General features: G+C 44.4%; 2 protein-coding genes across 4 annotated transcripts; both read left to right on the forward strand.

Moving 5' to 3' along the window:
- The first annotated feature begins 9,757 nt into the window (after positions 1-9,757).
- Positions 9,758-73,166, forward strand: LOC141117547 (cholesterol 24-hydroxylase-like). Of its 3 annotated transcripts, none has more exons than XM_073610446.1 (15): positions 9,758-9,846; positions 45,563-45,640; positions 47,994-48,075; positions 48,317-48,387; positions 50,473-50,559; positions 55,296-55,434; positions 55,576-55,686; positions 57,335-57,491; positions 58,772-58,834; positions 60,572-60,644; positions 62,371-62,455; positions 68,531-68,641; positions 70,165-70,253; positions 71,322-71,388; positions 72,692-73,166. In XM_073610446.1, exons 1-15 carry the CDS (start codon positions 9,767-9,769, stop codon positions 72,836-72,838), a joined length of 1,440 nt encoding a protein of 479 aa, XP_073466547.1. In that variant the 5' UTR covers positions 9,758-9,766; the 3' UTR covers positions 72,839-73,166. The 3 variants fall into 3 exon arrangements, with proteins under 3 accessions (XP_073466547.1, XP_073466548.1, XP_073466546.1); XM_073610447.1 differs by lacking the exon at positions 9,758-9,846 and adding an exon at positions 9,976-9,999 and having other exon boundaries at positions 72,692-73,165; XM_073610445.1 differs by lacking the exon at positions 9,758-9,846 and adding an exon at positions 41,009-41,234.
- Positions 73,167-86,392: 13,226 nt separating this feature from the next.
- LOC141117745 (extracellular tyrosine-protein kinase PKDCC-like) lies at positions 86,393-115,433 on the forward strand. The gene is made up of 7 exons (XM_073610759.1): positions 86,393-86,946; positions 93,284-93,406; positions 100,589-100,860; positions 106,680-106,759; positions 106,855-106,956; positions 109,538-109,717; positions 112,426-115,433. Exons 1-7 carry the CDS (start codon positions 86,431-86,433, stop codon positions 112,548-112,550), a joined length of 1,398 nt encoding a protein of 465 aa, XP_073466860.1. The 5' UTR covers positions 86,393-86,430; the 3' UTR covers positions 112,551-115,433.
- The last annotated feature ends 21,009 nt before the right edge of the window (positions 115,434-136,442 follow it).

Consider the following 136,442-nt stretch of genomic DNA (forward strand, 5'->3'; position numbering starts at 1 on the left):
TCACACCGAGACATCCGGGGGATGGATAGTGGTTACGGAGGGAGAGAGGGAAGTTTGCTGGGGGATGGAATGGCTTTTGGTGGGGATAAGGCTGGAGAAAATAGTGGGACTACAACACCCAGCAGCGACCGACATTTGGAAAAGGATGGACAATTGACATCTAAGCCTGGCCCTTCAGGATCAATATCCACAATGCAGGTGCAGTATGATAATCCTCTACCTTATACATGTATTAATGGACAAAGCTAAAGCCAGAGCTAAAGGCGATGGACCAGGACTGGGACCTTATGCCGCGTACACACGAGCGAACTTTTCGCCCGGGCTGGTCTGACGGTCTATCCGACGGACTTTCGGCGGACTTTCAACGGACTTTCCGAACAAACGGACTTGCCTACACACGATCACACCAAAGTCCGATGGATTCGTACGTGATGACGTATGACCGGACTAAAATAAGGAAGTTGATAGCCAGTAGCCAATAGCTGCCCTAGCGTCGGTTTTCATCCGTCGGACTAGCATACAGACGAGCGGACTTTTCGATAGGAACTGGGTCCGGCGGAGTTCCGCCGTAAAGATTTGAATCATGTTCCAAATCTAAAGTCGTCATATTTTCGACCGAAAAAGTCAGCTGCAGGTCCGATGAAGCCCACACATGGTCGAATTGTCTGCCGGACTCGGTCCGTCGGACCAGTCCGGTCCAAAAGTCTGCTTGTGTGTACGCGGCATAAGAAAGCATTTAAGAGCTTTTCCCACTAATGCAGATATTCAATTACTTATTTCTGCTGTTGAAGCATCCTGTAAACAAGCTGTTGAAGGGCTTAGAGAGGACATAGCAGCACTAGGACATAGAGTGGAAGAAGTGGAGACGGTTCAAGATGATATTAAACAAGCAGTGGCAGATACCCAGCAAATGACAAAATATGAAAAAGTATTGAACTCTCTTATAGATCAAATTATTGATCAAGAAAATAGGGTCCGTCGGCAGAATATACGTATAAGGGGTATGCGGGAGGCAAATCAGAACGCCCGACTTGCTTTTAAGCGTGACCGTTTTTTTTTTTGTCAAATTTTGGTGGAATCTACACCTGATAAGATTGAAATAGATAGAGTACACCTAGTATTATCCTCTGCCCCACAAAATGCTTGTAAACCAAGAGATGTTATATGCAAACTGCATAATTATGCATGACTATGGAAAGACAGATGCAAACTGCCTATTACTTATACGCCTATCCACTCTTATATACCATATTAAATAACCAGACAACACCTTTTTTTGGATTAAAATTGTCCATACCAGCCATTTTATTAACAATTAACCATAAACATTTATTTACAAACAATACTCCCAGATTAATCGTAACCATGTTGTGGATCATTGAAGGCACTGCCCAAATTTTACTTCGTATCAGCCACACAAGGTTCCCAGTCGCAGCACGCCGACTTGAGGACAATACCACTCTGCACCTTCCATAGCTGATACCCATCTCCAAATGCCAGTTAAACCTAGGTTAACTGGCATCTAACCAAGAATCCCATACCATTATGTTTCCCCACTATGCCATATTGGTCTTAATTTCGAATGCCTCCAAAGATCCCAATCACCACACACCTTACTCAATAACCGACAGATACACATTCCTAAACAAAATTAGGGCGGGAGGGTGGGAGCTGGTTCTTCGTCTGGTGACCTCCGACTGACCACCGGACACTGGCCCCTCCTACCTACCCTGCAGAAACTTTCTTTAGCCACCCCCACTACATTGACCAACTACACCCCACATTAACCCTTATGGCTCATGTTTGCCCTGCTACCCTGTCATGCCAACCCTGCATCTAATACTGCGTCTTTGCTGCAGGCTTCTCTTGACTATGGTAAGACAGATGCAAACTGCCTATATCTTATACGCCTATCCACTCTTGTATGCCATATTAAATAACCAGACAACACCCTTTTTGGATTAAAATTAGCCGTACCAGCCATTTTATTAACAATTAACCATAAACATTTATTTACAAACAATACTCCCAGATAAATCGTAACCATGTTGTGGATCATTGAAGACACTGCCCAAATTTTACTTTGTATCAGCGTGGCCACACATGGTCCCCAGTAGCAACACGCCGACTTGAGGTCAATACCACTCTGCACCTTCCAACACCGATACCCATCTGTCAGAAAGTTCCCTTGGGCAGATGCGCTGTTGGTGGGCATCGCGGTGCGTTGGTGCGCGTCGGCGCGCGCGCGTTCCCGTGCGCGCCACCGCGGGTGCCGGTGTGCGGGCGCGTGCGTGTGTGCGGGGGCGCACGTCGGCGGGCGCGCGCGCCCGGTGTTTGGCGCCAACCTGCCTATTTAGGCCATCTGCACAGGGGGCTCGGTGCTGTCCGATCTTCAGCTCCCTGTATCCCTGCACCTGCTTCCTGCTTCCTGTTTCCTGTTGTTCCCGATCTCCTGACCACCGGCCTGTCTCTGATCCTCCTTGTTTGCTGCCTGCCACTGATCCCGGACCGTCCTGACTACGAACCTGCCTGCTCCTCTGTACTGCGTTGCCCGCCTGCTGCCGACCTCTGCCTGTGACCCGACCAACCCGCTCCACTCCTGCTCTGCATCCACTGCCTGTGCTTCAGTTGACTGGTGATCTCCATAACCATCTTTACCGGGATCTTCCTGCAGGTACCCGCCAGGCTCTCATACCACTCTGTGCTCCCGTGCCTCCTGTCCATACTACCAGGGGCCGGTAACCAGATACGTAAGAGGGGCCTCCCCCTGCTACATAAGGCTCACCTGTCTGCTACGTACAAGTTTGACACCATCTCCAAATGCCAATTAAACCTTGGTTAATTGCCATCTAACCGAGAATCCCATATTATGATGGTTCCCCACTATTCCATATTGGTCTTAATTTCGAATGCCTCCAAAGATCCCAACTGCCACCCCCACAGGTGTGAAACCTTACACCTGTGAACGCCTCCAGAAATGCAGGGCTCTTTGGATGCTGTCTTGCAGGCCCAAGCGCCAAGAATCGATACCTACAGCGTTCAGGTGATACCAAGATACTGGCTAGTATCCACCTCCAAGTCCCGGTGCCTGACCACAAAACCACCATTGCGAATAATGAATCTACCGACCTCCTTGTTAACTTTAATGCGGGCCTTGTTGACCTTGTCCACCGATCTGGCCCGACACCAAGACATGCCCCCGACCATGTTAGACCACACGACAAGAGTATGGGGAAAATCCATGCGGATGTGAAAGATATCAAATTTAATATCCCTAATCAAATGCCACATGGACCAAACCCCCAAGTCATTGCCCCGATGTGCAAAACCAAGACGTCCGGGGCGTGATCAAAGGGGGCATATTAATGTAATGTACCTCAGGCAACACCCTTCTCCACAGCATACCCAGGACCCCAATCCAACGGACCATGGCCACTGCCCTAGGGACTCCTAACTGGACATCTGCCCGTTTTGCCCCCCAAAAGACATAAGAATGTCCCATGATCCACACGAGACCAGCTGTCGCATCTGAAAAGAAAAATGCGGCACATAGAAACAACATAAACCAACATCGAGAATAAGCCTGTAACACATTAAATGACCAACCCGAATAACCTAAACCAAATGGGGGTGTACGTATAGCTTGAATTGGTCAGATTCCTATCGCTCTATGCGCTTTATGACTGAAGTGTCCAAACCCCATCGGGCGGCCTCGGTGGCAGCCCCGATGTGGAAGGAATGAGATGAATAGGCCAGGGGTCATAACCCACTGCCCCCAAGCATCGGCGAAACACTGAGCCAAACTGGAACACAGATAAGGACAAACAATTCTGGTGCACTAAAAATGATCCCCCGATTGTTGCCCAAAAACTCCTGAACCGCAACCACTGGACAAACGGAAGCCCCAGGGACCTTACATACATGTACATACTTATTCTTCCCCAAGCGGTCTGTTTTCGACCGGTGAAGAAAGAGAGCCACCGAAGCACTCCTGCAGCGTATGTCACTTACCTGGATTCCCCCTTGAGCTGTTCTAGAAGGGCTGACCAATTCGTCCACCCTAAAAGCCCCATAGAAACCCAGTGTGAACGCTGCCCTAAACAAACAAGCCTCATAACTAGAGATACACACCAAACTCACCTGTAAAAGCAACTGCTGCAAAATGGAGAAAGTGACCAGGCGCCGGCTGTCCTTTTTCTTATTACCTCTTCTATACCCATTCAAAGCCTGCCTAACCATAAAGGCTTTAGTAAAATCACAACCCCCTCAGTTTAAACCAAAAGGCTGAACTTGCTATCTTACAGTCCATTGCTGAAACGTACAACCCCTTCTTGTAATTCAAGCAAATAAAATACAGCAACACCGTGACCACCCCTCACCCGTAACTTGACCTACCCGTTCCAGCAGCCCAAACCACTCCTGCCAAACCTTTGCATAAGCAGACCATGTACCACCGCTCATGGAATTCCGGATCAATCCTGCGACAACTCCAATGCAATTTGCCACAGCTGTTGGGGACATGGAAACCTGTGCTGCTCCGCTCCTGGTGCCAACTCCCGGAATCTGCTCCACTGAAACCGAGACAAAGCATTAGCCACTGAGTTAGTCGTTCCTGGAATATGCACTGCATACATTAAAATATTTATTTGAAGACAACGCAACACCAGGTGCCGCAACAGGCATACCACTGGCGCTGACGAAGCCGCCACTTGATTGATGACCTGAACCACCCCCAAATTGTCGCAATGGAGACGGATCTTCCTATCATGAAAGAACTCCTCTCAAATCTCCACCGCAACAATAACTGGAAACATTTCCAGCAGAACTAGATTTTTGAAAAACCTCGCCCTACGCCAGTCCTCCGACCAGAGTTCCGCACTCCATCGTCCCCCAAAATAGGCCCCATAACCTGATGACCCGGCCGCATCAGTATAAAATTACAAATCAAAATTGCTCACTGACCCTTCCATCCATAATGACCGCCCATTATAAGAGTCCAGGAAAACATGCCAAAAGCGCAGGTCCTCTCTGTGATCCTGCGTCAGTGTAAGTGCTTAGGAGAAGATACGCTCGCTGTCACAGTCGACAAATAGCGACAAAACACTCTCCCCATGGGCATGATCCTACACGCAAAATTTTACTTCCCAAAAAGGGACTGAACCTGCCGCAGTTGAATTTTGCGTTTACCTACCACCAAGCTGATCTCTGCCTGCAGCGCCTGCAACTTATCCTCCAGCAACCGCCATTCCATTGCCCGTGAATCTATGACTATACCCAGAAAGCTAAGCTCCACCACTGGGCCGACAGTCTTGTCAGGCACCAGCGGTATTCCAAAGCGTTACGAGATATGCTGTAGAGAAGCCAGCAAAATCTCACACAACCTGGATGAAGGGGGGTCCACGCATAAAAAATCGTCAAGGTAATGAATGATGGAATTGATGCCCGACACGTCCCGCACCACCCACTCCACAAATGAACTGAAGGTCTCAAACAGGGAGCATGAGATCGAATAGCCCATGGACAGACAGTGATCCACATAAAAGGCATTCTGCCACTGCCCCCCCCATGAGATAAAAACCTTGCGGATGGACCGGCAGTAGCTGAAAGGCTGCCTCCACATCGGTTTTTGCCATCAGCGCACCCTGTCCGTAATGTTGGACCCAACAAACCGCAGCATCAAAGGAGGTATATGATACTGAGCATGCATCCGGGTCGATCGAGTCATTAACCGAGCCCCCTTTAGGGAAGGACAGGTGATGAATTAAATGAAATTTTTAGGGCTCCTTCTTGGCCACCACCCCAATGGTGAAACCACCAAGTCTGCCAACAGGGCAAATAGGAAGGGGCCACACATGAGCCCTAACACCATCTCCTTGGATAGTTTTTTTAGAAGCCACCAAAGGATGCTGCAGAGCCGAACGCAAATTTTTTGACACGGGGGGGTGCACTTTAGTGAACATGAAATCCGAAACCCCTCCGTAAAACCCAATTCCAAGAGTCGGGCAGTCGCCCGGTCCCGATACCTATATAGGAAAAGAAGCATCCTTTCCACTCTTACTGAAGTCATCCCTTTTTCCTGAAGAATCTCCAGGACGGCCTTTTCCCTGTTTAAAACACAGAGACAGCGTGTGACCCCCATCCGGAGCACTCGTGTTTGAAACGGCAACCGTTTCCAAACCTGCACACCCCTTCGTTATACTGCCAACACACCCCCTTTCATTTCAGGGCCCGGCTGGGAAAGAACGCTGTAGAGGCCCACGCCAAAGACATAAGCTTCATCCACAGGCTGATGTCCTTGTGGTCCCAGTGCAGGGATGGGCAAATGGCTTTACGCTGACTAAATTGTTTGTCGTACCAGCCACGCCTGCCCCCTGTACACCCGCTGCGCCTCCCCGATGGCATCCAGGTAGCACAAGAGTGCCGAACAGCTTTTGGGCTGTTTCTCACCAATCACGCTTGATAAAAGAGCGAACGCCTGTAGCCAGTTAACAAAGGTGCTGGGTTTTCTATCTCCTCCTTTTTTGACTCGTCTGGTTGAACCTGGTCCAAGTTGAATTTCTCAAGAGGCAGCAAGGAAAAAACCTCCACATACTCACCCTTCCATATTTTCTCCTGCACCTCCGGCTTGAGGTGCGCACCCAAAGGGCCCTCAAAACATACATACACCTCAAACTTGGCAGCATCAGCCAAGCGCACAGTGTCGGCCACCTTACTCGCATCCCTGGCAGTGTCGGCCTTTTCTGGAACTGAAGCCCCTGCCTGTACACCCGTCACCGCACCCCCACCAGCAACTAAGCTCCCGTCCGCTACAGACCCCGGTACCGCTGCGGACAAGGCACCCTCCCCCGACTGGTCTGGGACCCACCCGGACACTGGGGAAGCATTACGTGCACTCACCTCAAACCGTGGGACTAATGTGCGCAATCTCGTCAAGAGGTGCTGTAAATCTCACCCAGAGCCTGATGCAGCAGACCCATGGGCTGCTAAGTGGGGTGAGGAGAGGGGGGAATACACCCTGACCCCCCTTGCCCCCCACCCCTATGCCTAAAAGACTAACCAACACAGCCTGCAAAGAAGAGAGAGGGTTAGTACTGGACTCACCAGGCTGACCAGGAGAAGATCCCACAGCCACACGTCCCGCTTCCACCGCTGCCGATCGATTGGCCACTTCTTCGTCTGAGCTGGACAGCTCACCCTCGAACCTGTGGAATGCCACATCCAGCTGACCCCTCACCCAGGCCGTACCTCGCTTCCACAGCGACATCTGGTCTCCTGGCCTTCTTCTCTGTAGAGCTCGCGGCTGCCCGGGAGGGGGGGGGTCGCGCATGGCCCTGCCCCCCAATCGAAGGCCTCCTCCATCTTGAGGAAGGGGGAGGCCGCTGGCCGTTCTGAACGACCTCTCCCATGACAGGGAAAAGGATTATAGTTATTATTCTAAAATCCATGATTCATATTTACGGATTGAACTACTAATGGTGGATCAGTTCTATTTGAATCATGTGAGTTCCTCTAATATTGAATCAATTACAATATCTGACTATGCTCCTATAACCCTGACTTTCTGTTTGGTTCCAGCTGGTAGGGGGGAGCGGACATGGAGACTGAATGAGTCCATTTTGGATGATAGGCTGGCTGTGGATTCCCTATCCCATATATTGGCATTATATTTTGAGATTAATAAGCCCGGTGAGGTGTGGGATCTAGCAGTGTGTGAGGTCCATAAGGCAGTTATAAGAGGGGAATTGATTTCACAGGGATCTCGTATTAGAAAGGAAAGACAGAAGGAGATCGTGGATCTTTTAGAAGAAACACACCAGCTTGAAGTCAAACATAAAGCTCACCTAGGCCCTGTAGATGCCCGGAAATTGGAGACACTAAGGAGTGATCTTTCTCAGTGTCTGGACCGGAAAGTCAGAAATAATATTATTATAATTATATTTTTCCCATCGTTTTTATGAACAAGAAAATAAGGGGGGTAGGTTGATGGCAAGACAGTTAAAAAAAGCAAGAAGATTCATGCCATGTCCATACGTTAAGGGGTCATAATAAACAGATAGTGGATACTGAATCACTAGCCGCTGAATTTCATCGCTTTTATAGAGCATTGTACAATATAGACCTGATGCCTGTGGGGAGTGCTGGGGAAGGGAAGGAGGGCAGGATTAGGGAATATTTAAAGGCCTCTGGTCTTCCTGGTCTTCCTCCAGAGGCCCTGGAAGAAATGGAGTGGCCAATTACCATTGAGGAGTTGAATGCTGTGGTGGCAACACTGCAAAAGGACAAAAGTCCAGGGCCTGATGGCTTCACCAACACCTACTATAAAAAATTCTGGCCAATGTTGTCGCCCCCCCTTTGTAAGTACTTTAATTCAAGCCTGTAACCCTTTGCCCCCAGAAGCATTATTGGCATATGTGACAGTCCTCACGAAAGCCAGGAAGGATCCTCAACATTCCATTGTGCTAATTATAGACCCATTTCCCTCCTTAACTCAGACACTAAAATGTTGGCAAAGATCCTATCCCTTCGATTGCAAGATCATATAGTAAGGCTGGTTAATCCGGACCAGACAGGTTTCATGAAAGGCCGAGAGGCCAGAGACAATACTATCCGAGCCCTGCATGTATTACACTGGGTACAAAAGGGACCGGATCAGACCCCAAGTGTGATATTATCAATGGACGCAGAAAAAGCATTCAATAGGGTGAATTGGATCTTCATGACTGAAGTTTTGAGGGAAATGGGTCTAGGAGAAAAGATGATGGGATGGATATTGGCGTTGTATGCAGACCCTAGGGCAAGGGTCAAGGTAAATGGTAGACTATCAGATTACTTTAATGTACAGAATGGGAGGAGGCAGGGGTGTCCTTTGTCTCCATTACTGTTCGCAATGGTGCTGGAACCATTTCTGTGTATGGTCAGGAAAAACAGGAAGATAGTAGGGATCCAGGTTGGAGCAATGGAACACAAGATTTCAGCATATGCGGATGATCTGTTGCTCTACCTGTCTAACCGACAAAAATATCTAACTGAATTGATGAGTGAAGTACGCAGAATTGGTCTTCTATCCAATTTTAAAATAAACTATGAGAAATTTGTATTGATGCCAAACCATGTCCCATTGAGGATGGCGACCTTTCTGCAACAGTCTTTTCTATATGGTGTTGTGATTGTATACCTTACTTGGGGACATACATCACCCCCAACTTGAGACGTTTATAGGATCCTAATTATGGCTCCTTGTTGAGGGAGATATTGAAATATTTGCAGAGATTTAGACGTGGTTTGGCAGAGCGAATGCCCTTAAAATTAGTATATTGCCTAAAATCAGGAATATCCTATATACGGTGCCAGTGGTAAGGAGGCCAGGGTCACAGGTTGCTGCTGTCAAGTCTGGCATGGAGGGGTGGAGTAAGCAGCGAACAATGTTAGGAACGTTGCAGGGATGGCGAGGGGGGGGCGACACCCCAGGCAAACGCCTTGTTTGTTTGCCTCATGGTAGATACGCCCCTGCACCTACCCGCTCTTGGGGTTGTACGTATAAGGTACACGCAAGGAGCCTTTAGTTAGTTGATGCAAATCCAGAGACTCCAGTTGCACCATAATTCAGTTTAGCCTCGCCATCACCTTTTGAAAACCAGTTAGTGAGTCATTGATTGTATTATGTAGTGCTTTTAAGTCTGTATAATTATCTTGTCACGTACCTTTAACCAAGGCCAAGATGCTGAGAGAGGCTCCCCTTGCGGCTAAACGCAGTATACCCCTGAAGATGATACAGAAGCACGGTTGCCAGCAGGGTGTGAAGGGCTGGAGCAGACGATCACTTGGAGACAGCTTGAGGTTGCAAAGGTATCAGAGCAAGTCCTTTGTAGGCTGTAACGGAGTACAGATGACTGTGTATATAGGATACTTCAGTAAAGGCCCGGCCGAGTGTCAAACATGGGTGATCAAGCTGGTAGCTGCTGCAAGAGGGTAGTGAGGCAACTTGGGGGTCATGCACAGGTAATCAAGCACATAAGTAATAGCAAAGTTTAATTCAATTATTATTTTTCTGCTAAATCCTGATCTTTATTCTAAGGTAAAAAATTGTGATTCTAATTTTATCCAGAATCGTGCAGCTCTGCTCTTTACTGTTTTTTGCCTTGTTTGATTGCATTTGCCATAACATACTTCATTTACCACAAAAAGTTTTATGTGGCCTAGTTCCTGTGCATTCTTAAAGAGGGGTTAGTAGCCTACTAACTCTTAAAGCGGAGCACCACCCAAAAGGGGAAGCTCAGCTTCTTTGCTTTCTCCAAAAAGAGGTACCCATCCCCCCCCCCAAAAGGTGCCAAATGTGGCAGCGAGGGGGGGGGGGGGTAGTGGGTAACTCTTTTTGACAGGTATCCTGTCCACACTTCAAGGTGGCCTCGCTGCGGTGATGTCCCCCGGATGTTTGGGCCCCCCTGAATGAATGAATGACTTGTATAGCGCTGCAAATGTGAACTGAATCGCCTCAAGGCACTTGGTCCGTCCTGTGTAGTCCAGCTTGTTAGAAGAGTTAGGTGTTCTGTCTCTGGGACAGCTAGCTAAACCTCCTTATCCCAATAACTGTAGATACCATATTTCTTTGATCTCAGTTTTATTAGAACAAGCCAGGTGAAACTACAAAATAACAGAAATAGACCTCAATAAGTATAATATTGCATACAATACAGCACACATTGCATAAACAATGATATACAGTACAAGATGAGATAATAAAAACTTACTTTTTAAGTTCTCTAAGGGGTGATGATGATAGATTGAGAAAGACATGACTTGCTTCCTGCAATGTGTTGAAAAGAATGGTGGATGGTTCACTTCCTGCCAAGATTCTACCCAGAATTCCCTGCTTGCTGACAACTTCCTCAATTACACATACAAATAAACAGATAAACAGAACTGCAGCAATACCAAAAAGGAACTCTAGATGGAGCCTGCACACCACATATGATTGTCTTAAGTAAATTACACATTTTGCATGTAAATTTAATAACACAAGTACAAATAGCCAGTATAAAACATCTGGTGGACAGAACAGTAGGTCTTGAGTTTTTTCCTGAAGGCCTGATGGTTTTCTTCCATACGGATGTTGGTCAGTAGAGTATTCCATAGCCGTGGTCCTTGGACTGCAAATCTTCGTTCTCCCTTTGATTTGCAGCGGGATTTGGGAATGTGGAGGAGGTTTTGGTTGGTTGATCGAAGACTGCGATTAGGTAAGTAGCGTTTTATGTTCTCTCATAGGTATTGAGGAGCGTTTCCTTGTAGGCATTTGTGGATAAGGCAGAGGGTCTTGAATGTGATCCGATCCTTTACGGTTAGCCAATGTAGGCTCCTCAGGGAGGGGGAAATGGATTCCCAGGGTTTTTTTCCTGTTATCAGTCTTGCTGCTGTGTTTTGGATGAGTTGTAGGCTCCTCCTTCCTCCATTGGCCAGTTAGAAAGCGCAGCGCTCTTCGCCCATGCGCATTAGAGAACTGGCTGTGAAGCCGCAAGGCTTCACTGCTGGTTTCCCTTACGAAGAATGGCGGCGGCAGCACCCGAGAGCCGACACAAGAAATCGGCTGGGGTGCCGACATCGCAGGATCCCTGGACAGGTAAGTGTCCCAATACTAAAAGTCAGTAGCTACAGTATTTGTAGCTGCTTACTTTAAATTTTTTGGTGGGGGCTGGAGCGCCGCTTTAAGTCCACAGGTATATATGGCTTTTAGTATACAACTGAGTGTTTCAGTGGGGATCGAGCAGTTAAGATAGCTTTTGCAGAACAGAGAACACGTCATCACCGGCGGTTCCTGTGGGGGTCAGCACTACATTTGTTTAAGAATATCATAACCCTTCAGGCTCAAAAAAAAACAAAACATGGCTGTCATATCTTTAAAACAGGAAACTTCTTGTGTGGCTGGGGCTATGTATGACTTCTATATAATGAACCCGGACTTCCCTGTATTATGTCACACTGGAATACATACCATATACAAGTCAGGCTTTGCCATTTATGGTGACAAAGGAAACATACGCTATTTTGTCAATATTTTATTAAACTGTCAGCTCTTTGGACTTTGATCTCATGCGAAGAACAATTGGAATTCAAGCTGTGTTCTTATCATGCTACCAAAACATTAATCACAGCGCTTCCGGGCTAAGGGTATGTATTTACTATAAAATGCAGAATTTTGAAAAAAAAGCAATATTTTTTACTTTTTGCTATAATAAATATCCCCAAAAAATATATATAAAAATTTTTTTTTCCTCAGTTTAGGCCGATACGTATTCTTCTACATATTTTTGGTAAAAAAAAAAATCGCAACAAGCGTTTATTGATTGGTTTGCACAAAAGTTATAGAGTCTACAAAATAGGGGATAGTTTTATGGCATTTTTATTAATAATTTTTTTTTTTACCAGTAATGGCGGCGATCAGCGATTTTTATCATGACTGCGACATTATGGCGGACAGACCGGACACTTTTGGTGCTATTTTTGGACCATTCACATTTATACAGCGATCAGTGCGATTTAAAAATGCATTGATTACTGTGTAAATGTGACTGGCAGTGAAGGGGTTAACCAGGGCGGAGGTGCTGCAGGGGTTAAGTGTGTCCTAGGGATGTGTTCTAACTGCAGGGGGGAGGGGCTACGTCTGACACGACACTGATCACCGCTCCCGATTAAAGGGAGCGGTGATCAGTGTCAGTAGGCAGAACGGGGAAATGCTTGTTTACATCAGCATTTCCCCGTTCTTCCTCTCCGTGAGACGATCGTGGGTATCCCCGCGGACATCGAGTCCATGGGACCCGCGATCACACTCGCGGAGCTCGCGACCACACGGCAGCAAATTTAAAGGGACGTACCTGTACGCCCATTTGCCTGTCCGTGCTATTCTGCCGACGTATATGTACATGCGGCGGTCGGCAAGTGGTTAAAATAGGAAACGTCTTGTGTGGCTGGGGTTATGTATGACTTCTATATAATGAACCCGGACTTCCCTGTATTATGTCACACTGGAATACATACCATATGCAGGTCAGGCTTTGCCATTTAAGGTGACAAAGGAAACATACGCTATTTTGTCAATATTTTATTGAACTGTCAGCTCTTTGGACTTTGATCTCACGCAAAGAACAATTGGAATTCAAGGTGTGTTCTTATCATGCTACCAAAACATTAATCACAGCGCTTCTGGGCTAAGGGTATGTATTTACTATAAAATGCAGAATTTATCAGAGCATGTGTATTTATGAAAAAAAAATACTAAATGATTGAGGCATTCACACAGCCGCCACAAAAAATCATTTGTAATGTGTCTGATATGTCTATTCCCTATGATCGTCAGCTCTAGGGATGGGCCGAACACCCCCCTGTTCGGTTCGCACCAGAACATGCGAACAGGCAAAAAATTTGTTCGAACACCGTTAAAGTCTATGGGACTCGAACATGAATAATCAAAAGTGCTAATTTTAAAGGCTAATATGCAAGTTATTGGACATGGATCAATGCAAAAAAAAGTTTTAAAAACTGCGTTTTTTTCAGGAGCAGCGATTTTAATAATGCTTAATGTGAAACAATAAAAGTGTAATATTCCTTTAAATTTCGTACCTGGGGGGTGTCTATAGTATACACCTGTAACGCGCATGTTTCCTGTGTTTAGAACAGTCTGACAGCAAAATGACACAGGGGGACCCCCAGATCCCGGCCCCCCTGTGTGAAATGGTAAGGGGGTACCCCTACCATTTCACAAAAAAAGTGTCAAAAATGTTAAAAATTACAAGAGACAGTTTTTGACAATTCCTTTATTTAAAGTCGTCTTCTTTCCATCTTCTTTCTTCTATCTTCCTTCGGTTTCTTCCTCCATCTTCTTCTTCCTCTGGTTCTTCCTCCGATCCTCTGCTTCTTGCTCCGGTGTTCTCGTCTGGCATCTTCCTCCGCGGCGTCTTCTTCCCTTCTTTGTTCTCGGGCCGCTCCGCATCCATGATGGGAGGCTGTGTGACGCTTCTCGTCTTCTGACACTTCTTAAATAACGGAGGGCGGGGCCACCCGGTGACCCCGCCCCTCTCTGACGCATGGGGACTTGACGGGGACTTCCCTATGGGTTTCCCCGTGATGTCAGATGGGGCGGGGTCAAATAATATGAGGTCAAACCTTGCACTACATGGTTTTGGTAAATCTGAAGACAAAAATCTGCAGGAAAAAAAAGAAAAAAATCTGCAGAAAATCTAATAGTGTGTATGGGGTCTTAGGTAGGTGCTAGAGGTGAGATTTTTCGTGAGTGCAGGTAAATTTAAGCAGGCCTAGCTGGAAGCTAGGTCTGTTTGTTTCGATCTGTGTGGGCTGGGAGTGGCTCAGAGTAGGCTGGTGACTCACAGACAGCATCACTTCTCGGTTACCTCCTTCTGGCTTCTAGAGGATTCAACTTGGATTGGCAGGGGGCAGGCCTCCTTAAATGCCTAGCGTCAGCTAGGGTTGCCACCTTTTCTTCAAGTCAAACCCTAACACTTTAGCAGCGCATGCCAATTTTTTTTTTATAGTATAAACTATACATATATTTTGCTAAAAAATAACATTTCTAATCATATGAAGTTAATAACAAGAGTCCCCCTTTACATCAGAGTCAACAGAGGTCCCCTTTTACATCTGAACTCGCAGAGTTCCCTTTTACTGTAAGGGGGGACTCTGCAGACTCTGACGTAAGGGAGAACTCTGGGGCCTCTAACATAAGGGATGCTCTGGGAACCCTGATTTAAGGGGGAACACTGTGAACTCTGATGTACGGAGAGGACTCTGATGTAAGGGGAAACACTGTGGCCTCTGATGTAAAGGGGAAATCTGATGTAAGGGGTGCTCTGAGAACCCTGATTTGCCTTAGTGTACTTAGAGGCATAAGAGAGAAGGGGGAGACTTCAGTCACAGACAGGGATGGATGGTGAGCTCACTCACCCCTTGGCAGTCAGCACCTCTCATCCAGATGTATCTGAGGCTGCTCAAATCTCCGGCCCCAACTTTCCTTTTTCCGAGGCACAGCGCTGGGGATTGGGGTGTGGGCAGACACAGAGTGGTAGGGGTAGGGGGCAAGAGGTGCAGATCAAGCCCTCTCTCCTCTCCCGTCTGTGTGTTTGGGGGGGTTGTTAGTGCTGGCTTTGGGCAGTGTGAAAGAGTGTAACAGACACTCTCAGCTTAGACAACTGCAGCCAGCAACCCTGCCGGGAAGCCATAGTCCAGTCTAAATAATGTATTTGGGTTTCAGGCAGTCTGAAACCCGGACACATGATTCCAAACCCGAATTGTCCGGGTGAATCCTGGACAGGTGGCAACCCTAGAGTCAGCTCAGCTGGGTTGTTGTTGTCAGGTGGAAGATATGAGGATGGAGTACTAGGCTGTAGGGGCTTTTGAGGGCGCTCCCTATTCTGGGGAGGGGGGTGACCTTGGGCCTGGGGACTCGGGTGCAGAACAGATCCTTTCAAAGAACCCATGAAGGATCTGAACATGAGGCACGTCAGAGAGGAGTCAGAGAGAACAGCAGGTGCTAGTACTGCCAGGCAAGTCTTCTGTAGAGGCCGATATTCACACACGTTACCCGGTAACAGTGGTATTCCTTCAGCAGATGGATATAGGCATCTGATACACTTGCCCCGCCCTCACAGCGAGGTCACCGGTTTTATTATCCGCAATGGGGAGTCCTTCATCCAACCAGGATTGCTGATACAGGACTCCGTAGGAACCCTGAGCTATCCCTCACAGGCCGGAATACTCTCTCTACCTTCTCCTAACTCTCCCTCACAAGCGGGGGTCTCTGTCCCTGTCTATACACTAGGGGTGCAATGGATTGTCACCGATCCGTGATCCGAACATTTCAACCTGTTCGGATCGGCGCACACTTAGGAAAGGCCGTGGCTTTGGCCTAGCTCCGGAGCGGCGGCCATCTTGGTACACCCAGCGGCCGTTTATAACGTGATCGCTCTGTCATTTGTAAACAACCCGGCGTCATATCATGACGCCGGTTCCTCTCTCCCCTCTGTGTACTGATCTGTACAGTGGAGGGGAGAGATCGAATGGCAGCAGTGCCAATACTCTGCAATTATTATTATTATTATTATTCAGGATTTATATAGCGCCAACAGTTTACGCAGCGCTTTACAATATAAAAGGGAGACAATACAGTTATAATATAATACAATCCAATACAATAGGATTAAGAGGGCCCTGCTCAGAAGAGCTTACAATGCAATACCCTGCCATACCCTGCCAATACTCTGCCATACCCTGCCAATACTCTGCAATACCCTGCCAATACTCTGCAATACCCTGCCAATACTCTGCCATACCCTGCCAATACTCTGCCACACCCTGCCAATACTCTGCCATACTCTGCTAATACTCTGCAATACCCTGCCAATACTCTGCCATACTCTGCAATACTCTGCAATATTCTGCAATACCCTGCCAATACTCTGCAATACCCTGCCAATACTCTGCTAATACTCTGCAATACCCTGCCAATACTCTGCTAATACTCTGCAATACCCTGCCAATACTCTGCTAATACTCTGCAATACTCTGCCAATACTCTGCCAATACCCTGCAATACTCTGCCAATACTCTGCAATACCCGCCAATACCCTGCCAATACTCTGCCATACCCTGCCATACTCTGCAATACCCTGCCAATACTCTGCAATACTCTGCAATACCCTGCCAATACTCTGCTAATACTCTGCAATACCCTGCTAATACTCTGCCAATATCCTGCAATATCCTGCAATACTCTGCCAATACTCTGCAATACCCTGCCATACTCTGCAATACTCTGCCAATACTCTGCCAATACCCTGCCATACTCTGCCAATACTCTGCCAATACTCTGCCATACCCTGCTAATACTCTGCCATACCCTGCCAATACTCTGCAATACCCTGCCAATACTCTGCAATACCCTGCCAATACTCTGCCATACCCTGTCAATACTCTGCCATACCCTGTCAATACTCTGCCACACCCTGCCAATACTCTGCCATACTCTGCTAATACTCTGCAATACCCTGCCAATACTCTGCCATACTCTGCAATACTCTGCAATATTCTGCAATACCCTGCCAATACTCTGCAATACCCTGCCAATACTCTGCAATACTCTGCAATACTCTGCTAATACTCTGCAATACTCTGCCAATACTCTGCAATACCCGCCAATACCCTGCCAATACTCTGCCATACCCTGCCATACTCTGCAATACCCTGCCAATACTCTGCAATACCCTGCCAATACTCTGCAATACTCTGCAATACCCTGCCAATACTCTGCTAATACTCTGCAATACCCTGCAATACTCTGCTAATACTCTGCTAATACTCTGCCAATACCCTGCAATATCCTGCAATACTCTGCCAATACTCTGCCATACCCTGCCATACTCTGCAATACTTTGCAGTACTCTGCCAATACTCTGCCAATACTCTGCCATACCCTGCCATACTCTGCCATACTCTGCCAATACTCTGCCAATACTCTGCCATACCCTGCTAATACTCTGCCATACCCTGCCAATACTCTGCAATACCCTGCCAATACTCTGCCATACGCTGCTCATATATTATTACAGTGGGGGAGATTGTGGATATTACAGTGGGGGAGATTGTGGATATTACAGTGGGGGAGATGACGTGGATATTACAGTGGGGGAGATGACGTGGATATTACAGTGGGGGAGATGACGTGGATATTACAGTGGGGGAGATGACATGGATATTACAGTGGGGGAGATTTTTTTATGTTGATCCGAAAATGATCCGAACCGTGACTCCTGATCCGAGGAACGTTTCGAACCATGAGTTTTTTGATCTGTTGCACCCCTACTATACACACACACGTGTTCTGTTCTCCACGTGGCAGGGCTTTCCAATATGAGATATCCACCCAAAACAGGCTGACCAAATCTCCCGAGATTTGCTTGTCCTATCAGAACACCAGGCTTCTCCAAAATGGTGTGGTGCTGGAGACAATTGTAGAGGCCAAACAGCTCTGAACATATGTACACAAACATATCAAATCAGCTAAAAAGTGAGTATATACACTTGCTAACCCACTTCCTCTTGCAGCCAGCTAGGCTGCCCTGCACTACAGCTGCCTACACCCCCCCCCCCCCTTTTAAGAATTGCAATCCCTTGCATGCACCTAGGGAGACGTAATTAACACAGTGCAATAATATAGCAAGCAAGAAAACAAGCAATACATAACAGTTCAAGTCACATAGTCAGAATACTTGACAGGTTTCAGTCCCCTGGTAATACGCTTTGGTAAGCGAGGCTCCGGGACTTCCAAATGTCTATCTCCTTCCCAGGTAGCAGGGCGCTGTCCCTCCTCCACAACAGGATCGGTAGGCGCTATTTCATCCATAACAGGCTTATCCTCCTCAGGAGTGGGGGCACCGTGCACATCTGGCTCCCTCACAGATAAGTCCCATTCATTAGCAGCAGCCTGGTTCTCTGTATCTCCCCCAGCTAGGGATAAGGTCTCTACCGTCGGCATAGGGGGCAGGTACCAGGTTGCAAAGTCACTGTTGAGGACATTCTGGCTGTTGTCCCATCTAGCAGATGGGGAAAGACAGGAATAGGATTATCCATTTGTGAATCAGCACTGAACACACAGGGATGAAGGAGATTACGATGCAGTCTCTTGTGAGGTCTATCTGGCTTCTCTGAAACCAGATCATGCACAGACCACCCAGGGAAAGGTTGTTGCTTGACTTGATATGGACAGGGCTCCCACTTGGGCTCCAGCTTGCTGCCCCTCAGGTGTTTAGGATTTATCACCAAGCAGTGGCGTCGCTAGGGTGTGGCTTCTGGGGCTATAGCCCCGAGTCTGGGGCCCATAGCCCCGAGTCTCTTACCGGGTGGGCATCGGTAGCGCTGGCTCCAGCTCCGCTCCGCCTCCACCTGACTCTAGGGTCTAGCAACCAGTGATTTCACGGCCACGACTCCCTCCCTGCCCAGCGTTTAAAGCGGAGGAGGATTCCACTTCTTCCTCCTCTGTGCTAGTACTCGTGGGGCCTAAAGAGTTGAGCCCAGCCCCCTTATCATGATCCTGGACTGAAACGTCCCACTGCTGGTCCAGTGGCATACAGGGCTGTGGCATCTTCAAACAGGAAGGGGGAGGCCTGGGCAGCCAGGAAGAGCCCAGGAGGGAGTGAGAGAGAGAAGACGAGACCTCACCGCCACCCTGAGCACCCAAACAGACAGGGTCTGGGACAGTAGGGACTTCAGGCAGGGCTAGGGGGTCTCTTTCCCACCCCCCCTCTCTCACCCACCCCCACCCCCTCTTTCACCCCCTCTCATCCACTCCCCCCTCTCTCCCACTCGCCCTCACCCCCCCTATCTCTCTCCCTCTCTCCTACCCCCCCTCTCTCTCCTTCACCCCCTCTCTCACCCACCCCCTCTCTCTTCCACCCTCACTCCCTCTCCCTCTCCCACCCTCTCTGGGGACCCTGATGTAAGAGGGGCTCTCTGGGAACCCTGATGTAAGAGGGGCTCTCTGAGAACCCTGATGTAAGGGGGAGGCTCTCTGGGGACCCTGATATAAGGGGGAGGCTCTCTGGGGACCCTGATGTAAGGAAGGGCTCTCTGGGGATCCTGGTGTAAGGGGGAGGCTCCCTGGGGACTCTGATGTAAGGGGAGGCTCTCCGGGGACCTTTATGTAAGGGGGGGCTCTCTGGGGACCCTGATGTAAAGAAGAGGCTCTCTGGGGACACTGATGTATGGGGAGGCTCTCTGTGGACCCTGATGTAAGGGGAGGCTCTCTGGGGACCTTGATGTAAGGGGAGGCTCTCTGGGGACCCCGATGTAAGGGGAGGCTCTCTGGGGACCCCGATGTAAGGGGAGGCTCTCTGGGGGCCCTGATATAAGGGGGGCTCTCTGGGGACCCTGATGTAATGAGGGGGCTCTGGGGACTCTGATGACTTTCTTTACTTCGCTGCTATGGGCTCTAGCCCCAGATCTTTTGTAGACCTAGCAACGCCCCTGTCACCAAGACTCTGTCTCCCAGTGTAAGTGGCAACAATTGAACAGTACTTTCCTCGGCTAAATCCTAGTGCTTTCCGAGTACTATCTCTTTGGCTTGATCCAGGTGGTGCCAGCGATCTTGGACCCATTTCTCTGGGGTCCTTGACGTAATAGGCCCTGGAGTTTCCAAGAGTAAATTCACCGGTAAATCGTGCAGCTCTGCTCTTTACTGTTTTATGCCTTGTTTGATTGCATTTGCCATAACATACTTCATTTACCACAAAAAGTTGTATGTGGCCTAGTTCCTGTGCATACTTAAAGAGTGGTTGGTAGTCTACTAACTCTTAAAGCAGAGCGCCACCCAAAAGGGAAAGCTCAGCTTCTTTGCTTCCTCCAAAAAGAGGTACCCACTCCCCCCCCCCCCTCAGAAAGGCGCCAAATGTGGCAGCGAAGGGGGGGGAGTGGGTACCTCTTTTTGACAGGTACCCTGTCCCCACTTCAAGGTGGCCTCGCTGCGGTGAGGTCCCCCGGATGTTTGGGCCCCCCTCCTCCTTCCTCCACTGCCGGGCCAGTTAGAAAGCGCAGCGCTCTTCGCCCATGCGCATTAGGGAACTGGCTGTGAAGCCACAAGGCTTCACTGCTGGTTTCCCTTACGAGGAATGGCGGCGGCAGCACCCGAGAGCCGACACAAGAAATCGGCTGGGGTGCCGACATCGCAGGATCTCCCTGGACAGGTAAGTGTCCTAATACTAAAAGTCAGTAGCTACAGTATTTGTAGCTGCTTACTTTAAATTTTTTGGTGGGGGGGCTGGAGCGCCGCTTTAAGTCTACAGGTATATATGACTTTTAGTATACAACTGAGTGTGTCAGTGGGGATCGAGCAGTTAAGATACCTGTGGCAGAACAGAGAACCCGTCATCACCGGCGGCTCCTATGGGGGTCAGCAATACATTTGTTTAAGACTATCATAACCCTTCAGGCTCAAAAAAAAAAAACATGGCTGTCATATCTTTAAAATAGGAAACGTCTTGTGTGGCTGGGGTTATGTATGACTTCTATATAATGAACCCGGACTTCCCTGTATTATGTCACACTGGCATACATACCATATACAAGTCAGGCTTTGCCATTTATGGTGACAAAGGAAACATACACTATTTTTGTCAATATTTTATTGAACTGTCAGCTCTTTGGACTTTGATCTCATGCGAAGAACACTTGGAATTCAACCTGTGTTCTTATCATGCTACCAAAACATTAATCACAGCGCTTCTGGGCTAAGGGTATGTATTTACTATAAAATGCTGAATTTATCAGAGCATGTGTATTTATGAAAAAACATTACTAAATGATTGAAGCATTCGCACAGCCGCCACAAATAATCCTTTGTAATGTGTCTGATATGTCTATTCCCTATGATCGTCAGCTCCATCTAGTGTCCATAATGCCGCGTACACACAAGCAGACTTTTCAACCGGACTGGTCCGACGGACCCGAGACCGGCGGACTATTCGACCGTGTGTGGGCTTCATCGGACCTGCAGCTGACTTTTTCGGTCGAAAATATGACGGACTTTAGATTTGGAACATTTTTCAAATCTTTACGTCGGAACTCCGCCGGACCCAGTTCCTATCGAAAAGTCCGCTCCTCTGTATGCTAGTCCAATGGATGAAAACCGACGCTAGGGCAGCTATTGGCTACTGGCTATCAACTTCCTTATTTTAGTCCGGTCGTACGTCATCACGTACGAATCCATCGGACTTGGTGTGATCGTGTGTAGGCAAGTCCGTTTGTTCGGAAAGTCTGTCGGAAGTCCGCCGAAAGTCCGTCGGATAGACCGTCGGACCAGTCCGGTCGAAAAGTCTGCCCGTGTGTACGCTAGAAGCAAGAAAATCCCGGAACTGCTGCACTCTGGAAACGGACATCTTTATTTCATGAATTAAAATCCAACAATAGCCATCAAAAACATGATCGGAGAATAGCAATAGCTAACGAGTTTCACATGCAAAGATGCTTACTCATAGCTGAGTGGAAGCAACTCTGACAGGAAAGAAGAGGACTGTTGAGTCTACCTGTGTTATCAAAGGAACTCATAGGTAGAACCAGGTGGCCCAGAAAGAACCAAAAGGTTTTTCACTGAACCAAAGCATACTAGAGGACCATTTTGGTTTTTATTGGTCCACCTCATAATAACCTGCCGGGTTATACCTTCTTGTTCGTCCTTAAGCCCTACTCCATGGGGGCCATGGTTTCCATGCACAGCTCTGATGATGACCAACAAGCCTAAAATAGCTTGGTAGAAGTGGCTCTAAAATATTAATCTGTACCTGTGTTGTCCTGGATGTACAGTTGGCCAAAGGGCATAAGCGAATGATTTGCATGGCTCCAACAACTGTACTAGAGCAGGGGTCTCCAGACTTTCCAAACAAAGGGCCAGCTTACTGTCCCCCAGACTTCTGGGGGGGCTGAATTGTGACCAGTGGGGGTAGAAAATGGGCCAGAATCAGTGAGAATAAACATGGCCTCGGGGTGGTGGTCAGTAGTAGGAGTAGTGCCCCATCTTTGGTATACGTGGGAGGAATAGTGCTCCATTGTTGGTGTCAGTGGGAGAAATAGCACTTCATATAATTGAGATGAATAGTGCCCCAAGGGCCAGATAAAGGCAAGCAAAGGGCCGCAGTTTGGAGGTCCCTGTCCTAGAGTAGGGAATTACCTCATATTTTTGGGATTTGTAATGGCAGTTAGACCTATAAACACCTTCAGTTTTAAGAAGGCTCTATTTTGCTTTGCATATGAAACTAGTGACCTTTATAAAGGCATGTAACACAATCGCCTCAGACACCGCAGTGATTCCTTGCGCGCTGATTCAAAATGATTGGGTGAGCAAACAGAGGTGATGCCTGCTCAGAGGTGAAAGGAGAACTAAAGTCACATTATTTACATTAGATAATAATAAAGAAAGAGCATTATTCACTGACAAAACATTAATATTGATGACATTTCTTTTTTTTACTTTGAAATGTGCGTATATCCCTGGTGCTTAGCCTGTGGCCCTCAGGGTCCCTGCTGACACTAATCTGTGACTGTATCCCCCCACTCTCCAACAACTCCTATAGTATGTTCACAGTCCAACAATCTCTGTTATGTCTGTAATCTCTGACCATCTCTTGTATTATAGCCACAGCCTCTGACTATCATACTTGCAGTCTCTGACCATCTCCTGTATGGGGTTGCCACCTCATCCCTTTAAAACCGAACACATATTAATTACACAGGTTCTCTGGCTGATTAAGGTGGTAATTAAACTCACTTGGTGCCTTATCTGCATTCAATTAGCCTCAGAACCTGTGTAATTCATATGTGTTCGGGTTTAAAGGGATGAGGTGGCAACCCTACTCCTGAATCATGTCTTTAGTCTCTGACTATCTCTTGTATCATGTCTGCAGTCTCTGACTACCTCTTTTATGACACTCACTGGCCATTTTATTATTAGGTACACCTGTTTAATTGCTTGGTAAAGCAAATTGCTAATCAGCCGAGCACATGGCAGCGACTCAATGCATTTAGGCATCTAGACGTGGTAAAGATGACTTCCTGAAGTTCAAACTGAGCTTCAAAATGGGGAAGAAAAAGGATTTAAGTGGCTTTGAACGTGGCATGGTTGTTGGTGCCAGACGGGCTGATCTAAGTATTTCAAAAACTGCTGATCTACTGGGATTTTCATGCACAACCATCTCTCGGGTTTACAGAGAATGGTGGGAAAAAGAGATGTTAGAGGTCAGAGGAGAATGGGCAGACTGGTTCCAGATGATAGAAGATTGGAAAAGCGTTGCCTGGTCTGATGAGTCTGGATTTCAGCTGTGACATTCAGATGGTAGGGTCAGAATTTGGTGTAAACAACATGAAAGCATGGATCCATCCTGCCTTGTATCAACAATTCAGGCGGTGGTGGTGTAAAGGTGGGGGGATATTTTCTTTGCACACTTTGGGCCCCTTAGTACCAATTGAGAATCGTTTAACCGCCACAGCCTTCCTGAGTATTGTTGCTGACCATGTCCATCCCTTTATGACTTCAGTGTCCCCATCTTCTGATGGTTCCTTCCAGCAGGATAATGCACCATGTCACAAAGCTCCAATCATCTCACCACTGGACAATGAGGTCCCTGTACTCCAATGGCCACCACACTCACCACATCTCATCCAATATAGCACCTTTGGGATGTGGTGGAACGGAAGATTAGCTTAATGGATCTGTAGCCGACAAATCTGCAGCAATCATGTCACTATGGACCAAAATCTCTGAGGAATGTTTCCAACAACTTGTTGAATCTATGCCATGAAGAATTAAGGCAGTTCCGAAGGCAAAGGGGGGACCAAACTCGGTACTAGCAAGGTGTGCCTAAAAAATTGGCCAGTAAGTGTATATCCACAGCCTCTGACCATCTCTTGTATCATGTCTGCAGTCTCCGACCATCTCATATTCCATTTCTGCAGTCTCTGATCACCTCTTGTATTATATCCATGGCCTCTGGCCATCTCTTCTATCATGTCTGCAGTCTCTGACCATCTCTTGTATCCTGTCTGCAGTCTCTGACCATCTCTTGTATCATATCAATAGTCTATATCCTGTTGTGTGGCTGCTGCCTCTGAAACTAAATATTCACTGAATTTTATGTGCAGCCCTTTGGTGATGTTGGGGGCCGCACTTGAGGTCCCCCATATCGAGAAAGTTGACTACCACTGGTGTATATCCTTTTTCTATTTTGGCAGCTGCTATTTTTTGGTTTTGCGGTCAGCAGAGGAAGTGGTACGTCAACGTCCTGAAGATTGCAAAAATGAAAGAACACATGCCCGGGTATCTTTTAGATATGTATATTCCAGGGAGAGAGCTGGTGTAGATCAGAGGTGTCCAACCTTTTGACTTTCCTGGACCACATTGGAAGGAGAGGAAAAATACTCTAATGCCCCGTACACACGATAGGATTTTCTGATGGAAAATGTGTGATAGGACCTTGTTGTCGGAAATTCCGACCGTGTGTAGGCTCCATCACACATTTTCCATAGGAATTTCCGACACACAAAGTTTGAGAGCTTGCTATAAAATTTTCCGACAACAAAATCCGTTGTTGGAAATTCTGATCGTGTGTACACAAATCCGACGCACAAAGTGCCACGCATGCTCAGAATAAATTAACAAAAAAAACGAAAGCTATTGGCTACTGCCCCGTTTATAGTCCCGACGTACGTGTTTTACGTCACCGCGTTCAGAACGATCGGATTTTCCGACAACTTTGTGCGACCGTGTGTATGCAAGACAAGTTTCAGCCAACATCCGTCGGAAAAAATCCATGGATTTTGTTGTCGGAATGTCCGATCAATGTCCGTCCGTGTGTACAGAGCATAACAAGGATAAGCAGAAAAAGTTGGACAGATCACATTATAGATAATGTACCTATTTCAATAATAAAACTTCATATCTTTGTCATTTTTTATTATAAAAGTAAAAGAAGGCAACATACAGTAAAACTAGTGTGATATTTGACACTGTTTTTGATAAACTAACGCATCAATATCTGGTTGGATGGAGTAGCAATTCTCAATGAATCCTCTAGATTATTATTATTATTATTATTATACAGGATTTATATAGCGCCAACAGTTTACGCAGCGCTTTACAATATAAAAGGCAGACAATACAGTTATAATACAATAAAATACAAGAGGATTAAGAGGGCCCTGCTCAGAAGAGCTTACAATTTAATAGGGTGGGGCAGGTGGTACAGAAGGTTGTAACTGTGGGGAATGAGCTGATAGAAGTGGTAGAAGATTAGCTGAAGACGTGATAAGCTTTCCTGAAGAGATGAGTTTTCAGGAATCGCCTGAAGGTAGCAAGAGTAGGGGATATAGATGGTAGTAATCCCAAATCTCTCATATATTTCTCAAACTGCCCAAAGTGGTAAGATGGTAATCAAATGGTATTCTTCCCAATGGTGATCTCAAACAATAAAGAAGATGGGGTACTCTTACCAGCAATGGTGGACTCACAAGCCATGAGCGGTGAGTCAAAAACGCTTAGACTGCCATATAATGGGTGACAGTGTGGATATGGTCTGCAGAGATGAGATGTTCCTGCTGGGATGGGGACCTAGGCATCCATCCGGATCTTTGGTTTTATCGTGGTTCATGGATGGGTCTTTAACCCAAGGTTTAGAATGGTCCCCGTTGGGCTATTTGGCAGCTTCCAGAAAAGTTGCAGCTCTCCAAACAGGTGTCTCACCACAACTCCTGCTCACACCGTTGTGGTGAGATGCCTAGGTCCCCATCCCAGCAGGAACATCTCATCTCTGCAGACCATATCCACACTGTCACCCATTATATGGCAGTCTAAGCGTTTTTGCCTCGCTGAGCTTGGTTACCATTCCATGTTGCCAGCACACTGTGAAGGTACCACTGCTGTGAGCCCACAGGTGAGCAGGTGACACAGGATCCCCCAGGGTGTGGAATCTAAGGGCCAGCCGGTATTCTGCCAGGGACCCCCTCACGAGGGTTTGGGCTTAGCTGCATGCTGACCCCAGGTCATGACCCCCGGGTTCACCCTGCTCGCTAGGGGAGTACCAGAAGACACTGCCAGACACAGATGGATGAAGAAAAGGAGAGCCGAATAGAGAACCAAGGTCAGGGCGGGCAGCAGACAACATAATCAGGAGAACTAGCCAAGTGGGTACACAAGAGATCGGTTCACGAGAGGCTAGGTTTAAGCAGGTTACACGAAGGGAGCTCAGAAACAAGTGTTGCTCAAGCAACCAGAAACTGGCCTGAGTGGAATTTAAATAGAGAAGCACATGGGAGGCTGGACAGGAAGTAGCAGGAAGGAAGTATATAAAAGGCAACAGGTGAGGCCGGCAACACCCATAACTGCTGAGTGCAGCTAGAGCTGATCACAAGCTTGTGGAACAGGAACCAGCAGACCTACAGCAGTAACAGGTAAGACACAGATCAGCACCGCAGCCGATCTGTGACACACACAGCACAGACACTTCCCCATCCTGGGCTGTTCTTACCTCGTGCTCCTCTCCATTCAGGAAATGGCTCACATCTTCTCCCCAGCCAATGGGAACAGAGGGGTGTGGACTGTGGAAGGCAAAGTAGAAGCCTAGTACTGGAGCGTGGCTGTGGGACTCTAGGGCAGATCGGAACTGGATTTTGTGAAGGATATGATAATATGACAGGGAGGTTGCAGGGGCCCCCTGGAGCTAGGGGCAGGGTTGCGATTGTGACCCCTGCAACTCCTTATGCTACGCCTATGCTCTTGGACGTACGTCTTAGCGAAAACGATATTACGGGGATATGGAAAATTATTATTTTTTCTACACACACACCTACACAGGTTGAACTGGATGGACTGTTGTTTTTATTCAACCTTACCAACTATGTAACTACTGTAACTACTCGTGCACATGCTCCGATACCTGAAACCGATACCTTTGCAATTTGAGCCGGTACAAAATGCAATCGCACTGCAAAGCCTCACATGCGGTTTCCCCACCGGTCCTGTGTGAACCCAAGCTTTTCATAGTGACTTCAGCCTGGGTTTACCTAGGAGAGGTGCAGGTGCATTTTGGTATGTAATCGCACTGCAAAGGTATCAGTACTCGGTATCAGTGAAAGTATCGGTACTCGTACTTGCTGGTATAAAAAACTCTTTCGGTGCAACTGTAGTTATTTTGATTTTAATTTTGCCCTTTGCGTGCTCCATCCATGAAAATAGTTGCTCAAAAATATGAAAAGAAAAAAAAAGGAGGGGAAGCGGTTCAACAAGGAACCCCTAAACGGACTTTAGAGGCACAACAAACCTAAGAGAGCATAGTCAAAATAACAATATAATAAATTTTATTAAATATAAATGCATACAATACAAAGACATTGACAAAAGGTAATAAAAAATCATCTATATGAAAATATACATGACATAAGCCCCGATGCGTCTACACTTTTCGTAGAAAACTTCTTCAGGACACATTCAGGTTTCAGTTAATACACAAGAGGGTCTCACTAAAATGAGAATTTTTTTAGAAAAATAGACACATAAACATATAATACCGTATAACAATGGATGAAATTCAGTAGCCTGTGCCCAGAAATCAGATACTGTATTAATCCACTATATTACCTTGTAAGGAGGCTTTCACAAGTTCAAACCAATGGTGATTCAAATTTATTAGAGTATAGACGTCAAGGTCTTGTCAATAGAGGTAGATAACCGTCCACTAGAAAAAAAAAAAAAAAGGGAGGAACCATAACAAACACAGAAGGAAATATGCAAGATAATAGTATAGGTAAACAAGATAATGTGTACTTGTCTCCATCAACAACCAATCTCGGGGTTCATTTCCAGCAAAGAAAGAGCCAAAAAGTAGCCGTTTAATAGGTAGTGGCATTCCATCAGCCATAGAAGGGCACCAAACAGCCCATAACCCGTGTCTGCTCAATGGTCCATATGGAACCGTGCAAACGCACTGAAAGAGCCTACAGAAGAACATAAAAAGGAAGGAGAGAGGGGGAGAGAAAGAACCCACAATAAGTATCAGGGTCCATTAATGTTACAACAAAAACAAATATGACAAAATCGCAGCAAAGGATAAAGTACTATTGGGTAGATTGGATGTCAATCCCCAGGAGGATACAGAGATGTTCCTGGGTTGAAAGTGAATGAGCAGCTGTTATATAGTGTGTTTTGGCGCCAAATGAGGGGGTGGGTGTGGCCGGCATATTGGCGCCAAACAATAGACCAATAAGACACAGGGGGAGCATCCTAAGGTGTCACAGACCAAAGGGGCGGAGAAAGCCGCGTCATATGGCTTGAACATACAATAACAAAGAAAATTAAGTCTCTGCACCAAACTGGCACCGAAATAAACCCGATGCACCACACTAACCATCCTCAACCATACATAAGAGAGGAGGGGCGGGGCATAAGGGCAACGGGGTGACGAATGGAAAAAGGCTGGAAGCTCGGCACAAACTGGCAGGCACGAGTTCCGGTGCCTGGGATGGGTGTTATTCATACCATCGTGCCTGGCAGTTTGTGCTGAGCTTCCGGCCTTTTTCCATTCGTCACCCCGTTGCCCTTATGCCCCTATGCCCCGCCCCCTCCTCTCTTATGTATTATTGAGGACGGTTAGTGTGGCTGCATCGGGTTTATTTCGGTGCCGGTTTGGTGCAGAGACTTCATTTCCTTTGTTATTGTATGTTCAAGTCATATGACGCAGCTTTCTCCACCCCTTTGGTCTGTGACACCTTAGGACGCTCCCCCTGTGTCTTATTGGTCTATTGTTTGGCGCCAATATGGCCGGCCACACCCACCCCCTCATTTGGCACCAAAACACACTATATAACAGCTGCTCATTCACTTTCAACCCAGGAACATCTCTGTATCCTCCTGGGGATTTACATCCAATCTAACCAGAAGTACTTTATCCCTTGCTGCAATTTTGTCATATTTGTTTTTGTTGTAACATTAATGGACCCTGATACTTATTGTGGGTTCTTTCTCTCCCCCTCTCTCCTTCCTTTTTATGTTCTTCTGTAGGCTCTTTCAGGGCATTTGCACGGTTCCATATGGACCATTGAGCAGACACGGGTTATGGGCTGTTTGGTGCCCTTCTATGGCTGATGGAATGCCACTACCTATTAAATGGCTACTTTTTGGCTCTTTCTTTGCTGGAAATGAACCCCGAGATTGGTTGTAGATGGAGACAAGTACACATTATCTTGTTTACCTATACTATTATCTTGCATATTTCCTTCTGTGTTTCTTATGGTTCCTCCCTTTTTTTTTTTTTCTAGTGGACTTTATCTCCCTCTATTGACAAGACCTTGACGTCTATACTCTAATAAATTTGAATCACCATTGGTTTGAACTTGTGAAAGCCTCCTTACAAGGTAATATAGTGGATTAATACAGTATCTGATTTCTGGGCACAGGCTACTGAATTTCATCCATTGTTATATGGTATTATATGTTTATGTGTCTATTTTTCTAAAAAAATTTTCTCATTTTAGTGAGACCCTCTTGTGTATTAACTGAAACCTGAATGTGTCCTGAAGAAGTTATCTACGAAAGTCCGTTTAGGGGTCCCTTGTTGAACCCCTTCCCCTCCTTTTTTTTTTTTTTTTTTCTTATGACATACAAAATTTATACGTATGTGGCCATAGGAGTATCCTTCTTTTTTATATTTTGTCCTGCTCAAAAATATAGTTGCTGCCGAAAACTGATGAAATTATTGATTGTGAAGAGCGGGAGATTTTTCTTTGGGAAGATATAACTTACAAAAGTCCAGTAAAGAGATACTGCCAAAATTTTCTTCGGCCTCGTGTGTTCGTTAGGTGTAAACACATTTTTACGGAAGATTAAAAAAAAATAAAATAAACATTTTTAACCACTTGACTACCAGACACTTTTACCCTCTTCCTGCCCAGGCCAATTTTCAGCGCTGTCAAACTTTGAATGACAATTGCGCGGTCATGAAACACTGTACCCAAACTACATTTTTATCATTTTTTTCACACAAACAGAGCTTTTTTTTTTGGTGTTTTTTTATTTTTTGCTAACTAAATGAAAAAATATCAACAATTTTGAAAAAAAAAAGAGGGGGAAGAAGAAGGCCGGAGGAAGAAGCTGGGAAAAAAAGAAGACATTTTTAATAAATAACTTGTCAAAAACTGTCTCTGGTCTTTTGTCACACTACACTACTTTTTTTGGTGAATGTAGGGGTACAATGTCCATAGACGTTTTCCCCTCAAGCCTGGTGATTCTCCGAGGGGGAGGGGTCGTTGAGGAGGGGCTACTGTCAGGGCTGGGCTCAGCCCTTCCTTGCTCTGAGCTGGCCACTCAGCTGTCGGCTAATTGCCAGCTCCTATCTCTCCACAGTGACTCATCTGTTGATATCCTGCTCATCAGTCCTGCCCAGATGATCTCTGCCTTCACCTTGGTCAACATCACAGAGACTATCTCCTGCATTCCTGTTAAAGACTTGCTTGGCTGACATTCCTTCTGGCTCCAGATCCTGCTTGCTGTTCCACTACGCTGATCTCTGGTTTCCTGACTTTCTGGCTTGTCTGACTATCCATTCCAGGTTACCGAACTTTGGCTATGTTTTGACTACATTTATTATTAAACAAGTGTGATTTAACTGTACTTCTGTCTCGGTCTGATTCATGGTTTCTGACAGTCTTCCCCAGCCCCTCCCAGTAATCTGTCCACCAGATTTGGCGCTTCAGGTCTTTGTCACAGATTGCCCTCTCTGTCCTTCTAAGAATTTAGTCCCCTACCACCAGAATATGTCTATTGGGATTTCATTTACCAAAAATATGTAGCAGAATACATATTGGCCTAAATTTATAAAGAAATAAATTTTTTCTATTTTTTATTGCTTTATAGCATGAAAGTAAAAAATATTGTTTTTTCTTTTTCAAAATTGTCTGTCTTTTTTTTGTTTATAATGCAAAAAATAAAAACCGCAGAGCTGATCAAATACCACCAAAAGAAAGCTCTATTTGTGGGAAAAAAAGAACATAACTTATTTGGGTACAGCGTTGCTTGACCGCACAATTGTCAGTTACAGTAGCGCAGTGCTGTATCGCAAAAAATGGTCTCGTCATGAAGGGGGGTAAATCTTCTGGATTTCAAGTAGTTAATAGTGTCAGCTGTAGACTTGTCCTCTGAGACCTGTCGGGGTAATGACATCACTTACCTGAATAATATTTTGCAATGTGAATGAACTGATTAACAGCTTCCACCTTCCACAGCCTGTAATATTGACATAATGACCATATGCTCCTGATTTCCAGGGCAGGTACCTGGATTGGAAGATTAGCCTTTTGTACATAATACTGTTTCTAGCTGTCAGAGCTGACAGCACCTTTGTATCTTTATATTCCATTACAGAGGATTTACATGGTAGTGTTTTAAAATTATTTATTTTAGCCACTTCCATACCGGGCCAATTCTGGTATTCCTCCTCTACATGTAAAAATCATAATTTTGTTTCTAGAAAATTACTCAGAACCCCCAAACATATATATATATATATATATATATATATATATATATATATATATATATATATATATATACACATACACACACACACACACACATACAAATACACAAAAAACATTTTATTCCTTTTTTTTTTTCTAGCAGAGACCCTAGGGATTTACATTCAGGTCCATAAATATTGGGACGTCGACACAATTCAAATTTTTTTGGCTCTATACACCACAATGGATTTGAAATTAAACGAACGCAATGAAGGGGCAGAGGTTTCTCCCACTGCAATATAATTGTTTTACGGGCATAATCGAGCAAGATACTTAGAAGGGTCTTATAAGTGCTGGTTCACTGCAGTGCAAATCACATGTGATGTCCATTCGATGCGATTTCAGCCATACAGATAGTATGGCTGAATTTGCATCGCATTTGGACCAAACTCGCACCATTTTTTTTGTCCGCACTGGAGTCAGATCGCATGGATGTTCACATCTCCAAACTGTTAGTACGCAGTGCTATTTGCAAGCTGTAATGGGGGTGTCATTAACCACTTGCCGCCCGCCATATAGCATAATGACGGCGGCAAAGTGGTTTCAATATCCTGACCGGACGTCATATGACATGATCAGGATATTAAGCCGCTGCGCGCCCCCGGTGGCGCGCATTGCGGCGATCGTTGTTGCGGTGTGTCAGTCTGACACACCGCAACTCCGATCTAGGTAAAGAGTCTAGGTAAAGAGTCTCTGACGGAGACTCTTTACCACGTGATCAGCCGTGTCCAATCACGGCTGATCATGATGCTGATCATGATGTAAAGCCGGTGATCGGCTTTCCTCACTCGCATCTGACAGACTCGAGAAGAGGAGAGCCAATCGGCTGCTCTCCTGACAGGAGGGGTCTGTGCTAATTGTTTATCAGCACAGCCCTGCCTCGGATTGCACCCAGGACCACCAGGGAAGCCGCCCAGGACCAACAGGATGTCCATCCACATTGGACCACCAGGTATGCCCCCTAGACCCCCAGGGAAATACTAATCTGTGCCCAGGCAGCTGCCAATCAGTGCCCACTCACAATGCCTACCACTGCCAGTGCCACCAGGGATGCCTATCAGTGCCGCGTATCAGTGCCCATCAGTGCTATGTATCAGTGCCCAGCAGTGCCGCCTATCAGTGCCCAGCAGTGCCGCCTATCAGTGCCACCCATAAGAACCCATCTTTGCAGCCTTTCAGTGCCCATCAGTATCGCCTATCAGTGCCCACCAGTGCCACCCAGTGCCACCCATGAGTGCCCATCAGTGCCTCCTATCAATGCCCATCAGTGCTGCATATCAATGCCACCCATCAGTGCCGCCTACCAGTGCTCATCAGTGCCACATATCAGTGCCCATCGTCAGTGCCCGCTCATTGGTGCCACCTCATCGGTGCCACCTTATCAGTGCCCATCAGTAAAAAAGAAAACTTATTTACAAACATTTTTAACAGAAACAAAAGCAAAACTTTTATTTTTTTCAAAAGTTTTGTTTATTTTTTTATTTGTTTAGCAAAAAATAAAAACCGCAGAGGTGATCAAATACCACCAAAAGAAAGCTCTATTTTTGGGAACAAAATGATAAAAATTTTGTTTGGATACAGTGTAGCATGACCGCGCAATTGTCATTCAAAGTGCGACAGCGCTGAAAGCTGAAAATTGGTCTGGGCAGGAAGGTGTATAAGTGCCATGTATTGAAGTGGTTAACATTGTATTGACACTCCCAGCAGTTCGCATATGGCAGTGTGAACTGCCGTGTGAGTCGGGTGTGATACAGGAACCTGCGGTGGATTCGCAGTGTTCCTGCATCGCACCTTTGTGAACAGGGACTAAGCCACCGTGGCCGCAAGTCCCTCTATCATTCCCAGCAAACAAAGTGGAGTAGGAAGAGATGTATCTTCTTGTGATAAATTGGGTAACATTCTTCCAGTACTGTTGAAATAAAGGGCAATGCCAGAAAATGTGGAAACAATCAGCTAGGGAAAAGGAACACCTCCAGCATTCAGCCATGTTGGACCGGTAAATATTTGCTAACCTAGCAGGTGTATAGTAAATACGATGTAGGAACTCATATTGTATTAAATGGTTTCTCGCTGAGACTAGGTGCTGGAAGAGGAAATCCCATACGTTATCCCAACCATCCCCCTGTAAGTCAGGGATATCTACCTCCCATTTCCCTCTTCATTGTACAATTTGGGAAGGAGGGGGACTGGCTGGGAAACAACTCATACATTTCAGAAAGCGGTTTAACCAGAAGAAAAGAAGAGGGCAATGAGTCACCAAGGCACAAAAGCCTAATTGTGAAACAAATGCATGCCTCAACTGATGATACCTAAAAAAAAATTCCAGTTTGGGAGAGTAAATGTCACGTACCTGGTAGGAGACTGACATGATGAGGTCGGCCTCTCTTGTATCTCCAGCCCAGGCTCCACTGAGAGTGGAATAGATGGTACCAAGGTACAGGGGGAACATGAGTGCCTGTAAGTGTAGATTGCAGAGCTTGTGGCAGGAGTTGTAGACTCTGTGGTTCAGACAGAACATCATGTCAGGAACTGGGATGATGCTGGGTAGATCAGCCGAGGGTAAAGGGGAACTCCACCAGGCTTGCAGATTTAGGATACGTGGCTTTCCTGGACTTCCCCTAGTCTGGAGACAGAAGCACACTGGGTCCAATGGAGCTGGGATAAGGGGCAGCCAGCACAGGCACTCAGAAGTAGCGTGGAGCCAGGCAGGAAACAGAAGCGAGGTCAATAGGATAGCCGGAGTCAGCAGCGAGCGGGCAGCAAGGTACCAGGGCATCAGACAGCAGCAAGGTCAGGACTAAGCAGGGATCAGGAATCAATAATCAATAGTATAAACAGAGTCCAAAGCCAGGTCAGTGGAAAGCCAGGTCAGCAACAGATTTCAAGCAGGGCATCAGGAAACGGCTGAAGACCAGTCAGCATTGAGCAGGAGTCAGGGTACCCTTTAAATAGGCTGTCTGGGGCCAATTGGGACTCTGGACGTGCTCCCGCGTGTGTGCGCATTCTTTCGCGCATGCGCATTGGCGCATATGGGAATCTGCGGTCGCCTGTGCACATGCGCACGTGTGGGCGCCCAACGTGTCACAGCAGTTCTCTTACAGTAAATGTGTCCATGAGCTGATCAAATGTGACCAGTTTGCCTTGATATACAATATCACCTATCGTCTTGGTCCCCTTCCTTGCCCACAGTGATGGATCAGGGACAGAAATGAGGTGGGGATAACTGTGATTTAGCCACAGTGGAGAAAATGGGAAAATCTTATGGTCCACTCTTGGGAACATCTTATGGGAAAGGTCCTAGGCGTTGTTGCCCCCAGTAGAGAAGACATTTTAAACCCTCATCGGACCCCATCAGTGCAGCCTCTAGTATTGTAGCAGTATCACAGTTGTCCTCGATCAACCACATATGGGCAAAGACCAGTTGGGCAGCTATATAATACTTACATAAAATCAGGAAGGGCCAGGCTCCCTTGGCATACAGGGTCCTGCAGTGGCCTGATCCCTATGTAAGGGTGAGAGGACGGCCAAAGGAATTAACTAAATAGGCTATTGATCTTATTAAAGTAAGAGCGAGGACCAAGATGGGTGCTTTTCGAAAAAAGTATAAGAAGGCTGGTAGGATCTTTATTCTAGGAAGGTTTATTTTACCCAGTTAAGTAAAAGGCAAGATTTTTTTATTTTTATAATTGACAATTTTTATTACATATTCTTTTATAAAAAAAGAAAAAGAATATAGGCATAATAAACAAAGGACATCGTATAGTGTCAACTGCTGACCAAATAAAGCACATTTTTTAAAGTCTCAATTTTCTGCCGGGACATAAGATTTAAAGCTATAGAATCCAAGACCGTGGCCGAGATCTGCACCAGCAGGTAGGTCAGCCTGGAAACCCATTCCAGATATTTCAGATCTGCCCCCCCAAGAAGCGCTTGTGTCTAGTGGTAATATAGTAGTAAATCAAAAGATAATATATGAACAGCTTATAGTGGTAAATCAGTCCAGTTGACCTATAGACCAGAGTATTGGGCAAAATTATCCATGATCCAGAGCACAGCCCTTAGGGAAGGGCCCAAATCATTCAGAAAGAGAAGTAAGTAATCCGCATACAGGGCCAAACACAGCCTTATACCCCCTACCCCTGCCTTATACTCCCTACCTCTAGGCTGGGCTCCATCATCAAAGTGAATAGACAAGGTCTGTTCAAGACAACAGGGGAAACCCTGTCTAGTACTCCTGTAGATACGGAAATATGGGGAAAAAGTATGGCCAATTTTAATGGCTGCTCTAGGTTGAAAATAAAAGTATAGTAATCCAGCTTAGAAAATTTCAGCTCAAAGTCCATATAAGAGTACCCTCTCCATATACTTCCATTCCACAGAATCAAAGGCTTTTTCTATGTCTAAAGAGACTACAACCCTAGCCCCCTTTGTTTTGCATGATTTATCGGGAGATGGGAAAAAAGCCTTCATGTCTGTGGACCTATGTGGCATAAACCCGGTTTGGTCTACATTTACTAGCAAGGCTGTGATGTGGGATAAACGATTGGCCAGTACTTTGGTTAAAAATGTTAAGTCCATGTTTAACAGCACAATTGGGCTTTATGAGGAGCATTCTGTGGGGTTCTTCACTAGTTTTGGAATTAACACCACATATGCGTCTAACATGGAAGCTGGTAGAGTAGAGCAATCTAGACAATGTTTATATAAAGAATGCAACCTCTGGGTCAAGAGTTCTGTATTGCTCCTTTACCACTCAGCTGGGGCAAAAAAAAATGGAGCACCAGGTGGGAGTACAAATTACTCTTGAGGCAATGGAGTAATATACACTAACACCAAAGGTATACCATGTAAGTCGGCCAGTAGGGACCATGAACCACACAGAGAGAGGCCCCAAAAAGAAAAAAAAATGCAAACATGACCCATTGCTAACTCCCTGCTAACTAAGAATAGTCCTAGTGCACAGCCTGATCCCAAAATGGTCCCTCCCAGGAAACACTAGGAGAAACGAAAAAAAAGACTATGGAGCGCAACCGCCCCAGCCAAAACAACGTGCACTGTAGTTCAGCTTTTTAAACAGTAACCTCCATGGGGGAGTGCCAAACAGGAAGTCTATGAAGGTAAGTACATGCCAGTCATCCAGTCTTATTGCATGCAGGCCAAGAGTCCAGGGTGCAAGCTGTATGATAGCATATCCTGGTTACAGTGTCCAGACAAGGATAAGCAACACGGGTGTCCAACCAGGTGAGCACAGCCCACAATGCCAGGGAGGGAACTAAGGAGAACAAATGAGTTTCTAATAGCGAACGGGATTTTTTTTGGGGGAAAATCCATTTATTCCAAAATCAAATTTAATTTAGTGTAGCTAAATTTAAAAAACCCCTGAAAAATCAGCATAAAGGATATAACCTACAGTCAGTAGGGTGTGTCTCTTGTGCCAAACCAATAAAATGGTTTACTGGTGGGAGCCTCCTCAGATCCTGCTTAGAAGACACACTGCTGACGCCACAATGTGAATGTCATGCCACTGAGTTCTTTATGGACTTTTTTCAAGGACTAAAAAGATTTGTTTTTCATTCCTTGCCTATTGTTTTTTTTTTTTTTTTTTTGGCAGTTGCACCAGTGCCCCCCTTTTGTTCATCTGGGTATGTTTAGGGCGCTAATGCCCTTTAAAAATCTCTTTTTAATTACTGTGTCTCTTGTGGTGATTTCTCTTCTCTTAGTAGGAATCCTCCCCCATCCATGCCCCAACCTCCACAACCTCTGCTGTAATTATCCGGTGCGGTGGGGGTTAATAGAACTAAGGTCTGTCACCAGCTCTCATCAAGAGAACCCAACTATGCCCACCCTTTTGCCAAGCTCTGCCATTCATAGTGGTGTACTTAGTACAGTTTGCACCCAGGGCCAGCCATTTTTCTTCCACCCCCCCTCCCCCCTCAAAATAGAAAGGTAGGAAAAAGTGTATCGGCAGTGGGTGTGGCCAATTTGCGGCAACAGTGGGGGGGGCTTCAAAAAACATTGTTAAATAAAACCTGAATCTTCTCCTCCTTTACTCACCACATGCATTTCTCAGTCCTTTTAGTGCCCATTCACACCACAAAACCTCTTACAGATCCGTTCCGGATTCATTTCTGCATGTGTGCTTTTAACGCTTTTTTTGTTGCAGTCCAGTGTGTTTTTGATATTTGATTTTTTTTTTATAAACCATTTTATTAGTCTCCAGCATTAGTTAAAGACAAAAAACACACTAGCCATGTAGTCCAGCACACGCAGGGGCAGACTATCTGGAGCCAATGCCCAGAACACGGCACTGACATAGCAACAAAAGATACAAAAAAAAGGAAACATGCGTCAGTTGCGTGTGTGGGTCACGCAGAAGTATGTAAATATTCAAGGATGTTTACCTGACAAAAGTCCCTCCCTTTAAGTTTTTGATGGTTTTTTTTAATGCGTTTCCGAATGCATTCCAGATACTCTTTTTTTCTTCTTTTTTCCTGTTTTTTTTTATTTCACCGTACTGGGGTCCAGTACTTTTTTGATGCACTTTTGATGCTTTTTACCATGTTCCAGTACAGTTCTGTGCAGGAAAAAGCAGCATGTTGTACTTCCCATGTCTTTTTGATGCAGAAAAAAAAGCACTGCTCTGCATGTGGTGTGAACGGGCTCTTACCCAAAAAATATGCTTAAACCACTTGCCGTCCAAGGTACGTACCTGGACGTCCTTGGATTTCAGTGGCTATATCGGGATGATGCCTGTAGGTATCATTCTTTTCAGCTGGCGATTCCGTTTCATGCAGAAGTGATCTGAGTGGCTAATTAGCCACTCGATTACTTCTGCAGGTGGTGGAAGGGGGTTACACCCCCTCCCACCGCCGCCTCTCCCGGGCCCTGCAGTCCTATTGCGGAGGCTGGGAGCTATGCGACCAGCAGCGATGGCTGCCCTGTACACAGAGAGAGGAACTGACATCATTCCCCTCTCTCTGTAACCCCGGAAACCCGGAGCAACGACCTTTCCCCCCCAGCACAGACCCCTTAGCAAAGACTGACCTCCCCACTAGGCTCCTCAGTACAGACTGATCCCCCACCCAATAGACCCCTCAGCACAGATTTGCGCCCCAGGAAACCCTTCAGTAAAGATTTGACCCCCATTCCACTACAGAACCCTAAGAATAGACTGACCCCCCTAAGCATAGACTGACTTTCCTAGCACTCACTGAATTTCCCAGCACGGACTGACCCCCCAGTACAGCCCTCCACCCAGCACAGACCCCTTAGCACAGACTGCACCCCCCCCCCCCCCTTCCAGTACAAAAACCTAAGAATAGACTGACCCCCCTCAGCACAGACTGACTTCCCTAGCCCTCACTGATTTTCCCAGCACAGATTGACCCCCCAGTACAGCCCTCCGACCTCCTCCCAGCATAGACCCCTTAGCACAGACTGACCTCCACAATAGACACCCAGCACAGACTGACCCTCCCCCTAATAGACCCCTCAGCACAGACTGCCCCCGTCCAGTAGACCCTTCCGTACAGACTGTCCCCCCCTTCCAGTACAAAACTCTAAGAATAGACTGCCCCCCCCCCCCCCCCCAGCACAAACTGACTTCCCTAGCACTCACTGAATTTCCCAGCACAGACTGACCCCCCAGCACAGCCCTCCCCCACCACTCAGCATAGACTGACCTTCCCAATAGACCTCTCAACACAGACTGACCCCCCCCCCCCCCAATAGACCCCTCAGCACAGACTGACCTCCCCAATAGACACCCAGCACAGACTGACCTCCCCAATAGATATCCAGCACAGACTGAGCCCCCCCCCCCCAATAGACCCCTCAGCACAGACTGACCTCCCCAATAGACACCCAGCACAGACTGACCTCCCCAATAGATATCCAGCACAGACTGAGCCCCCCCCCCCCAATAGACCCCTCAGCACAGACACTCCCCCAGTAAACCCTTCAGTACAGACTGCCCCCCCCCCCTTCTAGTACCCCCTACAGACTGACTTCCCTAGCACTCACTGAATTTCCCAGCACAGACTGCCCCCCCCCCAGTACAACCCTCCCCCCTTCCCCCAGCATAGACCCCTTAGCACAGACTGGCCTCCCCAATAGACCCCCAGCACAGACTGACCCACACATAGACCCCACAGCATAGACTGACCCCTCCAATAGACCCCTCAGCACAGACTGACCTCCCCCCCAATAGACCCCTCAGCACAGACTGCCCCCCCCCAGTAGACCCTTCAGTACAGACTGCCCCCCCCTACAAAACCCTAAGAAAAGACTGACCCCCCTCAGCACAGACTGACCTACCCCCTCAGTACAGACCCCCGCAACACAAACCCCTCAGTACAGACTCTCCATCCAGCACAGAATGACTCCCCCCCCCCCCAATACAGCCCTCCCCTCCAGCACAAACCCCTCAGTATAAATTGACCCCCCCAGTACAGACCGCTTACTACAGATCCCCCAGAACAGATCAACCCCCCTACAGAGACCGGTGACATCCCCCATTTGTCTATATGGCGGGTGGGAGGTGGTTAAAAAAATTTTTTAATTACTTTTGAATGACATTCGTCGTGACAATAAAGGTAATGATAATGATGATTTTCATACACGTTTGTAAAAACGGTCATTAAAAAATTGCCCAGTGTATGGCCAGCTTCGCCCAATAGTAATATGCATATCTCATACCTAAGACACTGCTGGGCAAGCTGACAATCCCTATAGCAGTCTGCACTGCCCTAGATGGAGTTGCTTTTAGTATTGGAGTATCATGAGATTAGGAATAAGGAGTTCCGTGCGGTGTAATGATAAATCAACCATCATGCCCTCTGGATACATACATGACACTTCATAGTGATAGGAAAGGCTCCACCCCCTATCCCCACACCCACTGCTTTACACACCTTGCACCTGCAGCACCAAGCACACCTATGTATAGGCTGACAAGCAGGTGAGAACATTGTAGAGTCTACTGCAAACAACATGGAACTGTGGGCTCCCTTCTCCTGGGCTTGCCTGGTTCTGCTGGGCTTGGCTGTCTTCTGCTTCCTCCTCTACTGTGCCTACATCCACTACATCCACCTGAAGTATGACCACATCCCGGGACCCCCCAGGGACAGGTGAGCACTCAGTACTTTGCATTGCTGCAGATATAAGGACCATAAATCCATCAAACATGGAACTTTGTATCAGGCTGGGTTCAAACTATTGCGAATTGGATGTGGTTTTCCCCGTCAGGAGATTGCGGCCGGCTCTTTATGGAACCAGTTCACACATCTCTGGGGCGGAATATGTCTTCTGGTCCGAAGACGGAGTCCTGTGCGTCTTCTGGTCCGTTTCAGGTCCAAATTCAGCCAAAAATTTGGACCGAAATCGGACCTGAAACGGTGAACAGGGACACACCGGACCCCTGCTGTGACATGCTCCGCACGGCAGTGTGAACCCAGCCTCAATGTTTAACCACTTGACTTTTTTTTTTTTTTTTGTGATAAAATCTGTATATTTTTTTTTTTTTTTCGCTAGAAATTACTGTAAACCCCTCCCAAAATGTTATATTTTCTGAAAGCAGAGACCCTGGATAATAAAATGGTGGTAGTTGCATTTTTTTTTTCTATTGGGCAATAACTATGCAGATATTTATCAAACGCATATTTTCAGGAAAAAAAATACACTAAAATGAATTTTAGCACCCCATTTTTGGTACAATTTACAGTGGAACTTCAATCTTACAATCAAAATATATATATATATATATATATATATATATATATATATATATATATATATATATATTTTTTTTTTTTTACCAAAAATATGTAGAAGAATACATATCGGCCTAAACTGAGGAAAATTTATTTTTTTTTAGCAAAAAGTAAAAGATATTGTTTTTTTTTTTTTTTTTTTTTTTGTGATAAAATCTGTATATTTTTTTTTTTTTTTTCGCTAGAAATTACTGTAAACCCCTCCCAAAATGTTATATTTTCTGAAAGCAGAGACCCTGGATAATAAAATGGTGGTAGTTGCATTTTTTTTTTCTATTGGGCAATAACTATGCAGATATTTATCAAATGCATATTTTCAGGAAAAAAAATACACTAAAATGAATTTTAGCACCCCATTTTTTGTACAATTTACAGTGGAACTTCAATCTTACAATCAAAATATATATATATATATATATATATATATATATATATATATATATATATATATATATATTATATTTTTTTTACCAAAAATATGTAGAAGAATACATATCGGCCTAAACTGAGGAAAATTTATTTTTTTTTAGCAAAAAGTAAAAGATATTGTTTTTTTTTTTTTTTTTTCAAAATTATCGCTATTTTTTTGTTTATAGTGCAAAAAATAAAAACCACAGAGGTGATCAAATACCACCAAAAGAAAGCACTATTTGGCTACAACGTCGCACGACCGCGCAATTGTCGGTTAAAGCGACGCAGTGCCGAATAGCAAAAAATGCTCTGGTCAGGAAGGGGGTAAAACCTTCTGGGGCTGAAGTGGTTAAGGTTGATTCGAGTAAATTAAGGGTCAATATGGGGGTTAAACAGACTAACATATACATTTTCTTTTTACTTGACAGGTTGCTTTAACCCCTTCACGCCGACGTAACGCAAATATGCGGCCTTCGGCTTCAAGAAGTTGTACCGGGGTGATGCTTGCAGCTGAACGCATCACCCCGGTAATGTTTTTTAGAGCCAATGATCGTCTTTCTTCTAATGACAACCGATGTGGCCAAGCAGCCGCTCAGCCTTTATTCCAAGCAGTGGGAGGGGCCTCCCTCCCACCACCCTCCGCGGCTCACCCAGGCTCTCCTGTTCCATCAGGAGGCCCAAGCGACCAGCCGACACATCCGTCGACTAGCCGGAGACCTGAACAATGCCGGAATCGGCTTCGATCGGGTCTCAGATCTAGTAACTCGAAGGCGATGTCATGACATCACTTCTGGTTTATGGAAGACTTAAAGGCGTCAAATTTAAAAAAATTACAGTATTCAAAACTGCCAAACTTGGCGTTTTGAATGCTTTTAAGTGCAAAGGAGGGATTTGGGGTTTTATAGACCCCAGATCCCTCCATAAGGAGTACCTGTCGCTCCCTATTACTGTCGCAAGGGATGTTTACAGCAATAACTGTGACAGCAATAAAAGTGATCGAAGATAAAATAATTTAAAGGGACAGTGTAAAAAATGTAAAAAATTAAATTAAAATAAATAAAGCATATTTTTTTATTTTTTTTTAAAGCGCCCCATCCCTCTGTACTCACTCGCAGAAGCGAGCACATAAGTCACGGCCTCTAATGTAAACGGTGTTCAAACCATACATGTGAGGTATCACCACGATCGTTAAAGCAAGAGCAATAATTCTAGCAAAAGACCCCCTCTGTAACTCTAAAAGCGTTGACTATGAAGATATTTAAGTACCGTAGTTTGTCGCCGTTCCACGAGTGTGTGCAATTTTAAAGCGTGACATGTTAGGTATCAATTGACTCGGCGTAACATAATCTTTCACATTATACAAAAATATTAGGCTAACTTTACTGGTGTGTGTTTTTTTTTCTTATTAGTGAAAGTGTATTTCTTCCCAAAAAATTGCATTTGAAAGACCGCTGCACAAATACAGTGTGACAGTGTAAAATATTGAAACAACCGCCATTTTATTCTCCAGGGTCTCTGTTAAAAAATATATATTATATATATATATATATATATATAATGTGTATGTGTTTTGGGATTCCAAGTAATTTTCTAGCAAAAAAATACTGCTTTTAACTTGTAAGCAACAAGTGTCAGAAGAAGGCTTAGGCATGAAGGGGTTAAATTGACTTAATCTGCAGATCTAAGTTCATCCATTTGATCTGTAGATCAATAAACAGGAAGACACAAAAAGAAACAATGTTTCTCTTTATCAGCAGCTGAGCAATGTTGTTGATAAACATTTTTGTTTTGTTTTTTGACAACTCCAATTGCAACAGGGCAACCCCACTGACAGCTGAATGAGTCATCGGTTGTTAAGGGCGTGGCAGCCCCGCTCCTTAACAACCGATTACAGCTTTTATTTTAGCATTTCAGCTGTCAGTGGGGGAATCCCGCTGATAGCCGAAAGAGCCAAGCCTGAAAGTATCGATTTCAGGTATTGAAGCATTTGCACGAATACCGATACTCGCGCAAATGCTTAGAATCAGCACGGATACCGGTATTGGTTCAATCCTAGTGACAGGTGCTCTTTATGGAGACATTGAGGGTGTATTAGATGGCTAATGTCTCCCCTGCCCTCCAATGTAGCTATTTAAGCACAGATCATGGACAGAAAGTTGCATCCTGGGCTACACTGGCTGAGGAATGGCAGCTTTCACTGATGTAATACTTTTTCTGGGGTCATTAGTCGCAGGAGGGATACACTAATAGGGGGATACGGGGATAGTATGGTTAATTGGGCCCAATTTGGACATTTTCACTTAGGGGTGTACTCACTTTTTTGTTGCCAGCGGTTTAGACATTGATGGCTGTGTGTTGAGTTATTTTGAGAGGACAGCAAATTTACACTGTTATACAAGCTGTACACTCACTACTTTACATTGTAGCAAAGTGTCATTTCTTCAGTGTTGTCACATGAAAAGATAGAAGAAAATATTTATAAAAATGTGAATATGTGAGATACTGTGTGTGTGTGTGTGTGTGTGTGTGTGTGTGTGTATGTATATATAAATTAATTCTTTCGTTTTTATTAAATGTTTTTTTTTCTCATTTTTTAAAACATATTGTGACCAGAGCAATACAGTATTACCATAGTACCATCAGGATTTATTTTATCGTTTTTCTACACAATATTATTGCTTATACCAATACATTTAATTGGTATAAGAAACCATTTTTACTGAATGAAGCTGATTCATTCGGTGAGTATTGTTCTGATTAGCTTGATTGGCCACAGCTAATCAAATGGTACAAATGGGCTGTGATTGGCTCTGTGTGTACCATGTGATCACTGTGACTGTTTCAACCTATACTTCTTTGCGGTTGTAAAAGTGCCAAAAATAGTACCATCTGAGAGATTGTATATTCCTTAGTTTATCTAGTAGGGATGAGGCACCAATCAGAATTCACTCACAATTCTCAACTATATTGTGAGCACTGTGACCAATCACAGCTAGAGACACAATTGTATAAAATTGATGGCATGAAAGGTAGCCATCCATCGTGTACAATTGTCATGTGATCTGCTGTGATCATAGCAATCACATGGTATCGGCAGTGGGCCGGCACAGTGATCTGTCATTGGCGGTGTCTGGTGTATCGCGGAGGGGGGGGGGGGGGGGGGGGCGGGGACACACGGTGGTAATATGCCTGTTAAACCTTCTGATTGGTGCACAATTTGCACTGCACCTTATTAAATATTCTAATTCTCAATGAACATGATTCCTCTATTACAGCTTCTTCATGGGTCATTCCCCGACATTCATGAAAGTGACCAAGGACAACGGACTTGTTTATGACTGTCTCCTTGACTGGTAAATATTTCCAATATTCCTATAATATAAAGTTCTAATTACAAACCAAGATTATTCTATGTCTTATGATTATCTCACGGGGGAGGGGGGGGGGGGGTTCAGTTAAAAATGAGAGTAACTATTTCACAATGTATAACGCTGGATGTTGTTGGCAGAAGTGGGCAGATCCTGCATTTTTAGCTGTCTGTACACTATACTATACGCATGTAATTGTGTACATTTACATGCATCCAGCAATACAGTGTACACGGGGGGCCCATTGGCCGCTGACAAATGACTTGTCACTATTAGGGATGAGCTCCTGAGGTTTAGCAAACAACCAAACTTAATGGGTGCTTAGATGAGCCGAACCGCTGGCTGCATCTAAAAGTCCAACATTAAGGCCCCATTCACACGTCAGCGTTTTGTAGCTGGAAGCTCGATGCTCCAAAACGCTGCAGGAGAAAAAAAAAAAAGTCAATTCTTCTCTATGGAGTTGGTTCACAGGCTGTAATTGACTGCAAAGGATTTGCAACCAAGTATTAAAAAGTAAGTTTGATGGATGATTGTTAATCTGTCCCATTACTTTTGATCCCTTTAAAAAGTGGGAGGCACATATACAAACTGTTGTAATTCCTACACCGTTCACCTGATTTGGATGTAAATACCCTCAAATTAAAGCTGAAAGTCTGCATTTAAAGCACATCTTGCTTCATTTCAAATCCATTGTGGTGGTGTATAGAGCCAAAAAGATTAGAATTTTGTCGATGTCCCAATATTTATGGACCTGACTATATATATATATATATATATATATATATATATATATATATATATATATTATATGTAGCGCTGGTAGATTTATGATCTACCATCTGAAATTTAGTGTGAATTGCTCGTTAGAGGAAGTTAGGTTTGCCTCTGTTCCAGCTTGGCTGACGTTGTGATTCCACACTGAGCCGGTGGGTGTCGTTGTTACCCTTAGCTGGTGTTGGAAAAGCAACGTGTTGAAGCGTATGAGTGCTCCTCTGTCCCGGAGACAACTCAGTGGAGGTGGTCCTCCGAGTTGCATTCTGGGAGAGGGTATTTATGGGACAGACGCCATGCTTAGGGTTCGTTTTACAGCCATCTGCTGGCCCTCCTGGCCGACAGGTATGCGTTAGAGTACCACCTCGTGGTCCTCCGTTTCGGAGGCCCGCGTCGCTGCGGCGTGTGGGTGGGCCCAGAAGCTTGTCTGGGGCCTACCACAGCAGCCGAGGAACGGTCCTGAGCTGTCTATCCTGAGTGAAGAAGCTGGACAACCGAGAAGATCCCAGGGGAGGACCCGTCATGGAAGGATCATGCAGAGTGCTGGTCTGGAGAGGGGCCTGGTGACTCGGTTGGAGGACGTATCCTGAAGTAGTCTTATTACATAGCACTGCCGGGTTGGCTTAGAGGTCCAAGTACTGTGTCTGACATTCACCGCAAACCAATACATCCTGTGGCAGAGGATCGTACGGGTTTATTCCAAGCAAGTCTGTGGCAGAGACTTTTGTTCGTGCTACGTACTGGCTGCTAGGCAAGCGAGAGAGGCCTATCCAGGCGAGCAAGGAGTGTGTCCCACAAGGGGATCGCATCCAATGACAGTATTCAGAAGGACGTTCTAAAGAATTCTAAAGAAAGGTATTTGAGCTTCCCTGCAGCTTTCCTCCTGCCTCTTTCCTGCTACTTCCTTCGTTATTTGGTTCAATAAAGCATTGAAAACGTACTCAAGTGTTGGTGCTTGTATTGTCCAGAGGTAAACTCAACGGAACCCTAGACCCGATGCCGGTGAAACAGAGGTATCGAGAGTGAAGGTAACAGAACGCTTAAACCAGCAGCTCCACCGAGAGTTAGTGATTATATATATATATATATATATATATATATATTATACTGACGGTGTCAGTAGAGAGGTGGACAGTGTCATTAGTTTTTATGTTTATTTTATTTTTTACAATTGTATTTTTTTCTCTCTTTCTCTCTTTTTCGCTCTTGAGATGTACTGGGGACTATGGAGTATGGGATTTGTGGTGTGCATAGAGCAGTGCACATGACTGTAACTAACGTGCACTGCTCGTTCCAAACAGAAGTGGAGGGGGAGAGGTTTGGGAGCTCACGGAGGACATTAGAAGGAGGCAGACAACATAATAAACAACATAAAAAAACAACTTCATGAAAAATACATTACAGGGCTATTAAGTAGTGGATGTGTATTGATTATCTTTGGGGAATATGGATATTGTTTAAGGTTACTTTGAGGGGTTATCTGCGATACATTCAATTTTTTTTTTCTCTTCTTTTAGGTTTAGATACGCTTTATAGGAACGGTAAATTGAATTGTTCCTTGTTTCAGGGTGTTGAAGTACGGCCCGGTTATCCGTTTCAATGGTTTGCACAGGGTTTTTTTACTTGTTACCGATCCTGAAGGAATAAAGGTAAGTACAGGCCTGTAAAGCTGTCATCAAAGCCAAATACATGGAGCTCAACCTGCGGCCCTCCAGCTTTTGCGGAACTACAAGTCCCATCATGCCTCTGCCTTAAGGAGTCATGCTTGTAACTGTCAGCCTTGCAATGCCTCATGGGACTTGTAGTTCTGCATCGGCTGGAGGGCGGCAGGTTGAGCGCCCATACCTGCAAACACCTTGCCAAATTAATTGGATGTTCTATTGTCTTCAGGAATTCCTGATGTCATCAAAGCACCCGAAGGACCAATTTTATGAAGATATATTCTATTTGTTTGGAGTACGGTAAGTGGCACAGACAAGGTCGCAACTAAAAATCAGAGAGGACACCCATGCGATTCAGGTGCGGTGCGGAATTCGCAACAGTGTTAATTTAGTCGACTAAAATGACTAAAACATTTTAGTCGACTAAATGCAGGGCTTTTTTTCAGCGGGAACGTGGGGGAACGCAGTTCCGGCACCTCCTGCACTGAATGTATGTACTGGCAAAGGGTGCTGGGTGCTGGGAGATCTATTGTTGATGGGAGGGATCTACTGTTGAAGGAAGGCTCTATTGTTGTTGGCTGCTGGAGGGTCTATTGATGCTGGCTGCTGGGGGATCTATCGTTGCTGGGGGTCAATTTTTGCTGGGAGGGATCTACTGATGAGAGAGGGTTTATTTTTGCTGGCTGCTGGAGGGTCTATTAATGCTGGCTGCTGGGAGATCTGTTGTTGCTGACAGGGGTCTATTGTTGCTGGGGTGGATCTGTTGTTACTATGGTGGATCTTTTGTTACTGGAGGGTCATTTTGTTGTGGGGGGGGGTCTATTGTTGAAAGGGAGGATCTACTGTTGAAAGAAGTGTGTATATCTTAATTATTATTAATAAAATCTATACAAATTACTTAGCACCACAAAATGATACTTGGTTATGTATTCTCTAAAAAGGGCCGTACAGGAAGGTGGGTAGAGGATGGAACCAAGGGACGGTGCTCAGAGGTGGATAGGGGGCAAAGACAAGGGGTGACTTTAAAAGGGGAGTTCCTGAACCTATTCTCTGAGGAAAAAAAGCCCTGACTAAATGAATACTATTTTAGTCGACTAAAATACGACTAAAACGATTGAGATGACTAAAATGCGACTAAAACTAAAATGGCATTTTACTCAAAAGACTAAGACTAAAACTAAATTGAAATTTGACTTTAAAATTAACACTGGTCTGTAGTGCATGTTCATACCTCAATACCATAAATAATAACATATTAGATTTTTCACTCCAGCAATATATAATGAGTTTGGAAATTGTAGAGAAATGTTAACTACTGCATTACAATTTAATTACACCCATTAGATTATAGACGACTAAAATGAGTTTTAGTCGACTAAAATGTAGGACATTTTAGTCGGCTAAAATTTACTGGTGATTTAGTCAACTAAATACGACTAAAACAATTGCAGAAGACTAAAATGGGACTAAAATGCCATTTTAGTCCTAATACTAAGACTAAAACTAAATCGAAATTCGCTGCCAAAATTAACACTGATTTGCAGTTTCCGCACCACATCCAAATCGCACCTGTGACGGGAATCGCTTTTGGCGGACAGCACCCCATTCATATGAAAAGTTAGCAACACCCCAAAATCGGTTCACATTACGCAGTGCGATTTGTGAACACCTATGCCAGTGATGGCGAACCTTGGCACCCCAGATGTTTTGGAACTACATTTCCCATGATGCTCCACTACACTGCACAGTGTCAGAGCATCATGGGAAATGTAGTTCCAAAACATCTGGGGTGCCAACGTTCGCCATCACTGACCTATGTGATCTGATTCAGGTGCGGCAAAAAAAGGGTCCTGCACGATTTTGATGCGGTGCGATTTGAGCCATCTAGAATTAATGGCTCAAATCGCACTTCTGCAGAGGGGGATCAGGAAGGATTTTTTTCCCCGGCTGTAACAAATCGGATCGTGCTTTTCTGGGGTTTTTCACCTTCCTCTGGATCAACTGTGGGTATAGGATTGAGTATAAGGGATTGTATGATTATTTTTATTTTTTCTCTTTTATTGGTTGAACTAGATGGTCTTTTTTTTTCAACCTGACTAACTATGTAACTATATGTGATTTGAACAGGAATGCAGTGCGATTCCTGTTCAAACCGCATACAGTAACAGCACCAGTGTGAACCGGTCCTCCTGCGTCATTTTGGTGCGGATGCGATTTGAGCCACACAAAATGTACGGCTCAGATCGCACAGACATCGCATGCGACGTGCACAGGAGTGTGGTGCAATTCCTGTGCGAATCGCATGCGCTGCCCCGCACAAGTGTCGACCCGGGCTCAATGTATTCATCCAACATGCCTCTTTTTTTTGCTTTCTGCCTACATTAGATTCTTGGGGAAAGGATTACTGACGGATCGGGATCACCAGCACTGGCACACGCAGAGACGACTGATGGATCCTGCCTTCAGCCGATCGTAAGTAAACCCTCTCCAGTAAGATTACTGACAGGTGCATCTCAAAAAATTTGAATATGAAAAAAGGTAATTTATTTCAGTAATTCAATTCGAAAAGTGAATCTCCTATATTATATATAGATGCGTTACACACACAGTGATGTATTTCAAGCATTTCTTTCTTTTAATTCTGATGATTATGGCTTACAGCTAGTGAAAGCCCAAAATTCAGTATTGCAGAAAGTTTTAATATTACATAAGATCAATAAAAAAAAAAAGGAATTTTTAATACAGAAATGTTGGCTTAGTGAAAGTCTGTCCATGTACAGTATAGTATGCACTCAATACTTGGCCGGGGCTCCTTTTGCATGAATTGCGACATCAATGCGGTGTGGCATGGAGGCGATCAGCCTGCAGCACTGCTGAGGTGTTATGGAAGCCCAGGTTGCTTTGATAACGGCCTTCAGCTCGCCTGCATTGTTGGGTCTGGTGTCTCTCATCTTCCTCTTGACAATACCCCACAGATTCTCTATGGGGTTTAGGTCAGGCGAGTTTGCTGGCCAATCAAGCACAGTGATACCATGCTCATTAAACCAGGTATTGGTACTTTTGGCAGTGTGGGCAGGTGCCAAGTCCTGCTGGAAAATTAAATCAGCATCTCCATGAAGCTGGTCAGCAGAGGGAAGCATGAAGTGTTCTAGAATTTCCTGCTAGAGGGCTGCGCTGACTTGATAAAACACAGCGGACCAACACCAGCAGAGGACACGGCTCCCCAAATCATCACTGACTGTGGAAATTTCACACTGGACCTCATGCAGATTGGATTCTGTGCCTCTCCACTCTTCCTCCAGACTCTGGGACCTTGATTTCCAAACGAAATGCAAAATTTACTTTCATCTGAAAAGAGGATTTTGGGCCACTGAGCAACAATCCAGTCCTTTTTTTTTCTCCTTAGCCCAGGTAAGACGTTTCTGTCTCTGGTTCAGGAGTGGCTTGACACAAGGAATGCGACAGTTGTAGCCCATGTCCTGGATAAGTCTGTGTGTGGTGGCTCTTGAAGCACCGATACCAGCTGTAGTTCACTGCTTGTGAATATCCCCCAAATTCTTGCGATTATCCCTGTTGCTTGTGCACCACCTTCTACCACACTTTTTCCTTCCACTCAACTTTCCATTAATATCCTTGGATACAGCACTCTGTAAACAGCCAGCTTCTTTAGCAAGGATCTTTTGTGACTTGAGGGTGTCAATGACTGTCTTCTGGACAACAGTCTTCCCCATGATAATATAAACTACTGAACCAGACTGAGAGACCAGTTCGGCTGGGTTCACACTATTGCCACATGCGGCTCACAGCAGGGGGTCTGGTGCGTCCCCGTTCACTGTTTCAGGTTCAATTTTTAGCCCGAATTTTTGGGCTGAATTTGGACCTGAAACAAACCAAAAGACACACTGGAGATATGTGAACCGGCTTTATAGAGAGCCGGTGTCGTGCCTAGTAAGTTCCCCCGGCGGATAAGGTCCCCCTTGTACTGCGCAGGCGCAGATGAAAAAAGCCGAAGATGAAAAACTTCAATCAGCTGTACACGGTGCCCTGGGTCCAGGCTGAAGCCCCACCATCCAAGTGGACCTAGAGGGGGAATAAAAAAGTGGCAAGCGAAGCGAGGCCGTGCCCGAAGCGTGGCGAGCGACCCTCTTACAGGCGCCGTGTACAGCTGATTTCTCTTCTATTCGCCTTCGGCTATTTCCGCCGGCTCCTACTGCGCAAGCGCTGCGCCTGCGCAGTAGAGGGGGGTCCTTATCCACCGAGAGGAACTTTCTTGGCAGAACACCAGCCCCAATCTCTTACCATGCGAATTGGATGCGGGGAAACGCTGAAGGAGAAAAAAAAATCAATTGTTCTCTAAGGAGAAGGCTCACATCTCCACTCTAAATTACCTGAAGCCAAACGTTCTGGAGCTTTTTTTGTATCTCGAATCGGGCAGATTTTTAGCATTTTTATTCCAATAGAAAGGAATAGAAATGTGCATTTCGTGCGCATTTTTGCACGCTATTTTCTGCTCAAATGTAAAAAAATAAAATCTTAATAATGTATAAATAAATGTAAAATAAATACACAACTAAAAATCATCATAAATAAAAATTAATAATACATAAATAATAACCCCTAACCTTAAAAAATATTTAATTAATAATATAATAAACACCCAAACTCGAAAAAAATAAACAAATAATATCAATAATGTATTTCTTTATTTTTTGTTGGGGTTAGGGTGTTTAGTTATATTCTTACTATTATTTTTTTGAAGGGTTAGAGGTTAAGGTTAGGGGTTAATTATTTATTATTACTTTAGTATTCATTTTATTGAATGTATTTATTTATGATGTAGTAGTAGCTACTCTAACGATAATAATATTAAATGAATAATAAAAAAAAGCTGAAATACCTAGCAACATATACGTTTTCTCTATTGGCTAATCATAAAATGGGCAAGTCGCACATAAAAATGGGCCAAGATCGTGCATAAAACGCCCAAAGATGCTACGCTCAGGTGTGAATGCAGCCTAACAGGTGATCTTGCGTTTTTTTTTTTTTATTCCCCTGCAGGAGAAGATCACTTAGTAAAACCAGAACATAATACACACAGTAAACATTGTTAGGTACACATTTAACCCCTTGATCACCCTTAGATATTAACTCCTTCCCAGTCATTACATTACATGACTCCTTGTCATTAGTACAGTAACAGTGTACAGTACTAGCACTAATCACTGTATCAGTGTCACTATTGATGTCAGTTAGTGTACTCCGCCAGCCAGCATCAGCTAGTGTCACATTGCCGCTGTAGTATCCCAGTCCCACTATAAATCGCTGATCACCGCCATTACTGGTATAAAAAAATAAAAAATAAAAAGTTCCAGTGTTTATACCAGACGCTATAACTTTCACGCAAACCAAATAATATACACTTATTTATTTAATTTTATTTTTTTTACCAAAGACGTAGCAGAACACAGTTTGGCCGAAATTCATGAAGAAATTTGATTTCTTTAAATGTTTTATAACAGAAAAAAAATATTGTTTCGTTTTCAAAATTTTTCATCTTTTTATATTTATATCACAAAGAAAACAAACCCAGTGGTGATCAAATACCATCAAAAGAAAGCTCTTCTTGTGTGAAAAAAATGATAAAAATTAAATTTGCGTATGGTGTAGCATGACTGTGCAATCGCCTGTTAAAGCGGGAGTCCCACAAAATTTTTTTTTTTTTAAATAAGGACACTCACCTGTCCAGGGGTCCAGCGATGTCGGCACCCTAGACCGAACCGTCCCTCGGTCCTCGGGGGCTGCCGCCGCCATTCTTGCGGCTTCACTTCCCGATTCCCTACTGCGCATGCGCGAGTCGCGCTGCGCGTTCTCAATGGTCCCCGCTATCTTCTGGGACCTGTGTGTTTCCCAGGAGACAGCGGGGGAGTGCGGGAGGGGGCGTGACTCCCGTGGGAGTCTATTCCCGGAAGTGGGTGCAGAAGCGGGTATCTGCACCCCCCTCCCCCCTGAAAGGTGCCAACTGTGGCACCGGAAGGGGTGAGGAATCCGATGAGCGGAAGTTCCACTTTTGGGTGGAACCCCGCTTTAAAGTAGCACAGTGCTGTATAGCAAAAATGCTAACAATGATGTGCAGCCAACACCAGAGACAATGCATGTGGACAGGAAGTGGCTGAAGGCAGCTGCAGGGGATCAGCAACACTGAGATTGTGCAAACAGAATTTTATGAAAACAAAACAAAAAGGCCATTTACTGTATTTATGATACACGGGACTAGGTGTCCTCCAGTAGGGATGAGCTTCGACTCGAGCGTCGGCTGTTCGCCAGTTCGCCGAACAGCGAACAATTTGGGGTGTCCACGGCAAATTCGAAAGTCGCGGAACACCCTTTAAAAGTCTATGGGAGAAATCAAAAGTGCTAATTTTAAAGGCTTATATGCATGGTATTGTCATAAAGTGTTTGGGGACCTGGGTCCTGCCCCAGGGGACAAGGATCAATGCAAAAAAAAAGTTTTAAAAACTGACGTTTTTTCGGGAGCAGTGATTTTAATAATGCTTAAAGTTAAACAATAAAAGTGTAATATTCCTTTAAATTTTGTACCTGGGGGGTGTCTATAGTATGCCTGTAAAGGGGCGCATGTTTCCCGTGTTTAGAACAGTCTGACAGCAAAATGTATGTGTATTGTCGGACCGACAATTCATATAGCCGCGGGTAGTTTTAAATGACTTTTTTTCCTTTGAAATGTCATTTTGCTGTCAGACTGTTCTAAACACGGGAAACATGCGCCCCTTTACAGGCATACTATAGACACCCCCCAGGTACGATATTTAAAGGAATATTACACTTTTATTGTTTCACTTTAAGCATTATTAAAATCACTGCTCCCGAAAAAACGGCTGTTTTTAAAACTTTTTTTTGCATTGATCCATGTCCCCTGGGGCAGGACCCAGGTCCCCAAACACTTTTTATGACAATAACTTGCATATAAGCCTTTAAAATTATCACTTTTGATTATTCATGTTCGTGTCCCATAGACTTTAACGGTGTTCGCGTATTCGAACAAATTTATTACCTGTTCGCATGTTCTGGTGCGAACCGAACAGGGGGGTGTTCGGCTCATCCCTATCCTCCAGTTATGGTTTAGATCTACTTTAAGCAATTGTAGGATTTTGAGCTTAGAAAGCAGAGTTGATGTTAAACCTTTATTGCAGGTTCCTGATGGGTTTAATGGGACTATTCAATGACAAAGCAGAAGAGTTGGTGGAAAAGCTGTCGGAGATGGCGGACGGAAAAACAGAAGTTAAAATGCATGATATGTTCAGTAAGGTGACCTTGGATGTCATTGCAAAGGTAAGCTACCTCCACCCTAGTGGTGGAACAGAGGAATGGCATTAAGGGTATGGGAGTCAGGCACTTGCCCCTCCATATGAAAGTGTAACATAACGCAATGGATGTCCATATGTTTATATTGTCCATGTGTATATTTGGCAGGTTGCGTTTGACATGGATCTGAATACCATACAAGACAACCAGACGCCGTTCCCGCGAGCCATCCTCATGGCCATGAAAGGAATGGTTGAGATGAGAAACCCCCTTGTTCGTGTGAGTGTTCGCAAAATACAAACTGAGAAGGACAAAACTTTTCAATTTTTGTTAAAAGCTGGATGCTGTGTAAAAGAAAAGAAACACACTTTTATAGGAAAAAAATGTAAACAAGCTAAAAAGAAGACTTGCCATTGTTACATATGTTGCTGCACTGTGGTGCAATTCATTTTGAATGGCACCCCAGCGCACCAAAACGATGTACATGCGTTGCAGCCCACAGATATGCAAGGCAATGCACAATAGTGTGTTATATGAAAGAATATGTAAACACAACATTGCATATTCCCAATATGTGTTCGCTGTTCTCCAATGATCAGAAATGTCCTAACCCCCCCCCCGCACAGCCATTCACTGGGAAGACCAGTGTGCCGCTGCTGCTTCTCCTCCCCCAGCTCTTATGCAGCTGAGAACAGAGGGAATGTGATCACTTTTAAAAAAGGGATATGGAGATATATATATATATATATATATATATATATATATATATATATATATATATATATTATATGCGCGAATGTTTGCCTCTCATGGGTATGGGTTGTTTTACAAGGTGATCGTTTACAATCACTTTAAAGATTTTGTGCTATGTCTGATTTTTGGGATGTTTTGTTGCATAGACAATCTCTTGATTTCAGTGGGCTGCCCTAACGCATGTTAACAAGCAACATAATGCACCTTTATATCTGCTGGCTACTGGCTGTGGCACCTCTGACCCCTGGGTGGAACCTTCTGTTTCCTGGCTCTTGGTTAGGGCTCCTCTGACCCTTAGGTGATGCCTCCTGTCTCTAGGCTCCTGGCTGGGGCTCCTCTGACCCCTAGGTGAGGCCTTCTGTCTCTTGGTTCTTTGCTGGGACTTCTCTGACCCCTGGGTGAGACCTCCTGTCTCTTGGCTCCTGGCTGGGGCCTCTCTGGTCCCTGGGTAAGACCTCTTGTCTCTTGGCTCCTGGCTGGGGCTTCTCTGGTCCCTGGGTGAGACCCTCTGTCTCTTGGCTCCTGGCTGGGGCTCCTATAACCTCTAGATGAGACCTTCTGTCTCTTGGCTCCTGGCTGGGGTTCCTCTGACCCCTGGGTGACACCTCCTGGCTGAGGCTTCGCTGACCCCTTGGTGAGACCTTCTGGCTCCTGGCTGGGGCTCCTCTGGCCCCTGGGTGAGACCTCCTGTCTTTTGGCTCCGGGCTAGGGCTCCTTTGACTCCTGAGTAAAACCCCCTGACTTCTGACTCCTAGGTGGAGCTCCTCTGACTCCTGGGTGAGACCTCCTGTCTCTTGGCTCCTGACTGGGGCTCCTCTGGCCCCTAGGTGAGACCTCCTGGTTCGGCTCCTCTGACCCCTGGGTGAGACCTCCTGTGACTCGTTTTAACCAAACTTGCTGTATTCTGTGATATAACCATCTCATATGATTGTGAGCACCATCTACTGGCCATAACGTGGTATTTGTTTTTAAATACCCCAATCGGGGGTATTTTAAAAAAATTTGCCTAGTAGATGGTGCTTGTGGTCATACGAGATATAATGCCGAATACAGCAAGTTTCATTGAGCTAAGCCAATGTATATAACATTCCTTCAGCAAACCTTTTATACAAAGACCCCCAAAGTTTCCAAAGTGTAATAAATGTGCGTGTGTGTTCTCTTTTTTTGAACATAGGTTCTTCCATCAAAACGGTCCATTGTCCAGGAGATTCGAGACTCAATACTTCTTCTCCGTAAAACGGGAAAAGAATGTATTGAGAAGAGACAGAAGATGGTACAAGAGGGGGCAGAGGTTCCTGGAGATATACTGACACAGATCCTTAGAGGTGCTGGTAAGTGTTGTCACTTATTCCCGGAAAATGTTCCGCCATGTTCCATAGATAGACAAGACAGACGTATCAAATAATTTTAGAGTCCTTCAGCTCATTAATGTCAATCCTAAAGGCGATCTCATAACATCAATGTCAGGGGTCTCCAAACTTTCTAAACAGAGGGCCAGTTTACTGTCTTTCAGACTTTAGTGGGGGAGGACTGTGGGCAATGGGAGTAGAAAATGACATCAGTGGGAGTATACAGTGCCCCATCTTTGATATTAGGGGAAATAATAGTGCCCCTTCACAGTTGCCAGTGGGATGACTAGTACCCCATCTTTGGTGTCAGTGGGAGAAAAAGTGCCCCATTGTTGGTGTCACTAGAGGAACATTTCCCTCTTGTTGGTGTTAGTGGGAAGAATTGTGCCCTATCGTTGTCAGTGGGAGAAATGGTGCCCCATCCTTGGTGTCAGCGGAAAAAATAGTGCTCCATCAGTGGTATCAATAAGAGGGATAGTGCCCCATTGTTGGTGTCAGTGGAAGGAATAGCGAGCTATCATTGGTGTCAGTGGGAGGAAGAGTGCCCCATCATTGGGGGTCAGTGGGAGGAATAAGGAATAGTGCGTCATAGTTGGTGTCAGTGGGAGGAATAGTGCTCCATTGTTGGTGTCAGTGGAAGGAATAGCGAGCTATCATTGGTTTCAGTGGGAGGAATATTGCCCCATTGTTGGTGTCAGTGGGAGGAATAGTGCTCCATCGTTGGTTTTAGTGGAAGGAATGTCAGTGGGAGGAATAGTTTTTGGTTTTAGTGACCTATTGTTGGTGTCAGTGGGAGGAATAGTGCTCCATCGTTGGGGTCAGTGGGGGGGGGGGGAATAGTGCTCCATCGTTGGTTTTAGTGGAAGGAATAGTGACCTATCGTTGGTGTCAGTGGGAGGTATAAAGAATAGTGCCCCACTGTTGTTGTCAGTGGGAGGAATGGTGCTCCGTTGTTGGTGTCAGTGGGAGACATAAGGTATAGTGCCCCATCATTGGTGTTGGTGGGAGAAATGGTGCCCCATCGTTGTTGTCATTGGGAGCAATAGTGCCCCCTTGTTGGTATCAGTGGGAAGAATAGTGCCCCTATATTGGTGTCATTGGGAGTAATAGCGCCTCAAGGGCCAGATAAAAGCAAGCAAAGGCAGTTTGGAGTCCACTAATCTATGTTATTCATGCAAACAATTAGGGTTAGCCTGTAAGACCTCCAAAAATAGAAATGCATCATTGTACTCGGGTGTAATCTTCCTGTTTTCTCTTTACAGCTCTAGAAGATGAGTGTGACATCGAGGTCATGATAGACAATTTTGTAACATTCTTCATTGCTGGTGTGTATCTAGTGCAAATTCCCAATGTACCTTCAAGTTTTTATTCTTGATGTCCTGCAATGCTCTAGTCCTGAAAAGAACTTCTATACTGCTGGAGTGAAAAATCGAATCTGTTATTATTTAAAGTATTTAGGTTTGAACATGCACTACAGGCCAGTGTTAATTTTGACGTCAAATTTCAATTTAGTTTTAGTCATAGTCTTTTGATGAAAATGCCATTTTTAGTTTTAGTCGTATTTTAGTCATCTCAATTGTTTTAGTTTTAGTGGTATTTTAGGTTGACGAAAATGTTTTAGTCTACGAAATTAACACTGCTTACCAGAAATGACAACACAAAAATAAGCAGGGCAATAATTTCACATCAGGATATAGAAATTTTACAGAAAGACCTGAATAAAATAATGGAGTGGGCAACTACATGGATAAGGATGTGGAACTCTCTTCCACAATTGGTGGTGTCAGCGGGGAGCATGTCAGAAACCATGAAATCAGACGAGACAGAAGTACAGTTAAATCACACTTGTTTAATAATAAAAGTAAAAAGAACAAATGTAGTCAAAACATAGCCAGAGTTCAGTAACTGGAACGGATAGTCAGCCAAGCCATAAGTCAGGGATCAATGTAGTGGAACAGCAAGCAGGATCTGGAGCCAGAAGGTATGTCAGCAAAGCAAGTTTTTAAACAGGAACACAGGAGAATGTCTCTGTGATGTTGACCAGGGCAAAGACAGAGATCCTCTGGGCTGGACGGCTTAAGTAGGCAGGACTGATGAGCAGGATATCATCAACAGCTGAGTAACTGTGGAGAGATAGGAGCTGGCAATTAGCCGACGGCTGAGCGGCCAGCTCAGAGAAGGAAGGGCTGAGCCCAGCCCTGACAGTGTATTGATATTTTTAAAAGACTCTTGGACGTGCATCTTGGTGAACACAACATACAGGGATATGGGAAATGATTATCGACAGTCACACATACACCTACACAGGTTGAACTGGATGGACTATTGTCCTTTGTCTATTGTCTTTATTCAACCCTACCTACTATGAAACATTGAAGCGTATCCCCTTGACAATGTCTGTTCAGACGAAATGTACAATTCTCATGTTGCTTGGAAGAAAAAAGCAAATGTCTATATGTTGTGAAAGACAAACCCTTATTTTTCACCCCTTCAATTTTTATTAATCTAATATATATATATGTGTATGTGTGTGTGTATATATATATATATATATATATATATATATATATATATATATATATATATACAGTAATACCTCGGATAGCGAGTAACGTGGTTAACTAGCATTTCGCAATATGAGCTATTTTATTTTTTTAAACCCTGACTCGGTTTGCAAGCGTTGTCTCGCAAAAACGAGCAGGATTCAAGCTTCTGTCGCGCAGTACCGCATTTGGCCAGAGGTGCAGGGGCGCCGGTGACATTCGGAGCCGCTCGGATGCACTCGGCAACACTTGGTTCCCGTGTGTTTCCGAGCCTCTCCGAGTGTTTCCGAGTGTCTCTGGCACCCCCACCTCTGGCCACATGCGGTACTGCATACCATAGAAGTCACTGTGGAGCGAATTATCTGAGTTTCCATTGACTTCTATGTGGAAACTCGCTTTGATATATGAGTGCTTTGGATTACAAGCATTCTTCTGGAACGAATTATGCTCATAATCCAAGGTTCCACTGTACTGGTAAATAAAGCTAATTTTAAAAAAATATTGCATTTTTTTTTATAGGGATGGAGACAACTGCTAATCAGTTGGCATTTGCTGTCCAATCACTGGCACAAAATCCAGAGATCCTGAAAAAGTGAGTAGATGTAATTTCAATGTAGAGTTAAAGAACTGAAGAGTCTTTTTTTTGTCTATGAGAAAATCCTTTGCTTAAAGTGTTACTAAACCCAGGGGCCTGCATTCATTATATCTGGTCTCCCACAGTACAGAGAACATGGAAATGCAGTTATTTTAGTAAATATAAACTGCTCATTACCTTTTCTCATTGGAAGTATATAGCAGTCTTGTGACTTGATCAGTCTCTGCTTAAAGATTGGAGCAGTTTTCATTCTCCCCTGACCCTCTGTCTGGACAGTGCTGATTGGCCCTGTGCTGATCACATGCACCCTCCCAAAAAAAAAAAAAAAAACTCTCTAGCAATACAAACCAAACTGAGCATGTGCAGCCTGACTCCAAATGCTCTGTTTTATCAGGAGATGGGTTGGAGTCAGTTAAAGAAATGGAGGATCAGAAATGACAGGATCAAGCAGCCTTTATACACAATGTGGAGGATTAACCCCTTGGGTTACACAATGAATATAACAAGCATGCTCTACCGCATATACAGACTGATTTTACTGTTGTGGGTTTAGTAACACTTTATTCTTATATTGGAATAAATTTGCATCTGGACCAATAATTCACAATAATGGCACTCTCGGGTCTACCGAGTATCAATGAAATCCCGACAGGGGTTCTAAACTTTTTTTATGGCTTTAGATACAGTTTAGCAAATATAATCAGGGCCACCGATAAGGCAGTGCAGCCAGCCCTCCTGTATTGGGCCCAGTCCTTATCAATTCAAAAGGGGGGCCCAGGCACCTGCCAAGCAGGAAGACCAGCTGTACTGCCTTATTGCAATGCTGACACTTGTGACCCTTGTGCAGTGCTGCCGGCTTCTACTTTTCTTCCTCTCGCTGCAGTGCAGGTGGATCGGTTCTAGTATCTGTACACCCTTCCCCCTGCTGTCTGGGACCCCTGTGTGCCCCTTTCCCCCACAGTACTGCCATTTTTTCCCCTCCTCTCCTCTCCCACCGGCAGCTGCTGAGGGCACACAGGCAGGCTTTTTCAGGATAGTGAACAGGGGGGCTCCCCAGCCTGAATGAACACACCACCCTGAATGAACACAGTGAGTGATCGGTACCAATCGCTCACTGTGGGGGTGCAGATATTGCCTCTGTGCTGCTATCCACTTAAACAGGTTTTGTTCATCGGGGGTATAATTTCTGCCCAGACTGCAAAGCATAGCATTGCTGGCGTTTTGCATTTTAGCAAAAATATAATTTGATATTTTCGGTGGGGGGGGGGGGGGGCCTGTGATTTCTATCAGCAGCCCTGAATATAATACAAGGCAAGTTATATGGGTGAGTGGGTACTAGATCTAATATTACATTTTAGAGCAGTGGTTGTCAGTTTGTGAGGTATGGAGGGCCTCATTTGCAACTCCTGACCCCAGGAAAGGGCTGCTCATAATATTTAATAAATGTAATGTTACGTAAGACTGTCGGGGACCGCATAATTACTAGGGGAGATAGTAAGAAATTGCGGACATACTACAGGTGGGGTTGGAGATATGCTTGTCTGTAGACAACTTGAACTTGTTACCCGAGACTGCTGGAGATGACTTCCAACACAGCCCTATTACAAAATCAAGGGTCCAGGGGCTGTATGGCAAGCACCAAAAGACCACAGATTGGGCACCAGGGCCTTAGAGATTTTAATACTTAAGTACAACCAGTAAATCTCTTTTTACTGATTCACAGGGCCCAGGCGGAGGTAGATGAAGTCATTGGTTCTAAGCGAGACATTGAATACGAGGACCTTGGTAAACTCCAATACCTATCTCAGGTAAGATAACATAGTACAACAGTGTGGAGATTTTAAGATGTCACCAGCACTCTGATGTCAAGATACAGAGTAACATTTAATGGATTTGTATATATAATGCCAACCAGGGCTTTTTGTCTCAGAGAATAGGTACAGGAACTCCCCCCTTCTGACTCACCCCTTGTATCCATCCTACCTACCTCCGAGGATATTCCCTTGGTTCCACCCCCTACCCACCTCCAAGGATCTTCCCTTAGTTCCACCACCTACCCACCTCAGAGGATCTTCCCTTGGTTCCACCTCCTACCCACCTCCGAGGATCTTCCCTTGGTTCCACCCCCTACCCACCTCGGAGGATCTTCCCTTGGTTCCACCCCCTACCCACCTCAGAGGACCTTCCCTTGGTTCCACCCCCTACCCACCACCCAGTAGCTTCCCTTTTGAAGAATACACAAAATGATACCAACTATATTGTGGTGCTAAATAATTTGTATGGAAACAAGAAAAGCAGTAAAATAGATCCCCTGCAGCCAGCAACAATAGACCCATAGACCCCTCTCACCAACAACAGACCCCACCCTAGTAACAATAAACACCCCCACACAACCATAGACCCCCAGCAACAACCCCACCCCATCAATAGACCCCATTCCAGCAACAATAGACTCCCCCCAGCGACATTAGAACCCCACCCCAGCAACAATATCCCCCCCCAGCAAAATCAGACCCCCTCATACAATAATAGATCCCCCAGCAACAATAGACCCCACCCCAGCAACATTACATCCCCCTCCAGCAACAATAGACCCCCAGCAACAATAAATCCCCCACACAACAATAGACACCCCCCACATACACACACACACGCAACAAAATACCACCCCAGCAACAATAGATCTACCCCAGCAACAACAGATCTCCCAGCAGCCAGCATCAATACAACCTCAAGCAGCCAGCAACAATAGACCTCTCCCTCAACAGTAGATCCATCCAAGCAAATATTGACCCCCCCAGCAGCATAAGACCCCTGAGAATCAATCTTTTTCCACCAACAGACCTCCCCAGCAACAATGGACCCTCTCACAAAAATAGGTCCCCACCAGTGACAATAGATCCCCTCAACAGACCCTCCAGAACACCCCAGTTTATGTCATCCATGAGGGACCAGTGCAGCAAACGGTGTCATTGATAGAAGGTGGAATCACAGGTTCACACTACCCTAGGGCATTGGTCATAGCAACCAATACGGCTCCAGCTCCCATTGTAGTGATGTTGATATGAGAGCATTTCTCTTGAGGTTTTCTATAGTGAGGGAACAGGACCACCATTTCAATGGATGCAACAGACCATGCAATGATCAATAGATCATTATGTGGAACTGTATCACATACTTTGCTGAAATCAAGATAGGCTATGATCACAAGACCAGGGTGGTGCTGTGGACATAGCATATCTTGATTTCAGCAAAGCATTTGATACAGTTCCACATAATGATCTAATACAAAAGTTGTACAAGCTAGGACTTAACCCTTGGGTGGTTCAGTTGATATGCAGTGGGCTAAAGGAAAGATACCAGAGTGTGGCTGTAAATGGGGTTCAGCAGTCACTAGTGGTGTACCGCAAGACTCTGTGCTAGGTCCTATTTTATTTAACTGCTTGCCGCCCGCCGTTATATGATGGCCGGGCGGCGCAACTCTCGTCCGTCCATTTAAACAGGGCATGCGCACGATCGTGTGTGCGGGATTGGGCATGGCTGTTTACCACGTGATGAAGTCACGGCCAATCACAGATGGTACCTCCCCATTTTGCATGGCGCATGTGCGCGAGCACGTCGGTGGCAGCGTGTTCCCGGGAACACTGCTCGTCACTGACGCTGGTAAACAGCCATTGGCCGGGGGCTGTTTACCATGTCATCGGCTGTGATCCTTTCACAGCTGATCACTAAATGTAAACACAGAGCGGTAACGAGATGTTACCGGGTTCTCCTCCTCACACACCAATCGTGTACTTTGGGGTGTTTGCTTTCCAAAATGGGGTCATTTTGTGGGCAATTCTATTGTCCTGGTGCTCCAGGGCCTTCTAAAGTGTAATAGGTGGTTGAGAAATGAGATGTGTCATTTATGCTCGTAGAACGTTTGAAGGTGCTACTTCAATGTTGGGCCTTTGTATGTGGCCTGGCTGTGTAAAAGTCTCACATGTGGTATTGCCATACTCGGGAAGAGTAGCAGAATGTATTTTGGGGTGTAATTTGTTGTATGCATATGCTCTGTGAGAGAAATAACGTGTTAATATGACAATTTTGTAAAAAATAAATCTTCATTTTGCAAAGAATTGTGGGAAAAAATTACAACTTAAAAAAACTCACCATGCTACTTACTTAATACCTTGGAATGTCTACTTTCTAAAAAGGGGTCATTTGGGGGAGTATTTGTACTTTCCTGACTTGTTAGTGTCTCAAGAAATAGGCTTTCAGTACATCAGGTGTGATCAGATGTGATCAATTTTCAATGATTGGCACCATAGTTTGTAGACTCTCTAACTTTTCACAAAGACCAAATAATATACACTAATTTGGGTTATTTTTACCAAAGATATGTAGCAGTATAAATTTTGGCCAAAATTTATGAAGAAAAATTACTAATTTGCAAAATTTTATGACAGAAACAAAGAAAAAGGCATTTTTTTTTTACAAATTTTACGGTCTTTTTTTATTTATAGCAAAAAAAAAATTAAAAACCCACTAGTGATTAATTACCACCAAAAGAAAGCTCTATTTGTGTGAAAAAGGGACGCAGACTTCATATGGGTACAGTATTGTATGACTGAGTAATTGTCATTCAAAGTGTGAGAGCGCTGAAAGCTGAAAATTGGTCTGGACAGGAACAGGGTGTAAGTGCCCAGTATTGAGGTGGTTAATCTATATGTAAGTGATATAACTAAAGGGATGGTGGGCCAGGTATGTCTTTTTGCTGATGACACACAGGTGTGCAATAGGGTTGCTGGAGGTGTCTGCAACATGGAACCTAATTCGGCATTGCTGGAAGATTGATCAAAGCAATGGAAGATGCAGTTTGATCTTTCTAAATGTAAAATAATGCACCTAGGGAAAAAGAATCCCTTGACAGAGTACAATATTGGTACAGTGTTAGCCAGCACTAAAGAGGAAAAAGATTTGGTGGTACTTATTTCAGAGATTCAGATGATTGCAATATGAGCAAAGGGTGTGATCAAGCAATGGGAAAAGCAAATCGAATTCTAAGATGCATCACTAGAGGGATCACCAGCAGGAGGAAGGAGGTCCTGATTCCTCTATCGATCTTTATATTACTAGAGGGGTCATCAGCAGGAGGAAGAAAGTTCTGATTCCTCTACTGTATATGGATCTTTATATCACTAGCAGGATCACCAGCCGGAGGTAGGAGGTCCTGATTCCTCTATATAGATCTTAATATCACTAGAGGGGTCACCAGCCAGAGGTAGGAGGTCCTGATTCCTCTATATAGATCTTAATATCACTAGAGGGGGCACCAGCAGGAGGAAGGAGGTCCTGATTGTCCTATATAGATCTTTATATCACTAGGGGGTCACCAGCAGAAGGAGGAAGGAAGTTCTGATTCCTCTATATAGAAATTTATATCACTAGAGGGATCACCAGCAGAAGGAAGGAAGTCCTGATTCCCCTATATCAGGGGTGTCCAAACTAGTGTCCATCGTTTCAAAGAGGGCCAGATTTGATGAAGTGAACATGCGTGAGGGCCGACCATTTTGCCTGACATTCTTTGAACCATTAAAATTCGGTCTAAGTGTGTTTGTCCGAGCACTAATACACTGCCTAACAAGAACCCTTTGTGGCTGTGTGTTGTTAAGAGATGAGCTTGGGCTTGTTATTTGGATATACCGTATTTATCGGCTTATAACAAGCACCTTCACTTTAAGAGAGAAGTTTCAGGAAAAAATCTTAAATTTTAAATAACTGTAAAGCAAAATAAGGGTCAGTGCCCATCAGTGCAGCCTAATCAGTGCCCATCTGCAGCCTCACCATTGCCATGAATGCAGCCCCACAAGTGCCATGAATGCAGCCCCACCATTGAAAAGGAATGCAGCCCCACCATTGCCATTAAAGCAGCACCCACCGTTGCCATGAATGCAGCACCCGCCGTTGCCATGAATGCAGCACCCGCCGTTGCCATGAATGCAGCACCCGCCGTTGCCATGAATGCAGCACCCGCCGTTGCCATGAATGCAGCACCCCCCGTTGCCATGAATGCAGCACCCCCCGTTGCCATGAATGCAGCACCCCCCGTTGCCATGAATGCAGCACCCCCGTTGTCCTGAATGCAGCTCCCCCATTATACACATTATACACATACGTTATACATCATACACTCTATATAGATCTTTAGTTAGACTTCATTTAAGCCGCCATAGATGGATCAAATTTCAGCTGGATCAGTATGAACCGGACAAATTTTGATCCATCTATAGGCAGGCTAATTGTACTGAAGTCGATCTAGCAATTAACTTCAGTACAACCAGCCTGGTAGGTTTTTTTTTCATGTGATCATTGTGTTCTGCTGGTGGGGAAGGCTCCACGCTGGCAGAACACAATAGCACTGAGGAAGGGATTTTCCCATCATTACAGACTGTGTTGATGGGAGGATCAAGCACTTTTCTTTCCTTTTAACCCGTAGTTGAATTATAGAAAATGTTATAATCTCCCCTTCAAATTTATCTGGCAGCTCTCAGGAGAACAACTGGCACTGCCCTGAAAACACCAGAGTTGGCTGGTTACAGTTGTAACAAGAGGTTTATGTCCCCTTTGGGGTGGTCTACTACATGATGTCAGCCAGTCTGGGCTGGATCTCCTTTCTTATTGACAGTATATAAAGTGGGGATGGAGCTGCTGGTGTATGGGTAGAGCAGAACCATGGAGAGCTCCAGTAGGTCGTGGCAAGTAGCCACGTGTTTCCCCTCAGTGGGCCCCAGCTTTGGGCCTGATGCAAGAGTTCTGTTATGCCCCATACACACGGTCGGATTTTCCGACGGAAAATGTGTGATAGGACCTTGTTGTCGGAAACTCTGACCGTGTGTGGGCTCCATCACACATTTTCCATCGGATTTTCCGACACACAAAGTTTGTGAGCAGGCTATAAAATTTTCCGACAACAAAATCCGTTGTCGGAATTTCCGATCGTGTGTACACAAATCCGACGCACAAAGTGCCACGCATGCTCAGAATAAATAAAGAGATGAAAGCTATTGGCTACTGCCCCGTTTATAGTCCCGACGTACGTGTTTTACGTCACCGCGTTCAGAGCAATCGGATTTTCCGACAACTTTGTGTGACCGTGTGTATGCAAGACAAGTTTGAGCCAACATCCGTCGGAAAAAATCCTAGGATTTTGTTGTCGGAATGTCCGATCAATGTCCGACCGTGTGTACGGGGCATTAGAGTAGCCTATGATAAAGACGCAGAACTAGACCATCAGTGGCTAAATACCTCTTTGCAGGACAATGTGAAGTCATCAAGAGGACCCTTTATGCCATTGTTTGGACCTTTATAATATCAGTTTCCTTTTAGTAAAACATTAGGAAAAGCAATTTCCTTGACTGGACATTCCAGTAATGGGTCCCTTCAGTTTTTAGGACCACTTGTGGGCTCATTTATGTAGGTGTAACAGGGTGAATTAAGTAGCTCCTAAATTTTCTGGCCATGGACAACTGATCAGAAGTTCTCAACGCTTGGGTGGTGGACCGAGTCAAGCTGGCTATGCGTGAGATGGCTGGGGTTGCCCACATGGAGAAGATTCAGAGAGTTTCATGGAACAAGGTGTGGGACACAGTTATTGGTGGCAAAGAACACCATCCGTGATGGTCTGGAAGTTACCCAATTTTTGGTGGGCTACCTTTACTGCCAATGCCCACTGCAGAACCGTATCTGCTGACTTTCAGGAGAACAGATATCCATCCTGCTGTTCAGATTTAATACGTTTAAAATGATCTCCTGGTGTAGCTGCTGTCTTCCATCTGTCTTTCTTTATAGATTATGTGTTCAAAGTCCCTCTTACATATACAAACCACTGCTTTTTTTTACAGGTGCTGAAAGAGACTCTGAGGTTGTACCCCGGCGTAGCAGGAACATCCCGACAGACGTCAGAGGAAGTGGTGATCAAGGGAGTGAGGATTCCGAAAAATACATCTGTTCTGGTAAGGAATTCAGTTTACACAATGAGCTTTCCCTACCATCATTCACCCTTGCCCTTTTCCTATGGGGACTGGTCCTTTTTGGGTCCTGCAAAAAAGGAAGATCTGGAAGCTAACAACATTTTCCTTTTAGAAAAAAAATCACTAATATTTGAACCATGATAATGGAGAAGTAACACCATTACAGCATTAGGCTCCATTTATCAAAGTGTTGGTAACTAGAATGCATGTATTGCTCTACGTCAGGGGTCTCCAAACTTTCTAAACAAAGGGCTGGCTTATTGCTCTTCAAACCTTAGTGGGAGTAGAAAATGTCATGATTTCAGTGGAGGTAAATAGTGCCCCATCTTTGGTGTCAGTGGGAGGGATAGTTCCCCGTTGTTGGTGTCAGTGGGAGAAATAGTGCCCCATGATTGGTGTAAGTGAGAGGAATAGTGCCCCAACATTGGTGTCAATGGGAGATATAGTGCCTCATTGTTGGTGTCAGTGGGAGGAATAGTGCCTCATTGTTGGTATCAATAGGAGGAATAGTGCCCTATGGTTGGTGTCAGTGGGCACAATAGTGCCCCATGGTTGGTGTCAGTGGGCGCAATAGTGCCCCATGGTTGGCGTCAGTGGGCGCAATAGTGCCCCATGGTTGGCGTCAGTGGGCGCAATAGTGCCCCATGGTTGGCGTCAGTGGGCGCAATAGTGCTTCATGGTTGGCGTCAGTGGGCGAAATAGTGCCCCATTGTTGCTGTCAGTGGGAGGAATAGTGCCCATCGTTGGTGTCAGTGGGAGGAATAGTGCCCATCGTTGGTGTCAGTGGGAGGAATAGTGCCTCATTGTTGCTGTCAGGGGGCAAATTGTGCCCAGTCCTTGGTGTCAGAGATAAGAATAATGTCCCATCGTTAGTGTCAGTGGGAGGAAAAGAGTGGCAGAAATTATGCCCCACTGTTGCTGACAGTGGGGGGGAATTATGCCCCAAAGGCTGGATAAAAGCAAACAAAGGGCCACATCCAGTCCCTGGGCCACAGTTTGGAGATCACTGCTTTAAGTAATCATAGCAGTGTGGTAGAATAGGGGTTGCCTTGGGCAAGACAGTAGGTGCTAGATCTAACTTGTTGTCCAATGCCTACAGCAGCAGGCTAGAGGGAACAGCTCCAAGCTTCAATGTAAACAAATTAGTCATTTTTAATACTATTTGCTTCTTTGGTCCATCTTTGGACACTTGACAAAATTCAGCTTAAGAACCATAGGCAAAAGGGGATGAGAGGAGCCAGAAGACTCATCAATAGTTAATGGAACCAGTTTTGTTTTCTCTCATTTGGTGATTCTCTGCAGAATGAATGTTGTCCATTGAAAAAAAAAAATTTGTGTGAATGGGGAAAATAACACAACATGGCCACTAGATGGAGCTGAAAAGTATACTTATTTTGTAATATACTCTGCGCCCTCCAGTGGCCATAATGTGTATTTTCCCCAGTCACACTATTGCTTCCAGGGATGTTTGCAGCATCTTCTTATTTGTTTCCCTTTTCTTACAGCTGAACACCTACGTTACTGGGAGGATGGAGCAGTTTTTTCCGGATCCACTCACTTTTAACCCAGACAGATTCAGCCGTGGCTCTACCAAGTGAGTTTTGCTTGCATCCAAAGTAAAGGATTGCACTGGGACAGTGGCGTAACTAGAACCTTCAAGGCCCCGGTGCAAGAAACCATGAAGGGCCCCCCTGACCCCCAGCCTGGGCCCCTCCCTCTGAGCCTGGTGGGGCCAGTCTCAAGTGCGACCTTTGTGACCCTAGTAGTTCCGCCACTGGCGTGTCAGTAGTTTTTTTTATTTTTGTTGTTTTATTTCATTATTATTTTATTTTTTTTTTTTTTTAACATTATTATTATTATATATATATATTTTTTTTTCAGGGGAAGCTGACTAGGAGGAGTGGTGGGGGCGGCTACATATAGAGGAACCGATCCCCTTAATTTTCCTTCTGCAGCCGCTGAATGCCCGCTTCTCCTCCTCCCCCCCTCCGCAGGCATTCAATGGCTGCAGGAGGAAAATGGAGGGGAGCAGTTCCTCCTATATGCATCCACCCCCACCGATCCTCCTATGCAGGCGTATGGGGGACCCCTGCAGAATGGGACTGTGTCTCAATTGCTACCCTGCAACCCCTGTAGGTACACCCCTGTTCTGGGGGAAAGGGAAGTACAAAGGACTTACCTACTGCAGTGTAGTTATCATTTCAGAAAAGGCATTTTTGACAGCCCCTTTATGTCAATGGGTGGCCAAATGCACGGGAATGCACAAAGTACAACAGGCATTAATTGCACTGCAACAAACCACATGGTACTGCGGTACCATGCATTTGGGTGGCTGCAAACGTGCGCACGTTTGCTAGATGCATGGGGGTTCCATTAACAATAATGGCACCCACACATGTCTTCAGGCGGCAGCGCTGTGCGGGAAACATGCATTTCCATGTATGTTTAGTAAATAGGGCTTTACAGGGATTATATTATTAGATATAATATGGGTGGCCTGTTTTAGTATAAATTCAGCCTTCTGTTCTTTAATAAAGATGGGGAAACGTCTAGCTCCAAAAACACATTTTTAAAAAATTGTTCCGTTTCCTGGTAATGGTAAGTGAAGTAGCAGAATGACACAACATTGGTATTGATCCATGTTTCTTTATTTTTTTTACAGACCGTATTTTACTTATTTCCCGTTCTCTCTTGGCCCCCGAAATTGTATTGGGCAGGTGTTTGCACAGGTATGTGGATCATTTTATATCTCAGTGTGTTTCCTATCCTGACACCAATGATGGGGCACTATTCCTTCCCACTGACACCAATGATGGGGTGCTATTCCTCCCACTGACACCAATGATGGGGCACTATTCCTCCCACTGATACCAATGATGGGACACTATTCCTCCCACTGATACCAATGATGGGACACTATTCCTCCCACTGATACCAATGATGGGACACTATTCCTTCCACTAACACTGATGGGGCGCTATTCCTCCCACTGACACCAATGATGGGACACTATTCCTCCCACTGATACCAATGATGGGACACTATTCCTCCCACTGATACCAATGATGGGGCGCTATTCCTTCCACTAACACTGAAGGGGCGCTATTCCTCCCACTGACACCAATGATGGGGCGCTATTTCTCCACCTGACACCAATGATGAGGCACTATTCCTTCCACTGACACCAATGATGAGGCACTATTCCTCCAACTGACATCAATGATAGGACACTATTACATCCCATGATACCAACAACGGGGCAATATTCCCCCCACCAATACCCGCGATGTTGCATTATTTACTCCCATTGACACCAGGACATTTACTACTCACTCTGGCCCCAGTCCGGCCCTCTTAAAGTCTAAAGGACAGTAGACTGACCCTTTGTTTAGGAAGTTTGGAGACTCCTGGGCTAGATGATGCTGGATGTCCCCCAGCCAGGAAACGAGGCGGGCTCTATCTGACTTGCTGCAGCTTCTAATGCACACTGTGAGTAAGCAAGCTTCACACTACCTGGCCCAGTGAGCCCCTGTGTCACCCAGCATCTTCCTTTCCACCCAAGGCTGTAAAAGAACTCACCCGCAGCTTCTAATGCAGGGATATGCAATTAGTGGCCCTCCAGCTGTTGCAGAACTACAAGTCCCATGAGGCATAGCAAGACTCTGACAGCCACAAGCATGACACTCAGAGGCAGAGGCATGATGGGGCTTGTAGTTTTGCAACAGCTGAAGGTCCGCTAATTGCATATCTCTGTTCTAATGCATGCTGAGCCTCCATTAAATAATTGAAACCCGATGAATTTAAAGGGTTGCACCATGGTTAGTCAGACTGGGGAGGAAAAGCCTACAGCCAAGATAAGCCGGGGACTTGCTGCAGCTTCTAATGCACATTGTGAGAAGCTCACAGTGTGCAATGAAATCAGAGGAAGCCAGTTCAGTCCAGGAGAGGAGCCAGTATACCTGTGCAAGACTGAAGCAAAGGCCGGAGTTCCGCTTTAATAAACCTTCTTTTGCTTTTTCTGCCAATACACAGATGGAGGCCAGAGTCATAATGGCCAAATTGCTGCAGAGAGTTGACTTTGAGCTGGTGGCGGGTCAGAGGCTCACCATTTTGGATGCAGGAACGCTCCGCCCCATGGACGGTGTGATATGTCGTCTTAAACTCCGGGAGAAGCACTGAGAAGAATGCAGAATAATCCATCCGGATTCTTCCAGAGAACACTTTATCTCTGATCATTATGGCGATTTACTGAGAACCGCTAGTCATGTAACTCTTATTGGAGATATTTTGGTTTGCTTCTGTAAGGAATCAGCATTGGATTCCTATAACTCAAGGAACTACATTAAAATCTTTGTACATTTTATTTTTTTATTTTTTTGGCATCATTTTTCAAAACTTTCTGACTCATTTTTACATTTTTTTTTGAAGCGTTGGGTATCAAGTTACTTGGCGTAACATAATCTTTCACTAAAAAAAATAAAATGGGCTAAGTTTACTGTTGTCATTTTCTTTTAATTCGAAAAAGTGTATTTTTTCCCAAAAAATTGCGCTTGTAAGACCGACGAGCAAATACGGTGGGAAATAAAGTATTGCAATGACCGCCGTTTTATTCTCTAGGGTGTCTGAAAAAAAAAAAAAAAATATATATATATATATATATATATATATATATATATATATATATATATATATATATATATGTATATGTTTGGGGGTTCTAAGTAATTTTCTAGCAAAAAAAGTGGAGGGCCACCCTGAAAAAAAAAATTGCACCAAAAATTCTAAAAAAAATAAAAAAAAAAATTTGAAAAAAAAACATTTTTTAAACTTACCTGAACCCTTGTTACATAGTTACATAGTAGGTGAGGTTGAAAAAAGACACAAGTCCATCATGTCCAACCTATGTGTGTGATTATGTGTCAGTATTACATTACATATCCCTGTATGTTGCGGTCATTCAGGTGATTATCTAATAGTTTCTTGAAGCTATCAATGCTCCCCGCTGAGACCACCGCCTGTGGAAGGGAATTCCACATCCTTGCCGCTCTTACAGTAAAGAACCCTCTACGTAGTTTAAGGTTAAACCTCTTTTCTTCTAATTGTAATGAGTGGCCACAAGTCTTATTAAACTCTCTTCTGCGAAAAAGTTTTATCCCTATTGTGGGGTCACCAGTACAGTATTTGTAAATTGAAATCATATCCCCTCTCAAGCGTCTCTTCTCCAGAGAGAATAAGTTCAGTGCTCGCAACCTTTCCTCATAACTAAGATCCTCCAGACCCTTTATTAGCTTTGTTGCCCTTCTTTGTACTCGCTCCATTTCCAGTACATCCTTCCTGAGGACTGGTGCCCAGAACTGGACAGCATACTCCAGGTGCGGCCGGACCAGAGTCTTGTAGAGCGGGAGAATTATCGTTTTATCTCTGGAGTTGATCCCCTTTTAATGCATGCCAATATTCTGTTTGCTTTATTAGCAGCAGCTTGGCATTGCATGCCATTGCTGAGCCTATCATCTACTAGGACCCCCAGGTCCTTTTCCATCCTAGATTCCCCCAGAGGTTCTCCCCCCAGTCTATAGATTGCATTCATATTTTTGCCACCCAAATGCATTATTTTGCATTTTTCTACATTGAACCTCATTTGCCATGTAGTCGCCCACCCCATTAATTTGTTCAGGTCTTTTTGCAAGATTTCCACATCCTGCGGAGAAGTTATTGCCCTGCTTAGCTTAGTATCGTCTGCAAATACAGAGATTGAACTGTTTATCCCATCCTCCAGGTCGTTTATGAACAAATTAAATAGGATTGGTCCCAGCACAGAACCCTGGGGAACCCCAATACCCACCCCCGACCATTCTGAGTACTCCCCATTTATCACCACCCTCTGAACACGCCCTTGTAGCCAGTTTTCAATCCATGTACTCACCCTATGGTCCATGCCAACGGACCTTATTTTGTACAGTAAACGTTTATGGGGAACTGTGTCAAATGCTTTTGCAAAATCCAGATACACCACGTCTACGGGCCTTCCTTTATCTAGATGGCAACTCACCTCCTCATAGAAGGTTAACAGATTGGTTTGGCAAGAACGATTCTTCATGAATCCATACTGATTACTACTAATGATACCGTTATTACTAAAATCTTGTATATAGTCCCTTATCATCCCCTCCAAGAGTTTACATACTATTGATGTTAGGCTAACTGGTCTGTAATTCCCAGGGATGTTTTTTGGGCCCTTTTTAAATATTGGTGCTACATTGGCTTTTCTCCAATCAGCTGGTACCATTCCAGTCAATAGACTGTAAAAATTAGGAACAACGGTCTGGCAATCACCTGACTGAGTTCCCTAAGTACCCTCGGATGCAAGCCATCTGGTCCCGGTGATTTATTAATGTTAAGTTTCTCAAGTCTAATTTTAATTCCGTCCTCTGTTAACCATGTAGGTGCTTCCTGTGTTGTGTCATGAGGATAAACACTGCAGTTTTGGTTACTGAAGCCCCCCGATTCACTCGTGAAGACTGAGGAGAAGAATAAATTCAATACCTTTGCCATCTCCCCATCCTTTGTAACCAGATGTCCTTCCTCATTCTTTATGGGGCCAATATGGTCTGTCCTCCCTTTTTTACTGTTTACATACTTAAAGAATTTCTTGGGATTTTTTTTGCTCTCCTCCGCTATGTGTCTTTCATGTTCTATCTTAGCCGTCCTAATTGCACCCTTACATTTCTTATTGCATTCTTTATAAAGTCTGAATGCTGAGGATGATACCTCAACCTTGTATTTTTTGAAGGCCTTCTCCTTTGCTTTTATATGCATTTTTACATTGGAGTTAAGCCATCCAGGATTTTTGTTCGCTCTTTTAAATTTATTACCCAATGGGATACATTGGCTAATGCCCTTATTTAATATGCTCTTAAAGCAAACCCATCTCTCCTCCGTATTCTTTGTTCCTAATATTTTATCCCAATTTATGCCTTTTAGCAAGGTTTGTAGTTTAGGGAAGTTGGCTCTTTTGAAATTCAGTGTCTTTGTGTTCCCTTCATGTTTCCTATTTGTGTGATTTATACTGAAACTAATTGACCTGTGATCGCTGTTACCTAAATTGCCCCGTATTTCCACATCTGTGATCGGGTCTGTATTGTTGGTAATCAGTAGATCCAGTAATGTTTTATTTCTAGTTGGTGCTAGGCAGTCTAGGCAGTTGCTAGGCAGTCTTCCTAATCTGCCTCTTCCTATTCTGCGGCGTGTCCTGTTCCTCGGTGAGCGGCCCCGTTGCCTTCTGGGAACTGTGTGTGTTCCCAGAAAACCACGGGGCCATTCACAGAGTGCCGCGCCGCTCGCGCGTGCGCAGTAGGAAACTGGCAATGAAGCGGCAAGGCTCCACTGCCTGTTTCATTTAGTTAGGATGGCGGTGCCGGGACCCGAGAGCCGAGGGACGGGTCGGCCTTGGACAGGCGACATCACGGGCACCAAGGACAGGTAAGTGTAATTATTTAAAGTCAGCAGCTACAGTGTTTGTAGCTGCTGACTTTAAAAAAAAATTTTCGCTGGCCGGAATCCCTCATTAAGCGGTTAATTTTGCCGCCATATATGGCACTCAAATCGCGCCAAAGTCGCAGAAAAGCAGTGCAGAGGACTTTTGTTTTTTGTCGCCGTGAGCCGCATAGATTAAAGTGGTAGTAAAGTCTGTTCTGCCACTTGTACCTACAGGCAAGCCTTTAGTAAGGCTTACCTGTAGGTACTGCGAATATCTCCTAAACTTGCACAGTTTGGAGGTATCCAGAGTGCATACAGCCAGCGACATGCTCTGCAGGTCCGGCATACAGGGCCGGAAACAGCGGCTTCCGCGCACATACGCATTAGTGACATCATCTCACCCCCCCGCCACTCGTGTAGATGGAGGCCTTGAACCCAGATGGAAGACCAAGGGGAAGATGTTAGCCCTCTCAGCTGTGACATCGCGAAGCTGGAATGCTTCGTTCTAAGGTAAGTCTCTCATAATGTGCTAGTATGTGATGCATACTAGAGTCAGGTAGAGTCAGGCCCTGTACTATATACGGCAGAGCTGGTAGAGTCAGGCCCTGTATTATATACGGCAGAGCTGGTAGAGTCAGGCCCTGTACTATATATGGCAGAGCTGGTAGTCGGGCCCTGTACTATATACGGCAGAGCTGGTAGAGTCGGGCCCTGTACCATACAGCAGAGCTGGTAGAGTCGGACCCTGTACCATACGGCAGAGCTGGTAGAGTCAGGCCCTGTACTATCTACGGCAGAGCTGGTAGAGTCAGGCCCTGTACTATCTACGGCAGAGCTGGTAGAGTCAGGCCCTGTACTATACGGCAGAGCTGGTAATCTGGTAGAGTCAGGCCCTGTACTATACGGCAGAGCTGGTAATCTGGTAGAGTCAGGCCCTGTACTATACGGCAGAGCTGGTAATCTGGCAGAGTCGGGCCCTGCACCATATGGCAGAGCTGGTAAGCTGGTAGAGTCAGGCCCTGTACTATACGGCAGAGCTGGCAGAGTCGGGCCCTGTACTATACGGCAGAGCTGGTAATGTGGTAGAGTCGGGCCCTGTACTATACGACAGAGCTGGCAGAGTTGGGCCCTGTTCTATACGGCAGAGCTGGCAGAGTCGGGCCCTGTACTATACGACAGAGCTGGTAGAGTCGGGCCCTGTACTATACGGCAGAGCTGGTAGAGTCGGGCCCTGTACTATACGGCAGAGCTGGTAGAGTCGGGCCCTGTACTATACGGCAGAGCTTGTAGAGTCAGGCCCTGTACTATATACGGCAGAGCTGGTAGAGTCGGGCCGCCCACAGTGTGAATATTTTGGTTACTTGGGGAGCCAAAGCCCGGTCTGAATAATGTGTCCGGGTTTCAGTCTGCCTGAAACCTGGACACATGACTTAAAACCCGAACTGTCCGGGTGAATCCTGAACAGGTGGCAACCCTACCCCTGTCACAGTGCCCCTAAAATCACAGCCCCCCCTGTCACAGTGCCCCTAAAATCACAGCCCCCCCCTGTCACAGTGCCCCTAAAATCACAGCCCCCCCTGTCACAGTGTCCCTAAAATCACAGCCCCCCCGTCACAGTGCCCCTAAAATCACAACCCCCCCTGTCACAGGGCCCCTAAAATCACAGCCCCCCCGTCACAGTGCCCCTAAAATCACAGCCCCCCCTGTCACAGTGCCCCTAAAATCACAGCCCCCCCCGTCACAGTGCCCCTAAAATCACAGCCCCCCCTGTCACAGTGCCCCTAAAATCACAGCCCCCCCCCCCTGTCACAGTGCCCCACTAAGGATTGCAAGGGGCATTTCAGTGGGAGAAAAACAAAAACATAATGGGTCTCAGTGGGAGCGATTTTTGTTTCTTTTATTTAGTTGTTTGATTAGATTTTTTTTCATGTATTTTTGTTTGTTTTTTTTTCTTGTTTGATTTTCTTCTTTTATTTAGTTGATTTTTTTTTTTTTTGTCGTTTTGTTCGTTTCATTCTTTTACTTGTTTGATTTTCTTTTTTTTTTTTAGTTGTTTGATCATTTATTTCCCGTCTTTTGGCTATAGCGCGGGCCTACTTTGCCGGGAGGGCGTCCATAGACGTCCTCCCGTGCTCGATCGGCCTGCGCGCCCCCTGCAGGACGCACGCGGCGCGCTCTGTGATCAGCGAGTCTATGAGACTCGGCTGATCACAGATCGGAGTAAGGGGTCGATCCCGGCCCCTTACCATGTGATCAGCTGTCAGCCAATGACAGCTGATCGTGTGATGTAAACAGAGCCGGTAATCGCCTATTTTTTCTCTTCATGCTGGTAGCGTGAGAAGAAAAAAAAAAAAGCCGATCACCGGCGGCTGTGAGAGGAACATCGGTCCCGATCAAGAAAAGCTTCTGTGCCACCTAACAGTGCCCACCCATCAGTGCCCACAGTGCCACCTATAAATGTCACCAATCAGTGCCTCGTCACCAGTGCCACCTATCAGTGCCCGAGTGGTGATTAAATACCACCAAAAGAAAGCTCCATTTGTGTGAAAAAAATGATAAAAAGTTCATCTGGGTACAGTGTAGCATGACCGCGCAATTGTCATTCAAAGTGTGACAGCGCTGAAAGCTGAAAATTGGTCTGGGCAGGAAGGGGGGTATAAGTGCCCGGTAAGCAAGTGGTTAAACGTAAGATCGAGGAATGCCGGGGAGCTGTGACACGCACTAGGGCCCTCCCCTCTCTATTTGACGGGTTGACGCTGCGCCCCCAGGACGAGAGGGTGGCGTCATTCATGATGCCGCGCGCCGACACGTTGTTTTCTTAACCGCATGCTGACTAGCCGCCTCAGTTGCACTGCGGCAACATGGTTCGGCTGCGCGAATCGCCGTCACGTTACGTCAGTAACATAGACGGCCGCAAGGGGGCGCGTGCGCGCCGCCTGCTCGCCAACGGAGCCGATGCGAGTGCCCGGCGGTCGCGATCACACACAGTCCCCTCCCCCTTCAGTTAGAACACGCACTAGGACACACTTAACCCCTTCACTGCCCCCTAGTGGTTAACCCCTTAACTGCCAGTGACATTTTTACAGTAATCAATGCAATTTTATAACTTTTTTGCAAACCAATGAATATACGATTATTGCGATTTTTTTTTTTTACCAAAAATATGTAGAAGAATACGTATCGGCCTAAACTGAGGAAAAAAAAAACTTTTTTTATATATTTTTGGGGGATATTTATTATAGTAAAAAATAATGCGTTTTTTTTCAAAATTGGCGCTCTATTTTTTGTTTATAGCGCAAAAAAATAAAAACCGCAGAGGTGATCAAATACCACCAAAAGAAAACTATTTGTGGGGGAAAAAGGACGTCAATTTTGTTTGGGAGCCACGTCGCACGACTGCGCAATTGTCAGTTAAAGCGACGCAGTGCCGTATCGCAAAAAGTCTTCCGGTCTTTGACCAGCCAAATGGTCCGGGGCTGAAATGGTTAATCTGCATACACCACAAGGAGGTTTGAGCGCCAATTGCCGCCTCCCCCTTTTGATTACGCTGCGTGACGTTGGTGGTCACCTGTGGCTCATCGCTGGTACTTATAGTTCACCTTCACTCAGCTGACACTTCGGCTTGTTTTCATTCCTGAGACACTGCTGCACCTTCCTGGAGCATTCCTCGATCTTATGTTTAATGTCCCTTGTGGTTTATCTCACCATTCTCTATACTGACACTTTATTCTCATCACATATTCTTGATGAGACTTACTATTGCCTTTCTTCTTTTCATTGCAACAGTTTTTTTGGGTCACCATTCTTTTTCTCACTCTGCTGCCACCTTGTGGATATACACTGGTGGTGCACCCCCTATATTACCATACATACATCACCATCACTCTGCTGCCACCTTGTGGATATACACTGGTGGTGCGCTCCCTATATTATCATACATACATCACCATCACTCTGCTGCCACCTTGTGGATATACACTGGCGGTGCTCCCCCTATATTACCATACATACATCACCGCCACTTTGCTGCCACCTTGTGGATATACACTGGTGGTGCGCCCCCTATATTATCATACATACATCACCATCACTCTGCTGCCACCTTGTGGATATACACTGGCGGTGCTCCCCCTATATTATCATACTTACATCACCATCACTCTGTTGCCACCTTGTGGATATACACTGGCGGTGCTCCCCCTATATTATCATACATACATCACCGTCACTCTGCTGCCACCTTGTGGATAAAACACTGGCGGTGCTCCCCCTATATTATCATACTTACATCACCGTCACTCTGCTGCCACCTTGTGGATAAAATACTGGCGGTGCTCCCCCTATATTACCATACATACATCACCGTCACTCTGCTGCCACCTTGTGGATATACACTGGCGGTGCTCCTCCTATATTACCATACATACATCACCGTCACTCTGCTGCCACCTTGTGGATATACACTGTCACTGAATATATATATATATATATATATATACACACGGAAGATGTCAGCCCTCTCAGCTGTGACATTGCGACGCTGGAAGGCTTCGTTCTAAGGTAAGTCTCTCATAATGTGCTAGTATGTGATGCATACTAGCACATTATGACATTGCTTTGCAGGGGATTCCCCCCCCCCCCCAATCAACTGCAGTTGACTACCGCTTTAAGACGGCACCCATTGAAATGAATGTGTTTTGACTTGTCATGTGACTTTCCGTGTCACAGGTCACATGATAAGTCGCAGCAGTGTGAGCTTATAAGGGGCCACGCAACAGAAGTTAAGAGCCCCCCGGGATTAGTGGGAAGGGCCCTAGGCCCAGAGGGACGGGTCTGGTGGTCAGGGGGGGGGCCCTTCATGGTTTCTTGCAGGTTCTAGTTACATCTCTGGGGTGAAGGTTTATATTTCCAAAAATGAATCCATAGACATGTATAAAAAAAAAAAACAAGATATTTCTTTAAACTGTGATGCCAATGACACATCAGCAGATGGCGCTCTACATAGAGAACAAAGAACAGGGTAAAGTCTCATCTATTAGATTGTAAGCTCTCAGGATCAGGGCCCTCCTAACCCTCTTGTATTGAATTGTATTGTTGGTGTATTGTCTCCCTTTATATTGTAAAGAGCTGCACAAACTGTTGGCGCTGTATAAATCCTGTATAATAATAATAATAATAATAATAATAATATAATGATAATCTAAAGTCTCAAGCTATTTTAAGCAAACTCATTAAAAGATATAAGCTGTAATTTATGTTACGGACATTTTTTTGCTTCTTATTTTTTTTTTTTATTATTAACTATTTTAGTTTAAAAGAAAAATAAGTAAATGTATTTCAAAAGCACAAAACCGAGGGGTCTGTGTATAAAATGTTCAATATGGGGCAGGGGCGGGCTGACCATTCGGGCACTCGGGCACTGCCCGAGGGCCCCATGCCACTAAGGGGCCCCATCAGGGTTGCCAGCCTCAATAAAACCAGGGACAGTATGTAAAAATCTGTGTTTTTTTTTTTTTAAATCACAAGATTATAGCTGCCCCGCCTCTCCAGTACCTTTTCAGTATGTGTATGTGTATTCTGTGTGTGTGTACTGTGTGTGTATACTGTGTGTGTATACTGTGTGTGTATACTGTGTGCGTATATTGTGTATATTGTGTGGCCCCATAACCTATTGCCTGGGGGCCCCATAATCTCCTATTGCTTGGGGGCCCCATAATCTTCTCCTATTGCTTGGGGGCCCCATAATCTTCTCCTATTGCCCGGGGGCCCCATAATCTTCTCCTATTGCCCGGGGGCCCCATAGTTGTCAGTCCGCCCCTGATATGGGGATGTCTTAAGCATTCATACAGGCACCCTGAAAGCCTACTGTATTTTTTTTTTTGTACTATGATTATCTCCTATGATCATCAGCTCCATTAAGTGGCCATAATGCAGATTTTTTTTTATATATTTTTTTTAAAGGCATTTCAGGAAAATACTGCATTATGGCCACCAGATGGAGCTCATCATGGGAGATGATCGTAATGATTACAGCTCTATAATTATAAATACATGATTACATGTTTTTTTTTTGTTTACACTAGTAGTGTAAGTACCTGAATGATGACCTGGTATCAGCCTCTTGCAATCCCTGTACAGCAGGGCTCAGAGTGTGAGTGGAAGAAGCAGCACAAGGAGACAGTCACGTGCTGACAGGACACATGCTGATAGGGGGAGGGAGCAGGTGACAGAAAGATGAGCTCATTACTGCATCATCTCTTTTCACTGCCCATGGACTATTAATTTTTAAATTGCTACTTTTGATTGGAGGTCTGATTTAATAAAGTCATATGGAGCTTTTAAGCAATTAAACATTAAAATGTGTCAATATAAAGTTTAATTATACTAAAAATAAAATATGTGGCCACGAAGCACAAACCATTGCAGCTGTGACCTGTGTAGGCTCCCCCCCTCCTGTTGCCATGTTAGAATATAGGTGAGCCGAAAAACGACAGCCTGTTTTTACTGCCCCTTTGCTGCCCATGGGAATCAGGTCAGGTAAAAAAAAAAAAAAAAAAAAAGAGTTTAATATCACTTTAACCACTTCCTGTCCGCCTATAGCAGTTGGTGCTGGGCACTCCATGTCCTCCGGCACCCGCCGATCGTCGGTAACGCACACAGAACGGGGATCTGCCTGTGTAATCAAGGCAGATCACCGTTCTGACAGGAGAAAGGGATGGATTTAGCAGGGACTAAAAGCAGGACATACAGTACATATAAACACTGGCTAGGCACACAGCCCTTTTAATCGCTCTAGATGTTAACCCCTTCCCAGCCAGTGTCATTAGTGCAGTGATAGTGCATTTATTTAACACTGATCACTGTATTAGTGTCGCTGCTTGCCAAAAAAGTGTCAGTTAGTGTCCAATTGCTCGCCGCAATATCGCAGTCCTGCTATGAATCGCTGATCGCCGCCATTACCAATATAAAATAAATGAATAAATAAAATAAAAATTCCATAAATGTACACCATAGTTTTTTAGACACTATAACGTTCACGTAAACCAATCAATATACGCTTATTGGGATTTTTATTATTTTTTTTTTTTTTTCTTACCAACAACATGTAACAGAATACATATTGGCGTTCACGTAAACCAATAACGTTCACGTAAACCAATCAATATATGCTTATTGGGATTTTTATTTTATTTTTTTTTCTTACCAACAACATGTAACAGAATACATATTGGCCTAAATTAATGAAGAAATTAGATTTTTTTTTTTAAATTTATTGGCCATGTTTTATAGCAGTAAGTAAAAAAATTTTTATTTTTTTTTTCATAATTGTCGTTCTTTTTTTGTTTATAGTGTAAAAAGTAGTAAAATTTAAACAAAATTTTTTTTTTTTTTTTGGTCTTTTCTCATTTATTTAGCAAAAAATAAAAATCTGCAGATCGATTACCATCAAAAGAAAGCTCTATTTGTGCAGAAAAAAAATTTACATACATTTTATTTGGGTACAGCGTTGCACAACCGCGCAAGTGTCAGTAAAAGTAATTCTCCCCACCCCGCCACCCTCCGGTGCTTCTCTGTGCTTGGCCCTGCGATCGGCAAGCGGGAAAACGAATCGGTCGCCACCGGAAGTTTACCATAGCGATTTCTTGTGACCAGACGATCGTTATGACGTCACGTTCGGGCCGGCGGAAGTAAACAAAGACGAGGATGCGGCTGGAAAGGCCGAGGGAGTTTATTTAGTTTTTTGATCTCAGCTTCTCTGAAGGAGAGATGTGGGGGGTCTACATCTCACTATAAAGAGGACCTGTAACGCCCTATTCCTATTAGTGATGTTTACATTCCTTGTAAAAGGAATAAACGTGATCCAAATTTTTTTTTGTGTAAAATAAAGAATAAAAAAAAATGTAAAGCGCCTCGTCCCCGCGTTCTCGCAGAAGCAAACGCATATGTAAGTCATGCCCACATATGTAAACGGCGTTCAAATCACACAAGAGGTATTGCCACGTTTAAAGCAAAAGCATCAATTCTAGCCCAAGACCTCCTCTAACTCTAAACAGGTAACCTGTAAAAGATTTTAAAGCGTCGCCTATGGGGATTTTTAAGTACCAAAGTTTGGAGCCATTCCATGAGTGTGCGCAATTTTAAAGAGTGACATGTTGGGTATCTATTTACTCGGCGTAAAATCATCTTTCATATTATAAAGAAAACATAGATTAACTTTACGGGTTTTTTTCTTTAAATTCATGAAACGCGTTTGAAAAATCGCTGCGCAAATACAGTGTGACATAAAAAGCTGCAACCACCACCATTTTATTCCCTATCCCTAGGGTCTCTGCTAATATATATATATATATATATATATATATATATATATATATATATAAAGTTTGGGGGTTCTGAGTAATTTTTTAGAAAGAAAATTATGATTTTATTACATGTAGGAGCACAGTGCCAGAATTGGCCTTGGATAGGAAGTAGTTAAAGTAGACAATATGCAAATTAGCTTCAATAAATTAGTTGCAATAGATACAGACAGTAGATCTCCCCCCTCCCCTTCACATTGGAGCGACTTGTCATGTGTTTTGACAAGTCAAATCTTTTTCTTTAAAGAGGGAGTCCACCTAAACCGCCAAAAAAAAAAAAATATTAAAAGCCAGCAGCTACAAATACTGCAGCTGCTGACCTTTAATAAATGGCCACTTACCTGTCCCAGGGTCCAGCGATGTCGGCAGGCGACGCAGAGAACCCTCTCGGTTCTCGGCAGCTGCCGCCGCCATCCTAGGTGAGGGATTCAGGAAGTGAAGCGTTGCGGCTTCACTTCCCGGTTCCCTACTGCGCATGCGCGAGTCGCGCTGCACATCGTAACTGGTCCCCGCTATCTCCTGGGAGCTGTGTGTTTCCCAGCAGACAGCGCGGAGGGACAGGAAGAGGCGTAGACTCCCGTGGGAGTCTATGCCGGAAGTGGGTGCAAATACCTGTCTTAGACAGGTATCTGCACCCCCCTCCCCCCTGAAAGGTGCCAAATGTGACACCGGAGGGGGGGGAGGGTTCCGGAAAGCGGAAGTTCCATTTTTGTGTGGAACTCCGCTTTAAATTTATGAAGCGCGTTTGAAAAATCGCTGCGCAAATACAGTGTGACATAAAAAGTTGCAACAACCACCATTTTATTCCCTAGGGTCTCTGCTAAAATAAAAATATATATAATGTTTGGGGGTTCTGAGTAATTTTCTAGAAAGAAAATGATGATTTTTTTACATGTAGGAGCAAAGTGCCGGAATTGGCCTCGGATGGGAAGTGGTTAAAGTAGACAATATGCAAATTAACTTCAATAAATTAGTTGCAATAGATAGACAGTAAGCCCCCCCCCCCCCCCCTGTTCACATTGGAGTGACTTGTCAGTCGTTTTGACAAGTCAAATCTCATGGCAAGTCGCATCCTATTTCCGGCAATGGCGCTGTTCCAATCGGTGCGACACTGACTTTGCGGCGCCGCACTAAATTGGAAAAAGTAGCACCTGCGATACTTTTGGGGCGGTTTTGGGTTGCGACCTCAATAGGCATCTGTGCATGAAGCCGCACAGATGTCTTTCAAGCGGCACCCGAAGTCGCAACTGAAATGCGGCTGTGTGATTTCAGACGAAGTCGCACGACTTCAAGGCCGCGTTCAATGTGAATGAGGGCTAATATTGGGCGGCACGGTGGTGTAGTGGGTAGCGCTCTCGCCTAGCAGTGAAAAGGGTCGCTGGTTCGAACCACAACACTACCTGCCTGCAGTTTGCATGTTCTCCCTGTGCCTGCGTGGGTTTCCTCCGGGTACTCCGGTTTCCTCCCACACTCCAAAGACATGCGGGTAGGTTAATTGGCTTCTGACTAAATTGGCCCCTAGTATATGAATGTGAGTTAGGGACCTTAGATTGTAAGCTCCTTGAGGGTAGGGACCGATGTGAATGTACAATGTATATGTAAAGTGCTGCATTAATTGACAGCGCTATATAAGTACCTTAAATAATAATATGAGAAAGTTATCCTATTTGACATTCATTTAGAAATAAGCCCCTGATGGTATTATAAGTCCTGGTCATTGCATTGTCCACTGGGTGGCAGCAGAGAGCCAACTATCTCAATAGGGAGCAGCCTGAGCCCAGGTAAGGATTGCTGCCTCCTCCTCCTCCTCCTACTCAGTGGGTGTCTATGAGCCCATCAACCCTCCCCATTAGACAAACAGGGACAGGCATTCCTCTCCTAATTAACTCATTTACAGTAAAGGGACAGAGGTGAGAAGCTGGTCACAGCAGCACAATGAAAGGACACATCGTTTTCCTTGGAGCCGCTCTCCTATTTATTGGCATCTTTGTAAAACTTTTGCCCCAAGCAAAAGGTCCCTATAATGACAAATACATGTCACTGCTGGGGTCCCCGCACAGCCCCGACCTGCGGAAGGAAATTGCGCGAAGGCACGGGGACTTGATGTTCTTCCATCAAATTTTACTGGGTCCCCAAAGGACGGGTCCCGAGGATGAGGCGCTGAGGATTCTGGGAGCGGAGCCGGCGCCGCGTGGGGCGCTAACGTGCCAAGACCTCTCCGATTTGTCAGGGATCGATTATGTCGGGTCCGGCTTTACCAAACTGGTCCTGAGGGGGACTTTACTGAACGGCAAAGATATCGCGATCAAGACGGTCCACGGCGAAGGGAGCGACGTGAAGAACTGCGTGAAGGCGTACGGCGACCGCGCCGGCTGTCACCGGCTGGCTACGTACAAACTGCAGAAGGAGATTGCGCTGATGCAGATTCTGCGCCACCCCGGCATCACCCAGGTACAGCTTCCTGATAAATATATTGGGGGGGGGGGGGGGTATAGAACACCCTCATTTTTTTATTCCTTATTTATGATTTCTTTTTGCTATTTATAGCGGCGAGATTAAGGTACGTAAGATCCCCACACACACTATTAGATTTTCTGCAGATTTTTGTCTTCAGATTTACCAAAACCATGTAGTACAAGGGCCAGCCTGATTGCATACAAATTGAAACTCTTATGCCGCGTGCACACGGTCGGAATTTCCGACGGGAAATGTTCGATGTGAGCTTGTTGTCGGAAAATCAGATCGTGTGTACGCGGCATTAAGGTTTGACCTCATATTATATGGTTTTGGTAAGACAAAAATCTGCAGAAAAATCTAATAGTGTGTATGGGGCTCATTGCAAAAAAAAAAAAAAATTGTATTCTTTTGTTTCAAAACATTTTTTATTTCTTTTATTTAATTGACAACAAGATAGTTACAAAGTGCAAACAACAATGCGTCACAAATGGACCCGTCTCAGACCTCTGATCATTTATGGCTCATGGACACAGACTGTAGGAGGCGCAAACTGCCTGCGGATCGTTTTTCAGAGGTGTTTGACAGCTGATTATGTTCCCTCCTCACCGCCACGCCACAACCGTATGCATTGCAACACCGACCTTTTTGCTTCAGTAGGTCAAGTTTGGCTGCAGGTACTTCCCACCAAACGCGACCGGGGGGGGGGGGATACTTTTTTGCTGCGGCATGTGTACATTCCCATCCAGCTACCTTTGCAGCTTATGGGAAGGCAGTAAAAACATGGCCCAACCGCCTGGTTTTACTGCACCCCAACCACAAGTTTATTGAGCCTCAAAGAAGATAGAGTACAATCAGATTGTAGGGTATTGTTTTTTTATTTTTTCTGAAAGTGTAAATCTGTGCACACAGCCTTTGGCATTCTCTGAAGGAAACAATAGCAGAAAAATCTGACAACCGAAGATCCGTCGTCCACAGGAGACCTTCAACAAATACTCATAGACGTTCGATGGTATGCATTGGCTTGTTTGAGGCAATCAGGACAAACTTTCTAAGTAGTCTGGTTGCCTGTTCTCCCGAACACTGGTGGATCAATTGTATCTTATATTATAGTAAGGGGCTTTTATATCCGTTATTGATTTACCACTGACAAAGTATATGGGGCTGATTACTGCTGCCAAAGGAGCTTATAGTCTAATCCCCCCCCCCCCCCAGTCATAGACTATATTCTGTGTAAAGCAAGCCGGACCCCAATGTCACTGCGTCTTATTATATGTCTGTCTCAATGTTCTCATTCATGTCTCTCCTCTCCCTTCAATTTATTACTCGTTTTTTATACAGTACAGCGCCTACAATGTGGGCTGTACAAGGTGAGACTATAGAGGGCAAAGACACTACAAGGCCAAAGTGTCTCTTCTCTTGTCTCTTTCCTTTCTATTCCCCTTCTCTGCTCTCTCTTCTCACCCTCACTTCTCTCATTCTCTCTCCCTCTTTTCCCTGCCCTTCTTCTCTATTTTCTCCCCCTCGCTCTTCTGTCCTCTCTCTGTCTCTATTCTCTCTTTTTTTACTCTCTCTTCTTTCCCCTTCTCTTTTTTTTTCTCTCCCTCTCCTTTGTCTCACCCTTCTCTTTCTCTCCTTTCTATTCTCTCTCTTCTCTCTTTTCTCTGCCTTTCTTCTCTCTCTCTCTCTTTCTCGCTCTTCTCTCTTTTCACTCTCTCTTCCGTAAATTTTCTCTCTCTCCTCTCTCTTGTCTCCCTCTCTTCTCTCTATTTCCCCCTTTCGCTTGTTTTTTTTTTCTTCTCTCCTTTCTTTCTCTTCTGTCATTTCACTATTTTCTCTCCCTCTCTCTTTTCGCTCCCTCTCTTCACTCCCTTTCTCATCTCCCTCGCTCTTCTTTCCCTCTCCCTTTCTCTTCACCCCCTCTCTCTTCCTTTTCTCTTCACTCCCCCTCTTTTCTCTCCTTTCTCCCCCTTTCTCTTCACTCCCTCTCTCATCTCCCTCCCTCTTCTCTCTCTCCCTCACTCTTCTCTCTATTCTCCCCATTTCTCTTCACTTCTTCTCTCTTCTCTCCCTCTCTCTTCTCCCTCCCTCTTCTTCTTCTCTTCTCTCCCTTCTCTGCCTTTCTCTTCACTCCCTCTCTCTTCTACCTACCTCTCCCTCTTCTTTTCTCTCTCTCTCTCTTATCCCTCCCTCTTCCTCCTCTCTTATCTCCCTCTCTCTTCTCTCCCTTCCTCTTCACTCCCTCTCTCATCTTCCTCCCTCTTCTCTCTCTCCCTCGCTCTTCTCTCCCTCTCCCTTTCTCTTCACCCCAATCTCTCTTCCTCTTCTCTTCTCTCCCTTTCTCTTCACTCCCCCTCTCTTCTCTCCCTTCTCCCCCTTTCTCTTCACTTCTCTCTTTTCTCCCTCTCTCTTCTCCCTCCCTCTTCTTCTTCTCTTCTCTCTCTTCTCTCCCTTTCTCTTCACTCCCTCTCTCTTCTACCTGCCTCTCCCTCTTCTCTTCTCTCTCTCTTCTCCCTCCCTCTTCCTCCTCTCTTATCTCCCTCTCTCTTCTCTCCCTTCCTCTTCACTCCCTCTCTCTTCTCCCTCCCTCTTCCGCTTGTCTCCCTTTCTCTTCTCTCCCTTCTCCCCCTTTCTCTTCACTTCTTCTCTTTTCTCTCCCTCTCTCTTCTCCCTCCCTCTTCTTCTTCTCTCTTCTCCCTCCCTTTTCCTCTTCTCTTCTCTCCCTCTCTCTTCTCCCTCCCTCTTCTTCTTCTCTTCTCTCCCTTTCTCTTCACTCCCTTTCTCTTCTACCTACCTCTCCCTTTCTCTTCTCTCCCTCTCCTTTTCTCTTCACTCCCTCTTCCTCTTCTCTTCTCTCCCTCTCTCATCTCTCCCTCTTTCCATCTCTTTTCACTTTTATCTTCCTCTGTCTTCTCTCTTTCTTACCTACTCTTTTCTCACTCTTCTATCTCTACTCTCCTTCTATCCTCTCCTTTGTCTCCCTCTCTCTCCTCACCATTTCCTCTCTCTTCCCTATCTCTTCTCTCTATTCTCTTTCTCTTCTCCCTTTTCCTTCTTCTCTCTCTCTTTTCAAAATGTCATCTTGGAGTGCGCTCACACTGAACAGGAAGGGGCCATCCCCAAACTGTTCCCACAAAGTTGGGAGCATGAAATTGTCCAAAATGTCTTGGTATGCTGACGCCTTAAGAGTTCCCTTCACTGGAACTAAGGGGCCAAGCCCAACCCCTGAAAAACAACCCCGCACCATAATCCTCCCCTCCACCAAATGATTTAGACCAATGCACAAAGCAAGGTCCATAAAGACATGGATGAGTGAGTTTGGGGTGGAGGAACTTGACTGGCCTGCACAGAGTCCTGACCTCAACCCGATAGAACACCTTTGGGAGGAATTAGAGCAGAGACTGTGAGCCAGGCCTTCTCATCCAACATCAGCGCCTGACCTCACAAATGCACTTCTGGAAGAATGGTCAAACATTCCCATAGACACACTCCTAAACCTTGTGGACGGCCTTCCCAGAAGAGTTGAAGCTGTTATGGCTGCAAAGGGTGGGCCAACTCAATATTGAACCCTACGGACTAAGACTGGGATGGCATTAAAGTTTATGTGTGTGTAAAAGTAGGCGTCCCAATACTTTTGACAATATAGTGTATGTGCCTGCTGAACGGTCTCAGTGCATTCGTTTGTTTTCAGAGGGCTCCATTGTGCTCAGAAGACGTCATCAAAGTGCCACAGTCCATAAAAGTGGTAAACATAACAAGGAGATCATTAGGAACTTTGTAGCTGGCCATCCCTGCAATAATACTGTCACTTTCCTCGGTGTCCTCCATGCATGAGAAAAGCACTTTTAATTGGACGGGAAGGTGTCAGGTGACCTCAGGTTGCCCCATTTGAAGGGACGGTTTGTAGCAACAATGACGTGATCACTGTCCCCCCCCCCCCCAACCCGAGGTGGGGGGTTGGGGCCCTTGTCTATGATTGACCTCCGTCAGGTCACTTCCTTAGGTAAACGCAGAGGCCGGGCCTTCCACATGTGTCAGATGTGCGACAAAACAAAACCGCGGGGGAGGCCCGACGCCTCTGATTGATCACATTCCAGACATTCAGCATCTGTCAGCCTATCCAGATGTATGGTGGAGACTTCTTATGTGTTACTATTTGATTCAGAAGGTTTTTGAACCCCTGTCAGTTTTTGCTGCCTGAGATTTAGACATGTGCAGAACGAAAACATTTGTTTTGTTTCGTTTTGATCCGTTATTTTCATAAATTAGTTAAATTTGTTTCATTCGTTTGCTGAATTCGTTTCGTTTATTCGAATTCAAATCGATTCGAATTGCATTCAAATTGAATTCCATTCTAAATCGAATTTATTCTATTCAAAATTCGAATTTTGGAGGATGGTTATTCTTTCTATTCCATTCTATTCTATTGTTTTTTCTATTCTGTTCTTTTCTATTATATTCTATTCTTTTCTATTCTATTCTATTCGAAATTCGAATTTATCCTATTTGAATTTCGGAAAACGGTTATATTGTTATATTCTTTCTATTCTATTCTCTTCTATACTTTTCTATTGTTTATTGTATTCTTTTCTTTTATTTACTATTCTATTCTAAATCAAATTTATTCTATTCAAAATTCGAATTTTGGAGGATGGTTATTCTTTCTATTCCATTCTATTCTATTGTTTTTTCTATTCAATTTTTTTTTCTGTCCTGTTCTTTTCTTTTCTATTATATTATATTCTATTCTTTTCTATTCTATTCGCAATTCTAATATATCCTATTCGAATTTCGGAAAACGGTTATATTGGTATATTCTTTCTATTCTATTCTCTTCTATTCTTTTCTATTGTTTATTGTATTCTATTATTTTATTTTCTATTTGAATTCTAATTTATTCTATTCAAAATTAGAAATTCAGAAGATAGTTATATTCCTTCTATATTATTCTATTCTATTCCTTTATTTTCGATTCTATTTTATTTTATTCTGTTCTTTTATTTTTTATTCTATTTGTTCTGTTTTACTCTATTCTTTTATTTTCTATTCTATCCCTTTTTTTCTATTTTGTATTCTGTTCTGTTTTACTCGATTATATCCTATCCTTTTTTTCTATTATGTTCTATTATATTCTTTGCTATTCTATTCCTTTTTTTTTCTATTCTATTTAATTCTCTTTGGGAATTCAATTCAAAAACGATTCAAATTCGATTTAAAAACCATTCGAATTTCATCCGAAATTTTGATTCGTTATTTCAGATTCGCTTGAATTCATTACTATTCTAATTCAGAAGTTCGGATACTTTCGAATTTTTTCCAAAAAATGGGAAAGGAAAACACACATGTCTACTGAGATTTGTCCTATTGACATAGCTCCCAACTGTCCCTGATTTAGAACAAAGTCCCTCATTCCTCCTCATTTGTCCCTCATTTTGTTCTGATCTATATAGTTGTATATAAAATGCACTTTTTATAAATTGTTTCCCAGAGCTAAACCTTTCATCCAAATTCTAAATTGCTGTATTTGTAAATTTCAAAAGCCAATATAAAGGAATATTTGGGGTAAAAAAAAAATAATAATTTAACAAAATTTGGGTTTCAATTTACTCGGCGTAACATTATCTTTCACAATATAAAAAAAAATAATTGGGCTAACTTTACTGTTGTCTTATTTTTTTAATTAAAAAAAGCGTATTTTTTCCAAAAAAAAAAAAAGTGCGCTTGTAAGACCGCTGCGCAAATACGGTGTGACAGAAAGTATTGCAACGACCGCCATTTTATTCTCTAGGGTGTTAGCAAAAAAAAATGTAACGTTTGAGGGTTCTAAGTAATTTTCTAGCAAAAAAAAAGTTTTTAACTTGTAAGCAACAAATCTCAAAAAGAGGCTCGGTCCTCGGTTAAAGTTGGATTGAGCGTGAACCAGGGAGGCCAAAAAAAACAAAAAATGTTAAATGCCCTTAAAAGTGGCATTTGCGATGCCAAGTGCGCAGGAAGCCTTTGTGTGTTCCGCGTGAAAAAAAAAAAAAGTGAAGGTGTGGACCAGAACCTTATAGCTCGCAAAGACGCAACGCGTTCTACCTTTCCTCAGTGCGCACCAACGCAGCTCGTTAGTGTGAAGTGATTGGACAGAAGGCGGATTGCCTATCTGTTGGGTCTTGTGCCGAGTGGAGCCCAACCTGTCCTTCTGTGTTGGTGTCCTGTAAAGAATTTGCCCGCACTGAATAACAATGGGACCCTCTTAATGTTTTTTTTTTTTTTTCTTTAATGATGATGAGTAGGACCCCCCATGTGCAATCCATGCTTTATCATGACAATTTCTCTTTTCTCTCGGCAGCTCCATGGACAGTGCTACGTGAATAGCGAACCCGCGGACCTGAGGGTCACCGCCATGCTGGATCTGGGGTCTCCCCTTGAGATGATTCAGCTCCTGCAGACCCCCTGGGAGGAGAGATTTAAAGTAAGGGCAAGCAAACAATGGTAATTGTTTCAGTGGATCTCATGGACCCCCCCCCCACTGAGGGGTCGGGATTAACCCCTTCACAGCTGGGAGCGGGATGCAACCTGTGGCTTTTGAAGGTTGGGCTTTGGCCTCCCACTGTGATGTGGTTAATGAGTCGGAGTTTTCAATGGGCAGAAGAGATTAGTGCAGAGAGCTGTGCAAACAGAGTGTGAGGGGCCAGAACACAATGGGGGGGCAATTCTCTGCTCAATCACTCAGGTCTGGATGGATGGGGGGGGGGGGGTTGTGTTTACATAAATGACACTGAGAAAGGTCAGAGATCTGCCAAAGACTTGCCATGTCAATGGATCAATCCGCTCATCTCAGGGCCCAACTGCTCCAAAACTTTCTTTTTTTTTTTCACATCCATGTGTTGCGGTGAAATATGCGTTCTACTGCAAGGCCAGGGCTCGTTTACACTCGCTTCAACTTCAACACACATTAAAGTGCCTACAGATTCAACAAGCTTTCTTGATGTGTCTTTGCTTCGATGATGCTTCTACGGTGCTTCGGTGGTGCTTCGATGAGGGTTCTGTGGTTCTTTCTTTGATGCTTTGGTGGCACTTCTATGATGCTTTGGTGGTGCTTCTATGATGCTTTGGTGGTGCTTCTGCGATGTTTCGGTGGCGCTTCTATGACGCTTAAGTGGGGCTTCGATGATGCTTCGGGGGGGGGCTTCTATGAGGCTTTGGTGGCATTTGTATGATGCTTTCCAGGTGCTTCTGCGATGCTTCAGGGGCGCCTCTATGTTGCTTTGGTGGGGCTTCGATGATGGTTCTGTGGTGCTTCTATGATGCTTCACTGGTGCTTCTACAATGCTTCGGTGGGGCTTCGATGATGCTTCAGTGGGGCTTTAATGATGCTTCAGTGGGGCTTCGATGATGGTTCTGTGGTGCTTCGGTGGTGCTTTGATGATGCTTCAGTGGGGCTTTAATGATGCTTCAGTGGGGCTTCGATGATGCTTCAGTGGTGCTTCGGTGGTGCTTTGATGATGCTTCAGTGGTGCTTCGATGATGCTTCAGTGGTGCTTTATTGATGCTTCAGTGGGGCTTTGATGATGCTTGAGTGGTGCTTTCAATGATGCTTCAGTGGTGCTTTATTGATGCTTCAGTGGGGCTTTGATGATGGTTCTGTGGTGCTTTGATGATGCTTCGGTGGTGCTTTGATGCTTCAGTGGTGCTTTCATGATACTTCAGTGGTGCTTCAATGATGATTCTATGGTGCTTTGATAATGCTTCAGTGGTGCTTTGATGATTCTTCGGTGGGGCTTTGATGATGGTTCTGTGGTGCTTCAATGGTGCTTTGATGATGCTTCAGTGATGCTTTCGATGATGCTTCAGTGGTGCTTTATTGATGCTTCAGTGGGGCTTCGATGATGGTTCTGTGGTGCTTTGATGATGCTTCGGTGGTGATTTGATGATGCTTCGGTGATGCTTCGGTGGGGCTTTGATGAGGCTGGGCTTCAATGATGCTTCAGTGGTGCTTTGATGATACTTCGTGGTGCTTTGATGATTCTTCAGTGGTGCTTTGATGATTCTTTGGTGGGGCTTCGATGATGCTTCAGTGGTGCTTTGATGATTCTTCGGTGGGGCTTCGATGATGGTTCTGTGGTGCTTTAATGGTGCTTTGATGGTGCTTCAGTGATGCTTTCGATGATGCTTCAGTGGTGCTTTATTGATGCTTCAGTGGTGCTTTATTGATGCTTCAGTGGGGCTTCGATGATGGTTCTATGGTGCTTTGATGATGCTTCGGTGGTGCTTTGATGATGCTTCGGTGATGCTTCGGTGGGGCTTTGATGAGGCCTCGTTGGGGCTTCGATGATGCTTCGGTGGTACTTCGATGATGCTTCGGTGGGGCTTCGATGATGCTTCGGTGATGCTTCGGTGGGGCTTTGATGAGGCCTCGTTGGGGCTTCGATGATGCTTCGGTGGGGCTTCGATGATGCTTCGGTGGGGCTTTGATGATGCTTCGGTGGTACTTCAATGATGCTTCGATGTTGCTTTGATGATGCTTCGGTGATGCTTTTTTGAAGCATGAAGCTTGGCAGAAGCCCTGTGTGCTGATATCTCATACCTGCAATACCTCCAAAACAAAGTGAATCTAAAGCTGAATTAAAGCTTCAGGTGTTTCCAGCGAGCTTTGCCATAGACGTCTATGGAGGCTTTAAAGCACCACATGGGGTGTAATTTTTGAAGCAAAGCAAAATTAAGGTAAACAGGAATATAGGCTACTCATTTCATTTAGTGGCAGGAGCTTTGACTGGCATTCAGAGAGCTTTAAAAAAGTGTGTCCGAAGCCTTGTTTTGAAGCAAGTGTAAACCAGCCCTTAGTGCAGTGTGTTGTGATGCTTTTCATTTAGCATGGCGCCCCAATACACATCTACAGTAGGTGGGATTGCAAAACGCCAAAGCGAAAAAAGAAAACAAATTCCAGAGTTGGTCTTCAAATAACAAAAATGTAAAATATTGCAAATTACCAGTCCTTAGATGTGGTGGCTGCTTGTGTTTTCTCTTTTTTTCAAGCTAAGAAGCTAAGAACACTTTCAGCAAGTACAGAAAAATAGTATTTGATCCTGCCAGAAATGCAGGATGAACAAGGACATCTTGTGAATAGAACTTAAGTTACAACGTTATCTTCCTTCTGTAAACGACGAATTTCCCCGCCACGTCCCACGTAAGTGAGATGAGGAGAGGAAAACACGTTTGCAGTCCAAATAAGAGGATAAGCCGAGGGTGACAACTCTGCTACTAATGTGTTGCTGGCAGGATCACCAAGTAAAAATAAAGAAAGCCTAAAAAAAAGAAAACTAATACAAACATTACCTCTAACACTGGAAAGCTGCAACATATTACATTTTTGGTTTTGGCCACCGAGTGATCATATATATAGAAAAAAAAAAAAAGCACGATACAAAAGTGTACATCTGCATCTGGCGAATATGCCCAAATTGTGCACATGGAGAGAGAAGTATGGGTCTATTTATAAAATACACTATACTGCCAAAAGTCTTGGGACACCTGCCTTTACACACACATGAACTTTAATGGCATCCCAGTCTTAGTCCGTAGGGTTCAATATTGAGTTGGCCCACCCTTTTCAGCTATAACAGCTTCAACTCTTCTGGGAAGGCCGTCCACAAGGTTTAGGAGTGTGTCTATGGGAAGGTTTGACCATTTTTCCAGAAGTGCATTTGTGAGGTCAGGCACTGATGTTGGACGAGAAGGCCTGGCTCACAGTCTCCGCTCTAATTCATCCCAAAGGTGCTCTATTGGGTTGAGGTCAGGCCTCTGTGCAGGCCAGTCAAGTTCCTCAACCCTAAACTCGCTCATCCATGTCTTTATGGACCTTGCTTTGTGCACTGGTGCGTAGTCATGTTGGAACAGGAAGGGGCCATCCTCAAACTGTTCCCACAAAGTTGGGAGCATGAAATTGTCCAAAATGTCTTGGTATGCTGACGCCATAAGAGTCCCCTTCACTGGAACTAAGGGGCCAAGCCCAACCCCTGAAAAACATCCCCACACCGTAATCCCCCCTCCACCAAATGATTTGGACCAGTGCACAAAGCAAGGTCCATAAAGACACAGATGAGCGAGTTTGGGGCAGAGGAACTTGCCTGGCCTGCACAGAGTACTGACCTCAACCCAATAGAACACCTTTGGGATGAATTAGAGCGGAGACTGTGAGCCGGGCCTTCTCGTCCAACATCAGTGCCTGACCTCACACATGCGCTTCTGGAAGAATGGTCAGACATTCCCATAGACACACTCCTAAACCTTGTGGACAGCCTTCCCAGAAGAGTTGAAGCTGTTATACCTGCAAAGGGTGGGCCAACTCAATATTGAACCCTACGGAATAAGACTGGGATGCCATTAAAGTTCATGTGCGGCTAAAGGCAGGCGTCCTAATATTTTTGGTAACAGTGTATTTGCTGTCAGCCATCACATATAATCCCCTTAGGCTGGGTTCACACTTTTGTGAATAGGATGTGGATTTCCCCGCATCCAATTCGCATGAGAGGAGATTGTGACCGGCTCTCTATGGAGCCGCTTTCACACATTTCTGGAGTGGCTCCGGTGTGAATTGCCCAGGAGTCCTGTGCGTCCTCTGGTCAGTTTCAGGTCCGAATTTAGCCAAAAATTCGGACCGAATTTGGACCTGGGAATGGGGGACGCACAGGACCCCCTGCTGTGAGCCGCTCCCATGCTGCGGTGTGAATCCAGCCTGAATGTGTCTAAAATGTGTATTTCCTATAACTGTCAGCTCCATCTAGTGGTTCTCTGGTGGTATTTAACTGCTTGCGGTATTTCAGAAAAATACTGCATTGTGGCCAGTAGATGGAGCTGATGATTATAAGAAATACTTCCATTAGACACATTACAGGAAATATTCATGACGGCACAGCAAATAAAACCCTTAGTAAAGATCATAGCAAAGTCTGTTAAAGGGTAGATAGCCATGACTTAAATGCGCAAAAAATGTTTACTTTAAGATATATATATATATCCAGGTGTGAAAAATTGTAGAGATTTTACCTGCATGCTGGCAATCATCTGTCACCAAAATATGGCACCAACATCCCGTTTAAATGAAAAAAAAAAAACATAAGAGATATGGGACTTTAACCGCTTCCTGACCAGCGCACGCCGATATACGTCGACAGAATTTTGCTGGTGGGCAAAAGGGCGTACAGGTATGCCCCCTTTAAGAAGCTGCACGCGCCCGCCGTGTTCTCCGTGACCGCGGGTCCCGCGGACTCGATGTCCGACGGGTGCCTGCGATCGTTTGTAAACAAAGCATTTCCCCGTTCTGGCTAGTGACAGGACAGAGATCACTGCACCCTGTCATCGGGAGCAGTGATCGCTGTCATGTGAGTTGAAGCCCCTCCCCCTCCACAGTTAGAATCACTCCCTAGGACACACTTAACCCCTTCATTGCCCCCTAGTGTTTAACCCCTTCCCTGCCAGTGTCATTTACACAGTAATCAATGCAATTTTATAGCACTGATCGCTGTATAAATGACAATGGTCCCAAAATAGTGTCAAAAATGTCCGACGTGTCCGCCATAATGTCGCAATCCTGATAAAAAATCGCAGATCGCCGCCATTACTAATAAAAAAAAAGTAAAATAAAAATGCCATAAAACTCCCCTATTTTGTAGACGCTATAACTTTTGGGCAAACCAAACTTATTGCGATATTTTTTTTTACCAAAAATATGTAGAAGAATACATATCTGCCTAAACTGAGGGAAAAAATGTTTTTTTTATATATTTTTGGGGGAAATTTATTATAGCAAAAATAATGCGTTTTTTTTTTCAAAATTGTCGCTCCTTTTTTGTTTATAGCACAAAATATAAAAACCGCAGAGGTGAACAAATACCACCAAAAGAAAGCTCTATTTGTTGGGAAAAAAGGACGTCAATTTTGTTTGGGTACGATGTCGCACGACCGCGCAATTGTCAGTTAAAACAACGCAGTGCCAAATCGCAAAAAGTGCTCTGGTCAGGAAGGGGGTAAATCCTTCCGGGGCTGAAGTGGTTTAAAGGGGCAAATCATACAAAACAACATATAAAAGGAAAATCTATACAAATTTTATTAAATGAACTACATCAATAAAAAACAATTCATGCAGTATACTCATGGCCATGGGTGTACTGTAGTCATACTAAGTCACGTTCTGTTTTTTTTCTACATGTTTCGCCGCATGGCTTCTTCAGGGCAGAAGGAAGAAGCCATACGGCGAAACATGTAGAAAACCAGAACGTGACTACAGTAAACCATTGTCATTTATAGGATGCTTTGCATACATCTATGGCCATGATTATACTGCATGTATTGTTTTTATTGATGTAGTTAATTTTATAAAATGTGTATAGATTTTCCTTTTATATGAACTACATCAATAAAAACAATACATGCAGTATACTCATGGCCATGCATGTATGCAAAGCATCCTATAAATGACAATGGTTTACTGTAGTCACGTTCTGGTTTTCTATATGTTTCGACGTATGGCTTCTTCCTTCTTTCCTGAAGAAGCCATATGGCAAAACATGTAGAAAAAAACAGAACTTGACTACAGTAAACCATTGTCATTTATAGGATGCTTTGCATACATGCATGGCCATGAGTATACTGCATGTATTGTTTTTATTGATGTAGTTCATATAAAAGGAAAATATATACATTTTTTTAAAATGAACTACATCAATAAAAACAGTACATGCAGTATACTCATGGCCATGGATGTATGCAAAGCAAAAAATGTGTATAGATTTTCCTTTTATATGAACTACATCAATAAAAACAATACATGCAGTATACTCATGGCCATGGATGTATGCAAAGCATCCTATAAATGACAATGGTTTACTGTAGTCACGTTCTGGTTTTCTATATCTTTCGCCATATGGCTTCTTCCTTCTTTCCTGAAGAAGCCATATGGCGAAACATGTAGAAAAAAACAGAACTTCACTACAGTAAACCATTGTCATTTATAGGATGCTTTGCATACATGCATGGCCATGAGTATACTGCATGTATTGTTTTTATTGATGTAGTTCATATAAAAGGAAAATATATACATTTTTTTAAAATGAACTACATCAATAAAAACAGTACATGCAGTATACTCATGGCCATGGATGTATGCAAAGCATCCTATAAATGACAATGGTTTACTGTAGTCACGTTCTGGTTTTCTACATGTTTCGCCGTATGGCTTCTTCCTTCTGTCCTGAAGAAGCCATATGGCGAAACATGTAGAAAACCAGAACGTGATTACAGTAAACCATTGTCATTTATAGGATACTTTGCATACATCCATGGCCATGAGTATACTGCATGTATTGTTTTTATTGATGCAGTTCATTTAATAAAATTTGTATATATTTTCCTTTTATATGTTGTTTTGTATGATTTGCACCTTTAAAGTCCCATATCTCTTATATGTTCTTTCATCTGTCACTGCAGATTTGAAGCACTGTGGCACAAATGACGTTGGGAAAAAAGAAATCCTAACGCCCTCATTCAGCGGCAGTAATGTGAAATGGTGTCGCGGTTGGCTAGTTATGTGTTCTTGTGTACGGCAACGTTATTGGACATTTAGCAATTCATTCTGTATGTCTGTATCTGTCCTCAGGTCTGCCTAGAACTGGTCCAATTATTACATTACCTGGCAAACTCGCCCTTGGGTTCCGTTGCCCTCCTGGATTTCCAGCCGCGGCAGTTCGTCCTGGTGGATGGGAGTCTGAAGCTGACGGATTTGGATGACGCCACGAATGAAGAGAGATCGTGTAGGCAGGATGCCGATTGCACCCTCACCTTTCCTGCCAGGAGTTTCGCCGTCACCTGCTCTACGGGAGGGACCTGCATCGGAGCCAATGAGAAGAGGAATCTCTACAATGCTTACAGGTAATAGACACCAATTGTGACTTCTGAAATCCACATCTCCTCTGGTTTCTATCTGTGACATTCTTAACCTACATTTTTTATGGTTTTATTTAATAAGGAATACCCTCTATTACCTGCAAGTCTATTGGTCTCGATATGCCATGGCGCTCAATATTTTTATTCCACCCCTCTACTTGGCACTCTCTAAAAAAATTTTCTCTTTCCATATACACTCACTGGCCACTTCATTAGGTACACCTGTTCAATTGCTTGGTAACACAAGTTGCTAATCAGCCAATCACATGGCAGCAACTCAATGCATTTAGGTATCTAGACGTGGTGAGGACGACTTGCTGAAGTTCAAACTGAGCATCGGAATGGGGAGGAAAGGGGATTTAAGTGACTTCAAACGCGGCATGGTTGTTGGTGCCAGACGGGCTGGTCTGAGTATTTCAAAAACTGCTGATCTGCTGGGATTTTTACACACAACCATCTCTCGGGTTTACAGAGAATGGTGGGAAAAAGAGAAAATATCCAGTGAGCGGAGGAAAATGCCTTGTTGAGGTCAGAGGAGATTGGGCAGACTGGTTCCGGATGATAGAAAGACAACAGTAACTCAAATAACCACTCGTTACATCCAAGGTATGCAGAATACCATCTCAGAACGCACAACACATCCAACCTTGAAGCAGATGGACTACAGCAGCAGAAGACCACACCGGGTGCCACTCCGGTCCGCTAAGAACAGAAAACTGAGGCTACAATTGGCACAGGATCACCAAAATTGGACAATAGAAGATTGGAAAAACGTTGCCTGATCTGATGAGTCTCAATTTCAGCTGCAACATTCAGATGGTGGGTCAGAATTTGGTGTAAACATGAAAGCATGGATCCATCCTGCCTTGTATCTAGAGTTGCCACCTCATCCCTTTAAAACTGACACATATTAATTACACAGGTTCTGTGGCTGATTAATGTGGTAATTAAACTCAATTGGTGCCTTATCTGCATTAAATCAGCCTCAGAACCTGTGTGATTCATATGTGTTCAGTTTTAAAGGGATGAGGTGCCAACTCTACTTGTATCACCGGTTCAGGCTGGTGGTGGGGGTGTAATGGTGGGGGGGATATTTTCTTGGCACACTTTGGGCCCCTTAATACCAATTGAGCATTGTATAATCACCACAGCCTACCTGAGTACTGTTGCTGATCATGTCCATCCCTTTATGACTACAGTGTCCACATCTTCTGATGGCTCCTTCCAGCAGGATAATGCACCATGTCACAAAGCTCCAATCATCTCACCACTGGACAATGAGGTCCCTGTACTCCAATGTCCTCCACACTCACCACATCTCATCCAATAGAGCATCTTTGGGACGAGGTGGATTGGTATCATGGATGTGCAGCTGACAAATCTGCAGCAACTGTGTGATGCCATCATGTCACTATGGAGCAAAATCTCTGAGGAACGTTTCCAACACCTTGTTGTATCTATGCCACCAAGAATGAAGGCAAAAGGGGGTCCAACCCGATACTAGCAAGGTGGACCTAATAAAGTGGTCGGTGAGTGTATGTTATTTGTTCAATGGTTACCCTCTGGATTTATATATCATAGCTATCTTGCTACCATTTGACAGCTTCATGTCCACCGAATTGTAATGGCTGTATAGATGTTGCTATTGATCTTGTGCCACCTTTAATGCTTTTGGGTGTTCTTTGTACACTTGGTGTAGAGTTCTTTATGCAATACATTTTTCCAGATGTTCCTATATACCGATATTGCCTTAGTATCTACCCATGTGGGTGGCTAAGATTGCTCTTTGTACTCTCTTTACTCCTCAGGAAAGGTTATTTTTTTCTATATATACCGTTATTACCTTTGTATCTCTTGCTATGATAATGGTAGTATGTGTATATTTGCACTTCTATTTTTTTTTTTCATGTGACAATTTTTTCAAATGTAATAAAACAGATTAGACTTAAAAACGAATGCCATTAAAACGTGTTTTATTTTTTTTTTTTCCTGGATTTGGATAGAGGAGGGAGTAGTTAGAAACTCAAAGAGGTTTTTTTGCTCGAAAATAAGAAAAGATGATAGCACTAAACATGTGCAATTTGTTTAGTTCTGAATTCGTTTTTTAACGAATTTTGACAAATTCGTTAATTCCGAATTTCCGAATTTTTCAATTTACGGAATTCGGAGATTTGGAAATTCGAAATTTCGGAAATTCGGAAATTTGAAAATTCAGAAATTCAGAAACTCGAAATTTGGAAATTCAGAAATCGGAAATTTGGAAATTCAAAATTCAGAAATTCGTAAATTCGAAATTCAAAATTTGGAAATTCGAAAATTTGAAAATTCGGAAATTTGAAATTCGGAAATGTGAAAATTTGAAAATTCGGAAATTTGAAAATTCGGAAATCCGAAAATTCGAAAATCCTAATTTTCGGATTTCCCAATTTTCAAATTTCTGAATTTCCGAAACAAGCAAAAAAACGAATGAAACAAAAACAAATTTTTAAGTCAGTGCACATGTCTAGGAAGCACCATCCCACCACTCAGTGTCTAGAATGGTCTTTATTAGACGTAGCAGTCAACAAAGGAAAGCCAATGCGTTTCAGGGACAGAAGTCCCACTTCATCAGGACTGAAAAGTGGTAGTTCTGAAGTTTGGAGTGCTTTGAGTTATATTAGTGATGGGAAATAAAAACTGCTGGCTTTTTACAAGTAATAGAAATTTCTCATCCAGACTTTAGAACTACCACTTCTTAGCCCTGATGAAGGGAAGCTTACGTAGCCTCTGAAATGTGTTGACCTTTCTTTGTTGACTGCTATGTCTAATAAGCGTGCTGGGCCCTTGGGTGGAGGATTTGGTTGAAATGGGTCCTAGCATTCGTTAGTGAGTTTCATTGGTAAATCTCCATCCATACAGGAGGTCCGTGTAGCATTCTTTGAAGATAAGAACTTATCAAAGCACCAATCCACTAGTCTAGAACAGCCATTTTCAAGAAGGGTTCCATGGAACCCTTGATTTCCTCCAGTAGTTACTAGAAATTCCTTGAGCGGTAGCTGATTTGATGTCCCATTTGATGGTACTTGCGTAGTTCTGGGGCCAACGCCACTTCACCCTTACAGGAGGTCCTTGAAGAATTCTTTGAAGAGAAGAAATGACGGAAAGGCCAATCCACTAGTCAGTGTCTAGAATGGCCATTTTCAAGCAGGGTTCCTCCAGCGGTTGGTAGTGGATTCTTGAGTGGGGATAGATTGATAATTTGATAATATTGTGTAGTTCCAGGGCCAGCACCACTTGGCAGAGCCAGCTTTGGGACACCAATTATCTTTTTAGCTGTCTGTAAGGGTGGCAGAGTGACCACCACTGTAAGGGGAGACTTCTTTCCACTGGCCACCAATGTAAGGGGCATTTTTCCACTGTTGCCCAATGAATTGGTTTTAAGCAGGGGTTCTCAGAGACCTATAAATTATTTTAAGGGTTCCTCTGGGGTAAAAAAATTGAGAAAGGCTGTTCTAGAATAGTCTTTTTTTTAGACAGAGTAGTCAACAAAGGAAATCCTACGTTTTTCGGGGGCTACAGTAGTCCCCCTTTATCAGGACTGAGAACTAGTACTTCTGAAGTCTAGACAGCTTTGAGTACTATTAGTAACTTTTTAGTCCTCATAACTTTTTATTACTAGCACTTGTTTCTTGGTTGTTATGCTGACCCATTGGACAGATACATGAACTATTTCCGGATGTCTGGTTTAGGAGATTGGAAAATCTGTGTATTAGCAAACAATTTAAAGCAGAGCTCCAGAGTCCAGACAAAATGTTTTTTTTTTTTAATGAAAGGAGAAGAGTTACAACCTCTCTCAGCTTCTTTGAAGAGGAAGTAAACCCTTATGGGTTTTACATCCTCTTTATTCCCCTGCAAAGTAAAAGCATAATTAGCCCATTATGTAAAAGCATAATGGGCTAGTATGCATCGCATACTAGCCTATTATGTGGCACTTACCTGCAAACGAAGCCCGCGATGTCCCCGCTATTGGAAGCATCCATCTTCGAACCTCTTCCTTCGGGGCCGCAGACCCAGGCTTTGTGACTGGCCGGAGCCTTGTGATATCACTCCCGGGCCCAAAGGGTGGCGCTCAGGAGCTGAAATTCCTCGTAGTACGTCACTACGTTCGTGTTTGTGGCCGGAAAATTGTGTACCGTTAGTATGCAAGACAAGATCCTTTCACACTCCCCTTTTGACAAAAATCAGACGCTCGGTTGGCCAACAATCGTACCGTGTGTACGAGGCTTAAGTCTGTGTCGCTGTTTGAGAGATTCACCTTCACTTCCTGTTTCAGTGACACCTTGTGTGTCAGGATATAACAGAGTGTCACCAGGACTGGAAGTGAAGTAAATCTCTCAAACAGGGACACAGGGGTTGATTTACTAAAACTGGAGAGTGCAAAATCTGGTGCAGCTGTGCATGGTAGCCAATCGGCTTCTAATTTCAGCTTGTCCAATGAAGCTTTGACCAAAAAAACCCAAAAAACGGAAGCTGATTGGTTTCTATGCAGAGCGGCCCCAGATTTTGCGCTCTGCAGTTTTAGTAAATCAATCCCACATATAACTATAGGCCTGGTAAACGTTTTTGCGTTTTTTGGGTGCTTTTTGACGAAAACTAGAGTTTATTTGCACTAAAGTTCATTTAACATGGTTTCCTATGGGACACGCTCACATCTATGCTTTTTTCAGCCGCTGGGATTTTTTAAAAAGGCAAAACGTTCCTTTTTTTTTTTTTAGTTTAATAGACTTCTATGGAGAAGCTGCAGAAAAGCATGTAGTGCATTTTTGCTGCGATTTGTGTTTTTTTTTTTTTAAAGCGAAACTTCAGTAATTTTTTTCATCTTTCCATCTATTAAATCCTCTGCCCTTGTTGTTGTTTTAACTTTGGATAGTAAAACATTTTTTTCTGCCAGTAAATACCTTATACACCCCACGTCCTGTTTCTTGTTTGGTCATTACCCTAGGCTTATGACATCATGCACAGCTCTCTCTCTCACTCTTGTGAGAGTTTGCCAGGAAGGGGGGGGGGGGAGTCATAAGAGGGCCAATGAGAGCTGCAGAGCTGGAGGTGTGCCTCTGTGTAAATCCAGGAAGTAAACAGGCAGCAGCTTCAGCTGCCCACAGTAAGAATGGCTGCAGCCACACTCAGTGGAGGGAGCGTATTTGGCAAGTACAGAATCACAGTATATATAAAATAATATGCAAAGTGGTTGGAGGGAAGCTTCAGGATGGTAAAGATGTTTTTATTAAAAATTATGTGAGCAGACTGCAGTTCCTCTTTAATCTGCCCAACAAGAAATTGGCAAAAAAAAAGCATAAAGAATGCAAAACGCAAACCGTGTGTGCAAAAACTCAAAATGCACAGCAAAATGCATTACACAAACGGATCAAAGGCAAACTGCATAGGTGTGAACTGAGCCTTAAGGTTGAGTGTAGTCCTAAAACTTCTGATTTTGCTCTAAATTTTCTTTATTTTTTCCTCTCAATTATAAGAAAATTCCAAGGAGCATGATAGAAATGTTTTCTCGAATGAATAAATTTCTAACAGTGTATGTGGTTTTTGTTTAAAATTTAAATTAAGTTCAAAAAAGTTTAAAAGTTAAAATTTAAATTCTTTCCAAAATTGATTGTCAAAAGCAAGCGGAAGTACTTTTGAATGACATTCGTCATCGAATGTACTGAGAACATTTGAAAATCTACTAGCGTGTGGCCATATTTACTGAAAATATTCTGTACTTTTCCTTTTGGACTCAAAGGATTTTATGTAGACCGTTTTTGTCTTTCCAGATTTTTCTTTACTTACCTCTTGCCCCACGCCTCACCTCCTGCCCTTCGACCTCTCCTCCAGGACATCATGAATGCAACAGGTACTTTGAGCAGACAAAAACAGTTGTTTCCAGACCATATAAGTGCCTGTTTTCCCGCTGACAGACCCTCCATAAAACGTCTGCTCTGATTGCAGGTGATTTACGCTTTGGGATTCATGAAACCCTGAAGGCCTTTGAAGATGTCCTCAGCTATTACAAGTCAGGAATGAACCAGAGCTGGACCCAAGATCTGAGAGGTCAGTCCCATTTATTGTCCATCTCCACCTTTTTTGAAGTTATAAAGTCACTTTGAAAAGATGACATTAGAGACTTCACAATTGTTACAAAATTGCTACAAAATTGTTACGAAATTGTTTAAAAATTGCTACAAAATTGTTTAAAAATTGCTACGAAATTGGTATAAAATTGATACAAAACTGCTAAGAAATTGATATGAAATTGTTACAAAATTGCTACGAAACTGGTATAAAATTGATATAAAATTGATACAAAATTGCTAAAAAATTGATACAAAATTGCTACGAAATTGATATAAAATTGTTACAAAATTACTTCAAAATTGTTACAAAATTGTTACAAAATTGATACAGAAACTCATAACACAAATTCACAGTCCGCCAATTCCTCGCTGCTGAATATATTCGCTGCCATTTCTGAAGCTTTGGCTAGACTGGCTCAAGCACTTGTCCCATTCCAGTCTCCTCTCCTTCTCTTTGTTCACCATCTGGATTTCACATTCCTCAATGGGAAATCCAGGGCTCGGTAAAATTTCCAAGCCAGAATTCCAGGCTGATATAAAATACACAAATCATTGATACATTATTTAATGTATTTTTTTTTTTTTTTATACAAGCATTTTTAGTACCAATTTTTGACCTGGTATTAGCTTACTGCAGTCCCTGTAAAACATCAGACTGGGAGAGAGAAAATCAACACAAGGGGGTTTATTTACGAAAGGCGAATCCACTTTGCACTACAAGTGCACTTGGAATTTCAGTCTCTGTAGATCTGAGGGGGACATGCAAGGAAAATAAAAAACAGCATTTTTGCTTGTACATGATTGGATGATAAAATCAGCAGAGCTTCCCCTCATTTCAGCTCTTCCCCCTCAGATCTAAAGTGACTTCACTTCCAAGTGCACTTGTAGTGCAAAGTGGATTTGCCTTTAGTAAATCATCCCCATGGAGTCATTCAGTTGTACTGCAGCGTAAGGAGTATGCTGACAGGAGAAGAGAGCAGGGTGAAAGAGGGATGAGCTCATCAGTCTGCTGCACTTCTCCCTTCATTAACCACTTGCCTACTGGGCACTTTTACACTTTTCCTGCAAAGGCCAATTTTCAGCTTTCAGCGCTGTAGCACTTTAAACGACAATTGTGCTGTCATGCAACACTGTACCCATATAACATTTTTATCATTTTTTTCACAAAAAAGAGCTTTCTTTTGGTGGTATTTAATCTTCACTGGGGGTTTTATTTTTTGCTAAATAAACAAAGACTGAACACTTTGAAAAAAAAAAAAATTTTCATTGTGTGTTCTAAAATTGGGGCTGCACTGATGGGCACTGATTAGGCGGCACTGATGGGCACTAACGAGGCCGAACTGTTCAGGCGGCACTGATGAGGCTGCACTGAAAGGCGGCATTGATGGGTGGCACTGAATGGCACTGATAGGTGACACTGATGAGGTGGCACTGATGGGCACTGATTGCCAATACTGATGGATGCTGATTGGCAGCACTGTTGGGCACTGACTGGCAGCACCGGTGGGCACTAATTGGCAGCACTGTTGGGACTGCACTGATAATCATCACACTGAGTGTGATGATTACACAGGCACCTCTGATCTGTGGGATCTGCTTGCTCAGCGGGGGATCACTCCACACTTATTGGCAGCACTGGTGGGCACAGATTTGCAGCACTGGTGCCCTGATTATCAGTGTAGATGTCCCTTTTAGAGAAGCCGGTTATCGGCTCTTCTCTCCTCTCCTCATGCGGTCAGCCGGTTATTGGAAGCCGGTAACCGGCTTCCGATAACCGGCTTCTGTTTACATCCGTGATCAGCTGTGATTGGACAGATTAAAAAAAAAGCTCCCTGATGTGTATTTAGAGTTCAGCATTAAGCATTCAGTGCTTCCTTAATAGAAAAACTATAAAAATGTGCAGCAGCATTGAATTGTATGTCTATCTATCCTGTGATGGGGTGGCAACGATACTGCACTGCTCCGGATTCAGAGCAGAGTTGCCCCTCTCATGTAGGCTGGGTCTGAAGTGTTTTGAGAGGTTGGAGATGCTTGTCAATCAGCACCTGGCCACACCTAGTCCCACCCACTACTTTTTGGATGGACAGCAGCACTGCCTCTGCTGCTAAAACCCGCCCACTGTGATCTGCAGTGTCTGGGAGGGGAAGTGTGGGAGACACAAATGGGGGAGGATTTGGCTCAGTCAGGGAAGGTAAAGGAAGTTTTTGGTTTACTTTATGATTCTTGTATATCACATAATAAACTGATTCAAAATTTGTTTTAGATTGTCATATAGGAGACTTTGGTTGTACTTAATATATGTAATCATTCATTTGATCAGCATTTTAGCAGATAGATGCTGTACCAAACTTTTGTGTAGGGCCGCATGCATTCAGGGGTGTATGCCCGGGAAACAAAATTCTATACATTCTATACATCCCTGAGTGCAATAGGCCCTAAACGCAAGTTTAGCTTTGTTGAATGTTCTGCATTTGCTTTCTGTAGCTGGAAATTCCATTGATTTGATTATTACGACATTTATTGAGTGATCTAAGCTCAGTGTTGGTTTGCTTTTCCAGAATACTCGGTGCAGAAAGGATTTTGTATCAACGAGACGACCAACGATTTCCGGTGCTGGCCGTCTTCTAACCACCAGGGATGCCTGCTGTCTATGCACAGCTCCACCGAGGCGGCAGAATTTTGCAGCAGTCACCCCCGCTGCTGGAACTTCATGATCAGCCAACAAAAGACATGGACGGGTTAGTATCCTATAACATCCTACTGTAGGGAAAATGGAACGGTTTTGGGTCACTTGTATTTTATAGATTCAATTTTTTAGTTTGTACGCTTTTTTAAACTGTTTTATTATTTTTTTTAATACTGTACACAATATATTTAAAGGAAGAGTACAGCCAAAGCTCATCAGGCTGTACTTCTCCTGTGGATCACAGGAGTGCAGTTTCTTTCTGCACTCCTGTGACGCATTTTCAGCAGACAGCGGGCAGAAGCCCGCTGACGGCTGATGTCACAGAGCCAGTCCAGGCTCGGGAAAGACCATATGGTCGGGATCAGCCAACATGCCTGGACTTGTAGCTGGCTCAGCCTCTCAGCGAGCCATTGAGAGACTGAGCCAGCCACTCCCAGCCCCTCCACAGCCCCATGCTCCAGTGAGATTGGGAGGGGGGGCAGAGCAGAGTGCTGGTGATTGACAGTCACCAGCTGTCTGCTCAGGGAGCTCTGAGAACCGAGCGATCAGCAGTGTTTGATCACTCGGCTCTCAGTCTAAAGCCCCATACACACTATTAGATTTTCCCTCCCACCTGGCCACTGCACATATACGGCCGGGTGGGCGCTTCCTCCTTCTAAGTGGACATTCAGGAATGTTCCTCAGAAGGAGGGGGATCGTGTACCTAAGCAGTGGCGCAATCCAAATGAGCTTGTGTCACCCGGACACGGCGCATCTCCGAACGGCAGGAGGGCTCTGTGATTGGTGCTCCTGATCACATGACAGCTGTGTCCAATCACATATGTGGCAAGCTTAAAGTTGTAGTAAACCTCAGTGGATGGGGGAAAAAAAAATCCCCTGCAAGACAATGTGATGATGTGCTAGTATGCAGTATGAGAGACTTACCTTAGAACAAAGCCCTCCAGGGCCGCGCTGTCACCACTGAGAGGGCTGACATCTTCCCCCCCTGGTCTTCCTTCCGGGTTTGCTTCCTCCGGCTACATAAGTGGCCAGGGGCGCAATGACGTCACCGTTTCCAGCACAGGCTCTGAAGGTCCAGCACTGTATACTGGATCTTCAGAGTGTATGTGGTAGTAATGTCACCAGCTGCATGCACTCTGAATATTTCCTAAACTGTGGGAGTTTGGGGTATCTTCACAGTACCTACAGGTAAGACTTACTATAGGCTTGCCTGTAGGTACAAGTGGTAGAACAGAGTTTGCTACCAATTTAAGGCTAATTGAACTTCTGTCAACTGTTATTTATCAGGGATGACACTCACCTTCCCAAATACACCAGCGCAGTACCAGGACAGGCTTATTCAGCACCCAGGGCAAGAACTGCGCCCCCTACCGCGCTCCTAATACCTGCAATAGAATGGGTGTTCCAACCTGTGCCCATTCTCAGCCCCCTTTGGACCAGTTGCCCATGGTTGCCATTGAGTCTGCACCACACTTTAGTCCAATTGTTTGCTTTCTAGCAAATAAAAGGTAGCTGCATATACTCTGTGTTTTTTTTTTTTTTTTTGTGTCAGATGTGGGTAGATGGAGTTGAGAGCGGGCGATTGGAACATGTGTGGCATCGGTAGCTATCAGAGTAAACACAAATCTGTGCCCTGCTGGTTGCTAGCCACTGATCTGGGGATTAGGTGTGGTGAAGAGGCCCCCTTCCTACCGCTGTGTCCTGGGCGGCTGTCCCTCCTGCCCACCTAGGGTTGCCACCTCATCCCTTTAAACCCGAACACATATTAATGACACAGATTCTGTGGCTGATTGAGGTGGTAATTAAACTCACTTGGGGCCTTATCTGCATCAAATTAGCCTCAGAACCTGTGTAATTGATATGTGTTCGGGTTTAAAGGGATGAGGTGGCAACCCTATGCCCACACCTTGTCCCAGCCCTGCACCAACGACCATTAGAGGGCGATTATTTACTTTTTCAAATCTGTGTATGAATTACATTTGCAATATGGAACAGCAAACATTTAAAACGTGAACGTTTCTCCAAAAACATCTTGTACATGTGATAAATGTAACTGGGGATCTGTAATGAAAATATGCTACAATTTCCTTTTCAATTTCAGGTTTCAGGGCAATTTCCTGCTTTACATACATGCTTGGTTGGCATCATCATTTTTACACGATCCCTGTTCCTGATAGCTGTAACTTGGTAGTGAGTCATGGCCGGCCTTGCTGACATATCTCGGCTCCTAATATCCGCTTGTTATCCTTCTTATAGCCGCAGCCCGCGATGTCTCTTACAGATATGTTGCGGCCCAGAAGAGGGACATTTTTGTTGTATAAAAAGACTTTTATTGAAACGCCAGCGTCTAATGCGTCACAGGGCTCGTGGTGTTGACAATACCTTGGAACTCGTTGCACACAATTTTATTTATTTCTTTTTTGCTTTTTTTTTAACCTTGGGAATTTTTTTTTTTTTTTTTTTTTTTAATGAACACTTTAAATGCGTTACATATGCCTCTTGTCCCCATCCAAGGGGTCATTCAAGCTTGTGAAAGAACGTGGAAGTCGATATGCACTCTGTAGAGCACTGATAGCCATCTCAGAGAGACGGCTAAACTTGTTGTTTTTGTGGGAAAATCTGGCCCTCGGGGGGACATTCTCTGTCCATTTAAAAAATTCCATCGCCAGCCCTGGACCAAGCTGTCCGGTTTCAATTATGTAAAAGTGAACCTGTCATTTGTAGCTTCTAAAAGTTATCCCCTCTGTTGTGTTTCCACAGGTCGCTATCTTGTGTCCTTTACAAGCAGAGGAGCCCAGCTTATCCCAGATGAGAACTCATTTGTCTACGTCAAGCAGTCAAGTAACAATGGAAGTCATGATGTACAAAATATACAGAAAGGCTGAAGAATTGCTTTTTGCCCAACGCAGCGCTAAATACGTAAAGGCGTCCAATCAGCATCAAAAACATTATGAACTGCACAAAAGTATGCTATGCAAGTTATATAGGATGCAGGTTCCTCATCTCATGGCTAGAGTCCATAGAAGTCTGGTGCCCAACCTCCAACCCAGGGGCCCCATGTGGCCTGTTGGGACCCCTGCAGACACTGAAGTGTGTTTCCCAATTGCCCTGTGAAAACAGTGATTGCTAATAGTCTCTTGTAATGTGCTACCTGTCTATGTCTTCTAAACCAAGTCCCTGGTCACCAGTATCTCCTATAACATGTTCGCAGTCTTACCATTTTCTGCAGCATAGCTGCAGTCTCTGATTATCTCCTGTATCATGTCCGCAGTCTCTGACCATCCTTTGTATCATGTCCGCAGTCTCTGACCATTCGTTGTATCATGTCCGCAGTCTCTGACCATCCGTTGTATCATGTCTGTAGTCTCTGACCATCTCTTGTTGCGGGTCTGCAGTCTCTGGCCATCTCTTACATCACGTACGTAGTCTTTGACCATGTCCTGTAGTATGTCCCCTGTCTCTGACCATCTCTTGTATCAAATTTGTAATCTCTAACCATCTCCTGTAGTATATCTGTGACAGAACACTTGTATCTGGTGCACAATATCCATAGTCCCTGACCATCTCCTGTAGTATGTCCACAGTCTCTGACCATTTCTTGTATCATGTCCATCATCATCTCATCATCTCCTGTAGCGTGCCCATAGTCTGACCATATTCTGCAGCAGGTCTGCATCCTCTGACCATCTCCTGTACTATGTATGCAGTCTCTGACCATCTCCTGTAGTAGGCCTGCAGTCTCTGACCATCTCCTGTAGTAGGTCTGCAGTCTCTGACCATCTCCTGTGTTTCATGTCTATAGTCTCTGACCATCTTTAAATTCTCTGACCATCTCTTGTATCATACCCATAGTCTGACGGTCACCTATATCATGTTTGCAGTCTCTGACCATTTCTTGTATCAAATCCGTAGTCTTTAACCATCTCCTGTGGTATATCCATAGTCCCTGACCATCTCCTGTAGTAGGTCCCCAGCCTCTGACCATCTCTTGTGGTATGTCCACAGTCTCTGACCTTTTCTTGTATCATGTCCATAGTCTTTGACCATCTTCTGTATCATATCTGTAGTCTCTGACCATCTTCTGTATCATATATGTAGTCTCTGACCATCTTCTGTATCATATCCTTAGTCTTTGACCATCTCCTGTAGTGTGTCCATAGTCTCCAACCATCTCCTGTAGCACGTCCGCAGTCTCTGATCATCTTTTGTACTATGTACCTTGTCCCTGACCATCTTCCAAAGCATGTCAGCATCCTCTGACCATCTCTTGTAGCCTGTCGCTACAGTCTGGTCCCCTCCTGTAGTAGGTCTGCAGCGACTATCCCCTGTATCATTTCCAGAGTCTCTGACAATCTTCTGTGCTATGTCAAATTCTCTGACGATCTCTTGTATCATACCGATAGTCTGTCTGTCACCTGTATTATGTCCGCAGTCTCTGACCATCTCTTGTATCATACCCATAGTCTTTGACCATCCCCTGTTGTGTATCTGCTGCCTCTGAGATTGAACATGCACTGAATTTTATGTGTGGCCCTTTTGGAAATGTTAGGATCTGTCTCTGGCACAACCACTACATTAATTCCATGCTACAGAATCCTGTTTCTGCTGAGAATTTGCAAGCAGAAGGATCACTTTGGAGTATACACCACGGAGTGAAAATGCTCCCTTGAAGATGTCGCTCCCTCGCTGGCTCAAGAAGTGAGGTGACGCTCTCACATTTGTAGCAAAGCATACAGAGCAGGTATCCTTGCTGTGTTCCTGTTGATCGTTTCGCTGGTGAATTCTAACTAGTGATAAGATTACTAGTGTGACATGAAAAGTGGTTGTAAACCTCAGACATGAAATATGAACAAAGCATATCCCTCTATATCCCTCTATAGTGTGTACTCTCAATCCAGAGCACTAAGTGTCATTTCTGTCTGCTGCCTCCTTCTTCTGCTATCAGCATGAATCACTTCTGACAAGTATTCCTGACACCAAGAGATAAAAGGTGACAGGGGAGGGACCTCCAGCTGATTGACAGCCTCACCTCTGTTCCTGTGTGCTGTATGGAGGAGGGGTTGTGTCTCTTCCCTCCAATCAGCTCTCAGAGCTCTACTCACTGATGTAACTTCAGCTCTCCACCCCCTGCTTTTCAGAGCTGAGAGATCCTGTGTAAATTCTGTACTTTGAATAGATGTAGGGGAAAGATGGCTGTAGATAAACAGGTACAGCTTATGTAGGAGGATTTGTTTATTCTCTGTGTATCACCTGAGGCCAGTCACTTAATATGGTTTATTTAAGGATTTACAACCACTTTAGAGGGGAAATGAACTCTGGAACCTGAACCCCCCAAAAAAGGCAGGCGGTCACCAATATAGCTGGTGTCTCCCTGCGGCTGAGCTGACCTATAGCTGACCTGCCATGCCTTATATATCCATCATCTACATGAGAACCACTTCACCCTAATGGATAGGCGGGGAAAAAAAATCACCCTAGGTTGATTTATGAAAACTAATTGGTATAAAGGGGTCTTTGTCATAATATGCAATCAAACTGAACCCTGCTGTCATTTCTTACTCTAGCAGCAGCTGTATTCTGATTGGTTACTGTAGGCAGCACAGACATTTTTGCTTCCTCCAGTTTTGATGAATGGGAATCATTTTGGCATCTGTCTAGGTGTGTCTTATATTTGACCTTATAGGTATAAAGAATGTGCTTTCAGTGAAAGTTATCTTTTATATAAAAAAAATTATATTTGATGTTATAATAAAACTTTTTTATGCAAACTGGGTTTCATCCCTCATTCTTATTGTTTCAGAAATTAAAGATAAACAAAATAAATGCAGCTCTGTCGACATGAATACATCATTAAATGTTTACCGTAAATGTATTTTAAAGTTCCAACTGTATACAATTTTTTTTTTAAAGATCTTTGGATTAGAACTCATATATATAACTCACGTTTTTATGATCGATCGCCGCTCCATTGCCGATTTGCAATCAAAAGATATCTTTTATTATTGTCTCCTGGCATTTTCCTTGTAGGCATGTGAAGGCCACAAGCACAATCTTCCGGGATACGGTGCTGCTGAGTGACCAACATGCACCGCCCGTTCTCGCACATGCGCAGTGTGTTCAGCGCCGCCAACTTCGAACGCTGCCACCACAACGGGAAGGGTCGTCGGAAGTGCCTGCCCCTGTTGTGATGGCAACTTTCATCGCGTCACTTCCGGTTTCGGAATATCGTGATCACGAGCGGCTGCCACCCACACTGACTCCTGGGAATTCTGACACAAAACTCCCAGGAGACAGTGCGCCGCCGAATATGATAGACATATCTGCGGGCGGCAGAAGCCAGAAACTAGATGGAAAACAGCAGTATCTGGGTAAGGAGACAAAAAAAAAAAATAAAAAAATTACAATGCTTTATCTATATGGTATAATAATCATTTAGAGAAAAAGTTCTAAAAGTGGGTGGAACTCCGCTTTAACTTGCTTACTTGGCATTCTTCCTGCCCAGGACAATTTTCAGCTTTCAGCGCTGTCACACTTTGAATGACAATTGCGCGGTCATGCAACACTGTACCTATATGACATTTTTTAAATTTTTTTCCACACAAATAGAGCTTTCTTTTGTGGCATTTATTCACCACTGGGGTTTTTTGTTAAATAAACAAATTAGGACCAGAAAGTTTGGAAAAAAAAAAAAACTTTTTCATAGTTTGTTATAACATTTTGCAAACAGGTAATTTTTCTCCTTCATTGATGTGCACTGATGAGGCAGCACTAATGGGCACTGATAGGTGGCACTGATGGGTACTAATAGGAGGCACTGATAGGTGACACTGATGAGGAGGCACTGATTGGCAGCGCTGATGGGCATTGATTGGCAGCACTGGTGGGCACTGATGAGGTGGCACTGATGGGCACTGACGAGGCTGCACTGATAGGTGGCACTGATGGGTATTAATAGGAGGCACTGATAGGTGACACTGATGAGGAGGCACTGATTGGCACGCACTGATGGGCATTGAATGGCAGCACTGGTGGGCACTGATGAGGTGGCACTGATTGGCAGCACTGATGGGCATTGATTGGCAGCACTGGTGGGCACTGATGTGTTGGCACTGATGGGCACAGATTGGCAACACTGGTGGGGACTGATGGGACTGCACTGATAATCAGGACACTAATAATCAGTGCCCTGATTATTAGTGTAGATGTCCCTTTTAGATTAGCCGTTTTTTTTTCTTTTCTTCTCTCCTTATGCTGTCAGCATGAGGAAAGGAGTGCTGATAACCAGCTTCTATTTACATTTGTGATCAGGTGTGAAAAAAATCATTAGTGGCAGCCTGGAGCACACATTGTCCCTCGAGCTGCACTCTGCAGAATGTGGATAGGGGATATTACTGCGCTAACTCAATTAGGGTCCTTTCACACTGGAGCGGTTTGCAGGCGCTATTGCGCTAATAATAGTGCCTGCAAACCGACCCGAAATTGCCGCTGCTTTCATTCCAGTGTGAAAGCCCCGAGGGCTTTCACACTGGAGCGGTGCGCTAGCAGGACGGGATAAAAAGTCCTGCTAGCAGCATCTTCGGAGCGGTGAAGGAGCGGAGTGTATACCGCTCCTTTACCGCTCCTGCCCATTGAAATCAATGGGACGGCGCGGCTATACTGCCGGCAAAAACTACCGCAAAGCGCCTCTGCAGAGGCGCTTTGCCGGCAGTATAGCCGCGCCGTCCCATTGATTTCAATGGGCAGGAGCGGTGAAGGAGCGGTATACACTCCTCTGCAGAGGCGCTTTGCCGGCAGTATAGCCGCGCCGTCCCATTGATTTCAATGGGCAGGAGCGGTGAAGGAGCGGTATACACTCCTCTGCAGAGGCGCTTTGCGGTAGTTTTTAACCATTTCTCGGCCGCTAGCGGGGTGTAAAACCACCACCGCTAGCGGCCGCATACCGACGGTAAAGCGCTGCTTACAATAGCAGCGTTTTACCGCTGACGCCGCACCCCGCCCCAGTGTGAAAGGGCCCTTAGTGAAGAAAAATGAACAGCTGCTACATAAGAATGTGACAAAAATTCAATGCAAAAGATCAGTGAAAAATGTAGCGCTAAAAATATAAAACAATAAACTTTGAACAAGTATTGTGTGTAAATAGAAAAAACTTTGTGATAAAAAAACAATCTCAAATATAATGAATATAAAACAGAACATGTATATAATGAGTAGAAACACAGGTGAGAAAGTCCCAAAGGTGAAACAATCCTATGGTAAACATATATGGAGTCCACCACGAAAAGTTGTTGCTCAGATGTGGGGTACAAAGGCCTCAGCAGGCATGTAGAGCACCAGGGATAGTGTGTCCCGAGAAATAGGGGTATACACTCTTACCGGAAAGAGTGAACTCGAATGTCAGCAACGAGTCAATTAAGCGAGGATGGCCCGATCAGCAGATTGCCAAAACGATCCAGGGAATCCAAGGAGCTCCAAGAACGAATCCAGGGAATCGTGCAGGTAACCGTGAGGCTGGAACTCAGATGTTAAGCAGCCAGACTGGAAAGCCAAAAACTGATTACAAGATCACATTGTTGAGTCATCAAAAAGTTCACATTCTTCACTTCTCTCAAAAGTGGTAGCGGCTAGTTCCTACCCAGTAGAAGGACCCTGGTGATGTCCTGATGATGTCAGCAGGACATCACCAGGGTCCTTCTACTGGGTAGGAACTAGCCGCTACCACTTTTGAGAGAAGTGAAGAATGTGAACTTTTCTTTCTTTATCGACGAAGACTGAAGACACAGTGTCCTTCTTCCTGGATTCCGAGCATGCATCTGCCAATCTCACGCATGCGCAGTGCAAATGAGTACAACAGCTTGTAGGTCAGGTTTCTGTTACGAGCCAGCAATGCCCATTGCCTCCTGGGATTGATGACTGACGTACAGCGCCGTGGCCACTAAAGGAGGAAGTGAAATTAGATATAAGCATTAGACATGTGCAGTTCGTTTAGTTCCGAATTGAAATTCGGACAAATTTTCCGTTTTTGGATGTACCTGAATTTTCGAGTTTTAATAGTACCAAATTTAAACGAATCCGAAATAATGAAAAAAAATTTGGAGGAAAATTCTTATTGATTCGAATAGTTTCAGAATCCATTTTGACTAGTTTTTGAATTCGAAATGTTTTCAATTTGTTTTCCAATTTTCAAATAGAATAAAATAGAATAGAAAATAAAGGAATTGAATAGAAAAAAAAATAGAATAGAATAGAAAATAATAGAATAGAACAGAAAAAAAAGAATAGAATAAACTAGAATATAATCATCTTCTGAAATTCAAATTTCAAATAGAATAAATTTGAATTCAAATACATAAGAACAGACTAGAATAGAAAAGAATACAATAGAAAAAAAAATAATATAATAGACTATAATAGGAAAGAATAAAATTAAAAAAAACAATAGAATAGAATAGAAACAATATAACCATTTCCCAAAATTCAAATCGAATCAATTTGAATTTAATGTTTGAATCAATTTGAATAGAATAGATTAGAATAGAAAACAACAGAATAGTGTAGAAAAAAAACAACAGCATAGAATAGAATAGAATGAATATATCCATCTTCTGAAATTTGAATTTTGAATAGAAAAGAATAGAATAGAAAAGAATAAAATAGAATTCTTTTCTATTCTATTCAAATTGATTCTATTTGAATTTTGGAAAATTGTTATATTCATTCTATTCTATTGTTTTTTTAGTTCTATTCTTTTGTATTCGAATTTCAGAAGATTGTTATATTCTTTCTATTTTATTGTATTCTTTTTTATTCTATTCTATTCTATTTGTTTCTATTCTGTTCTTTTATTTTCTACTGTATTTTATTCTTTTTTACTCTATTATATTCTACTCATTTTTATTCTGTTATCTTCTTTTCTAATCCATTGTATTTTTTTTTCTATTCTATTCTTTTCTACTTTATTCTCTTTGTAAATTGGAAAACAAATTGAAAATGATTTGAATTCGGAAAATTTGAATCGATTTGAATACGAAACAAATTCTGAAAACAAATTAAACGGATTCAATGAATTTAACTAAACAAAGTTATGTAGATAACTAATCGAAACGAAACTAATTTTTTTGTTCTGCACATACCCAATAGGCATAAATCAGGTAAGTGAACAGAAAAAAAAATAATAAACTGTCAATTCGTTTTAAGGATGAACGTTAGTGCTGCATGGTGAGGAATGAAAAATGTGGGCGGAACTCCGCTTTCACAATAAGAAGGTCAGAACCCAGAGTGTCAGAGGCGTGGGAGGATTTGCAAGGTCAGGGCGACCAGTGGGGTTACGGATTTTTTAAGCAGCCCTCACAGGGGTAGCGCTACACCAAAAAGAGGGACTTTGTTTCAAATCAATGACAGTCCCTCGAAATCAGGGACAGTCCCTCGAAATCAGGGACAGTTGGGCGCTATGCTTTTTCTTACCTGCAAAGATCAGTATGGCTCCAGTGAGGCATTTTACAAAAAAAGGTTACGATTTTTTTTTTCTTTTTTAAATCTGGCACGGTGCCAGCCTCCCCCTGTGCCCTTGAATATTAATGAGGGTTACACCATTAATTATTAGCAGAATGGGAGGTGAGCTCTTGTCATGTTTACTGGAGGGAGAAGGCTGAGCATTCATGTGCTCACTTGTGTACGGATTTAGCCAGAGCTAATGATGCCCCTCAGCAGAGTTTGCAAGTTATGACTTCTATACCATTATTAATCTGTATACGTAAAACAAACCAGTAAACAATTAAAGCCTGATATGACTTTCAGTATAAAGTGTTACTGAACCAACAACAGTAAAATCAGTCTGTATGTGCAGTAAAGCATGCTTGTTATACTCACTGTGGAACCTAAGGCGTTAATCCTCTGCATTGTGTAAAAAGGCTGTTTTATCCTGCCTTCTCTGATCCTCCCTTTCTTCCACTGTCCCCAACCCATCTCCTGATAGTACAGAGCCTTTGGAGTCACTCTGCACATGTTCAGTTTGGTGTGTGGGTGCATGTGATCCGCACAGGGCCAATGAGCACTGTCCAGACAGAGGGTCAGGGGTCCTGCAGCCTCATAGGACAATCAGAGGAGAATGAAAACTCCTCCTACAAGCTTTAACCAGACACTGATAGGAGTCACAAGACTGCTATATACTGCTGATGAGAAAAGGTATTTAGCAGTTTATATTTACTAAAATAGCATTTCCATGTTCTGTGTACTGAGGGAGACCAGATATAGTGAATTCAGGCTCCTGGGTTTAGTAACACTTTAAATCAGCTAAATACATGGAGCAAATAGAAAGCAATCTGCACTCCATTAGAATCACTGGAGGGCAGGTGAGACATCGGGGGTCTTTTTTCTAAGGGCAGAGGAGAGATTTGGGGTTTTCTAGATGTCAGATCTTTACATAAAGAGGACCTGTCCCATGCTTAGTGCTGCCACCAAGGATGTTTACATTCCTAGTGATAGCAATAAAAGAGATACCTTTTTTTTTTTTTTTTTAAAGTGACAGTGTAAAAATAAATAATAATAAAAAAAAATGAAAGCCCCCCCCCCCCCCCCCGTGCTTGCACGCAATGGCGAATGCAGATATTGGATACGCACGCACGCAAACAGCGATCGTCCCACACATGCAAAATATCACCACGAATCTCAGATCATAAACAGTAATTCTAGCACCGGACCTTTTGTGTATATCTAAAGTGGTAACCTGTAAAGGATTTTAAAGTGTCACCTATAAATAGGAAAATTTACGTCGTTTGTCACTGTTGCACACACTTATGCAATTTTAAAACGTGACCTGTTTGGTATCTATTTACTTGCTATAACATCATCTTTTATATTTTACACAAAAAAAAAAAACATATTGGGTTATCAGTTGTGTTTTTTTTTTTTTTTTTATTCAAAAAAAGTGTATGTTTCCCCTGCTTTGAAAAACAGCTGTGCAAATACCGTGTTACAGACAAAATTGCAGAACCTACCAATTTATTCTCTAGGGTCTCTGCTTTAAAATATATATATAATGTTTGGGGGTTCTAATACATTTTCTAGTAAAAAATACTGGTTATTACAAAAAGTGCCAGAAATAGCATGAGGGGTCAAGTGGTTAAACATGTCCTGTGTGCAAAAAACTTGACATACTTCCCAGCTTTTTGAGATGGGAATGAGGGACACCTATCAGCAAAAGTATGTAGGATAGGACACACCCCTTGCCACACCCCCTTAAAGGAGAATTGTACAAAAAAAACAAGATCGGTTAAACCCACAAGTGCTTTTTTACCACTACTATTCTTTTATATTGGCTTTTGGAATTTAGAAATGCAGCAATTTAGAAATCAGATGAAAGGTTTAGCACTGGGAAATAGTTTTTGATAGATAAAAAGTGCATTTTATATACAGCTATAGAGATCAGACCAAAACGAGGGACAAATGAGGAGGAAAGAGGGACATTGCTCCAAATCAGGGACACTCCCTCGGAATCAGGGACAGTTGGGAGCTATGTATCACAGGAGATTTTGCTTGTATTGCAGAGATGTACTGAATGTGTTTTTTTTTTTTTTTTGCCAGACATACACTTTAATTATTGCTGAGGTGACCCATGTTGAATGCATGTCAAGCCAAACCACAAGGCCAATACACATGGGCACCCCGGGACAAGCATTGAATCCCTAATCTGTTCTGATTGTGTCCCTCTGGATACACATGGAAGGAGAAGGACTCTATGGATACACCCGGACTAACCCAGTGACCACATTGCCTCATCTTGATTAATTTGTTAATTACCGCAGCATTGTTTTTTTTCACTCCACTCAATCAGCAAAATCTCCCCAGACAATGACCCCGGACATCCTTCAGAAAGGGATTTGCTAGCCTGAGGAGCCCCCCCAATGTGATTAACATAAGAACTGGGAAATGTCCTAATGAATTCTATGAATATACATTAGGTGTATGTAATGAAAGGTAGCTGGGGGGGGGGAGGGGATATTGTCCAATTACCATACCTGCAGGGTAGATTGGGGGGTCCATTGTATGACCACATTGAGTCAGATAATGGGCCTCTTATCAGGGGGGATTCATAGTATCCATTCAGAGATAATTCATTCACACCTTGTTTATGGGATTGAAGTGTTGAGGGGGATAAAAAAAAAATGACTTCAGCTCCAACTGGACTTCTGCTGGCCGTCCCATAGTAATTATCTGCCAATTCACTGAGAATTAGAGAAATACAATCGAAAGTCCCCACCAAAAATAGAACAATCTAAAGCTGGCCGTACTCTAGTAGATATTCAGACGAACGTTCAAAAAAAATTCTCATCAGTATATTCCATGATTTGATGAATGTCGTTCTAAAGTATTTATTGCATTTGTCCTTGACATTTGGCTTTGAAATAATTGAACTTTCCCAAGTAAGCACCACATTTACCATATTTACCACATTCACCACGTTCACCGCATTCACTGCATGCACCACATTCACCACGTTCCCCACATGCACTGCATTCAAAACATACACTGCATTCACCACGCTCACCGCATTCACCACATTCACTGCATTCACCGCATTTACCATGTTCACTGCATTCACCACATTCACTGCATTCACCGCATTTACCATGTTCACTGCATTCACCACATTCACTGCATGTACCGCATTTACTGCATTCAACTCATTTACTGCATGCACCACATTCACTACGTTCACAGCATTCACCACCTTCACTGCATTCACCACATTCACTGCATGCACCGCATTCACAGCATTTACTGAATTCACTGCATGCACCGCATTTACTACGTTCACCATGTTCACTGCATACACCGCATTCACTGCATACACCGCATTCACTGCATTCACTACATTTACTGCATGCACTGCATTCACCATGTTCACCACATTCATTGCGTTCACTTCATACACTGCATTCACCACATTCACTGTTTAAAATGAATTCCAGCAAGAAAAAAATGTCATCCTGACTTTTGAGTTTTCTCCCCCCTGCTGTCAAAAATAAAAAATCTATTTGATCTGAATAGAGATCAGACAATCCAATGTTGTTAAAACAAAAATTTTCAAAAAGAATAATATTATTGTACAGTCAGAGTAACACCTACGACTACGAGCTCCATCAATAATACAGAAAAAACTTCAGTGAAACAAAGCAAAGAAATTCCAAATAAACTTGAGCCAGTCAGAGCCCCATCTGAGTCCCCCCTTACATCAGAGCCCCCATCTGAGTCCCCCCTTACATCAGAGTCCCCATCTGAGTCCCCCCTTACATCAGAGTCCCCATCTGAGTCCCCCTTACATCAGAGTCCCCATCTGAGTCCCCCCTTACATCAGAGTCTCCATCTGAGTCCCCCCTTACATCAGAGCCCCCATCTGAGTCCCCCCTTACATCAGAGTCCCCATCTGAGTCCCCCCTTACATCAGAGTCTCCATCTGAGTCCCCCCTTACATCAGAGCCCCCATCTGAGTCCCCCCTTACATCAGAGTCCCCATCTGAGTCCCCCCTTACATCAGAGTCCCCATCTGAGTCCCCCCTTACATCAGAGTCCCCATCTGAGTCCCCCCTTACATCAGAGTCCCCATCTGAGTCCCCCCTTACATCAGAGTCCCCATCTGAGTCCCCCTTACATCAGAGTCCCCATCTGAGTCCCCCCTTACATCAGAGTCTCCATCTGAGTCCCCCCTTACATCAGAGCCCCCATCTGAGTCCCCCCTTACATCAGAGTCCCCATCTGAGTCCCCCCTTATATCAGAGTCCCCATCTGAGTCCCCCCTTACATCAGAGTCCCCATCTGAGTCCCCCTTACATCAGAGTCCCCATCTGAGTCCCCCCTTACATCAGAGTCTCCATCTGAGTCCCCCCTTACATCAGAGCCCCCATCTGAGTCCCCCCTTACATCAGAGTCCCCATCTGAGTCCCCCCTTACATCAGAGTCCCCATCTGAGTCCCCCCTTACATCAGAGTCCCCATCTGAGTCCCCCTTACATCAGAGTCTCCATCTGAGTCCCCCCTTACATCAGAGTCCCCATCTGAGTCCCCCTTACATCAGAGTCCCCATCTGAGTCCCCCCTTACATCAGAGTCCCCATCTGAGTCCCCCCTTACATCAGAGTCCCCATCTGAGTCCCCCCTTACATCAGAGTCCCCATCTGAGTCCCCCCTTACATCAGAGTCCCCATCTGAGTCCCCCCTTACATCAGAGTCCCCATCTGAGTCCCCCCTTACATCAGAGTCCCCATCTGAGTCCCCCTTACATCAGAGTCCCCATCTGAGTCCCCCTTACATCAGAGTCCCCATCTGAGTCCCCCCTTACATCAGAGTCTCCATCTGAGTCCCCCCTTACATCAGAGCCCCCATCTGAGTCCCCCCTTACATCAGAGTCCCCATCTGAGTCCCCCCTTACATCAGAGTCCCCATCTGAGTCCCCCCTTACATCAGAGTCCCCATCTGAGTCCCCCTTACATCAGAGTCCCCATCTGAGTCCCCCCTTACATCAGAGTCTCCATCTGAGTCCCCCCTTACATCAGAGCCCCCATCTGAGTCCCCCCTTACATCAGAGTCCCCATCTGAGTCCCCCCTTACATCAGAGTCTCCATCTGAGTCCCCCCTTAAATCAGAGCCCCCATCTGAGTCCCCCCTTACATCAGAGCCCCCATCTGAGTCCCCCCTTACATCAGAGCCCCCATCTGAGTCCCCCCTTACATCAGAGTCCCCATCTGAGTCCCCCCTTACATCAGAGTCCCCATCTGAGTCCCCCTTACATCAGAGTCCCCATCTGAGTCCCCCCTTACATCAGAGTCCCCATCTGAGTCCCCCCTTACATCAGAGTCCCCATCTGAGTCCCCCTTTACATCAGAGTCCCCATCTGAGTCCCCCCTTACATCAGAGCCCCCATCTGAGTCCCCCCTTACATCAGAGTCCCCATCTGAGTCCCCCCTTACATCAGAGTCCCCATCTGAGTCCCCCCTTACATCAGAATCCCCATCTGAGTCCCCCCTTACATCAGAGTCCCCATCTGAGTCCCCCCTTACATCAGAGTCCCCATCAGATTCTCCCCTTGCATCAGCATGCCCTCACATCAGGATCCTATCAGAGTCTTCCCTTACATCAGTGTCTCCTTTAGTGTCCCACCTTACATCAGAGCCCCCCTTACATCAGGGTTCCCATCAGTGCCTCCCTTCCACATCAGGGTTCTATTCAAAGTCCCCCTTACATCAGAGTCCCCATTAAAGTCACTTCTTACATCAGATTCCCCATCAGCATCCCCCCTTACATCAGAGTCCCCATCAGCATCCCCCCTTACATCAGGGTTCCCCATCAGAGCCCCCCCTTACATCAGGATCCCCATCAGTGTTCACTCTCACATCAGGGTCCCTTTCAGAGTCCCCCCTTACATCAGAGTACCTTCTTACATCAAAGTTCCCCCTTAAATCAGAGTCTTCCCTTACATCAGAGTCTCCTTTAGTGTCCCACCTTACATCAGGGTTCCCATCGGTGTCCCCTCTCACATCAGTGTCTCCATCAGAGTACCTTCTTACACCAGAGTCCGCATCAAAGTCCCCTCTTACATCAGACTCCCCCCTACATTAGAGCTCCCCCCCCACATCAGAGTCTCTCCTTACATCAGAGTCCCCGTCAGAGTCATCTTACATCAGAGGGTTGGATATAATCTTGACCCGCTGGTCCTAATTTGGGGACTGTACTAAGGCATCATGGTCCACAATCATGTCCCTAAATACCAACTGTATAACCTATGGGGGGTGGTTGGGGGCTCCAGCGTGGGGTTACCAGTGAAAATCATTCGATGTATAAAAAGGTTTGATAACCCGTCCAATCACTGTGGCGCTGTGTATACCTGCACCATATGGGCACCTTCATTCAACTTTACTTAAAGGCCAATGAGGACTAAATTCTGTCCATATGGCTTTGTTAGCAAAGTCAGCTTGTGTTAGTATAGCTGAACCAACCTGTTTGAGGACGGCTTAACCCCCCCCCCGCCCCCCCCCCAACCCCCCTACTGTACACAAAGATGATCCCTCCAGCAAACACCAGAGATACAAAGTCCTGGTCACAACAGTGTCACATGTCCCCCCCCCCCCCCCCCCAGCCTGTTCAAGGGCCATTTGTTTGTAAATCACAATGACAGAACAGTGGGGCATCCCTTGAATTCTTGCCACACATCAGTGTCTTATCTATCAAGGTTTTCACAAACACCAGGACCCGATGACAGCAAATGTATCCAATGCTGGGGCCACTCAAGACACAAACATCAAAAAAACAAAAAAAAATTCAGTTCTATTTTTTGTTTCTATGAAAATAAACTTTCACAAGTCATTGGGTAAAAATATTTAGGAGTCTTTGTAAAAAACAAAACAAAAAACAAAACACTTTTGCACAGCTCCAACAAAACTTGCCGTATTATAAGTAATATAATTGCCTCTTAAGATTCTAAGCGCCACCTTGTGGCCACAATGCAGTATTTTTTTCTGATTAGGGTATTTAAAATAAAATACTGCATTGCGGTCACTAGATGGCGCTTACAGTCACAGGACATAATTATATTACTCACAAAATGGCAAGTTTTCACTGGGGCTGTGCGAATGTTTTGTCACCTTTTGTACAGCGACGTTTTTTTATACATACACCCCAAAATGTGTAACCTGGAAGCAGACGCCATTGGCTAAAGATCGTTCGTTATAAAAAGTTGCTGGAAGATCAATTGCTAATGTTTTGCTTCTGACGAGCCTGGAGGTGCAGTATTCTGATCCATAGCCCAAAGGTATTCCAAGGACTTCTTTCACATACCTCCCAACTTTTTGAGATGGGAATGAGGGACACCTATCAGCAAAAGTATGCAGGGATAGGACACACCCCTTGCCACGCCCCCTTAAAGGAGAACTGTACAAAAAAATCAAGATTGGTTAAACCCACAAGTGCTTTTTTTTTGTCACTATTATTCCTTTATATTGGCTTTTGGAATTTACAAATGCAGCAATTTAGAAATCAGATGAAAGTTTTAGCACTGAAAAACACTTTTTGATAGATAAAAAGTGCATTTTATATACAAGTATATAGATCAGTCCAAAATGAGGGACAAATGAAGAGGAATGAGGGACAGAGGGACATTGCTCGAAATCAGGGACAGTTGGGAGCTATGCTTTCATATTAGGGCTGTCCTGGTCTATATAGATAGAATTGGGGGGGGGCTACATGGGACTCTGATATCTACAGCCAGTCCAAAGTGTACCCAAAGCCAAAACCTAACTTACAGTAAAACTAAAGGCAAAGTTTTTTTTTTTTGTTTTTTTTTAGTTCTGGATAGAAAGAAAAATTATGGGTTGTCACCAGAACAGGAATAAAGGGGAAGTCTTCCAATTTCCTCACTTTGGAGGGATAGCCGGTCACTTCCTGTTTTGGCTGCGGGACAGGAAGTGAAGGGAAATTTCCCAGGTGGAGCACAGATGAAAATAGCATCAACATGTAGCACCCTCCTAGAAATAGAGTGGGCTGCTAGGTAAATGTACTGTAGTTGGCTCCACTGCGGCCCAAGGGCCAGATGCAGCACTTTGCTAACCCTTATCCAGCCCTTGGGTCAGTATTCCTCCCAATGATATAAGGCACTATTTCTGCCACTAATATTAATTATGGGGCACTATTCTTCCCACCTGTATCAATGATGGAGCACTATTCCTCCCACTGACACCAATGATGAGGCACTATTCCTTCCATTGATACCAATGATGGGGCATTATTCTTTCCCCTAATACCAATAATGGTGCACTATTCCTCCCACTGACACCAATGATGGGGCACTATTCCTCCCACTGACACCAATGATGGGGCACTATTCCTCCCACTGACACCAATGATGGGGCACTATTCCTTCTACTGATACCAATGATGAAGCATCCTACCTCCTCCTACTGAACACTAACCCTAAGGTCATGTTTATTCTAACTGGTGCTGGGTCTGCGACATTTGCTACCCCCACTAGCCACAATATTAATGACGGGGCACTATTCCACCCACAAGTCTCAATGATGGGGCACTATTCCTCTCAATGAAACCAGCAATGGGGCAATATTCCTCCCACCGATACCAATGATGGGGCACTATTCCACCCACAAGTCTCAATGATGGGACACTATTGCTGCCACTGACACCAATGATGGGGCACTATTCCTCCACTGATACCAACGATGGGGCACTATTGCTCCCAGCGACACCAATAATGGGGCACTATTCCTCCCAGTGACACCAATAATGGGGCACTATTCCTCCCACTGATACTAATGATGAGGCATTACTATTCGCAAGTTGGAGTCCAGGTATCAAGTTGGGTCTGGAGAAGCTCAATGGAGAGAGCCAGTAGGAAGTTGGTGGGAAAGAGTCCAGCTGTCCTATGGTGGTGTGAGTACTCATACTTAATTAAGTTCCATTAGTTTAGCCTTTTTATTCTTGTGCCTTTGATTCCAGGCTCTTCACCTTTGGACCCCAGCACGCATACAGGCACCCTACCCCAATCTGGGGTGCAGTGTTTTTCAATACCATTTGGATTCTCGATTCGAACATAGTCTTCCATGGTCAGCTAGTGGATGTCACGTCCGTTGGGCTAAGCGTGGGGCCATGAGATCTCCTTTCTTTTAATCATATGGATATTTATGTGCAATGTCAATGAATATAATGTAAGTGTTTTGCATTTGTAATGACACCTTAGGAATATTTTGGTGATGGTAATGTTGATCACTGACCATTTTGTATTCTGCAATTCCAGATGTAAATTTCTCTTTGTGAACCCTGATGAAGGAAAGATGTTCCGAAACGCGTCTGGTTCAGTGAAACGACATGCTCCTTCATTGACGTTTTTTTTAACATACCCATGTTCATGTATTACTGTGTCCCAATATGACATGTATACTTCATGTTTTGTGATGGTTCTTTTTTGAATAAAATTTTCTATACTCCTTTATTCATATTTTTTTCATACGTGGTAGTGCCTATAAAGTCCCACCATAGGGGCAATTCCTCCTTTTCCACGATTTACTGGGATGTGGCACACCCATTTATGGTACTCCCTGTCAGAATTTCCTTTTTTTTTTTTCTTTTTTTTTATTCTTTTATGGTGGTGTGAGTCTACATCTCCCTCACTAGGAAGAGCCTGGTGGTACCGGAAGGAAGCAACCGATGATCCTGTGGCTATATGAGTAGAGGACCCCAGTGCTGATGGTGACTGTGTATATTTTTTAGACTCTGGAAGCAGAACAAATCACCATCAGCATAGAGATCCTGTGGAACTTTCCTTTTTGTACTGTGCAGCCAGAAAGTTGAGGAGTCCTCAACTTATTCAGTTCTACAATTTATTGGGGTATCCCATGCTTCCTCTCCCAGGTCATCGTTCCCAATGAAAACCCTAAAAAGGAACCCCTAGACTGTTTTTTTTTTGGAGCGTGGAAGAGTGAGAAAAAGTGCTGGGCGCTTGGCTGTGTGTGCTCTAAGGGGAAATAGGACTGCATTCACCTATGGGGTTGATCCTGAAACATGCCTGCTTGTGATGCTGGAACACACACTTTTGCTGCCTTTCCCAGACAGAAGATCTGTTTTAACATTTTTAGAACTAAGATGTTTCTAAGACCCCTTTCACACTGAGGCGCTTAAAAATAGCGTCTGCAAAGCGCCTGTAAAGCGCCACTCCTGTCACTCCAATGTGAAAGCCCGAGGGCTTTCACACTGGAGCGGTGCGCTGGCAGGACGTCAAAAAAAGTCCTGCAAGCCGCATCTTTGAGTGTATAGACCACTCCTAAAGCGCCCCTGCCCATTGAAGTCAAAGCGGCGGTGTTTTGCGGGCGCTTTTAACCCTTTTACGGCCGCTAGTGGGGGTTAAAAGCGCCCCGCCGGCGCCAGAAAAGCGCCGCTAAAACGACGATAAAGCGCCACTAAAAATAGCGGCGCTTTACCGCTGACGCCCGCCCGGCCCAGTGTGAAAGGGCTCTAACAGACACCAATCACCTTCAAACCATAGAATGCATTAGGGCAAAACACGTTCTTTCTTTAGAATCACTTTAAATCATTCTTTGGTATGGTCAAAAACAGCAACAGAAGCCAATAGAGAAATGCAAAAGAGTTTCCCTTAAAGAGGAAGTAAACCTTCCTGTATTCTTTGTACCTATGGGTGTGCCTATAATAAGACTTACCTATAGGTACTGTAAATATCTCCTAAATGTGCTCAATTTAGGAGATATCTACTGTATACTGCGCAGATGATGTCATCGGTGCATGCGCTCTGAAGGAACGGCCGCCCGAGCCGTTTCTTCAGATACGTGTGCCATGACCGGCGGCTCTTGTGCGCATGCGCGGGAGTGACGTCATACGGCTCCGGCCAGTCACAGAGCCGGAGTCCCCGTGCCCGGAAGGAAGACGGGTGAAGATGGATGTAGCCTCCAGCGGGGTCAGCGCAGGATTCGTTTGCAGGTAAGTTTAACATAATGTGCTAGTATGCGATGCCACATTACATTACATTATGCCTTTACTTTACAGGTTAGAAAAAAGGACAGAAAAATAAAAATCAAGGTTTACTTCCTCTTTAAGTGTTACAATATCTGTATGAAACATTGGGGAGAGGGGTAAAACTAAACTTTGTACAAAAATTACCTATATACTATATACACTCAGCAGCCACTTTATTAGATCCACCTTGCTAGTACCGGGTTGGACCCCCTTTTTCCTTCATTCTTCATGGCATTCAACAAGGTGTTGGAAACGTTCCTCAGAGATTTTGCTCCATAGTGACATGATAACACAGTTGCTGCAGATTTGTCGGCTGCACATCCATAATGCCAATCTCCCATTCCACCACATCCCAAAGGTGCTCTATTGGATGAGATGTGGTGAGTGTGGAGGCCATTGGAGTACAGGGACCTCATTGTCCAGTGGTGAGATGATTGGAGCTTTGTGACATGGTGCATTATCCTGCTGGAAGGAGCCATCAGAAGATGGGGACACTGTAGTCATAAAGGGATGGACATGGTCAGCAACAATACTCAGGTAGACTGTGGTGTTTAAAAAATTGTCAGTTGGTACTAAGGGACCCAACGTATGCGAAGAAAATATCCCCCCCACCATTACACCCCCACCACCAGCCTGAACCAGTGATACAAGACAGGATGGATCCATGATTTCATGTTGTTTAAGAGATGTAAAATTTCAGAAAATTTTGAAGCTCAGAAAAAAAAATGTTTTTTTTTTTCCGTTTTTTGGGGGAAAAATCGGGAATTTTCGTAAGAAATGAAAAAAATGCTACATAAAATATGACTATGGACAATTTGACTTGGCATTAAATTATCACAACTAGCATATTAAAAATATAGTGTAGCCAAACAATTATCACAAACAGAATTTACTTTTTTATAATATTTATTTGTAACAAAGGGAGCGACAATCTCCTGAACTCCTTACTAGTTTATGTGGAACAGCCAAAAAGTCTCCACAAAACAATTTTCAAAACCAAAAGTAACAATTTTTCATATTTCCTCTCCACAGAATTAAAGTGGTGTTCCGGCCGAAATTATACTTTTTAAATAAAAATACCCCTATAATACACAAGCTTAATGTATTCTAGTAAAGTTAGTCTGTAAACTAAGGTCTGTTTTGTTAGTTTATAGCAGCAGTTTGTTATTTCATAAACTTACAGCAGGCCGTGGCCATCTTAAGTGTGGGCATCTGAAGCCAGACTGTATTTCTTCCTGGATCTCATCCTTGCAGATCTCGCACATGCTCAGTGCAGCACAAGCAGTGTAATAGGTTTCAGGTCAGGTTTCCATAGCAACGGCAGTTTCAGAGGAAGTTGCCGCCCCTTCCCAGAAGGCATTGCAAACAGGAAATGATGCGATGGGCCGCGGCCAGGGAGGAGGAAGTGAAATATGAATACAGCAGATATACAGTAGGTGCTGAGAAAAAATATATATATCCAATAAGTTTACAGTGCACAGTTTAGTGAGGGATGCTGAAGAGTTGTAAAAGTGGGTGGAACTCCGCTTTAAATAAAAATAAAAACCCCATTCTCATAAAAAGAATTGAAGATGGGGGGAGTGTTAAGAAGAGAGTGGGAGTAAGTTTCAATGGACATTTAATCAGAATCATCTAATCATTTCTATCATCTGGAACCAGTCTGCAAATTCTCCTCTGACCTCTGACATCAACAAGGCATTTTTCTCCACACAACTGCCGCTCACTGGATATTTTCTTTTTTTCCCTTCATTCTCAGTAAACCCAAGAGATGGTTGTGTATGAAAATCCAAGAAATACTCAGACCAGCCCGTCTGCCACCAACAACCATGCCACATTCAAAGTCACTTAAATCCCCTTTCTTCCCCATTCTGATGCAAATACATAGCTATGCCGCTTCTTTTGCTAAAATATTAGTATTTTTGTATTTCTCTTCATCCAGCCAGGTAGGTGGTGACCAGACTTTTCTCTGTTGCAGTTAAGCAGCACAGCTAGGTCACCTCCCTGCCCACCAATTGTGATTAAAGTGGTTGTAAAGACAGAAGGTTTTTGCATTCTATACATTAAGATAAAAAATCTTCTGTGTGCAGCAACTCCCCCCCCCAATACTTACCTGAGCCCCATCTCTATGCAGCGATGTGCATGAGTGCCTCGGCCGTCCGGGATTCTCCCTCCTCATTGGCTGAGACGCAGCAGTGGCGCCATTGGCTCCCGCTGCTGTCAATCAAACTCAGCAGAACAGGAGAGAGAGAGAGGGGGCATGGTCGAACCACAGCTCGATGCCACTGCGGCCTGGCTCGGGCACTGCCATAGCAGGCTGCTCGCTGTGGGGGCACAAAACAGGAGGGAGGGGCAAGGAGCACCGAAGAGGGACCTGAGAAGAGGAGGATCTGGGCTGCTCTGTGCAAAACCATTACACAGAGCAGGTCAGTGTGACATGCTTATTACTAAAGAAAAAAAAAAAACGAGACTTTAGTATCACTTTAACCAAGGAGTTAGCAGCAAAACACAAATTTCTCTTCCCATTGGCATATATTCATGCGGGACACTTGATTGGCTCCTTGTGCTGCCCATCCTTCTCCCAGTCTGATTGCTGTTGTACAAGAGATTTTAAATAAGAAAAATAATTTTTAAAGTTTATTTTTAATTTAGTTGGAATTCATAGAAGTTCCTGTAACACCCTGATGTTTAGGCAGGGTTGCTCCTAAATTTACCTGCCAGGTCTACTTAGCTTGGCTCATTGTTGGGGATCAATTGAGTTCACCCTAAGTCTGGAATTGCTGCACTTCTCTCTTCTGTTGCTAGGTGGCCGGGTACCTGGTGACATTAGATAAGACAAGAGCAAAGCAAGGACAGATTAGGCGTATATGGGGTGTCTCAGCCAATGGGCAGGGGTTTTCTTGGATCCCTTGGCCTGCTGGGAGAACCTATATATTTGGGTGGAGTCAGGTGATCGTTGTTCTGTGCCACCTGGATGGCTTTCTGGATGGACGTGTGTTGTACTGCCCGGTCTGCTAGGCCAGAGATTGGGCCTATCCCAGGTACATCTGGCTGTGTGGGGGCCTATCCAGAAGCAAGAGAGCAGAGTAGGGTTGGGATTGCGGCTTGCAGTCCAACCAGAAGTGACGGTTCTGCTGGCTGGAGAACCTGACGTGGTCGGAGGTAAAAGGAAAGCTGTCGCCACTAAGGGACCAATCACCTTATTACCTGGGACCACAGGGAGTAGCTGAAGCAAGTACCGGAGAATTATTCTTACCAACCCGGGCACGGTGAAGAATTGAGAAACTTCAGGCGGTGATCAAGTCAGGAACCCAACCAGCGAAGGTGAAGCTTGCAGAGCAGCCTTGTGTGCCAAGCCAGGTACCGAACAGGCCAGTGGGGTGAAGCTTGAGAAGTATCTGGAGTGCCAAGCTAGGGACCCAGCAGAGAAGCGGGGGTGACACTTGAGGAAGATACTACAGTGAAGATTGGCAGAGCTCAAGGGATTCAGTGGCAGTGAATCAGCAAGTCTAGTGAGAGAGACTGGGAGCTCAGTGGGTTGAGATCCTACAAGAAGTGACTGTAGAGAAAGTAAAAGAGTTCGTTATAACGTGTGTTAAGAACTGTTCTAATGCCCCGTACACACGGTCGGATTTTCCGATGGAAAATGTGTGATAGGACCTTGTTGTCGGAAATTCCGACCGTGTGTGGGCTCCTTCACACATTTTCCATCGGATTTTCCGACACACAAAGTTTGAGAGCAGGATATAAAATTTTCCGACAACAAAATCCGTTGTCGGAAATTCCGAACGTGTGTACACAAATCCGACGGACAAAGTGCCACGCATGCTCAGAATAAATAAAGAGATGAAAGCTATTGGCCACTGCCCCGTTTATAGTCCCGACGTACGTGTTTTACGTCACCGCGTTCAGAACGATCGGATTTTCCGACAACTTTGTGTGACCGTGTGTATGCAAGACAAGTTTGAGCCAACATCCATCGGACAAAATCCTAGGATTTTGTTGTCGGAATGTCCGATCAATGTCCGACCGTGTGTACGGGGCATTAGACTGTTGCCATAGAAGACAGCATTCCCACACATGCAGATGTGGCGTCTTGGGGGATACCTTTCCCTGCATGGCTGTCTACCTGTAGAAGTCTCAGAGTCTGCCAATTAACATCGCAACTATCTAAGGATGTCTTGGCTCTAACCCTCTCTCCCAAAGTTCTGTTTATACGAAATATAATCTCTTTGCATTCAAGAAGTGTCTGGCGCCCATGAATCTATCTCGCCTTACACCCACTATGCCTAGACAACCCACTCTATACGGAAGGATGGCTCTTGGCTCTGGAGGTTCTCATTAGACTAAAGGAGGCCTGGGTTCTTGCTACATTCCTCTTTGCTGATCTTCGCTGGCACCCCGGTGCTCATCTCCCGGAAGGTGTTGCAGTCTCTCAAACTGATGTAACTTCACAGCATAAGGCTGGTGATTCACTGGAATAATTACCGATTCTCCTGGCAATGACTTCTATGAATCAATTAAATCAGAATATTTTATTAGCCCCGGGAAAGTTTTTTTTTTTTTAAACGGAATTAACTCCAAATAACAGCGATGAGCTCATGGACTAAGAACGATCCTTCAAATGACATGTACCAAACAGTTTCTTCAAAGCTGACCCAACAGCCGGCAGCAGGAAGAGGAGCAGTTCCTACTGCCGGCTGTTGGGTCAGCTTTGAAGAAACTGTTTGGTACATGTCATTTGAAGGATCGTTCTTAGTCCATGAGCTCATCGCTGTTACTTGGAGTTAACTCCATTTTTTAAAAAAAATCTTTCCCGGGGCTAATAAAATATTCTGATTTAATTGATTCATAGAAGTCATAGAAGAAGATTCGGCTGAAGGTGCAGAAAAGGGAGCGTCTGCTTTTCCATGATGTCATTATAGGTCAGATGTTCTATATTTTGATAAATGCATAGCTCCCAACTGTCCCTGATTTCGAGGGACGGTCCCTGATTCGGAGCAATGTCCCTCTGTCCCTCATTCCTCCTCATTTTGGTCTGATCTATATAGCTGTATATAAAATGCACTTTCTATCTATTAAAAGGTCTTTTCCAGCGCTAAACCTTTCATCTGATTTCTAAATTGCTGCATTTGTAAATTCCAAAGGCCAATATAAAGGAATAGTAGTGGTAAAAAAAAGAGCCAATTTTGTTTTATTGTATAATTCTTCTTTAAGGGGGCGTGGCAGGGGGTGTGTCCTATGCCTGCATACTTTT

The sequence above is a fragment of the Aquarana catesbeiana genome, linkage group LG13 (assembly GCF_042186555.1).
Source record: "Aquarana catesbeiana isolate 2022-GZ linkage group LG13, ASM4218655v1, whole genome shotgun sequence".
NCBI lineage: Eukaryota > Metazoa > Chordata > Amphibia > Anura > Ranidae > Aquarana > Aquarana catesbeiana.

Coding starts and splice junctions, on each gene's coding strand:
- LOC141117745 (XM_073610759.1), top strand. CDS start 86,431: ATGAAAGGACACATCGTTTTCCTTGGAGCCGCTCTCCTATTTATTGGC. Junction 106,760..106,854: donor GGACATCATGAATGCAACAG/GTACTTTGAGCA, acceptor CTCTGATTGCAG/GTGATTTACGCTTTGGGATT. Junction 106,957..109,537: donor CTGGACCCAAGATCTGAGAG/GTCAGTCCCATT, acceptor TTGCTTTTCCAG/AATACTCGGTGCAGAAAGGA.
- LOC141117547 (XM_073610445.1), top strand. CDS start 41,098: ATGGAACTGTGGGCTCCCTTCTCCTGGGCTTGCCTGGTTCTGCTGGGC. Junction 70,254..71,321: donor TTCAGCCGTGGCTCTACCAA/GTGAGTTTTGCT, acceptor TTTTTTTTACAG/ACCGTATTTTACTTATTTCC. Junction 71,389..72,691: donor TTGGGCAGGTGTTTGCACAG/GTATGTGGATCA, acceptor GCCAATACACAG/ATGGAGGCCAGAGTCATAAT.